Genomic DNA, 110,388 nt, shown 5'->3' with positions numbered 1-110,388 from the left:
ACTATTTCAATGTGAAAAATGACACAGTGTATGAAGAAAGATGTGTATTCAGCTAGGGCAAGGCAAAAATAGGAGTGAAGTAAAAAAGGTCACACAGAAAACCTATAACAAGTTGCACTACAAAGGACATGTAATAGATGTTGGAAGATAAGTGATAATGTTGGAAGATAGTAGCAGAGACAGAATCCCACTCTGGAATGGTGTTGGCTAAACCACCACCAAAACTTCCCTAAATGAACCTACATATTGTGTCTGCACCAATGTACCAAGTACAGGTAGCAACAAAATTTTCCACCATGAGAAAAAATAAAATATCACAGATAAAGAGAAACACAGTTGCCTGAAACATGGTTTGAATAAGAGTCAGACCCTTGTTCCAGAGAAATAGAGATAGGTCATGTGTGGAAGGGCTTGCTCCCATGGGACACAGACTATGTTTTCACAAGTAATCTGCTCCCAACATGATGATAGCATCCTGTGTGGAGCTGTTAAGTGGAACTCAAAAGGGAATCACTTCAGTAAAGAAAAGGAGAGGAAAGAAGTATATTTGGGAGCTGGAGAGATGGCTCAGGGGTTAAGAGCACTTGCCTGTTCTTCCAGAGGTCCTAAGTTCAAGTCCCAGCAACCTCACAACAATGAAATCTGGTGCCCTCTTCTGGCAAGCAGGCATACATACATGCAGGCAGGACACTGTCTATGTGATAAGTAAAAATTAAAAAAAAATGTATCTTTGTAAAAATGTACTAAGAGGCTAAGAAAACAGAAAATTGGCTAAAATTGGCAGGTCTCAAGACCAAATAAAAGGCAAAAAGCCAAGTTCCAGAAGGAAGGGTGAAAATACTTTAATAAAAAATGTTAGCCTCTTAGAACAGAGGTTCTCAACCTGTGGGTCGCAACCCCCCCAGATCAGAAAACACAAATATTTGCAATTAATAACAGTAGTGAAATTATGAAGTATCAGTGTTACATTCAGGGTCACCACAACATAAGGAACTGTATTAAAGGGCTGCAGCATCAGGAAGGTTTAGAACACTGGTTTGAAAGGAGCTGACAGCAGTAGTTGTTGCTACTCTGGCTCTAATTGTGCCCCCAGAGGAAAGTCTTGAAAATAACCAAAAATAAATAAGTAAACAAACCTGACTTTAAATACTTAGATGATATAATTTTTGTAGTTGAAAAATTCTATGGGAATGAAGGTTCAAAGAATGTATGTCATGACTAGTGGGAGCTAATCAAAAGAACTCATATGCAGATTTGTAGGAAAATCAACATAACAGTGAGTGATACCCATACATCATCAGTGCCTTCAAAAGCACCACAAGGACTCTGATTACAAAATTCTAAAATTTCTGAACATATATAAAAGTTAACTGGTGCAGAAGAAATGGCTTAGTGGTTAAGAGTTACTAACCAGAGGAGCTAAGCTCAGCTCCCAAAGCCCACTTTGGTTGGCTCACAACCTCCTGTAATCTAGTTTCTGGTATCTGACGCCCTCTTCTGTACTTGGGGGGCACTGCACACACACACACACACACACACACACACACACACACACACACCACATGCATATAAATGCATCAAATAAATATCTTTTAAAAGTTAACATTGAGCCAGGCATGATGGCTCATGTTTTTAATCCCATCACTTGGAAGGTAGAGGCAGTAGAATCTCCAAGAATTCTAGATTAACCTGTCTCAAAACAAACAAAAAGTTAACCATTTAATATGCTAATATTATATATATATATGATTAGATCTCAGTTTTGATTGTAGCAGTAACAAATATCACATTTTCTGTGGGTTGTTGACTGAATAGAATAGAGAGAATATTTGCTTTGTCTAAAACTAACAAGAATGAAATATCATTCTAGAATATACAGATAACACCTGGAAAGAAACAGGAACAATATTTCCTGCTGGGTGTTGGTGGGCACACCTTTAATCCCAGCACTGGGAAGGCAGAGGCAGCAGATTTCTGTGAGTTCCAGGCCAGCCTGGTCTACAGAGCGAGTTCCAGGGCAATCTCCAAAGGGATACAGAGAAACCCTGTCTAGAAAAACCAAAAAGAAAAAGAAAAAGAAATAGGATCAAGACATCAGACCACTGGTATGAAGGAACAAAGGACATGGATAGGCAATTTACTAAGGAGGAAAGACTAATAAGCATATAGAAATTTAATTAAAGTAGTTAGTAGTATAATGCAAGTTACACCAAGAATGTGGTATCCCTTGATATCTACCAAACCAACAAAAACAGGAGTTGGCAAAATTGCAAGTGTTGCCAGATGCGTGGAACTACAATTTTGTACCCATTTCACTAGTTTTGCAGAGCTACTCAGGATTTCTTACACACATCAAGTAGAGCTGCAACCAGTGACTTTACACAATATAAAATGAATCTCTTTACAGTTCTACAATGGAGTAAACAGGGATGTCTGGAATATGGTTATAAAGTAGTGACTGGAGCCGGAGGTGACACTGGAGTTTGTCACTGCAAGAGTGGGTCAAGAGAGGCATCCCAGGGAAGCAGAGTAAGTGTCAGCATCTGGCCAAGTGTCTGGGGCTGGAAAACCACACCTGGTGAAACAAATAAAACACAGGACAGGATATATACCTTACCAGCTTTGGAGGACTTGAAAAATGTGTGTCTAGGAATGGGGATATGGGTCCATATTAGGCATCTACTGAGTATGGGCAAAGTCCTAGGCTCCATCCCCATTACAGGAAAGAAAATAATTCCATGAAGCAACTAAATGCAAATATGCATAGTAGAACATTATTACCTTCCACGAAAGGAGATACGCAAGAGCAGAGACAAAAAATATGGACAAGAGAGTTTTTTTTTTGTTTGCAGACATGAATAATGGTACATGCCATGGTTAAGTTGGTCCCTTATGGAGCAAACAAAACATAACCAAAATATATCAGAACAATATTGGAAGATGAAGGGCTGGGATGAGAAAAATCTGACAGCAGCATGAACTCATTATTGCAAGTAGTATAAAGAAGTGATGTGTGGTGCTCTTGGAACACAGGATATTGCTAATAGTTGTTATGGGTGCATGGTCATGTTTCTGGAGTTTACTACAAGGATGTAAATCTCACAGAAAAGAAGCAAAAATTCAAGACTGACACACAGTCATTATCTTATGCTCTTTCTCCAGAGACAATGTCTTTTATTTCTGTTTCCCTCTGACTTCTTCGGTTTCTGTGGATACATGGCAGAAATTAAATGCTCCATAGCTTGAGGCTCTTGTCCATTCCTACCTGAAATAGTCTTATCTACTACATAGCAATACACATTCTTGGGGGAAAAAGCTACTTATTGACCTTTCGTGGCAGCTGTGGTGATGACAGGTGGATATGATATCTCATAGAATTTTCTTGGTGGCAATGGTCCACTCCATTCTTGTAAGAATGACTGTGCAGTTTAATAGATACATTCCAAGATGTCTGCGACAGACCACAGGTTCATCAAATGAACTAACGAAAGACACAACACTATGCTCAGGTTTGCCTATCTCCAGAGCACCTGTAGACACTTTCAAGTATTTCTGTTTGAGGTGATTGTTTCTGCTTCCCAGTAAAGGAGGAGGGAGGGTCTTGTTTTAGGGTAGGGTAATTTGGTTGTAATTTAGCAAAGGGCTATTTTAAAAAGGCCCAGGTGGGGGTGTGGGACAATCACAAGCAATCTATAAGCAGAGTGAGTTCTGTTCCCGATCTTGGAGACAGAGCTAGGTGGAGAGTGGGCTCAATAGCAGAAATAGTCGGTGAAGGGGTTACCTAAGGAGAAAGCCAGGAGACTAGATACTCAATCTAGTGATGGCTCGGTCTTTGCCTTTCATGGATGGAAGCCAGTGGAAAGCAGAGATGACAGGAACAGTTTATGTAGGTCAGTCTTTCAGGCCCTGAGGTGTCAAGGATAAGAAATTGAAGAGCCAGACAGAAGACATGTAGGTCTTTAGAGTTAGTGTTACAGATTTTAGGTTTAATGTTAACAAATACATGCGTTTAATTTTCATGACCCTGATTAACCGTACTTCTATGTGCTAAACTATTTCAGAAAAGGTGACTGGGGGTGGGGGGAAGCCTGAGGGGTGGTGCCAGGCCTATAGATACTTTCCTGTCCTGTCGGAAAAGTTTTGCTTCTGTTTGGTTAACGTACCAGGATTCTGCTTGATTTTATGGGGTGTCATCACAGCACCCCCTTACGGTCACTACATCCCCTTACTGTCAAAGCACTTGTGCCAAGACCTGAAAACTGAATCACGTACTAGTTGGATAGAGAGAAAAGTAAATGAATTATGAAACAACGGGGGAGTACAGCGATAGGACACAAACTATGGGAACTCAGCGAGCCCACTGACTATGTCAAGAGGGTTTCCTCGAATGGTTAACTGAAAGGGGGGCATAAGTCGGCTGAGGACACTGCAGTTGTTTACCGGCGGTAAAGTGCAGCCCAGCATTACACAATTCGCTAAAAATGGAGCTATCGCTTGGAAAGATTTAGGCTCCTCATCCTCGGACTGGACTGGCAGCTATCGAGGCCTAATGTGATTGGTCAAGGTCCCCAGCTGTGCTCCGCCCAAATTCCAGCCTCCGCCGAAGGGGAGGGGTACTCCTCGGGTGGTTATCTCAAGTCCCGGGTTCTGCCGACCCCGCTGCAGTCACTTCCTGAAATAGACCTTGTTTCTCTGAGGTTGACAAATCTGGATCCGGCGGAGGAGCGGTCAAGGGGACGGCGCTCATTGGCTGCACAGCGGCGCGCTGAGGGGTTGATTGGTCGCAGGCTCTGTGGTTCTAATCAGGTCACTGTCAGCGTCGTGGAGTGCTGCCGCCAGGTGGAGCTGGGCAGGGAGAGTTGGCCTCCGCTGGGAAGGAACCGAAGGATCAGAGAGAGAACATCTAAGTTCCCTTCCCATCCCTTGGTTCCTAGGGCGGGGCTGAGCTAACTCTAGAGCTTAATTATTGTTCCCTCCATCATTGAGGCCTAGGACAACATGGGGCTGGGTTGGGACCGGGAGAGCACTTCCAGGGCAGCTTCTTCTAGTAGTTGTCTAGCTTTTAGTGGACCCTTGGGCTTTTCCCTTCCAAGGGACAGTCCGAGGCTGCAGGTGGGGAGAGCTGGCACAGGCAGTAGCTTGGCTGGTGAGTCCTCCCTTCCAACGGGAGGCCTTGAAAGGACAATTCGAGGTAGTAACTCTGGGTCTGATTTCTTAGCATTCCTGACCCCAAGTCACCTTCTGAAATGCTTGTTGACCGCACACCTACAAGGAATGGATTCTGTTTTTGTTTTGAATCTTAGTCCTAACAGCGAGCACACCTTTCCATTTTGCACCCTGCAACTCCTCGGTATTCTTAATGATTTAGCTAACATCACCTCCTCGGTATTCTTCTGGACCTCTGAGGTGAGCTGAGAACAGTAACAAAATTCCATTCCAGTGCAGCTGGTGAACCAATGAGTTTACCCGAGGTCAGTGACAACTTAGGGGCCAGTATGCTCCTAAAAAATGTTTCTCTCTTTGCAACCTCTAACTCTGGATATCCCGAGACCTGCCCCCTCTACCCATTAACTACCCAGGTGTCTCTAGGGAGGGGAGGGGCCTTATAAGCCTCACCCCTTCAGTAATGCAGTCAACGGTGCATGCAGGTAACCTCTAGATAATCACAGCTTCTGAGGAAGAGGTCAAGGGACAACAGCAGTGTCACGTCAGAAGAGGAGACATAGGTTCTGGGGCCAGGGCACCTGAGTGAGAATGGCAGCCAAGCCCTTTAAGCAATGTGTGATCCACCTCTAGGAACTTCCGATTTTGATATCAAATAGGATGGTGGTAGCTGATAAAAATCCTATTATTATGGGGATCATCTGTAAAGGTCTTAGAGCCTAATAAACATGTGATGCTGTTATCTGTGCTCCAACAGTGCTTTGCATGGGCTGTTTAGTAATGCTTGCTCTTTTGCTGAACAGCCCAGTTCATAATCTATCTCATCGTCTCTCAGTGCCAGGTAACTCTAAGGCAGTGGTTCTCAACCTGTAGGTTTCAACCCCTGGTGGGAGGATCAAATGACCCCTTCACAGGGGTCCCTAAGACCACTGGAAAACACAGATTCTGACATTATGATTCACAACAGTAGCAAGATTACAGCTATGAAGTAGTAACAAATTAATCTTATGGTTGGGGGTTCCCACAGCATGAGGAACTGTATTAAAGGGTTGCAGTATTAGGAAGGCTGAGAATCCCTGGTTTAAGGCTATGAAGTTATTTCTCAAAGCCTCTCAAAGCACACTTTCTTCTTTCTGCTTCCCCATGACCATTTTTCTTTTCCTCTTCAAAGGCTTTTTGCAGATTGGAATTTCACACGTAGAGAAGCCAGGCCTCCAGGGTAGAAGATGCCTTCTCTTTCTCCATGGTGACCTGGAAGGCCTATACCTCCCCTCAGTCTGATAACTTTAGACAGGGTTCTTCTTGGCTGTAAGCCTCTCATCTTCCTTTTCTTGCAGAATCAGAACACTTGTGATTGCTATTTTTCCTCTGGTCCTTTGAGATATATATATATATATATATATATATATATATATATATATATATATAAATCTTGGAAATTTACTGCCAGTTTCATGACCCAGGGAAGGTCTTTCCAGGTCTATCTTTAAGGAAGATGATACTCTGTCTCTCAGTCTGGGGGTGAGGTAGGAACCTGACCCCAAATGGTTAAACTAATGTAATTCTGCTTCAATTAAAGATATATTTAAAAAAAACTGACTAATATGGCATACTAAAAAAGGTTAAATGGTCATCTATTCCTACACGTATGTGCAAAAATTATCCTGGGGGAGAGTGGAATGCAAAAGAATTATACAAGCAAGATAGAGTTGAATGCATTTATTCACTGAATCCTGAGGAGCACAGAGGAAAAATTCAGGACAGCCTCATGTTTTCTTAAGGAAAGTTCATGGAAAAACAATTCTGGAAATTGAGTCAGAAATGAGCCTTAGACGTCAGGAGTAACTACCACATCTGAGTCTAGTGTCAAGGAAGCTGTAAACAGTCTTATAGTGCCTTTCCAGAACTGGAAAGCAAGGGCTGGGAAAAGTAACCAGTTGTGTGATATTTTGTTTGTGTTCTGACATATAAGCTTGCCAGGAGATCAGAGGGTGGAACTAGCCACTAGTTAACCATAGAGGTCTAGAGTGGAGACAGGAAGTGACAACATGGGTTGAGACAGAAACTGACAAAGAGAGGTATGGACATGATCTTGACCCTTTCGGGTTGAGGATTCAGAGAGGTGAGAAGTGGTTATGGCTGCTCCTTTGCTTCTCTTATCTTTCAGCTTTTACCTCGATATCTGACTCAGGGTTTTTATTGATAAAACTAATTCAGATTGTGGTTCAGTAACCCCCCCCCCCCATTTAAGGAAACTTCTCCAGAGGGCTTCCTTCTGGGCAGGTGTAGCCTAAGCCAGGTTGGCTCTCCCAAGGGCCCTCCCCATAGCCCCCTTCATTTCCTTGTTGCGGAAGCTGTAGATCATGGGGTTGCACATGGGGGTGATGATAGTGTAGAGCAGGGAGAAAGGCTTGTCTTTGTCAGGTCCATGTGTACTGCGGGGATTCATGTAAGAGAACATGGCTGAGGTGTAGAAAAAGACGACCACAGTCAGGTGGGAGGCACAAGTGGAGAATGTCTTCCCTCTACCTGAGGAGGAGGCTCTGCTAAGGATGGAGGCCAGGATGCGGGCATAGGAGGTGACAATGAGCACCATGGGGCTGAGCAGCACCACAATGGCATCAACAAAGATCAACTTCATGCTGAACTGGGGGTCCCCACAGGAGAGGGCAATCACTATGGGGGCCTCACAGAAGAAGTTTTCTATGTGGTTGTCCTTGCAGAAGGGATTCCGGAATGACATATACTCCAGAAAGACACCGTTGACCATCCCAAAGATCCAGGAAGTCAGCACCAACCTGGCACACACCTGATGGCTCATGATCTGGGCATAGTTCAGTGGGTGGCAGATTGCAACATAACGATCATAGGCCATGAAAGCCAAGAGGATGCACTCAGCCACACCCACTAGAAAGACCAAGTACATCTGGGTCATACAGGAGGCAAAGGAGACTGTGTGGTTCTTGGTCACCAGATGGATCAACATCTGTGGGATGGTGGTGGTGATGAAGCAGATGTCCAGGAAAGACAGGTGTCCAAGGAAGAAGTACATGGGGCTGTTGAGTCTGGGGTCAGTCCAGGTGATGAAGAGGATGAGGCCATTCATGGCCATGGCGAGGCTGTAGAGAGCCAAGAAGAGGGTGAAGAGCAATGCCCGTGTGGAAGGGGAGCTCTGCTCAAAGCCCACGAGGACGAACTCTGTCACTGTGCTGCTGTTCCTCAGGTCTGCTGCCTGGGGTCTGTTTGAGGAGGGGGGCAGGAAAAGCATCAAGGACACAGTTGTACGGAAGGTGAGATGTTCCCCTGGACCCAGAAACCCAGCAAGAGGTGGAGTAGAAGTTTTGGATCTTAGTAATCTCTGGTAAATCTGTGGAGGAATGACATAGCGAAAATGCCAGGGTCACCAGGGGCTCTCCATATAAATTCTATTTTAGAAGCTGAGGAAGTGGAGGTTCCCCTTTAGTCTGGGTTGATGACACACCCTGTGAAATGGTGCATGTGTTTCAGGTCCTTCAACATCAAAGGGCTGCTTATGTCTGGATGCATTCAGAGGGGATATAATAAAATAGCTGTGCCTGGGACTCATGCCCAATGAGGAAAGTTAAGAAACTGATGGGTGAAGTGTATGGTGGAAGGATGGTGGTGATTGGCTTAAAGAGGGTCAGGTGATTAGCTTAAAGGAGGTCATTTGTAGGACCCACCTGAGAGATATTTGAAGGTATATTTTATAATCGTTTTCTTTTTTTCATTTCAATTAATTTCCTTACTTCTCCCTGATGCGGAAGTCCTGTGTATATGTCAATAAAGCACTGTTGGCCAATAGGGAACCAAGATAGATGAGACTAGGAGTCCAGGAGGACTCTGGGAAGGAGAAACACAGGAAGTCAAGATGTAACGCCATGGGGTAGGAAGCCCAGAAACCTCTCTGGTAAGAGAAATACTTAGATTAGCAATTATGGGTTAAATACTTAAGTCAGAGCTAGCCAGTAAGAAACAAGCAAGGCCAACAGCTTCATAATTAATAGAGCCTCCTGTGTGTTTATTTGGGACTGATGCGGCTCTGGAACCAGGCTGGTGGGAAGGTTTCTCTTTATATCTCCCTCTCTTTCCCTCCCTCCCCTTCTCTCTTTCTACCTTCCACTCTTTCTTTTTTTTTAGACCAATTATCATGCAGCATCAGCTGGTCTTGAACTCACTATATGGCCAAGGATGACATTGAATTCCTGCTTCTATTTCTCTACTGGAATTATAGGCAGATGCCATTATAACCAACATGAAGGTGGTATTTTCTAGAAGCAGACAATGTTCAATCTTTTCATACCTAATTTGATGTTTTGGGGGATATTAAAGGTTGTCTCTTAAGTGGGAATGAATGACTACCAGGTTTCTAGCTGCAGTCGTGTCTGGTTCTCTACTGTAATGGACCTTTCCCCAGACTCACTCCCTGGTAGTTACTGGCACCACACCAACGGCTGGTTACACAGTCTAAGCTAGAGAAGAGGTTGGGCTATGATTGTTTGCATTTTTATTTTTTACCTCGGGAAACACCTTTCCCTCAGCAGTTGGAATTTACCCACTGTTTGGCAGAAATAATTCAGCCATCTTTGTGAGAAAGAATCTACATACAGGCCACACACATTCCAATCCTTTTGCCTCTGTGAGTAAATGGTGTTCACAGTACATCTCCAGAAAATTAGCTCTTAGTACTGTAGCTTTTGGGAAGTCACTACATTCGCATTAAATCGGCTGCACTTTTCATCTTGTCTGGAGTTAAGATGCGTCGTATGCTTATAAAGGGACAGAGCTTCCCTGCTTAACTCCCTTCTTTGCACCAAGTTTTCTTCTATTTCCTGTTTTGTACATTCTCACTTAGCCGTCTCTGGGAGCCCTTTGTTCCCTTTGTCCCCCCTCGTCCTATTTCTCGATCTGTGAAGCACTAGACTCCCTCTAAGTGAAGTTTCCTGACTGATCAGGGCATCAGTTCAGCCTATTCCTATCTTCTTCACTTTGGAAAGTTCTGGCACCTAGGGCTACTCTGGTGATCTGGAAAGGGAATGGAAGGTAGAGGACATAGTTTAATATGGACCCACAATCCTGCACCCAGCAGACATGTTGAGACTAAAGCTAATGGTTGGACAACACGAGTCGTCAATGAGCTACAACCCATAGCATTCTTGGACTTGGCCAAGAAGAAGTTGGAATTTAACTCAAGGACTCACTAAGTCCCACTGAAGGACAAATGCTTGCCTTTGTTCACTGAGAAGAAATGATATTCTGTGCTGGTCAGTGTCAAGGGCCTAGGTGAATACCACCAGCAAATGGCCAGTCATGCATCTGTGTAAAGACATGGGATTTTAGAAAGCAAACCACACCTACCTCATCCCGTGGCTCTGCTGCTCATGCTTTGTCACTGGATCATTGTCCCTAGTAACAGAGATGGCATTGAGGAAGGGCTGCTCCAGGGAGGATGGTCTGAGCTGGTGGGCCACTCTGGAAGACAGTGGTATGTGGTGACCTTTTCAGTTCTTTGACATCAGATGTCTTCTTAAGCAGTATTAGCACATTGCATGTGCAGCATATTATAGAGCAGGCGAGGGCTCTCTGCTTCATATTACCATTTGGTAATGCACACTCATCTGCTAGCTTTTCCGATGTCATATTTTGACCTTGTTGCCCCTTTAAAGTTTTTGTGTCTATGCTTGCCTTTAAAATCCTATGCTCTTCTGCTGATTTAAAAAATACAAGAAAAAGGAAAGTGTTGACTCTCTGGTTTTAGATAGGCATATAGTATTCTATTGTAAAACAAAACAAACAAAAATATTCTCATACTCAAAAAAAGTTATTCTAACAAAGAATGTCTTAAAATGAACCGTAGAGGAGGCTGGAGAGATGGTTTGGTGGTTAAGAGCAAGGACCCAGATTGGTCCCCAGCACCTACATCTGGTGTCTCACAACTATCTGTGACTCCAGCTCCAGTAGGTCTGATGCCTGTGGCCTCTGTGTCCCTCGTATGCACACACACACATGTAGACACATAACTAAAAATAATAAAATAGGAACTGGAGAGATGGCTCCGAAGTTAAGAGCATTGGCTGCTCTTCCAGAGGACCTGGGTTCAATTCCCAGCTCCCACATGGCAGCTCACAACTGTCTGTAACTCCAGCTCCAGGGGATCTGACACCCTCACACAGACACACAAGCAGGCAAAACACCAATGCACATGAAATGAAAATAAATAAATCATTTAAAAATAAAATAATTCTTAAAATTTAAAAATCAATATATTTTATTATTTTTTATGTATATGGATGTTTGCATACATGTATCTCTGTGTACCCCTCCATGCAAAAGCCAGAAGAGGGTGTAAGATTCCCTGGAACTGAAATAGATGGTTATGAGCCACCATATGGGTGTTGGGAATTGAACCTGGGCCTGCTGGAAGAGCAGTCAGTGCTCTTTCCCACTCAGCCATCTCTCCAGGCCTAAAATACATCTTAAAAAATAAAAACTACCTGGTAGACATTGTTATTACACCCTCTGTAGCTAATCTGAAGCTCTGAAATGATTTACAATGGTTCTAATTAATGGTAATGGTGGTATCTACCCATATGTCTTTCCAAATGATATCTCTGGATGCATTCACACATACACTTGTGGGCTTTTTTTGCTAACCCAGAGGAACATAATAATTGCCCTCTGCAAGCTACATAGGGAAAAAGCACAATTTGCCATTACATTGATTCCCTATTTAAAGACAGGAGGATCTGTGATCTCTTAAATTAGCAGCAATTTTCCAAATACTTCTTATGCACCGTGTTGTCTGAGCCTGTATTTTGTTAATATCCCTTAATGAGGCAATTTAATCTCATTGAAGACTTGCTGATAAGTGATGTTGGACAATGAAACTGCACATGGTTTGGCAGTAGAACAAAACGGAGAAAAACTCTCCATGGGTCTAGTGTTGTCACAGTTGGTGTAACCGACCCATTGTTCTGATTGTTTCAGAACCATTTGCAAATAGAATAGGAACTTCCAAAATGTCCAAGAGCATCTCAGAAGAGCAGTGATTTGTACTGGGGGATCAGTTAAGTGAGGTGGAAGCTGGTCAGCCATAGACAGAACAAGGCAGATGAATAAAATCATAGACGCTGTTAAGCAGGGAAAGAGAAAGGGTGGGGGTGGGGAAACACCTCTTTTACATTTTTTGCTATTTCTTTCCACGTGACAGGGATCGTCTGACTTCCTTTATTCCACCACAGATGACAGGAAGTGGCCACCCAAATATTTGTTTTGTTGTTTTTTTTGTTCTTTTTGAATGAGAAACTTGTTTCTTACGTTCTTCAGGGTGGGTGCTGCTCCTGTTTAGGAGGTTCTGGTACTGCCTGGTGCTGCCAGTGGCTGTGGAATGAGCCCACCAAACTTCAGGCACACAGAAGTCCATGTAGGTTTGTTTATTGTTGTTGCTAAAGTGGAGTCAGAGAGTCAACAGAGAAAGAAGGGTCAACAAACCCCTCTCTCTCTGTTGACTCACTCCACTTTTCTTCTGTTTATTCAATAGAAGATGAAAGAGCAGTAAGTACTATTGGACCCCTCAAAATCCCAAGTGGTTATCAGTAACATTCATGTTATCCCATATCAAAAAATACACCATCAACAATATGAAAAGCAGCTCTAGAGTAGTCACAGTATGTGGTATCTAAAACTCCATGTCAAAGGCACAGAGTGCAGAGAGGTGTTCCTCAGAGGCAGGATAGAGGCGGGGGTTGGTCTAAAGACATACAACTTGTGATAGTCATGAGAAATAAATTCATGAAATCTATTGTACAACAGGGTGACTATGTTTAGTAATTATGTATTATACACCTGAAAATTGCTGAGTAAATGGGTTTTAAACATCCTCATCTCAAATGGATACTTTCATGAGGTGATCAATATGTCAGTTGGCTTTAATTTAATCTTTTTACAATATATATATATATGTGAATATATATGAAAACATCAGTGGGGGGGACTTGCCTTGCCTACTAGGGGCAAATTTCTGGTTTCAATCCCAAGAGCTTCAGAAAACAGACAAACAAGTGAGAAACCATTTGTTTGTTTGAGGCAGGCTCTTACTAAGTAGATCTGGCTGCCCTAGAGCTCACTGTGTAGACCAGGCTAGCCAAGAACATGGAAAGCTCCACCTGCCTTTGCCTCCTAGTATGGGAATAAAGGTGTTTGACACCGCACCTGGCCAAGCAATGTCATATTTCACAACACAAATGTATATGACATTCATTTGTAAATGAAAAAATTATCCTTATTTTGAGTTAGATTTGAAGCACAGAGAGAAGTTACATTGTTACTTCAAGCTAAATAAATGCCTTAGGAGTGATTATTTTCCTTGAATATATAGTTTTTCCACCATATACAATCATTTAGAAATGACCTATAAAGCTCGTGTTTACACTGAAAAATAAAATACATTAATGTTCACATATTAAAAACCAACACGTCCCACTTTTTTAACTCCATCCCCAGTAGAGGCAGAGGGATGTCTGAAATTCAGCTCTAGAGGTGAGTTGACAGGCTGTCTCACGTTTTATTCCTAGGAAATGCAGATTAACTAAAACCGTATAATTAATTTTGATTCAGTTTCCTTTTTGTCTTCTATGGCTTCACTTCATGCTTCAAAGTCCTGCTTCAAAGATTGCCTGGCCTCCTACTCACAAGCCCTAGCTGCTGTAGACATCCAGAAAAGGGAGGCCCTCACCTACCTTTTACACTCTTCCCTAGTATTCCTGCTTCTTAGTCTCAGATAGCTCTGTACTCCTCACTTGTTTGTTTTCTGTTTTAACTAGTCTTTCCTCTTATCTGACTCCGATAGACATTGCAAACACCAGCCCCACCACAGAAAAATCCCCAGTGAAATGGGAAGGCAATCCCTTTATCACAATCTCTGAAAGAGAACCATCCTTGAGACATTTCCTAGCCTCCCTTTCCACAGGGAAAGAGGAAAAAGTATCAATGAAGCAGAAAGTACTAAGATGCACAAACATAGAGGCTTAGGAAAAGCAAAAACAAGAGAACATAGTCAGAGAGAGGGAGGGTTCTCACCAAACAGTATAGAAGGAAGGGTGTGGAAAACCAAGGAGTTCAATTGACCAAAATATAATGAGCTGTGAAAACCATGGACATGAATAGGTAAGTACAGAGAAGCACAGTAGGCGAGATTCCAGGAGCTTCCGCCTACGGACAAGACGAAAATGGAAAGTCAGGGGGACCGGCAGAAGGCTTCCCATGCTTGGGTGCTGATACAGAGCTAGGACTAAGGAAGAAGCCCTCCCTGTGGTCTAAGTGATGCGGGGGAGGGGAGCAGGTGGCAGACTGAGATCCTGATGGATGGATGTAGGGAGGACACAGAGGAGTGTGTAATGCAGTGAAAAATCCAGGGCAGCAGAGACTCTGGTGGACTCTAGAGGTAGACACTGAGCAAGACAAAGGGTTAAGTCTGTGACCTCTCTCATGGCCACCGTGTACAGAGCCCTGTGTGATGTGAATGCTGAGAAACCCAGAGTATGCTTGGTTCTGGTGACAAGGTCAGAGACAAGGTCAGCTTCATAGCAGAAGAGAGTTTATTCACTGACCTTGACCCTGGGGTTTGGGACAGGCTGATGAGGACATTGTCTGTGCTGGCCTTGGATGCAGAAGAGGAATCCGGAGGTTCAGAGTGAGGGTGCAGGGCATTTGCTGCAGACTAGCTGTGCATTTATAGGGCTGGGCTCTTGCCCCCTCCCTCCTTCCTTCCTATCTCTCAGGTGTGCTTGCCTGAGCACATGAGCCCCCTCCCTCCCCCCATCCAGACTGACAAGAGCTTCTAGCTGGTTACTATGGCAGCCATCTGTAAGAAAGCCAACTATTCATTCTTGAGGCCTGACCGTTCCAAGTGTGTCCCTGGGGATAATTTTACTTGGTCCTTTTTTAAGGCTCCCTTGAGAGGACATACTCATTGCCAGTGGCCTGGAAGATCAAACACACTCCTAGGTTTTCTCGAGAAATTTGTGTTCATCTGTAGATAAGAGTCCTGGCAAATATTATCTTTGCATCTCCATCTTCAAGTCAGGGAGTCCTTTTAACTCTTTACAAAATATTTTTGAGATTATAATGTAATTACATAATTTCTCCCTTCCTGTTCCTCCCTTTAAACCTTTCCATATATCCCTCCCTGCTGTCTTCTAAATTCATGCTCCCTTCATCAATCGTTATTGCATGAATATTTATTTATTTATACATTTATTCCCAAATATATTGTTGCATCCATGTAATGTTTCTTGTGTGTATGTTTTCAGGGTCTGACCATAGGGCACAGAACAACCAATTTGTGTGCTCTGCCCTGAGGAGGGCCACCTCTCTGGCTCCCAGCTTTCTTCAGTTGCCTGGAGTTCTTTGTGTAGGGTTGAGGTCTCTGTTCCCCACCCCTTCGGCGTGTTTATTAGCAACAGCGTTGTTTGGGCATGCTCAGTCGGTCATGTTGGTCAGACTTCACTGGTATAATTTCTGATGTTGCTAGAACATCTCACAGAAGAGTTGCTGATCTGTTGTGGAATAGGACATCTCTTTTCCTAGGCAAAGATGTGCTACATTTGTTTATGCTGCCTTTGTTTAACTATGTAAAGATGTTATCTTTGTTTATGCTGCAAAGTGTTGAATTTTTTATTTTTAAGTTTTTATCCATTTTATATACCACAGTTCCTCCTCCCTCTTCTCCTTCAGCACTCCTCTCCACCTTCCCCCAAGTCACTCCCATCCACTCCTCAGAAAGGGTAAGACCTCTTGTGGAGAGTTGACCAAGCCTAGCACATTAAGTTGAGGCAGGACCAAGCCCCACCCCTCTCCTTTCCGCATCAAGGCTGAGCAAGGCATTCCATCACAGAAAATGGGCTCCAAAAGGCCAGCTCATATTCCAGGAATAGATCCTGGTCCCACTGCCAGGGCCTCTTCAAACAGACCAAGCTATACAACAGTTGCCCGCATACAGAGGGCCTAGTTCAGTCCCATGCAGGCCCCTCAGCTGTCAGTTTAGAGTCTGTGAGCTCCCACAAGCTCAAGTCAGCTGTCTCTGGATTTCTCCATCATGATCCTAACCCCGTTGTTCATATAATCCCTCTCTTTGACTGGACTCTGGGAGTTCAGCCTGGTACTTGGTTGTGGATCTCTGCATCTACTCCATCAGTTACTGGGTGGAGGTTTTATGATGACAGCTAAGGTATTCATCAGTCTGATTACAGGGGAAGGCCACTTTCAGGCACTCTCTTCATTGTTGCTAGGAATCTTAGCTGGTTGTAAAGATGTATTGCATTGGTTTTATGTTGCCTGCTTAAGGCACCTGGTTGGTCTAATAAAAAACTGAATAGCCAATATCTAGGCAGTAGAGGGATAGGTGGAACTGTCAGACACAGAGAATAAGTAAGAGGAATCTAGGCCAGCCAGAGAAGGAGAAAGCAGAAAAGTAAGACATACAGAATGAAAGAAAATAAAAAGCTCCAAGGCAAAACATAGATGAAAAGAAACAGGTTAAAATAAGTTCTAGAAGAGCTAACAGGAGAAGCCTAAATTAAAGTCAAGAATTCATAACTAATAATACGTCTCTGTGTCATCATTTGGGGGCTGGCAGTCCAAAAAAGCCGGCTACACTGATCGTTTGGCTCTTGCAATCTTTCTGCTCTCTGCTGCAATGTTCCTTGAGCCTTAGGTGTGGGAGCGTTCTGTAGACATACCCATTGAGACTGTGCACCTCCACTCTGCTGACTGATTGGTTTTGGTTTTATGTGGTGAGACATATCTGTTGCAAAGAGAATTTCTTTGATGAGAGGGGAAGACTACACTTATCTGTGGGCATATGGGAAAATGTATAGATTGTTGTGAGGGATTATGCTAGTTTGGTTCTAGATTCTCCACCAATAGTCACGGATCCATTAGCACTGTGTTGCTAGCTAAGTTTCCAGTACCAGGCATGCTCTCCTCCTTGTTGAGAGGTCTTAAGAACAATTGGAGAGCAATTGGTATGCACCACTCCAGCCAGCACCCTTAGGGTTATGGTGCCATGCTGGGTATTGATGTGGCTCATAGGGGTCGCATCTGGGTAGGATTTTTGGTTGCCTCCCTCCTTTGGAAGCTTGCCTGACTGAGGTAAGATGAAATCTCAAAGTTGTTTTGATTTTCATTTCCCTAATTGCTGGGGATGATGAAAATTTTTTGAGATCTTTCTTAGCTAAAGATTTTCCTTCTTTTAAGAATTCTCGGTTGCAGCTGAGCTCGTGTGCTGTGGCGGCGGCGGTGTTAGCAGCGGCTGCAGCAAAGCGTTCGGCGCGATGTCTCACACCTTTTTGCTGGTACAGCCTACCAAGAGGCCAGAAGGCAGGACTTGCGCTGACTATGAGTCTGTGAATGAATGCATGGAAGGTGTTTGTGAAATGTATGAAGGACACCTGAAGAGAGTGAATCCCAGCAGCCCCTCTATCACACAGGATATCAGTCAATTGTTTGATTTTATTGACGATCTGGCAGATCTCAGCAGTCTTGAAACCGAGCTGATACACAGACTACCAGCCTTATAACAAAGACTGCATCAAAGATCAGATCTACATGCTCCTTCGTCGACAGGCCCAACAGGCTGGGAAGTAACCAAATTGGAAGCATCAGGGGCTGGGGGTCAGCTTGGAACAGGTGCACACAGCGTGCTGCAGTGAACAAAATGTATGATAGTAATCCTGTTTCCATTTTGTTACTAGAGCCAAGACTGAATGTATGACATGAAACGTGAATGATCTTTTTATTCAGAAACCACCATTTGCTCCCCCTTTGCTCCTTTTCTTTCTTTTTTTACTTAAACATTTTTATGATAACTCAGAAAGTGGTTTTTTTTTTTTTTTTTTTTGCCATTTAAGGTTGGTTCCGGTCCTTGAAACTGTTCCTATCTGCTCTATAGCAGTGAGTGCACTAACCCTTTATGGGGGTGGGGGTGGTGACAAGGTTAATTATGTCCCCTGGGAAAGTCTTAGTGAAAAATAAAGAAATGTTCTGAAAAAAAAAAAAAAGAAATCTCTATTCAGGTCTCAGGCCCATTTTTTTGAATGAATCATTGTTTTCTTTTCTCTTTTTGGTACTTTGTTTTTTGAGTTCTTTGTATATTCTAGATATTAATCCTCTGTCAGATGTACAGCTGCAAGATTTTCTCCCTTTCTGGTCAATTATTTCTTTTGCTGTGCAGAAACTGCTTAGTTTTATGGAGTCCCACTTGTCAATTTTTGGCTTTAATTCTTGAGCAACTGGACCCTAGCCAGGAAATCCTTTCTTACACTTACATCATGGAGGGTTCTGCCTATGTTTTCTTGTAGCAGTTTCAGTATCTCAGGGCTCAGTTTTAGGTGTTTGTGCCACGTGGTGTTACTTTTTATGCAAGGTGATAGACAAAGGTCTAATTTCATTCTTCTGCATGTGCTATCCAGTTTTTTCAGCACTATTTATTGAAGATAGTTTTTGCCCCCAGTGTATGTCTTTGGGGTCTTTGCCAAATTATTAAAGGACAGAAATTACATGTGCTCATGTTTGGGGCTTTGATTTTCCTCCATTGGTCTAAGTGTCCATTTTTTTTGCCAATAGCATTTTGTTTTTATTACTATGACTCTGTAGTATATCTTAGGATCTGAAATAGCAATACCTCCAGCATGGTTTTATGTTTGCTGAGGATTGTTTTAGCTAGGTGGGCTCTTTTGTGGGTTCATATGAATTTTAACATAGTTCCCCCCTTTTTATTTCTGCAAAGAATGAGAATGGGAGTTTTATTGGCATTGAATTGAATCTGTAAATAGGTTTTTGTAGAATAACCATATTCACAATATTAATTCTATCAACCCACAAGTATAGGATGTCTTTCCATTTTCTATTGTCTTTATCTTTTTCTTCAGAGGCTTAAAGTTTTTTTTGGCGAGGTCCTTCACTTCCTTGGTTAGGTTTATTATATACCAACAACAAACATACAGAGCTCGGTCATGGATGCTCCCTCAAGTAAAATAAAGTACTCTTGTTCTATTTTGCTTCTTAGTCATAATGTGTTTTGCCTCACCTCATGCTCAGGTAATAGCACACTGCCTTGCCGTAGGCCTGAAAAAAATTAAGACAGTCAATCAAAATTATCAACCCAAATAAATCTTCCTTCCACACATACCTTCCTTATCTTAAATAATTATGATAATGGAAAAAAACCCAAAACAAACAAAAACTAATACAAATGTATTAGAAAAAAGGGAACATCTCAGCTTTTAAAATGAAGTTAACGTAACTTTAATACCAAAATTCTTTTTTTTTTTTTTGGTTTTTCAAGACAGGGTTTCTCTGTACTGTTTTGGAGCCTGGCTGTCCAGGAACTCTTTCTTTAGACAAGGCTGGCCTCGAACTCACAGAGATCTGCCTGCCTCTGCCTCCCAAGTGCTGGGATTAAAGCATGCGCCACCAATGCCCAGTGTGAGAAACCTTTTAAGCTGTTAAGATTACAGACTAGCAATTATAAACCCAGTTCTAGGAAAGGATTACCTGTTTTAGATTTGTTAGCCAGTAAAGTCCCATTGACCCCAAATATCACAGGATTTGACAATAAGACCCTATTGTTGAAGATATTACACACTTGAGTCATAGAGCATAGAAAAGTCAAGCTGGCAATTGGAGCTTTATTCCTCCTGGCTAGCTTCACATTGCCGGAAGGTGCTATGAATGCTACCAGAGAAGAGTAATCACCAACCTTACCCAGCTGTGTACCTTTGGGTTATAATAGCAACCAGCCTGACATGACGTGACCACTGGCTCTATAGTAGCACAAATGTCATGGGCGTAACCAACCACTTTCTGGGTGGACTTAAGCCCCACCCCATAAAAACCTACACCTAGCACAATTATTAGATCCAAGAACCTGTGACTAGATAGCAGGTTCTCACACTATTATTCTACTAAATGGACATAATATTGAATGGACTTCTAATGACTTACTATCATAACCACAGATTAATGCAACCCTTATCAGAGGAACTTCTGTTTGCAGTAGAAGGCAAATAATACAGAGACTTGCAATTGGTCATGGTGCAATCTATTGGAATGACTTACAGACACAATGTCCTTTCACAACAATGGCTAGTTGCGAATCTTGTTAGTTGCTCAGTCCCACAAGGCTGGGTGTCTCAGATGGTCTTCTGTGTATGCTGGAATCCTGAAGAAGATTCCAATGCCAGTGAAGGAATGGATATGCTGACAAGGCCAGGGCAAGCAGGAGAAAAACAATCACTACCTTCTTCCAGCAGGTAGTGGCCCAGATTAAAGGTGTGGCTTCTGGCTTCCCACCTCAAGATCTGGATTAAAGGTATGTGGATTTCCTGTCTCAAGATCCAGAGCACAAGTGTGCCCTCCATTTCTGGATTATAGTTCATTCCAGATATAGTCAACCTGACAACCAAAATAGTCATTGAGTGCCTTGACCCTACCAAGAGTAAAATGACAGACTCTAGATATCCCCTATGTGGAAGGATTTGGCAATAGCGTGGGAGGGAGGGGGGAAGGGGAGTGCGGGAAGAGGGGAGGGAGAGGGAACTGGGATTGACATGTAAAACAAGCTATTTAAAATTAAAATAAAAAATGATAAAAAAGGAATAAATCTCATGGAAAAGCTGAGGAGTTAAAATCTAAAAGATGGGAAATATACAAACTTAATTTACAGAACACATGTGAAGGTAATGTTTTCTTATTCTCGTGGAACCTAGAATTATATCATATTTTAGACTACTCTTGTTGTATTATATCACTAAATATTACATTACATAGATAAACCACAAGATGTGATATTTTAACACCAGATCTATATTGACAAAATAAATATTAGTTTACTTTATTCGATGTCACTGGGAACAGTTGGTGTAAACAGTTGGGTGAGATGTTATCAAGACAACACTTCAGTGGTTGCAGGTGTGAACACAATGAGCTTTTTAGCATATCAATGAACTGACCTTTCAGGGAAAGAATTCACAGAAAGAAGATTCCTTTAAAGAGCTTGAATCCTTGGCTTTCTTTCAGAGCTTTTGAATATTCATGTGAAGGAACACCAGGCATCTCATACTCCAAAGGGCTATACCTGGCTTTTGTACGTTATTACACACAAATGGTTATTCTACCAAAATGTTCCAAGTACATTTGACTTGGTAAGACCCACACTGGGAGAGATGGTAGAAGATTGAGTAAGAATCCCTCCACACTTAGACCAAGTCAGGACATAAACATCATAAATTTCAATTTTATAGCAGGCCAAGGTTTTCAGGAGTAGAGGAGCCACTGAGAATGAAGGGAATTCCTGAGGCTTTGGGCATTGTACAGAACTGACTCAGTAGGCTTCAGGGTTTTGGAAGAATGATGAGTAGATTGGGGTGAAGGGTCACGCTGCATCAAAGAACAGGATGTGATAGGGAAGAGGTGGAGAGGATGATGGTGCACGCTTGCTCCATCAGAGACACCTTCCATCTTTGCTGAATCACCTGATTAGAGTACTGATTATGGTCCTGACACAGTGTTGGTGCTCAGCTGATGCTTACGGTTGGGTTGAGCATAGCGTGGTGATATATGAGAATGTTTGGTGGGGCCATAAGAAATGTGAACCGAGTCAGCTGAAACCCTCATAAGAAAACTGATTCAAAGTTAACAGTTAATCCACTGGGTGGGAGGTCTCAACAAATTAAGAAAATTGAAATACCTTTTTGTATTCTATGTGATCACCATGAACTAAAGGTGGAAATCTACAGCAAAAGAAACTGTGGAGCCTAGGTGTTGTGGTGCACACCTTTAATCCCAGCACTCAGGAGGCAGAGACAGCATCTTTGTGCATTCTGGGTCAGGTTGGTCTACAGAGTTCCATGACAGCCAGCACTACAAAGTGAGATCCTGTCTTAAGACAACACACAGACTCATAGAGATCAAACAACATACTGTTGGATGCTGAATGGGTCATTGGAGAAATTGAGGATGAAATGAAGAACCTGTGGGGCAGTGAAGGGAAGTTTTTAGCCTAGGAGCCTACATTATAAGAACAGAAAGGGGGCTGAAGAGATGGCCCAGTAACTAAGAGTGTGTACTGTTGCTGCAGAGGATGTAGTAATGCACTTACCATCCCCAAACGGACTGTCCCACAACTGCCTGAAACTCCAGCTCCATGAGAATCTGTCCCCATATACACCACATTCACATGTGCATACCTACATACAGGAACATCACATAATTAAAAATAGCAAAAATAAATCTTTTAAAATTAGAGAGAAATAAAATAAGAACTTAATGATGAATTTTAAGTTTTTTTTTTTTTTTTTTGAAAAACAGGAACAAACAAAAACCAAAAGCAGTAGATGAGAAGAAATTAGAACAAGAGTCCTCGGGGACAAAAAGCAAGACTACAAGTGAATGAGAGAAAAAAAGTTGAATGTTTTGGACTTACTCCTACAGGGAGGCATTTTGCAGATTATAGCATCTTTTGTTGAGTTCACAGATCACAGCATGCTTTGAGTTCTCAGGGCAGAAGGGCAGAGGGGACAAGGGTGGGAATGAGCCAGACTGGAATGTGGAGGTGGTGGATTCAAAGGCAGGGCGGCTTCTGGATGGATGAAACATGGTCGGATGTCACAGGGGAAATGCACAGGAGTCAAACAGAACCTGGCTATCAGCAGACAGGGGTATAACTGGACAGGGAAGGTCTTACAAGACTCGGAGGGTAGGGGTAGACAGATGGAGACAAACACAGATATTTCGAAGCAGGTTTTGTCAGAAGCGCATATACAGATCATTGCTATTGATGACCCTGCCCACACACAGCTGGATAAAGCTTTGCAGACAGAATTCTGTACTTTGCGCTCTGTCTCGGTCTCACTCATTTCTTTTCTTCCCACATCACCATCTCTAATTAGCTTCTTTTTACTGCCTTTGTGATCGGCCTTCTTCAACTTCTGTTCACTGTTGAGACCTTAGGACATTAAGTTTTGGTGTGGAAGTTGTCCCTACTATTTTAGAATGCTTAGCACCTGTTCTGGCTTGTGCCATGTAGATGCCAGTAGCAACTCTTTCCAACACTGTCTGATTGTCACTGGTTGAGAGCCACTGATCTAGACCATAGATACAGGGGTAGAGGTTGGGGAAAGCAAGGGAAAGGACGGGGCCGACTCACCAATTGTGAGTGAATTATGAAAAAGGCAGAAGACAAGAAGGAATCTTCAAAGAGTATAAAGTTAAATTATGCAATGTATATCCAGGCTAACGATGACCTTGCCAGGTGGAACCAAGTACAGTGGTATACCCAAGTAAATTGGGAAACTGGGCTAGAAGGATCAAGACTTATAGACCCTGCCTCAAAAGAAAAGATGTCTAAAATATTTGTAGATAAATATGAGTATATGTCAGAATATTCTAATCCTATTTGTGCATACACATCTACACCTGCACACGTAAGTAACATGGAAACACACAAACACACAGAGTAAGAGAGAAAGAGAATTGCTCCCTAAACACAACCTGATTATCTTCTTCAATTGCTTTTCCTTGAAAACCATGCCTATCTCTCCTAAATTTATGAAATAATTTTCTTTGCATTGCATGTCTGCCTCTAAGAATGAGTGTGTTACTAAGGCATAGGGGGCACAGAGGTCTTTGTACTCACAGACACACACCAGGGGATCCTGGAATGTTAAGCACACAGGGTGTTCTTTCAAGGAAAGGAACACTAAACTTGTTTCCTGCCTAGAAGGCTGGAACTAACTTGCTCTCTAGCCCGGTGACCTTTGCACAATACGTGTGGCTGTGGACTTTCAGGCACTGGAACCTCCTCCACACCCTGCTAATAAACTCCCTTTTCTCAGTCAGTCTATAAAACCTATCTTTTTGGAAGGCGTCACACGTATTTTACAAAGTGTTTTGATGTAGTCATGTCAGATCTGCATTTAGCTTACTTGTTCCTCAGAGACCTGGGTATGTTTTGTTGTGTATGCAGGGTTCAATTAGCCACCACTAACTGAATAGTTTTCACCAGATTGTGCTGTGTTTAAATATGCCTACAATAAACAACTTGGGGTCAGACTTTGGAGGTTCAAACCAATATTGACTACTGATACATGTGCTGAACTGCCTTCTTGCCTCCCCCAGCTTGTCTCTCTGATGCCCATTCAGGTCACAGAGATACTCCCTCCCCATTACCAAGGGGAGTCAGAGAAGATCCATCTGTGCTGAAAGTCAACTAGAGATAGGAGATAAGGACACAGAAGAAATTTCATCTTGAGTCTAGTGCTAAGGTCATGGACACTTATTCCTGAAGTCAGGCAGAGATGGTGAGGCGCAGGAAACTTCTCTGAGTCTTCCTCTTAGATAGACTCTGCCTGAGCCAGGTTGGCTCTCCCAAGGGCCCTCCCCATGGCCCCCTTCATTTCCTTGTTGCGGAAGCTGTAGATGATGGGGTTGCACATGGGGGTGATGATAGTGTAGAGCAGGGAGAAAGGCTTGTCTTTGTCAGGCCCATGTGTACTGCGGGGATTCATGTAAGAGAACATGGCTGAGGTGTACAAAAAGATGACCACAGTCAGGTGGGAGGCACAAGTGGAGAATGTCTTCCCTCTACCTGAGGAGGAGGCTCTGCTAAGGATGGAGGCCAGGATGTGGGCATAAGAGGTGACAATGAGCACCATGGGGCTGAGCAGCACCACAATGGCATCAACAAAGATCAACTTCATGCTGAACTGGGGGTCCCCACAGGAGAGGGCAATCACTATGGGGGCCTCACAGAAGAAGTTTTCTATGTGGTTGTCCTTGCAGAAGGGATTCCGGAATGACATATACTCCAGAAAGACACCGTTGACCATCCCAAAGATCCAGGAAGTCAGCACCAACCTGGCACACACCTGATGGCTCATGATCTGGGCATAGTTCAGTGGGTGGCAGATTGCAACATAACGATCATAGGCCATGAAAGCCAAGAGGATGCACTCAGCCACACCCACTAGAAAGACCAAGTACATCTGGGTCATACAGGAGGCAAAGGAGACTGTGTGGTTCTTGGTCACCAGATGGATCAACATCTGTGGGATGGTGGTGGTGATGAAGCAGATGTCCAGGAAAGACAGGTGTCCAAGGAAGAAGTACATGGGGCTGTTGAGTCTGGGGTCAGTCCAGGTGATGAAGAGGATGAGGCCATTCATGGCCATGGCGAGGCTGTAGAGAGCCAAGAAGAGGGTGAAGAGCAATGCCCGTGTGGAAGGGGAGCTCTGCTCAAAGCCCACGAGGACGAACTCTGTCACTGTGCTGCTGTTCCTCAGGTCTGCTGCCTGGGGTCTGTTTGAGGAGGGGGGCAGGAAAAGCATCAAGGACACAGTTGTACGGAAGGTGAGATGTTCCCCTGGACCCAGAAACCCAGCAAGAGGCTTTACCCAGGTGGAGTAGAAGTTTTGGATCTTAGTAATCTCTGGTAAATCTGTGGAGGAATGGCATAGCGAAAATGCCAGGGTCACCAGGGGCTCTCCATATAAATTCTATTTTAGAAGCTGAGGAAGTGGAGGTTCCCCTTTAGTCTGGATTGATGACACACCCTGTGAAATGGTGCATGTGTTTCAGGTCCTTCAACATCAAAGGGCTGCTTATGTCTGGATGCATTCAGAGGGGATATAATAAAATAGCTGTGCCTGGGACTCATGCCCAATGAGGAAAGTTAAGAAACTGAGGGAGGATAGTGCACTAATGGGCTTTGTGAGCCCATCCCCTATGGAGGGATACTCTCTCAGCCTAGATACACAAAGGAGAGCCTAGGTCCTACCCCAAATAATGTGACAGGCTTTGGTGATCCCCCATGAGAAGCTTTACCCTCCCTGAGGAGTGGATGGGGGTGGGATGGGGGGTTGGCAGGGGGAGTGGGAGTGTGGGAGAGAGAGGGAACTGGGATTGGTATGTAAAATAAATTTTAATTTAAATAAAAATTAATTAAAAAGAAACTGAGGGATGGAGTGTGTAATGGTGATGGCAATTAGTTTATTAAAGGTCATTGGTATGAAGCACATGAGAAAGCATTCTCTAGAAGAACACTATATTCTGTCTTTGCATACTTAATTTAAAGGGAAAAAAGGCTTTGAGTTTTAAAGTGTAAGAGTTAAGCCACTCAAATGACAGTGAGTAGCAGTCATTTCTCGATCACTCCAGTGATCTATGCTTTCCGAGATTCACTCTCCTGGAGGGATTGATCCGCATACTGTGCACAAGGAAAAGGGGCCTGACTGTAGAAGGAGTTTCCTTAATATGTGTCACCTTCCCCTTACAGTCAGACATACGTACCATTGGGCAGAAAGAATCCAACCACCTCTCAAAGAATGGGGAATGAATGAGCAGGGTCAATCTTTCTAGAACTGGACCTGTAAAGAACTTTGGTCACCCTTACTCCTGTGACTACATAGTGTTTATCTTACATCTTTAGAGAGCTAGCATTCACAATTTGTATGCTCTTTTTCTCATTACTGTAACATATAGGGAATCATGATGTTCAGATTGAATCTCTTGCACTTTCATCTTGTTAGGAGTTAAGATGTGTCAGAATCTGTTGGGCGATGGTGGACACACCTTTAAACTCAGCACTCTGGAGGCAGAGGCAGGCAGATCTCTGAGTTCGAGGCCAGTCTGGTCTACAGAGTGAGTTCCAGGACAGCCAAGGCTACATAGAGAAACCCTGTGTCAAATAAACAAGCAAACAAACGATGTGTCAGATCCCTTCTACCTGCATGTGTTTAAGAAGTCCATTGCATGCTTGCTGAATCCTGTGTTCCTCAGCTCCTGCCTTCAGTTCTTCCTCTTCCCTTCTCTCTTTAGGAGACCCTCACTTTGTCTTTTATGTGACTCCACCTTTTGCATGTTCCCAACTCCAACTAATTCTTACTCCTTCCTCCCCACCCCCTATCATTACTGGTTGCCTGTCATCCAGCTATATAAGTCGAATTAAGCTCTCTTAACTTTCAAGTTCTCAAGTATTCTTCCTGCCTTGTGGAGGCTCCCTCCCCTCTTGTGGCTACTCCTTGAAGGGCTAGAGTAGCTCCCTTGTTATGGTTACTCTTTGAAGGGCTAGATTCCCTCTAAGTGAAGTGAGGGGTTTTGTTTGTTTGTTTTTGTTTTTTCAAGACAGGGTTTCTCTGTGTAGCTTTGGAGCCTGTCCTGGAATTAGCTCTTGTAAACTAGGCTGGTCTTGAACTCACAAAGACACACCTGCCTCTACCACCCAAGTGTTGGGATTAAAGGCATACACCACCAGCACCTGGCCATAAGTGAGGTTTCTTGGTCGATCAAGGTATCAGCTGGGACTATTTCTATCATCTTCACTTTGGAAAGTTCTGGCACCTAGGGCTACTCTGGTGATCTGGAAAGGGAATGGAAGGTAGAGGACATAGTTTAATATGGACCCACAATCCTGCACCCAGCAGACATGTTGAGACTAAAGCTAATGGTTGGACAACACGAGTCGTCAATGAGCTACAACCCATAGCATTCTTGGACTTGGCCAAGAAGAAGTTGGAATTTAACTCAAGGACTCACTAAGTCCCACTGAAGGACAAATGCTTGCCTTTGTTCACTGAGAAGAAATGATATTCTGTGCTGGTCAGTGTCGAGTGCCTTGGTGGATACCACCAGCATCTGTGTAAAGACATGGGATTTTAGAAAGCAAACCACACCTACCTCATCCTGTGGCTCTGCTGCTCATGCTTTGTCACTGGATCACTGTCCCTAGTAACAGAGATGGCATTGAGGAAGGGCTGCTCCAGGGAGGATGGTCTGAGCTGGCGGGCCACTCTGGAAGACAGTGGTATGTGGTGACCTTTTCAGTTCTTTGACATCAATGCTATTACAGATGTCTTCTTAAGCAGTATTAGCACATTGCATGTGCAGCATATTATAGAGCAGGCGAGGGCTCTCTGCCTCATACTTTTATGTGCTTGCTTTTCAGATTGTATATATTTTTTGTTTTTGTTGTTCAAGACAGGAGTTCTCCATGTAATAGTCCTGACTGTCCTGGAACTTTCTTTGTAGATCCTACCTCTGCCTTCCAAGTGCTGGGATTAAAGGCCTCACCACCACCACGCCACCAGACTGTATATTTTGACCTTCTTGTCTTTTAAAATTTTGTGTCCATGTTTATGATTTCCCTGATAAATAAAGAGCATCTTAATGGTCTTCTGCAGACTGTACAGAGAAAAAGCACCATCCTTAATTCTACCGGTTCTTATTTGAAGACCAAAGAGTCTTTGATCTCAGTAAATTAGCCAACAATTTAAAAAATAGTTTATGAATGTCATGACATTTGAGCCTCTATTTTATTACCTTTATGAGGTAATTTAACATGATTGAAGAGTCATGCATAATTTAGTTTGGACAATGAAGTCATACAGTTTCCAGCAGAAAGGAGCAGAGAAAGAATTATCTGTAAATCTTGTGTTACCATAATTGATTTAACTGACCCACTGTTCTGACCCTTTCAGAACCATCTACAAGCAAAATAGAAATTTCCCAAAGGTCCAAGAACCTCCAAAAAGAGCAGTTGTTTGTACTAGGTGGCCAGTCATGTGAGTGGAGCATAGCCATCTTTATTACTGCCCCTTTGGTTTACCATAGACTTCATGGGTAGGGAAATAAAATCTATACACTGATAGGGGTTGTATTAGTCAGGGTTCTCTAGAGGACAGAACTGATAGAATGATCTACACATATATACAGGGAATTTATTAGAGTGGTTTACAGGCTGTGGTCCAGCTTGTTTACCAATAGCTATTCCCTGACAGAAAGTCCAAGAATTCAGTAGTTGTTCAGTCAATGAGGCTGGATGTCTCAACTGGTCTTCTGCATATGACAGAATCTCAAAGAAGTAGGCTCCAAGGCCAGGGAAGGAATGCCTCAGCAGCAGGATATATGAACTTGACAGTAAGAATGGGAACAAGCAGGCAGAAGTCAAAAGCCACTTTCTTCCACAAGAGGGTATGGACCAGATTAATGTGGCTTGTCTCACCTCAAATGATCTTTACATAAGGTGGGTCTTTATAACTCAGATGACCCAGATTAAGGAAAATCCTTTACAAGTGTGCCCAGTAGCTTGGGTTTTTAGATGTAGTCAAGCTGACAACCAATGACAAACATTGCAGATGTCCTGATACTATTTTCCATATGAAGGTAATTGTCATAATGTAACAGTCCTAACCTGTGTCTGTCCTTCCATTACACCATCACATGGGACTAGATATACCTCCCTAACTGGTTTTTGTAGAAAAAGAAACCCATCACTTGTTCATTTAATTATTCTAGTTCTCCTGGGGAATGACTTTCTCTAGGATAGTGGTTCTCAATCTGTGGGTTTCGATTCCTATGGGGGGGATCAAATGACCCTTTCACGAGGGTTACCTATTACCATCAGAAAACATAGATATTTACATTACAATTCATAACAGTAGCAAAATTATAGTCATGAAATAGCAATGGAGATAATTTTATGGTGTGTGGGGTTACCACAACGTGAGAAACTATATTGAAGGGTCACAGCATTAGGAAGGTTGATAACCACTGCCCTAGGGCATTCTCTGTCCCTATTTGGGAGGCTTTGTTGCCATCCAGAACTACCAATGGATAGAGAACAAAGCTACCTAACTTCAGGTTTCCATGCAGACACACTCAGAGGATCTGTGATCACAGTTAAATTAGCAACAATTTTCTAAGTCATTCGTACACCTCATGGAAGGAAGTACCAGGACCTCCTACAGTGTCCCAAATTTTCTTTTCCTACCCATCAAGCCTATGGTTAACCAAAGGAGCAATAATAAGGATTGCTGCACTCTACTCAAATCACTGCTTTTGTGAGAGGCTTTTGTAGAGAGACTCCTACGGTCATCCATATTCTGGGCTTAAAAATAACAGGGTTCATGAGTTAAGGACGAGGTCTCCATATCTGACCATGAGCTAGAAGAACAAAGTGTGATGTTGCAAACCAGACCTGAGAAAGTGTCTCATCTCAATATGATGTTTGATTCTTGTCATATTTACAAAGACAGGTCTTTCTGTTGTTCTCCCATCATGCTCTGAACACAGGAAACAAGGGAGCTACAACATTCTGTTAATAATTAATTGCTTAATAATAAAATGGTCTGTTTTAGGAATGAGGCTAGTTCATTTGAGCATCATATGGATTCACCAGTCTTTTAAAAGTTACATTTATTATTTAAAAAAAAAACTTCAGTCTGCAAGTCCTAACTATCTTCTGGAAGGTTTTTCTTCAAGTAATAAGTGCCTCTCAGTCATATTTGCTATCATCTAAAACTATTTTCTGCTATACATACGTAAGGCTGTTATTCTTTGACTTAAGCCTTTCACTCCATGGTATAGAAAATATTTTTTTCTGGATACAAATGTCCTGTGGTAGATTTAACTTGAGACTCAAGAACCCCTACAAATCAATAAATGTGTTTCACGCTGTAAGTGAATCTCTGAAACATTGTAGGAAAAGTTGAATATATTAGAGCCTTTTCTTTTGGAAAGCCCATGAATTATCAACTTCATGAAGGCATATGGAATTCAAATGTTTAAAACTTCTTTTCTGTTGTTGTTGTTTTTGAAGTTGTTAAGTTTAATAAACTTATCTTCTTTTGATGGAAAATTACTCTTTAATTGTTGAATTGTTTCCTCAAATTTTCTCTTATGAAGAATGATTGAGATAGGATTATATTGGGGGCAGAGGTCCTTGTGCTCATGAATAAACACTTGGGAAACCACAAATGTTAAACATATAGGGTTGTCTCTTCAAAGAAAGAGATGTAACCTGTTCCCTGCCCAGAAGGCTGGGAATGGATGTGGTTAATAAATAGCCTGGTGACTTCTGCATTATATGTTGGGCCAGGCCACATCTGGCTCCCCGAGACTCTTATGTTTATTTCAGTCATCCTTCCTAGAACCTTCACTTGAGCATGTTTCTCAGTCAATAGAACCCATCTTTATAGAAGAGGTCACATGTACTTTGTAAAGAGTTTTGGTGTAGTCATGTCTTTAGCTTTGTACACACAGTACACAGTATTGAGTTAATTATTATCAGAAAACTTTTTCCAAAATTGTGCTGTGCTTAAATATGCCTAAAATAAACTGCCCAGTGTGAGACTCTAGAAGTCTGAACAAAACACCAGTTACTGAGTCATATTGAACAGAATTTCTTTCTTGTCTCACATGGATTTATAGTCTGCTGGTGGGCAACAGAGATTCCTACAGGAGTGAACATCTAATCCCACCACCAGGTCTTTCTTGAGAAAGACTTCTCAGGAGAAGTCTAGGGAAATCATTTATTTGCCTAACAACTATTATGGGGGAGATGTCCTAGATTTCATGAGTGGGGTGACTGCATGATGAGTTCTTTCTCCTGGGGCTCTTAATGGCTAATGCTAAAAGTAGCTAGAACACGCTAGGCTTCTTCCCCCACAGGCCTGTGATCCAATTTTGCCTTCACGGTTAAAACAAGAAATGACCTAAGGACATCAGGAACCAAGTGGGAATGGAGTGAAGTAATTCAGTAGCAGGCTTATAATAATAAGGAAAGGACATTGGGTCTTATTCACCATAAAGGTGACCTTCCAGGCTTTAAGTGTAACAGAAAAGCTCAAACACTGAGAGTCCTTGACTAAATATAGATGATTTTAAGATGTGCTATGTTATACACTCAAACACTTTAGATGTTCAAAGAAACTCCTTAGCAAGAAAGATAATTATAAATTTGATAATGGGCAAATGACTTGAATAGACATTTCTCAAAATAAGATAGATAGTCAATAGGAATATGAAGAAAACACCCAACAGTAAACAATCAGGGAAATGCAAAGCCACAGGAGATATGAACTCATACTTGTTAGAATAGCTACTATAAAAAAGATGAAAGGTTTAAGTCTTTGCAAGGATGTGGAGAAAAAGGATCATTCTTGCACACTGTTGGTGGGGCTGTGAGTCCTGCTGTCATATTAAATAAACATGGCATTTCCCAAACTAGTTTGAAGTGTGTGTATCATCTGATGCAGCAGTACCCTGCTTGAAGGAGACTAAATTACCATAAATAGGATACTGGAGAGCATCTTCCATGTTTATTGCAGCACTGTTTATGTTTGTGAAATCAAAGGTCTTATTACTGGAAATTTTGGGGGGAGCTGCCGTGGTCACCACATGTTACCCAGGAAATCAGGGAATCCTCTTGGGGTTCTTAGTTTTGTTAATAAAAGAACTTAAGAACAGACTCTGAAGAAAGGTCAAAGACACATTTATTAGTGTTTAAATGAAAAATCCCAGTGCAGGCAAGATGTAAACTTTGGCAGCTGCCCAGAGGAGGGAAATGAAGAGAAAAAGAGGAAATTATAAGCAGACGCATGGTGGGGAGGAGGGTTCAGAGAAAGAAAAAGCCCAAAGTCCCAGGGGAAGCATTTTCCACTCTGGGCAGTGACCAAAAGAAATGTTATGTCCTTCTGAGTCAGGGTTCGGAAGGGTGGGCAGACCTGACGGAGCCTCCTGGTGGCTCCATAGTGACGGCACCAGGCAGTGGGAAAGAAACCTAAATTATCTCATTAAAGGGCTGTGAACGGAAACTCCTGGAGAGAAGCTGTGTTTGCAGAGACTGACTTACTACACAGAGCTGCCGCTCTGTGCAGAGACTGAGATGTTACAGGTCTAGTGGCTAACTCATATTGGTTTAGCTTTAGCCCCTGGAATTATCATTCCTTCCTCCATCAGAACTAACATCCCTCATTTAGATAGAAACCTTTTGGAATCTGTTAAATTAGAAACCACTAGCTTCCACCAACCCAAAACCTAAGAATATCATCAGATAGCATCTTGGCCATTGTGGTGGCATGAAAAGAAAATAGCCCCCAAAGGGAGTGGCACTATTAGAAGGTGTGACCAATTGGAGTGGGTGTGGTCTTGTTGGAGGAAGTGTGTTACTGTGGAGGAAGGCTTTGAGATCTCATACATACTCAAGATACCTCCCAGTGTCTCAGACCACTTGCTGTTGCCCCTGGGATCAAGGTGTAATTCCTTCTCTAATCTCAGCTCCTTCTCCAGCACATGTCTGCCTGCATGCTGCCTTGCTTCCCACCGTGATGATAATGGACTAAACCTCTGAACTGTAACTGAGCCATCCCAATTAAATGTTTTCCTTTGTAAGAGTTGTCATGGTGTCTCTTCACAGCAATAGGAACCCTAACAAAGACAGGTCCATATGAAAATCTTCCCCCATCTTTTTCTAACCATCTTACTGATATATTATCATTTTAAGTCCCAACCCATGCCCTTGACTTGTTTTTGAGAACACCCTGACCCTCCCTAATCAGTGACCACATGATGATGACTTTTTTGGTGATAGTGTTGTTGATGTTTTTTTTTTCTGAGATTTTCCCATGCTTCCTAACTGCTCCATTGCCTTGCTTCTGTAAACTTGTTTTGCTGTTACTCATGATTTTACTTCTTAAAAGGGTTCTGAGAAATGGACTTAGTGCTTCTTTCTCTAACCCAACATAGGAGGCAGTTTCTGGCCAGCTCTCTGGTGCACCTGAATAAAATAAAGCTTGTTTCAAATTTATCCCCAAAATTGTGGTAGTAGTCTTATTCTCACCTGGAAGGATTAACACTCCCTCTTATTTGATGACTACAGCTTGTGTTAAGTTGACATAAAACTAGTCAGCAAACTCTGATTTGTGACCTTCTTCATTCTGTAAACTGTACAACTTCATGAAACTGCTTCCATGTTGGAACATGGAATTTAAGGTAACCTAAATCTGTGCCCCAGACCATGGTCACTCGAAATGGCCCCAGAATAAATTATTTTTAATACCCTTTATTTGTTTGTTTGTTTGCTTGTTTTTTTCCTCGTAGACAGGGATAATTATTCCTCCCATTTCTTTAGTTTGACTTAAGGAGGGGAGATTTCCTGGGGAGTGGTTCAAGCTTGCAGAGAAGTGGTCTCACTTCCTGAGGAAGTCTCCACCAACATCAGACATTCCATTTTCTTGACCAGAGGAAATCGTTTTCTATTAATAGATCTTTATTGTTACTGTAACAATGTCCATCAGCGCACACACAGACTTCAGAAACAGGGTACTTACTTTTGGAAATATCATTCAGCCTTTAAAAAGCAGGAAATCTTACTTTTTGGGATAATGTGGAAGAACTTGGAGGATATCGTGTTTAATAAGTTCAGTGAAATATACTATATGACACCATTTATATGTAGGACCTGTAAAGTCTACATCAAGGACACAGCAGGAAGGTGGCTCCTAGAGACTGGGGATAGAGGTGGGGACAGGAAAGATGATGCTTTGTCTAAGGACACAAGGTTTGAGCTATTATACAATATGGTGACTTACGTGTTATATGCTTGAAAAATGCTGAGTATTGGGTTTTGCACGTTCTGACCACAAAAGGATTAATAGTTATGTGAGGTAATATGTGACAGGGCAAGACAGTACAGTGGTTCCTCCATCTAGTACTCTTACAGAGGCCATTTTAGGTTTGGCTGGAATTTGAGGTCTTTGATGGAGAATCCTGTGGAAATTACCAAGCTCTATTCTAGGAACCTGAAGTTACGCCCCAACTAAATTTATCTTGGCTTCTGTTAAACTGCCTCCTTGTATAAGCCTTCCCCTCCAGCTAACTGCTTACCTTCTGTTATACAGCTTGCTTACACCCCCTCCTTCCCTAACTTCCAGCAAGATAGCAACATGTGGGGTTGGGGTAGAGGGTGTTTGCCTTTAAAAGCCCCTTGCTATAAATGCTTGGGGGTAACCGAACACCCAAGTGTAGTCCCGGCTGACTGGAGTAAAGACTTTTAGTTTCTCATAGACTATCTCTTGAGTGGTCATTTCTGGTGGGCTCCTAATAGCAAAAAGATATGACAACTAAATTGGTTAAGCTGTTTCACAGTGCATGCACATATATGAACGCATCACGTTAGGCTGGGGGTATAACATGGTGGTAGTGTGGTAGTGTGCTTGCCTAGCATGTGTAAGGCACTGGCTTTTATTTCCAGTACTTGAGAAAGCAAACAAGCAATGAAACAGCACGTGCACACACACCCACACCCACACCCACACCCACACCCACACCCACACCCACACACACACACACACACACACACACACACACACACAGACACTTAGAGAGAGAGAGAGAGTTCAGTCTTTGCTTTGAATCAGAGGCAGAACACAAAATGATGAAACTGTAACTGGTCCGGCAGGGATAACACTATTTTGAAAGGTCATTTGTGTAGTTATTTTGACTATTGAACAATGGGCCTTAAGAAACTGGAATTCCCTCCAGGAATCTCATGCTGAGAGAAGAGAAAGCCTAAAGTCTGGGCCAACCAGAAGGGAAACAGACTTGATGGTTGTTAGATCACCTTAAAGAAGAGATAGTGATGGGTGGGACCACACCTTGACCTAGGACTACTTAACATGTTTCTCTGGCCATCTATTAGAATCTTAATTTCACTTCAGGACCCAAAGATGGACTCAGGATGCCTGGGCCTATTTGTTCCTTTCCCTAATGTGGCCACATTGAATACTTTTCTCTGCTTTTCATTATCAATTTGGCTGCTTTTCCTTTCTGAAAAGGCTCTTATTATTGCTATTTCATGTGTATTTGTATGTGTGTGTATCTGTGTGAGTGAGTGATACATGTGTATGGGTGACCATGGAGGCCAGAAGAGAGTGTTGGGTCCCTTGGAGCTGGAGTTATACAAGGTTGTGAGCCATTTGGTAGGGATGTTGGGAATGGAATTTGGGTTCTCTGCAACAGCAGCAAGTGCTCTTAACAACTGAACATTTCCAGCCCCAATCTGGCTGTTGTAATTGGCTTATCAAGGATGGGTGGTCAAACCTGACTTCTTGGGGCACAGACTGGGATCTTAAATTTCATAACAAAAGCCTTTGTGATCCTTAACTAGGTGGCTTGTTATATAGTTATTCCTCTTAAGTACACAACCCATTTTCTTCAGACATAATCATTGGAAAGTAATCTTCAGGACTGACACACAAATTTAAAAATAAAATATGTAAATGCTCACATACCCCCTTTCCAAAATCACACATCTTCTTAGGAAACAGTGAGGTCCAGTATATACAGGCAGAGGGAGTTTGATTTGGGCCAGGCACATCTGAAATTCAACTCTAGAGAAGTATGGGCTACTTGAGTCTCCGGGTTTTCCTCCTACCAAATGAGGATTAACTCAAATAATTAGTGGCCTGCTGGCACAAATTAGACAATATACATTAGTTTTGATTCGGTTTTCCCTTATCTCTCTGTGGTCTCTCTTCCTATGGAAGGAATGCTACAAAGACTTGTCTAGCCTTCCACTTATAGCCCAGTTGATCCTGTATCAGAGGAGAGAGAAGAGGATGCCCTTCTATAATGCTCCCCAATATTTCCTGTCTTTCACTCTCAAGGAGAGTGTACCCCCTACTCTTTGATCATCAGTCCATGGCTTCTTAGAGGGTCACCTAGTGACTTGTCAACCCACACAATTCCTAACTACTCCTGCACCTCACTCCAAATGGGTAGACGTAGGAAGGCTACAGAGGCACTATAAAATTTACTAACATGAACAGGACCATCTACCTCTTCTCTTCTAATATGACTCCATACAAACAGCACAGGGGATCAGGCAGGCAAGTTCTCTTAGCATCTATAGAAGGACCCCTCAGCAAAGTCCAGGAGGTAACCTGATGATTTAGAAGCCTTAAAAAGATCAACTTAACCCAATTAAAAACCTGCCAGATAACCATAAAGCACTCAACTCTAAAGTCTTCCATTGGGCACCAGATAACAGAATGAACAAGTGCTAGGCTCTCCTACAAACTCCAGAACTCACTGTAAAACTTTGTCAAATTTTAAATCCCAACATCCCAAATGCCCTCTTACAAATGGAAGCAGTCTTCTGGTGGCAAGACACAGGTCATACGCTTTGGGCACCTTCTGAGTCATTCTACCTCAGCCCCTCAACCTGAAATGATTGCTCTCACTTAGGGCTCTCCAACTGTGGACAGATAGGAAACTTAATATTTATACAGATTTGGCCTATGCACTCACTCCATAAGAACCACATCCATCCAGCCTTCTAGAAAAGTCTCCTTGATGTTCATAGCCCTCCTATTAAACATGTCCATGAGATTTTGGCTCTTTTAGAAGCCAGGTATCTTGGCTTCTACTCCTAAGTCTACGGCTCACCCACACTCCTGTAAAGTTCTTATGGTGGGGCTTTCCTCCAGACACATCTTACTGGATCCAGAGAATCATTATCTGTCCCAATGTTGTATCCTTAGGACAGACAATCAAGGCTGTTACTGGGTATCAGGTTAAGGACAGCTCAAACCAGATTCTGTGTGTTTTGGGGATCATGTCCTCACATTAAGCCAGAGACTGGGTCTGTCCTGAAGCCTTCCCATTAGATAAAAGATCTCCCATAGCTGTCTGCACTGGATGGGCCCTGTCAAGTCCTGATACATCCCTAACTGTAGTCAGGTTACAAAATCTGTCATGATATAGGTTTGTCTGTCCAGAGTCAAAGTTGCTCTACTCCCAGAGGTGCAAATGGTCTATTCCTGTCAACCTCTTCAATATCCTTACCTCCTTTTCTGGCAAGATTCAGATGAAACCCATCTTCAAATACCTCAGATCCCAGGTCAGTCACAATCCTAGGTCATGACCATTAGCTGTATGCCATCCCCACAGCATCACTGGGCTCCTGTGCTGGGTGCCAAGCTCCTCATCCCCACAGTCACTATTTTCACATTTACTGGTCTTCCCAAAACCTCCCCATGGTGTCACTTCAAACTACAATGATTTTTGTTGCTCTTTTACTCCTGGACATAGACCCTTTGCTTTTGCTTGAATTCTGCTATTTCTTTGGCATTTCATCTCCTAGGACAACTGGTATCACCCAGATCACAGGCCAGTAAGTTCCAGCTGGTATTGTCTTTCAGGGCTGTCAATCATTACCAGCTACATCAAAACTTTGTCTCCAACCACCAAGGACCCGTTGACCTCTAAGCGATGCTAAGGTCAGCCTTCAACCTCTTGCAGGAATGAACTGGCTCCCTGCTCCAAAATCTGACTCAAGCATTTTATGACTCATGGTCATTTCGCCCTGTAACACATCAATGATGCCACTGTCCCTTCTCATCTCCGAAGCAGTGCCAGAAGAAAAGAGAACTGTCCCTTGTCAGTGACTTGATCCTGCTGGTTTACCAAGGGATAAATATAGAAATGAGACAGCCAAAATCAGAGGACTAAAAGAGTAGAGAAAAAATCCCCTCTCGCTAACACTCCATTCCTAGCAACTTGGAGTGTGACCCAGAGAATTGGGATGCCTACAATTAGAACCTGTGACCACTGGTACCTCACCCCTGATGACCAGTCTCAGGAAGGACAAATGATGCTGTAAAATGTACTTTCTAACAAGCTGGTGAGCTGCCCACCTCTTCTCTGTCCAAATATAACTCATCACAAATAGACCAAGAAACCAGGTGACTTTTCTTAAGTGCTATGAAAGGATCTCATTTCTCCTCAGAAGAGTCAGAAGAGTGATTTCCTCTCCATCTCTCCCTTCATCCCCACCTCTATCTACATTCTCCTCTCTCTGCTCTCTTTATCCTCTCTCTGAGAATTTTCTCATTGTTTCTATCTACACTTTCTATTCTTTATCAAAAATTTTCATATAAAAAGTTTGTCTGGCAAAATCTTGGGCCCACCATTCCAGACGAAACACACCTAAATTGTCCATTTCCTGATATATTTAACTATCCTTTCCTTTTACTTGGATCCTAGTAATAATCTCCCCCCACTTCCCCTAGACACACACATGACAACAACGTAGTGTGAGACACATGCTCTTTACCAAAATCTCTAAGAGCAGGTTGTCCATGAGTCACTTCTTAATCTCCATTTCTCAAGGGAAAAACAAAGAAAAATGCCAAATGGAAAAACAGAGACACAAACAGTAAGAGAGAGAAAAGATGGAAACGAACCAGAGAGAGGGAGAGTACTCACTGAACGAGCTGTTCTCAACCTGTGCACTGCAACCACTGAAAACACATAGGGTCAAAGGTCTTAAGAACTGAGATACCACTCAGTAGCAAAGTTAAAATTATAAAGTGGCAACAAAAGTAAATTGTGGTTGGGGGTTGCTTTCCAATGGTTGGGACCCACAGGTTGAGAACCATTGCATTGAACAATATAGAAAGACAAGGGCGAAGAACAAAGAATTAAACTGGTTGATGCATAATGAGGAATGAAAGGAAACATATATTGAACCTGGAAGTGTCATACCATTGAACCTAGAAGTGTCATACTGTTGAACCTGGAAGTGTCATACCTCATCTAGCTTTCCTAGTTCTGGGAGGTGCTATATACGCTACAGGGGAGAAGAGACACCGCTGTAGCCAATTGTGAATCCTGAGAGAAACAACAATGACCAACCTGACAGGACATGCCCACTGGCATAATAGTGGCATTAATTTCATGAGAGCAACCGACCACTTTCTGGTTGGAAAACGCCTGCTTCAAAAATTGAAACCCACACCTGGCACTGTTACTGAGCCCAAGAACTTGTGAATAGACAGGTCACAAGGCCCAAAGAAGCTACGCTTACTACTCTGTTAAATAGGCACAAAGTTAAAGAGACTCCTAATGACTTACTGTTATACCCACAGACATCATACATCTCAACCCTCATCAGAGAAGTTTCTTTTTGCAGGAAATGGCAAATAACACCAAAACTTCCAATTGGTCAAGGTGTAGAGATGAGACACTGAACAATGCTTAATCCCAAATCAATTTTTTTTTTATCAAACCCCTTCCTCCCACAGTTCAGGGATCATTGTGAAGAGGGAGCAAAAAGATTCTAAGAGTTAGGTGGTGGATGACTACAAAGAAGCCATGTTTTCCAGGCATCCCGGGGCAGCTGCCCATATGAACTCACAGCAGTCGTGACAGCATGAGCAAGACCTGCAGAATCTCATGCCAGATGAAATCCAGCATGGAGAGGGGAGGTGGGAATGAAGTCTTTACTCCCAGCTGAGAAAGCATCTGCTAGCTGCCAGGAGAAGGAGAGTCACTTTTCTTTAAGGGTGTGGCCCCTGGTAGGCAGTTCATGTTCTAGTGGAAAGCCACACACTCATGAGTGTAGACAGCACAAGTTATACTTGATGAGTCAGTTAAAAAAAAAAGACTGCATTGAGTTGGATGGATAGAGAAGGGGAAGCGGGTCTGAGGGAACAGAGACCCCCAAAGGAAAAAGAAACAAGATAAGACACCTATCATGGTAGGAGCCAAGGAGGCTGAGCATGCTTGCCTGGCGATGTGGAAACAAAACTAAGGAGTTGGGTCCTCCTCAGGCTCTAGAAAGACAAGATTAAACAGAGATGCCTCTTTTTCCTGACCTTAGGAACTGGACTCTGTATGTCAGTCACATCCAAACTATTGACCTTCTGCCTCAGCTAGGAGGGCAGGTGAGCAGGTGGCAGTCCTGATGGACATATGCAGGGGGACACAGAGGAAGAAGTGACCAGCAGAAGGTCCAGCGCAGCAGAGACTCTAGAGAGGTAGAAATTGAGCAAGACAAAGGTTAACGATTCAAATCTGTGACCTCTCTCATGGCCACCATGTACAGAGACCTGTGTGACGTGAATGCTGAGAAACCCAGAGAAAGCTTGGCTCTGGTGACAAGGTCAGAGACAAGGTCAGCTTCATAGCAGAAGAGAGTTCATTCACTGACCTTGACCTTGGGATTTGAGATACGATGATGAGGACATTGTCTGTGCTGGCCTTGGATGCAGAAGAGGAACCCAGAGGTTCAGAGTGAGGGTGCAGGGCATTTGCTGCAGACTAGCTGTGCATTTATAGGGCTGGGCATTTGGACTCCTCTCCCCGTGTCCTCCTTCCCATCTCTCAGGTGTGCTTGCCTGAGCACATGAAACTCCTCCCTCCCCTTCCTTCAGGCAGACAGGAGTAGGTTACTATGCCAACCAACTATAATAAGGCCAACTATTCATTTTTGAGGCCTGACCATTCCAAGTGTGTCCCTGGGGGTTAGCTTTTCTTGGTCCTTTTTAAAGTACCTTTGTGAGGCTATGCTCATGGCTTTCTTGAGAAATTTGTGTCTCTATAGGTAAGAGACTTAGCAAATATGATCATTGTACTTGCAGTTTTATGTCAGGGTGTGATGATGCATGCTCTTAATCCCAGCACTTGGAAGGCAGAGGCCAGTCTGGTCTACAGATCCAGTCCCAGGAGAGCCAAATTTAGGAGGTGAAGGAAACCATGGAAGCAGAAAGCTGGTGAAGATGTAATTGAACAAGGGAGCCATGTTCCAGCCCCAGCAAGCAGCAGAACTTGGCAGCTTTGACCATATGGTTCTGGCTTTAGAATCAAGAAGAAAGGGATTATGGGCTCTTCCTCTGTGACTAAGGAACAGCTGCCAAAGCTAGGTGTGTGGCAGGGGTGTCCCTGAATGGAGGCCCAGAGAGGCCACTGTGTGAAGCTGTGAAGATGAAGCCTGGATTTCCTTGGAGACCCCAAGACACTGGAGAGGTCACAGCTGTGGGATACCTGTCAAGGAAATCTGCTCTGGAATACCTGTCAAGAAAGTGGAATTAACCCAAGAGAAGGAAGTCAACAAAGCTAAAAGGAGTTGGAGATCTGAAGAGTGCTTTGATATCAGACATGAAAATACAGAGTTTGGAGCTTGCCCAGCTGGTTTTCAGTCTCGCTTTGGTCCAGTATTTCCTTGCTATGCCCCTTTCCTCCCTTTTGGAACAGTGATGTATATCCTGTGCCATTATATGTTGGAAGTATGTGATCTGCTTTTTTATTTTGATTTTACAGGGGATTACAGTTAAGAAAGTATGTTAATTTCAGAAAAGACTTTGAACTTTAGACTTTTAAGGAAGTTTGAGACTGTTAAAGACTATGGGGACTTTTGAGGTTCGACTGAATACATTTATTCCCTTATGATATGGCTATAAGCCTTTGGGGGCCAGGAGGTGAAAAGTGGTGATTTGAAGAAAAATGGCTCTGCACTATTAGGAGGCATGACTTCGTTGGAGGAAGTGTGTCACTGTTGGGGTGGGCTTTGAGGTCTCCTATGCTTAAGCTACATTCAGTGACACAGTTAATTTCCTGTTGACTGCACAAGATGTAGACCTCTCAGCTCCTTCTCCAGCACCATGCCTGTATGCTGCCATGTCCTGCCATGATGATAATGGACTAAATCTCTGAAGCTGTGAGCTACTCTAAATTAAATGTTTTCCTTTGTAAAAGTTGCTGTGGTCATGGTGTCTCTTCACAGCAACTGAAACCCCAACCAAGACAGTCCAGAACACTAGTCTAATAGAGGAAAATGACGCTTCAGCCATACTATAACACATTCCCCCAGAACTTTGCAAACACCTGCATTGAAAGATAGCATAATAAAAACCACCCACAATTGCTATGGAAGAATCCTCTTATATATTGTAAAGATTTGTCACTGAGATGATTTAATAAAACACTGATCTGCGCCTGGCAGTGGTGTTGCACACCTTTAATCCCAGCACTCAGGAGGCAGGGGTAGGCAGATCTCTGTCAGTTCGAGGCCAGTCTAGTCTACAAAGTGAGTTCCAGGACAGGCTCCAAAGCTACACAGAGAAACTCTGTTTCAAAAAACAAAACAAAAAAAACCACTGATTGGCCAGTAGCCAGGTAGTAAGTATAGGTGGGGCAACCAAACTAAGGATAATGGGAGGATAAAGGTAGAGTCTAGAGTCACCAGCCAGATGCAGAAAGATGGGCATACCGTTCTGAGAAAAGGCAGAGTGTAAATAAGGAATGTAGGCTAATTTAAATGTAAGAGTCAGCTAGTAACAAGCCTGAGCTATTGGCCAAGCATTTATAGTTCATATTCAGCCTCTGAGTCAGTTATTTGGGACTGGGCAGTCAGGACAGGAAGTGTCAGTTTACACAGGACCATCAATCTAACACCAGATACAAAGGCTCTAGTGCATAAACAAAATATCCTCAAAACCAGGATAACATATCTCCTTGAAATATCAATCCTGTAAGCATGGCCTCTAATGAGAGGGCCTCAGACAAAAATATGGATAAATGATTATAAATATGTTCAAAGATCTCAGAGAGGAAATAGATATATTCTAAGAGAGATTTCAAATTCTGAAAGCCACAGCTGCACATGTAAGCCGTAATACCCAGAAATATCTGCCACAATTGAAAGTAAAATCAGGGCGAAATCAGGCTAAGCAGACTCATGCCCTCCAAGCCAGCTCTACAAATGATGTAAGGATTACTTCAAACAGCAGAGAAGAGAAAACACACTTAATGACGTGTTTTACCATCTCCAGATGCTACAGGGAAAAGGACTAAACAATGCCAGGACAGTTTAAACAAATAAGAACAAAGAGAACACCATAAAATCAACATGACAGGAATTAACACAGACCTTTTAATAACAACTGAGTATTAATGGACTCGATCTCTAAAAAGAAATGAATTAACTAGCATATTGGATTAGAAATGAAGTTCTCTTCTTTTACTGCCTCCAATAAACACAGCATATTATCAAAGATAGACATCACCTTATGGTAAAAGGATAGCAAAAAATATTCCAAGCTAGTGGAGCTATGAAACAATCAGGAGTCATTGTTCTAATGCCCGAAAAACGAAACGGACTTCAAACAAAAGCTACTCAGGAGAGATAAATAGGACATTTAACACTAAACAATGGAGCAATTCAGCAAGAGGATGTTACAATTCTAAATGCAGAGCTCACCAAACACAAATGCACCCAGTTTCACAAAAACATATACTGCTAGACATGAAATCACAGTTTAATCCCAACACAATTGTGTGACAGATGTTGTGACCGTCTTCCTGAAGGAGTCAAATCAGGCAACGGACAGCATAGTGAGTATAGTTAAGTAGGGTCCTCTAAAGAGTGATTGGTGTGGACTGTCCCACTAAGGGAGCAGCCTAGTAGGTCTGCATTGTGGACTTTAAAGAAGTTTTATGAATATTTATGAGGCATTTATTAGAGCCTCCAGACCCTTTAGTCTCTGTGCTGGCTAGTTTTTGTATCAATTTGATGTAAACTAAAATCATCTAAGAGATGAAAACCTCAGTTAAGAAATGTTTCTTGCCTTTGCGTTCTCTCTCCCTCTCCCAACATGACGGCCTCAGCAAAAAAGAAGAATGAGAAGAGGAAGACCATCTCCCTAACAGACTTTCTAGCTGAGGATGGGGGTACCGGTGGAGGAAGCACCTATATGCCAGGAGCAATCGTTATATAAACTTTAAGACTGACAAGAGCCCATGCGAACAGCACATTCAGCCTTCCCCCACAGGAAGATAGCTTAGAGAAAGAATATCCTGCGTAGCTGAGGGACCTCCTGATAGAAGAACCTGGGCTCACAGGAATAGCTGGTAGCAATCTGCAGTTAGATTACTTAATAACCCTTCTCCCTACAACAACTCACCTGGTCCTCTACCTACTAACACCTCGATTATCTTCATCTACATTCCTGATGCTCAGTTTTGGTGGTGGTCTGCAACACCCCTCAGTACGTGACCACGTGACCAAAAACAGTCCTTGGTATGTGACCAAGAACACTGCTTGCCCGATTACCAGGCAACGATCCCCACCCCTGAATTCCCACCTTAACTGCTATATAACATGCCTAAGGGAAGTAAAATCTCGCAGCTTGGTCGGAAAGTCTGTCTTGCTGTCCGTTTCTTGTATCTCTTGTCCCGGGGGGGGGGCAGGCTCGACCCCCATTGTGCCCTGCTGGCCAGGGCACTATGTCCCCAAACCAGTCAGCTGGGCCGATGAAACAGATGATCTAGAAAGAGATGTGTCAACAACTTGGCATAGTAACGATGATGATGTGTATAGGGCACCTCCAATTGACCATTCCATCCTTCGCACTGCTTCACCGGCTGCTCAGGAACCCAATATTGACCAGAGCCGTTTTCCCAAATCACCACCCTCCACTCCTTTCCTGGGGAACCTGCCCTATGATGTGACAGAAGACTCCATTAAGGAATTCTTTAGAGGATTAAATATCAGCGCTGTATGCCTACCACGTGAACTCAGAAACCCAGACAAGTTGCAAGGCTTTAGCTATGCAGAATTTGAAGACTTGGATTCTCTGCTTAGTGCTCTGAGTCTCAATGAAGAGTCTTTAGGTAGCAGGTGAATTCCGGTGGATGTTGCTGATCAAGCACAGAATAAAGACCCGGATGGTCGTTCTTTTGGTTGAAATAGAAATCAAGATTCTGACAAAACAGACACAGATTGGAGGGCCCGTCCTGCCACAGACAGCTTTGATGACTACCCACCTAGAAAAGGGGATGATAGCTTTGGAAACAAGTATCGAGTTCGTTATGATTCAGACCGGTATCGAGATGGATCTCAGAGCTCAGACGCAGAGCAGCAGTCCCCTACAAGCGGTGGAGGGAAAGTAGCTTCAGTTCAGCTCTCTGAGGACGTACCATCAAGGAAAGATGAAAATAAAATAGATGGGGTAAGTGTCTCAAAAGGCCAAACTGGGGTCTTGAGTTGTGGCCCTGGAGATGGAGGGAACAAAGACCATTGGAAGGAGCTGGATAGGAAAGATGGCAAAAGAGATCAAGACTCCAGATCTGCACTTGAGCCAAAGAAATCTGAGGAGGACCCAGCCTCTAAGTTCAGTTCTGCAAGAAAGTATGCTGCTCTCTCCGTGGATGGTGAAGATGAGGATGAGGGAGATGACCAGGTTGAGTAGACCTCCTCGTACTGTGCTTTCTTCTAGTCTCCACCCCGGAAGATTCGAGAGCAAATCAAACCTCTATCCAGACAAGAAAAAATAAAACTCACCATCTCCTGAAGACCTTTCTTAACTTTTTTTAAATGAAATGAAAATGTTTTGCATGCTGCTGCAGCCTTTTAAAGTACTGAAGTAACTGGAGAATCACCACTGTAGCCAGAGAGATGTGGCTACCGCTTTTGAATGGGGAAGTTGTGATGTGTTCTGATGATACCAAGTGGCTACCTTTGTGACTAGTGCCTGGGGCTCCATTCAGCAGAAATGTAGTGACAGTGAGACTCGGTCGCATCAGTTAGGCAGTAGAGAAAGGTACAGGGAAGAGTGAGAGTTCTACCTTGTAATTCTTATCCTGTGGTGGCACCTATGAATTCCCAAACATCATCTGAACAAATTTCCCATCCTTGGAAAGGTAGATTTAGTCTCTCAAGTTATTTTAGTCTCCAGGAGGCTGCCAGCCATTCTACTTCAATTCAGACTTAACTGGGGCCAGCCTAGGAGGGGCTGTGTTTTGTTTGTTTTTTTAACCCCCAAGGGGGTAGTTGGACTGAGTCTACAGGCCACTAACAAATAGTACCTCTGGGAACCAAAATGAATGGGAAACTCAATCGTGGTTTGAAAAGCTTTGGGGGAGTGATTGGTTATTTCATTCCAGGTAGTAAGGGAAAATGGTGCGACCTCCAATAGACATGTGAATAGAACAATCATTTCCTGGATGAGGAAGCGCTTAGTGGTCATGGGAAATTCCAGTCTTCTAAAATCTGTCCTTTCTAAACATTTGAATATATCCACATTCTTTCCAAACTTTGTCACTCTGGTCATCTCAAGTTCTTGATGACATTGTCAGCCTTCCAAGAGCAGTCTCTGTAAGTCACACACCTGCTCTCACAGCTTTTTTTTTTTTTTTTTAACCTTGGCCTCCAGAAGCTGTGGCCTGGGGAATCACTGCTTTTGTCAAACAGACCAGCTCTATGGTGTCTTTAATTCCTGCTCCTGCTGCTTTCACCCCCTTGGAGGTCAGAGTATTTCCGTTGATGGACTTGGGTGGCGAATGGGGGCACGTAATGGAAAGAGTTGAGTTAAAGGTCTTCAGCCTTGATTGGGGTGTTTAAGATTTCTAGGTTTCCTTCACTGGAACTCTATGCTGGTGCTTGGGCTTATAATGTGACCTAGACTGTGCTTTTCTGCTTGGGGAGGGGTTGGTTTCTTGACTTCTTTCAAGAATAAAGGATGATGTAGAGAACTATTGAGTGAGGTCTGGCTTCTCTTGAGTACAGTAGCTTGACCTGTCTGCTTTGATCTGCTCCTTGACAGCAAGCTTTCCTGTTGAGGGACATCGGGTACCTGCAGGCAAATGAGACCTAGTCTTAACTGTAAACCCTAGACCCGCTCTGCAGGAGCGTTGGTTTCATGTACTGCAGCAGTGGGCATAGCAAGTCACTCATCCAGTGGACTTGATTGGCTAGTAGCTGGGAAGTGGGCTTTTAGAGAGACCCGCCATTGAATGGGTTTTTTTTTAAACCTTTGGTTGTAGACAATGAAAAGGTAGTTTCCCTCTTCATGTCTATTTCCCTTCCAGAGAGTTGCATCCAGAAGAAAGCTGTTCTGTCCCATACTCTCCTACTTTGCTTATCTGTTAAAATAAAAACTGGGGTTGACTTACATAATGTAAAATTTGTACAAAAATATCTTCTATGAAAATGATTTGTAATCTGTAGACATTACTTGGGAGATGTCTTGAGATGTAAAACCCCATCCTCTGGGTTGAGGGGTTTTTGTTTTTCTCCAAATAAACCCAGTCTTTAAAGTTGAAAAAAAAAAGAGAAATGTCTCCCTCTCATACATAAAATATAAATAAAATTTCAAAGGACTGAAGAGATGGCTCAGAGGTTAAGTGAATGGCTGCTCTTTCAGAGGTCCTGAGTTCAATTCCCAGTAACCATATGGTGATTCACAAACATCTATAATGGGATCTGATGCCCTCTTCTGGCCTGCAGGTATAAATGCAGAACATTCATGCATAAAATATAAATAAATAAAATTTAAAAAGAGAAGTGTCTCCTTAAGATCAGGCTGGAGGCAAATCAGATATTTCTTAATTAATGATTGATTGGGGAGGGCTCAGCCTATTGTGGGTGCTGCCACCCCTGGGCTGGTAACCCTGGGTTCTATAAGAAAACAGGTTGAGCAAGTCATGGGAAGCAAAGTCAGTAAGCAGCTCCCCTCCATGACCTCTGCAACAGCTCCTGTCTCCAGATTCCTGCCCTGCTTGAGGTCCTATTCTGATGAACTATGATGTGGAAGTGTAAGCCAAATAAACCCTCTCCTCCCCAAGTTGCTTTGGTTTTCATTACAGCAAGAGTAACCTTAACTAAGACCACCCCTAAGCAGAAAATGTAGGTAAGCCACAGCCTGTCAGTGCCACTACCATCAGGAAAGAGCAAGTTCAACCTTCTGCTGTCCAGAGTCTGAGATAGCTAGAATTATAGTCACATATTAATCAGCCTCTATTTCGTCATTCTATTATCTGATGTACATATCTATATCTATATCCTATTATCTGGTATATCTATCTCTATATATCCTATTATCTGATATATCTATCTATCTATCTATCTCTATATATCCTAGTATCTGGCACTTCTGGCTAGCTCCTACTCAGCCATCCTCAGTGTTTTATCTTTTATCTTGTTTTAATCTTAACATTCCTTTTAATGATAACATGTGTTTTTACCACATCAATAGGTGATTTTCATATCTTACCCTCACTTACAGATAGGCCATCTGGGCAAAAAATAAACAAACAATGGAGGTAAGTAGCATTATAAATTAAATAGACCTAACAAACATAAGTAGAACAGTCTACCCAACGACTACAGAACACACATTCCTCTCAGAAGTCCATGGAACATTCTTTAAAATAGACCACATATGAGAACACAAAACAAATCTCAACAAACAGGAAAATTGAAATAATTTTCTACATCCTATCTGACCATACAACTGAATATCACCAGCAAGAGAATACAGAATATTCACAAAGTAACGGAGATTAAAGAACGCACTATTTGAAGGGGAATGAATCATCAAAGAAATCAAGAAAGAAATTCTAAAAATATCCTAGAAATGAATGAAAGTGAAATTACAGTGTATGAAAACCTATGAGATACAGAGGCATCCTAAGAGGGACATTTATGGCTATATTTACACAGTATAGCCTATATTTTTTTTAAAAAAGCAACAACAGAAAGAGTCAATAATGGGGATGGACCTTAAGACTTTGGAAAAGCAAGAACAGATTGAACTTAAAAGCAGTAGATAGGAAGAAATTAAAATAGCAGAAATTAATGAAATGAGAAAACAACAAGCTACAAGAAATCAGGGCTGGCAAGATGATTTGGTGGGTTATACAAACCTGAAAACCTGAGTTTGATCTCAAACTCACAAAAAACTGTATGTGGTGATCATATCTGTAGTTCCAGTACGTCAATGGCAAGATGGTCTAGACAGAAGCAAGGCAATGATCTGGAAGCTACCTAGTCAAGAATCCAGAGTGGTAGAAGCAAGAGAACAAAAAATACCCTGTCTTAGTGAAGTGGAGGAAGAGAACCAACACCTAAAAGTTGTCTTTTGACTCCCACGTGTATACCGTGGCACACGTGCCCACATTTACACACATAATGTACACTAAAATTAAGTAATGACACAAAGAAAAGATTGATAACACTTGGGCAAATTAACAGAATAAGACACAAATTATACAATTTAATAAGATGAGAGATCAAAGGGGGGATATTGCAACAAATACCAATGAACTTCAGAGAAAACATTTAAAAACATACATTCCACTAAACTGGAAAATCTAAAAGAACTAGATGAATTACTTCGATGCACATAACCTACTAAATCTATACGAAGATGAAGTAAATAATTTAAACAGATTTTTAATTTTTTATTTAAATTAGAAACAAGCTTGCTTCACATGTCAATCCCAGCTACCTCTCCCTCCCCTCCTCCCCCGACCTCCAGGCCCCCTAACCCTTCACCCCTTTCCCCCTCCACTCTTCAGGGAGGGTGAAGCCCTCCATGGGGGATCTCCAAAGTCTGACATATCATCTGGGGCAGGGTCTAAGCCCAACCCCATGTATCCAGGCTGAGAGAGCATCCCTTCATGTAGAATGGGCTCCCCAAGTCCATTCGTATGCCAGGGATAAATACTGATCAACTACCCAAGCCCCCATAAATTACTGAGGCCTCCTCACTGACACCCACATTCAGGGGGTCTGGGTCAGTCCAATGCTGGCCTCACTCACAGTCATCAGTCTGGGGTCATTGAGTTCACCCTTGTTCAGGTCAGCTGTCTCTGTGGATCTCACCAGACTGGTCTTGACCCTTTTGCTCATCATTCCTCCCTATCTGCAACTGGGTTCCAGGAGTGCAGTTCAGTGTTTAGCTGTGGGTGTCTGTCTTTGCTTCCATCAGCCACTGGATGAAGGCTCTAGGATAGCTTATAAGGTAGTCATCAATCTCATTATCGGGGAAGGGGATTTAAGTAGACTCTCCACTATTGCTAAATTGTCAGTTGGTGTCATTCTTGTAGATCTCTGGAAATCTCACTAGTGCAAGATCTCTCATAAAACCTATAATGACTCCCTCTATTATGGTATCTCTCATCCTGCTCTCCTCTATTCTTCCCCCTACTCAACCTTCCTGCTCCCCCATGTCCTCTTCTCTCCCTTTCTTTTTCCCAGCTCTCTCTCCCCTCCCCCCATGCTCCCAATCTGCTCAGGAGATCCTGTCCCATTCTCCTTCTCTGGGGTACCATGCAAACCTCTCTTAAGGTCCTCCCTGTTTCCCAGACTCTCTGGCAGAAGAATTGTAGGCTGGTACTCCCCTGATCCATGTCTAAAATCCATATCTGAGTGAGTAAATACTATGTTTGTCTTTTTGTGACTGGGTTACCTCACTTAGGATGGTTTCTTCAAGTGCCATCCATTTGCCTGCGAATTTTAAGATTCCATTGTTTTTTTGCACTGAGTAGTACTCTATTGTGTAAATGTACCCCATTTTCTCTATCCACTCTTCAGTTGAAGGGCATCTAGGTTGCTTCCAGGTTCTTGTTATTATAAATAATGCTGCTATGAACATAGTTGAACAGATGTCCTTATTGTATGAATGTGCGTCTTTTGGGTATATGCCTAAGAGTGGAATTGCTGGATCTTGTGGTAGACTGATTCCCATTTTCCTGAGGAAACTCCATACTTATTTTCAAAGTGGCTGTACAAGTTGGCACTCCCACCAGCAGTGGAGGAGTGCTCCCCTTTCTCTACATCCTCTCCAGCATAAACTGTCATTGTTGTTTTTGATTTTAGCCATTCTGATAGGAGTGAGATGGTATCTCAAAGTTGTTTTGATTTGCATTTCCCTGATGGCTAAGGATGTTGAGTACTTTCTTAAGTGTATGTCAGCCATTTTAGACTCTTAAACAGATTTATAACAAGCACTGAGATTGAAGTAGTAATTTAAAAAAATCTCTGAACTAAAAGGGTCCATTTCTATATATATTTCTTGCATAATTCACAAGGCCTTCAAAGAAGTAATAACACTATGTCTCAAGTTATTACATAATACAGAAAAGGAAAAAATGCTTCCGAACTTTGTGTGTGTGTGTGTGTGTGTGTTTAGGTATGTACAAGTGAGTTCAGGTGTCTGAAGAGACCCAAAGAGTCAGATCCACCTGGAGCTGGAGTTGCAGGCAGTTGTGAGCCACCTGATGTGGGTGCTGGGAATTCAAGTAGGGCTCTCTGCAACAATAGTACATGCTCAACCTCTGAACCATCTTTCCCATTCCCAACTCTTTATGAAACCAGTATTGTGCTGATATCAAAGTAGATAAACTCACAACAACAACAACAACAACAAAGAAAATTAAGATCAATCTTCCTAATGAATATAGATGCAAAAATTCTCAATGATCCTTAGTGCACAAATGGACTTTGGGAGCCCATTCCCTATGGAGAGATACTATTTCAGCCCAGATGTATGGAGGAGGGCCTAGGCCCTCCCTCAAATGATGTGACAGACTTTGATGATCCCCCATGGAAGGTCTCACTATCCTTGGGGAGTGGGGGGGCTGTTTGGGGGGCAGTGGGGGCCATGGAAGGATGGGAGGGAGAGGGAACTGGGGGATTGATATGTAAAGTAAGATTGTAAAAAAAAGAAAATACTTGCAAGCCATTTTATCAGGGATAAGTCAATACAAACAAATCAACAAATGCCACTCACAGAAATGGACTCAAAGACAGAAATCACAAGATCATTTTTGTAGTAGGCACAGAAAAGGCCTTTGACAAAATCTAATATCCTTTCATAGCAAAAGTCGTGAAAAGGAAAGATGTGGAGGGAGCATATCTCAACACACTAAAGGCTCTAATAAAAACCTACTGTCAATGGCTGTTTTTTGCACTAGAAAAAATAACTTCCTTCTATCAGCACCTACTAACTGTCCCTTGGCTAGTAGACCCTCCTTCGCCCATACTGGAATGTTTACAGGTTCAGTCTTGGGTAGGTAAACAGAGTTGGTGTCAGTTCATGACTTCAACAGTCAAGTCATATCCACATGACAGCATTTCTTAGCCCTCCTCTGTAGCATGAATAATAAAAATCTCAGAGACAGATATTGGGGCTAAAGCTGAAGATCAGATAAGCAAACTGGCCAGCCACTAGAGAGTTTTCAGCTCTACTAATGCTCAGGCTGAAGGAGTGATTCTGTCCTCAGACTGAATCTCCAGACTTCACCGCTCTCCACCAAACCATAGACTGCAATGTACTCCTGTCTCTTCCCACCTTACATTCCTCTCTAGTGCTGGGATTAAAGGGATCCCAAGTGCTGAGTTCACCTTTGTGTGAGCTCTGTTTCTCTTAGACTGGATCAATTTCATGAAGCTCAGGGTGGCCTGAGCTAACAGAGATCTGTCTGCCTGTGTCTTCTGAGTGGTGAGATTAAAGGTGTGTGCCACCACTGCCTGGCCTCTGTGGCTAGCTAGTGTGGCTGGCTTTGCACTCTGATCTTCAGGCCAGCTTTAGTTGTTATATCATAAACAAAATACTACCACACGCCTCATCCTTTGATGATGAAGTTCTTTCCTCGCCCTTCCTGTGATGCTCCTAGAGTTGAGCTTATTTGGTCTTCAAGGTAATGATTTTGATGATTACTATTAGAGATTGTGTTTGCCAGCTGGTTTTCTGTAGATACCTCTTTAATATTCTTTTGGGGGGGGTTGATCTTTCAAAACAGAGTTTCTCTGTGCAACCCTAGCTGTGCTGGAACTTGCTTTGTAGGCCAGGCTGGCCTTGCACTCACAGAGATCTTTCTGCCTCTGCCTACTGATTGCTGGGATTAAAGGTGTGCATCACCATACCTGGTTCAAGAATCTCTTTAATACTTTAATGACATGTTCCTCCATCCCTGGTCTGCTCAAAGTGCCTTCCTTAAAAATTATAAGTATGCATTTTCAGCCAAATAAATGGTTTTCCTGAAGCTACGGCACAGTTGATTGTGTGTTTTTCAATATTTTTTCTGGAAATGTGGTGATTTATAGTAACTATTTTTCTAATGTTCATTGGAATGTTGAAGCTATAGGATAAGCTGCATTTAGGCCATAATGTAAGTCTCATCTTTTGTATCTATTTCTTTTGAACTTCTCTCCTAAAGGCATGGGGAGTGGGGTAGCTTATAAGACTGAAAAGCCTGGGAAACTCACAAGGCTCAGGAAGCTCATGGAATCTAGCAGATTCACATGGCCCCTCCCCAAGGTTGAATAATCATGTGGTAAAGGGTAGAAGACTCTCCACTTGAGAGCTGGGCTAAGAGTTCATGGGAGACAGCAGCTTTTGTGAGTTGTCACCTATTCTGTGGTGAGCTTTTTGATGACATGCTGCCTTTGAGTCACACATGTTCCTGTCAGTAACCCCAATAAATTCATTGGTTCACTACCCTAGATTTGGACAGAATAATTTCTTTGGTCTGTTCTGTCCTCTCTGAGATGAACAGATGTTTGTCCACATTTCCCTAGGAAGTCATAAAACATCTGTTAATACAGTATAGAATAGAATTCATTAAGTTTTTCCCCTAGGAACCTTGCAACTTCACAAAGAGATTATTTTGGTTTTGTCAAGTTTGGTCTCAGTGTTAGGTAAACATCATTTCCAAAGTTGACTTGGTCCCTTTCTACTATACTTGTGTGAGTTTCCCATAACTATAACAAAAATATCCATGATAATTCGTATTTACAGAGAAAAAGTCCGTTTCGGTTAGTTGAAAGTTTTGGCTGTTAATTGATTGGCTTTGTTTATTTAGGCCCGTGGTGAGGCAGCAGACTATTGCCAGAACGTATGGCAGAAAAGTCTTCTCATTTTGTCGCTAGGAAGCAAAAGAGGGCAGGGAAGAGATCGGGGTCTCACGTTCCATTTAAGGGCAAGACCCCAATAACTTAAGGCACTCCCATTGGCCCAATCTCTGACAAAGAGATCTTTCTGTGGCAGCACTGTGGGAACTAAGCCTGCCTTAGTTTCCCTTGAGTCCCTGTGATCAAATGCCTGCCACCAGCATTATTTATTTCACTCATGGTTTCAGAGAGATTCTAGTTCTTCAAGGTGGAAGAGACTATGGTGACAGGAGCGACTCCATCTGTGGTATTGGGAGCGAGGGACAGCAGCTGCTCACCTGGTACAGACCAGGAAGAGGAGCCCAAGATCCAAACCAGGGATGAGTATTGCCTCTACAAGCACATGCTTGGCGCCCTACTTCCCTGCCTCAAAGCGCCAGAGCCATTTAAACAGTGCACAAGCTGGGGACCGAGTGTTCAAAACAGGAGCCTGCGGGGGAACAACCCAGATAGAAAGTACAACGAAGCCTTCAACTTATGGGCCTTTACGGACATCTAAGATCCTAACTATAGCAATGTTCAAAGCCTGACTTTTTTCCTTGGTTGTTTGGTAGCATTACAATTACACATATGTCTCTACATTTATAAGAATATTTAAACTACATATTTAAAGTTGGGCTTATAGATTAGTCATGTTTCCTATTTCCTCTTCAATCATGCACCACCTTAAGAGGAAAGGGAAGGGAGCAGAGATATCTGTGACTCTGGGATCATGGTTGAGAACCTGGGCAATCAAAGGAGCTAGGAAACTAAATGTATCCACAGACTGTCTCTCCATCCTCCTGCACCCTGCCAGTAACTCTGCTTAGGCAAGGAAGAAGTCGTATAAGGAAGCTTATTGAGGTGGTTAATAAAGGTCCAGCTACCAGGACCCAGCTTAGGAAGAAAACAAGGGTATTAAATGGTACAACACGCCAGGCAGTGGTGGCGCACGCCTTTAATCCCAGCATTCGGGAGGCAGAGGCAGGCGGATCTCTGTGAGTTTGAGGCCGGGCTGAACTGACAACCTCCAAAACAATACAGAGAAACCCTGTCTCATAAAACCAAAATAAATAAATAAATAAATAAATAAATAAATAAATAAATGGTACAACACTTGGCCTGGGTGCTGATAGAAGCTTCAAATAGAGCTCACACATGTAATTTCACTATTTAGTAAGCTGGGGCAAGAGCATAACAACAACAAGAAATGTGCAAACGAATTAAAGTAACCCTGCTCTGTTGTTGAATGGTGCTAAGTTTCTCAAAGACTCCCTGACCCTGGGGCCATTTGTGACACAGATGGAACTCCCAGGCTATGGTCACAAGCTGGACAAGCTGGTGCTTTCAGGCTTGACTCTATTCTAGTCTCCCTTTAAAACAATCTAGAATTTCATGCCCCCTCTTGCTGGATTTGGCAAGTAATAAAACTGCACTGATTAATCCCCCCTTTCCTCCATGAACTTAAAGAATGTGTGGGTCACCACACAGGAATAGGACTCTACCTACCTCACACAATATTTCTCCAATCCGCTACCTCCACACTTTGACCTTAAAACTAATTCTCTTCCCTAAGCAAAAGCTCTCCAAATCACTTTGGTTTTTATGCTAATTGCCTTATCTTGAGACGGACGCCTGCCTCCTCTCAGTTAGTGACATAACCCTATGGCATTGTATTTGTCACTCCAAATCTACAAAAGTAGATTATCAAAAGAAATCAAGGAGGCTCAGCCTATGCTGGAAGTCAACTCAAGGCCAGAGCCTTAGACATCAGGAGAAATGACTTCAAAGTCTGAGTCTGGTGCTGAGGAAGACACCAGAGTCCTTGTGGGGAGCCTGTCGGAGCTGGAGAGTAAGACTGGAAAAGGGTGAACTTCTATTTATAGTCAGTTGAACCCATCCAGGGGATTTCAGGCTAGACAGACTCTGCCTGAGCCAGGTTGGTTCTCCCAAGGGCCCTCCCCATGGCCCCCGTCATTTCCTTGTTGCGGAAGCTGTAGATGATGGGGTTGCACATGGGGGTGATGATAGTGTAGAGCAGGGAGAAAGGCTTGTCTTTGTCAGGTCCATGTGTACTGCGGGGATTCATGTAAGAGAACATGGCTGAGGTGTAGAAAAAGACGACCACAGTCAGGTGGGAGGCACAAGTGGAGAATGTCTTCCCTCTACCTGAGGAGGAGGCTCTGCTAAGGATGGAGGCCAGGATGCGGGCATAGGAGGTGACAATGAGCACCATGGGGCTGAGCAGCACCACAATGGCATCAAGAAAGATCACCTTCAGGCTGAACTGGGGGTCCCCGCAGGAGAGGGCAATCACTATGGGGGCCTCACAGAAGAAGTTTTCTATGTGGTTTTCTCTGCAGAAAGGACCTCTAAATGTCATGTAATTGAGAAGGATGCCATTGACCATCCCAAAGATCCAGGAAGTCAGCACCAACCTGGCACACACCTGATGGCTCATGATCTGGGCATAGTTCAGTGGGTGGCAGATTGCAACATAACGATCATAGGCCATGAAAGCCAAGAGGATGCACTCAGCCACACCCACACCAAAAACCAGATACATCTGGGTCATACAGGAGGCAAAGGAGACTGTGTGGTTCTTGGTCACCAGATGGATCAACATCTGTGGGATGGTGGTGGTGATGAAGCAGATGTCCAGGAAAGACAGGTGTCCAAGGAAGAAGTACATGGGGCTGTTGAGTCTGGGGTCAGTCCAGGTGATGAAGAGGATGAGGCCATTCATGGCCATGGTGAGGCTGTAGAGTGCCAAGAAGAGGGTGAAGAGCAATGCCCGTGTGGAAGGGGAGCTCTGCTCAAAGCCCACGAGGACGAACTCTGTCACTGTGCTGCTGTTCTGTTGGTTCACACTTTGGAGTCTGCTTCAAGATGGAAGGAAGGAAAGAAGGATGTGAGTGAACGGTGTATGGGAGTGACCCACTTTGAGTTTCTGTTGCTGAGAAAAAACATCGACTAGAAGCAACCTGGTGCTGTGGAATACTGTACACTGTGAACATGTATTACTTTCATTGCTAATAAAAAGCTGACTGGCCTGGACAACCAAACTAAGAATGCGGGAAGAGGAAGGGTGGAGACCAAGGAGTCACCAACCAGATGTGGAACACACAAAATGGGATAGAGGTAAAAGCCACGAACCTCTAGGCAGCACATAGATTAATAGAAATGTGTTAAGCTGTAAGAGCTAATTAGTAATGAGCCTGAACTATTAGCCGAGCATTTTCAATTAATACTAAGTTTTGCATTGGTTATTTGGGAAGTGGCTGCCAGGAGGGGAAACTTCTACCTACAGACTGGGGAGGCAAAGGTTTATTTTGGCTCTAGGTTATATTCCATCATTAAGGGAAACCAAGACAGAAACCCATAGGCAAGAACTGCAGCAGAGACCCTGGAAGATGCTGCCAACTTACTGCCTTTCTCTCCTTGGCTTTGTTCAGCTGCCTTTTTTTTTACACAGTCCAAGCACACACCCCCAAACATGGCACTGTCCACAGTCTTAGCACTCCTTCATCAAGCAATAGTTAGTGTTGGGTTCCAGCCTCGACCAGGTCTGTGTGAGTTGCTTGTCAGCCAATAACCACAGGTGCATCCTGTTTTCTAGTCCCAGCTTACAGCCCCAGCCTTGCTCCACTGGCATCAACCTTTAATTATGAAAACACAAACTCTTACACCTGGGTTTTTTCCACTGTGCTGTAAGTCTGTATATAAGACTGCTCCCTCACAATAAACACAGACACACACCCATTCTCTTAGCACAAACAGCCGGATGTCTTGTCTTTCATTTATATCTCCAGGCGTTCGCCTGATACATTAGACTTGCTAGAATGCCCCACAGGTGTGCCCACAGGGAAATCTGATGGAAGCAATTCCTCAACTGATATTCCTTTTTCACTGGTATGTTTAGGTTTGTGTCAGGTTGACAAAGACTGCCCAGCATAAGAAGTTACTTGGATAACATACTTCTATAAGTATAGTTTAGGGGTAAATGAACAAAAAGAGAGCAAGTTGTAATTACATGAAATTCTATTAAAGGCACAGAAAATGTCAGGACTGTGGTAGGCTGCAGTAGTGTGAGAATCAACCAAGGATTGCTTGCAGGATTTTTGTGTCTACTAGTTTGGTCCTGAAATTCAACCATCAGTCTTTCCTACTCCTCTTCAGATATATATATATATATATATATATATATATATATAGAGAGAGAGAGAGAGAGAGAGAGAAATGTAAGATTCACAGCAGAATTGAAGAGGGATTAGTGATTACCTCTAGCCTCCATATCAATATATGCACATGCCCCAACTATCAACATCTCACAGCACAGTGGGTTATCTGATGATTGTTGAGCCAATATTGACACACCATGGGCACCAACGTTAATAGCTCACATTCCTGTTCACTCTGGTTCAGTTTTGGTTCTATATATTCTAGGCATTGGAGAAATAGTGACAAGTTGGCCACTAGAGTATCGAATCTAGTTTTATTCATCCACTAATTCCCCCTGCTCAACTAACTCCTTGACTGATAATTTCATAGTGTTTCTGGACTGTTGAAGTGGTCTTAAATTGGTGGGATTATGTTTAGAGACAAACAGAATAGCACAGGATCTAGAATTGCATAACAAACCATTGAAAGGAACTTTGAAATGAAGACATAGGCAGAATCTGAGAACTCTCTTTAAGTGTGAATAGGTTTCCCATCAAGAAGAGAGAATTTACTTTTCCTATGAAACCTCAGTAAGTATACCAGACTCCAACACAGCAAAACAATCATGCAACAGTGTTTTTGCAAAATTCTGGGATCAATTTAAAAGCAGAGAGGAAATAGGCATTTTTTACATTAATATAAATCACTAAAATTCATTGAAAGAAAGATGGAGTTAGACTAATATCCTGAGTGAAATTCCCCATTGCTGAATGTTGTAAGTAGTTCTGAATGCTGGCTACATGTTATGAACACCTGAAGAATTTAAAAACACTTTTATGCCCAGGATGTTTACTAGACCATTAAAAATTAGGTATTGGGAGTTATTAAGGCATCAGCACGTTAAAATTTGAATACACAATAATAATAATAATCATAGATAGGTAGATGGATAGATGGAGAGAGCTATAGCTAATAATAGACAGATGGATAGCTAGCTAGCTAGATATGTGTGTGTAGTACAACATGATGTTTTGACATATGTTTGTATTATGGGATAAATCAAAATAACATATCCATCACCCCCTCATGAATAATTTTAGAAGTTCTTTAAAGTAATGTGCAGTCAAGCCTGAGAATCATGAAAATAGGTAAAGGTGACAAAAACTAAGGTCCTAAAAGCCCTAGCTTCTGGTTCCACAGGCTAAGTCCTTTTGATATTGTATCAAGTTTCTTGTTTTCCAAAGCTAGTGCAATTTGTGAAAATATCCTTAACATCTTCATAAAGCAATCAAGCCACTAAGAACAAAACCTTCAAGACTACATGAAAGATAATTATAACCAAGAGAATGTACCACTGATGGTGAAATGGACAAACTAATTGTTACTGAATAGAATTCAGTACTGCATTTAAGGGGATCACACCATAGCTCAGTGGCTCATTGCTGGGATCTGAGTGTCTTCTAGAAGGAATGCCACTACATGGCTCACTGTATTAATATGTGAAAAATTAAATCCTCTAATTACATAGGTGTTTGGGGTCATTTGATAAAATTAGACATTCATACCCACTTTAAACCTTTCATAGTAAAATAAGACTAGAAAGATGTTTCCACCATATTATCTGATTCTACATTAAATTGTAAAACAATAGAATAGGGGGAAGAGGGAATCATAGGATCGAAGACAGATCAGGCACCAGAGTGACCTTGAGTGATCTAAAGGTATAATATCAATTGGCAAGCTAAGCAATAGTGGAGGGACCACCTCGAATGCCCATTCCTGATAATGAACTTGATGTCTATAACCATCCGGGAGCCTTCATCCTGTGACTGATGGAAGCAGAGGCAAACACACAACTAATCACTGAACTGAACCCAAGGAACCCAGTGACAGAGAGAGAGGAGTGATGAGCAAATTGGCAAAGAATGGGCTGGCAAAACCAGCAGAGACAGCTGATCTGAACAGGGGAGTGCTCTTGGACCCCAGACCGACAGTGGGGAGGCCAGCATGGGACTGATCTGGACCCCCCAAATGTGAGTGTCAGTGAGAAGGCCTGGGCAACCTATGGGGCCCTGAGCTGTGGATCAGTGTCTATCCCTGGTATACAAACTGTCTTCATGTGCCTATAGCACAAAGAGAGATGCTCTCTCAGCCTGGACTCTTAGGGGAGCGCCTTGACCCTACCAAGAGTAAAATGACAGACTCTAGATATCCCCTATGTGGAAGGATTTGGCAATAGGGTGGGAGGGAGGGGGGAAGGGGAGTGTGGGAAGAGGGGAGGGAGAGGGAACTGGGATTGACATGTAAAACAAGTTATTTAAAATTAAAATAAAAATGATAATAATAATAAAAATTGTAAAACAAATGGTGCAGCATATTCCATGCAATCATAATTCCTTTAAGCTTTGCAATTATCCTATGCTCCTGGTAGTCTTTTTTTCACCCTTGCTTTATAGGAAGGATCAATGCCTTTCCCAAGGTCAGACAGTAAGTGGTGAAGCTCAAATTCAAACCTGGAAACCCAAACTCTGGATGTTTCCTTGCCAATGATATCCTCCTGACTAATGGGTTTCAAATAACCTATCATTATTAGCAAAAAAGAAAAAAATCAAGACAAATGAATTAAAGCAGTGTTGTGGTGGCATAGTCTTAACAAAGGGCTTTATGTAAGGGCACCTTCTTTATATTATGAATTTTTATGGTACAAACACTCCCAGCATAATGTACTTCAGGCTACTAGTGTAACACTGCTATGTGTAAAGAGGTACACATCAGGTCACCACCAAGTGTTTTTACCACCACATAAAGATACAAACAGAGAGCACAGGGCTCAGGAGACAGCTCAGTGGGTAGAGTGCTTGCTGCACAAATGTGAGGAAGGATCTGGATTTCGTCTCTAGAAACCACATGAAGCTGGGTGTGCCTATAATCCAGAGCTCTTACAGTACCTTGTGAGATAGAGACAGGTGAATTCTTGGTATGCTACACATCTGCAGACAGCCCAAAGAGACCCTGCTTCAAACAAGATGGAAGATGAGGGTCAACTCCTGAGGTTGTCCTCTTACTTCTGCAAATGTGCCATGGCATGCACAGGTCTCTCTGCATATAGCCATTTAAACACATATCATACATACACACGTTGTGCATACAAACCAAAAGCATAGATAACAGTAAAATGTAGTAACCAAATTAGGAAGTGATGCTTTTTTGACTATTTACTATGTTTGTTTATTAAGTATAATTTATTTGATTGCAAGTCAAATTAACTGTTACTAATGACTATGTTTGATGGCCCAGTGTCAGAATTCTTGAAAGTCTAACACATAGCTCTTTAGAGCTGGCACATTTGTCTCTGGGACATCACCACAGTGAAAATGAGTGAGAGCCATTCTGCAAGTGCTTTCCTCTGAGGGGAATGCATTTCTCCCCTGGTTTTGTGGGCCTGCCTCAGACTATACTAGAGAGGCCAGAACTTCTATCTACAACTCACCCAGAATAGGCAACAATTCTGATCCACTGTTCAGGGACACTGGTTCCTATGCTCTGGCACATTCAAATTTGGGACTCTCAGAATGACTCATGCCTTACTTCATTTTGTTGCTGTGACTAAAATGGTTGGTCACAGAATCACTGCAGCAGGTAAGAGAGAGGACTCCATGATGTCTGAAGCTGAGCTACCCCAGGCAGAACATCTGGTGTTGGATCTACTCTGGAAGAAATGACTTGTTAAAACAGTTCAAGCTGGTAGGACATTTCCTTAATTGAGGCTTCTTCCAGAATGGCTCTAGTTTGTGTCAAGTTGACATAAAACTAGCCAGCACAACCTACCATTATTTTGCTGAATGGACATAGTATGAAACTGTCTTCTAAATTCATCTCTTTCCTCATAGATTAGTGTAGCTCTCAGACCTCATCAGAGAAATTTCTTTGAGCAGAAGGTGGTTAACATAGAAACTTCATAACTGGTCAAAATGCAGAGAATAAACATCCACGGGGGCTCAGACCAAATGAGCATGCATATCTCATTTATCCTCAAGGCTTAGGAATCATCTTGGAAGAGGGAGCTTAAGGATTGTAAGAGCCAGGGGTATGGAAGGACTGCAGACAAATGGTGTCATCTGGACACAAAGAGATGCTGCATTCATGCCCTCACACAGCAGCTGTGGCTGTCTGCACTTAACCTGGGCGATAATAGGTCTATCAACATTCAGCCTGGAGTAGTAGGAGGGTTCCTAACTGAGGTTTATTGGCATTTGATGAAGAGGGTAGAAAGAGGAAGAGAGAGGAAGAGAGGAAAAGGCAGAAGGGAGAGAGAGGGAGAGACAGAGACAGAGACAGAGACAGAGAGAGTCAGTTTCCCTTAAGGGTGTGGTTCCTGGAGGGCAACCCCACTCCGGAGTCTGACCTCACACTAGCAAGCAAATGCACATCAGGAATTTGAGCTAATGGATTTTTTACATTTTAAAAAAAGGACAGAAAGCACAGGAAGTCAGGGAGTTGGGAAGTGGAGCAGCTCTTGGAGGATAAAAGGGGGAGCTGGAGGAAAACATGATCAAAATACATAGTATGAGATTCTCAAAGAATTAATCAAAATATATTCATCCCTGTGATGTAGAGGCCACTTTCCATTTGGGAGATTCAAGGATTTAGAATTAAACCCTGGCTCCCCCACTTTACCAACTGTGTAAGGTAAATAATTTAAGCTACAATGTTTTAGTTTCCTCATCTCCAAAATGAAAATAACAATGGCTCCAATACTTTTGTGTTAACCTGAAGATGAAATGAACAATTCCTATGAAATTTTTGAGACAGTGCTTACCACATAATGACACTGCAGAAACTTACTAAATAAGTAGATGGATCCATTTAAAATTTTTACTCTAATAAATTAAATATTGGCTCTAAATGGGACATCTATATTATATTCCTGTGTCCCAAGACTCAGGAATCATAGTGACAGGTGGCAGAAACTGTTAAAGTCAAATGTAGTGGACATTTGCAACAAAACATTATTTGCAGCACACAACAGCAGTGTCAGATATGTGACCTGACAGGGGGCTATGATTGCACGCATAAGACCAACCCAGTCAGAATTATATATAAATAAAAACATCAAACAAACACAATCATAATGTCCTTCTGAGAATTATCCCTGCAAAGCTTTTTAAATAATGTGAAAGAACAGACAACACAAAGAAAACCCCTCTTTACTAAGGCATACTCAAACTCTCAAAAACCTAAGAGGTCCAGAGAAACATAAGGAAAACCTGTCCAGTTAATATGCACGTAGAATTTAGCCTTTAGATATAAAGGGTTTGGTTACTTGTACAGAATAGGCTTGGAAGAAATCATAAAAGGCTTTTGATACTGATAATAGCAAACATTAGTCATTATTCTCTGTGATCTCAGTATGACCATGGTTCATGTGAGCTGTAGTACCATTTGTGCCAACCTGAAAATGTATACTGATTGTAGTGATAACCAATGCAAGGTGACAGTTCAAGTCATCATATATGAAAGCCTTTGAAAGAACTAAGCAATTATCTGCTCCGTGATGTGGACAGAATTAGGAGTGAAAGACACATTTGTTTGAGACTCAGTATCTTTATGTGAAAACAATAGATGGTTATTGAAGATATGTGCTCAGGGTTTGAACTTAGGTAAACCAAGTCAAGTATCTCTTATGTGAAATGTTTGACACCAGAAATGTTTTTGGAATTTCACATTTTTCATATCTGTATACAATGAAATAGCTTGAGGATGATTCCCCCAAGTCCCAAAACAAAATTCACTTATATTTAATATATGCCTTATGCACATAGACTGAAATTGATTTAATATATTGTTTTAAATGATTCTGTGCACTTTGAGCCACCACAAAGCAAAGGACTAACTATCTAAGTCACTCATGGCCATGTCTCTGAGAAGGTGTAGCCAGGTTGAAGGGGCTGGAAGGGTCTTCTCTCTTTTTGGGGATACTGAATAGATTGTGATCTGTCCCTGAGTTTTGAGGCAACTGGTTACACGAAGACAAGTGATTGATATCGACCCTCAATAACTTTGGACTTTTAGCATTTTGTATCTTGTGTGTTTAGACTGTGGAAGCTCAAACCACGCTTACATCTCAGTTTTGCCTCTTGCCAAGAGCACCCTGCTAAGACCACTTCCTGTGTGGAGTGGTGTAAGATGAACTGATGCCAAATCCGTGTGAGTAATGAACAGTGGTTACCCTTCTCCGTCACCATTTCCTTTCCTTCTTTGAACCATATGTGTTAGAAGACAGCGTTTAAGATTTTGATCTCAATAGTTTGTTTGAAGAGTGGTTATCTAGGTCAGAAAGTTCCTGGATAGCTGTCATGTTGCCTGTAGGTCTTTGTACAGAGAGAGCATCAGTTTGAGAGTGAGTTAAGTGGGGGAAGGCACACAGTGGGTATTGGATGAAGGAAGGGGAGGGGAGAGTGATATAATTATAATGAAAGAAAATTTAATAAAAAGAAAAGCTTTGCCATGTCCCTAACTCCCATTCTATTTCTTTTTAACTCCATTTATTCTATAAATCTTAGAGAAGTTAGAAAGTCTGGATCTTTATATTATGTAACTCACTGTAGTATATTGATAAGCCTCTGTGAGACACTCTTAATTTTTCTCAAATGAGCAAGAAAGGAAAATGCATAGACAACCAGAAAATCTCTTCACTCAGGGACACGGACTGAGAGGAAAGCACTGAAGGAAGAGAGGGAGAGGAGTAAGTTATGAGGCAGACAAAAGGGGGGGAAGGCAGGTGAGTGAAAACAAATAATGAAGTCAAATACAGAAATGAGTGAGAATGTTAGGAAAAGGGGAAACAAGAATAGATTGGAAAACCATAACCACTGCAATGATGGTTTCTGCAAGATTCCACAGTTTGCATTCATTTCTGCACATGTTCCTCGCAAACAAGGCATGGGGGTGGCTTTAAAAGTTCTTGCATGTGACTTATGGATGGGGAAAAGAGTAAATGCGCTGACTTGCCAAGTGGGTCAGGGCAGGAGAGGCAAAACTAACTTTTGAGTGTCACCAAACATCTCTCCCTCTGAGTTACTTAATAATAAATTACTTAAAATGATAGAGGTAGGACAATATTCTCTCTGCTACTGCTGCAGAAAGCTGATGGGACATGGTACTAACCGGGCCCGACCCTGCTTAGCTCCCGAGATCGGGCGCGTTCAGGGTGATATAGATCCCCTGAATGTGAGAGTCAGTGAGGAGGCCTGGGCTACCTATGGGGTCCTGAGCAGTGGATCAGTGTTTATCCCTCGAATACTAACAGACATCGTGTGTCCATAACGCAAAGAGGGTTGCTCTCTCTGCCTGGACTCTTAGGGAAGTGCCTGGACCCTACCCTGAGTGAAATGATAGACTCTAGATATCCCCTATGCGGAAGGAATTGGCAATAGGGTGGGAGGATGAGGGGGATGGTGGGGGGGTGTGGGAGGAGGGGAGGGAAAGGGAACTGGGATTGACATGTAAAACAAGCTACTTAAAATTAAAATAAAAAAAATGATGAGGGACATAGGAGGCAGAAAGAGCCAAAATAATTCAAATAAAGAATCTAGAAAAAACGAGTAGTCAAATAGGGGGCAGGCTGAGATGTCTGCATGAGTACAATGGGACATTTTGATGGTTTCATGCAGAATCAGCTTCCTGAACCAGATGTCTGGAATGACCCACCTCAGTCCTCTGACTCTGAGAATACAGGTCTTTCATGTTCTTTCCACACAGACAGGTCAATTCAGAAGGAGACTCATCCTGACAGTGACACACAGTCCATCATTCTCTCTCACCAGAGCCAGGGCAGATGTGAAGACAGAGTTCCAGATTGCAACACAAAGGGGAGAGCCAGAGCAGGAAGCTTGTAAGCAGACAGGGTTGGGATAGCAGAGACAGAAGTGGACGTCTCCAGGAGAAACAGCAAGTGCAGGGATTCTGGATTAAGCTGTGTCACCCCTCCCCTGTGACCACCATGTGCAGATCGCAGGTGTGATCTGAGTAAGAGGTTTGGAAGCACTCATCTCTAGGATACCCAGAGATGCATGGTCAGCTTTCACACAGAATGGGACATCCACTAACCTTTTCCATGAGCCGAGACACATACTGGAGAAGTCATTGGTTGCTCTGATCCTACATGCAGAGCAAAGGTGCACCGAGTTCTATTGTAAACCCACTGGATATTTATAGGATCCTGAGCTGTAGTAATCTCATGCACACTTGCGCACAGGTGGGTAGTAGGGCAGCCAATGGGCTTTCAGCATCAAGGAGCTGTTTTTCACTGCTCACCAGTGGGAACTGACTGTAACTGACAATCTGCTCTTGCAGTGTCTTAATTGGCTGGCATTCAGGAGCCCAGCTACTTTACTGTACTCCTAGAATCCCCAAGGGGAGTTGCTCACTGACAAAATGCCCTGGAATTTCTGTTTGAGAGTTTTTAGTTCCTTGTTTCATTTTTTTCATTCTTTGAGGATTACATACATGTATACAATGAAATATCACCATATCATCCCCCATTTCCTCATCTCCCTTCTACCATGTCCTCTCTCAACTTCATGCCTTTTGTTTTGATAACCCACTAAGTTCAACTAGTGCTGTCCATATGTGCATTCGTGGGGTCATCCCCTACCAGTGGCCACGCCCTCACAGAAAAAGAATTCTCCCTGCCCCTGCAACAATCACTGACAGTAGCCGCTTGGTATGGAGAGGACTGGAGAGAACTTTCTTAGCTCTGATGTTGCACAGAGGACCAGGTCTGCTGTGCATTACAGTAGCTGCTTTGAGTGTAAGAGCCATGCTATGTCTGGAAGACAGCATTCCCCTCCATCCTTCAGCTCTTAAATTCCTTCTACTTCCTCAGGGTTCCTTGAGTCCTGGATGGCTGATAAAGATGGTCCATTTAGGGGTGAGCATTCACAATCTCTCATCTTAGCCTTGACCTGTTATTTATATCTGTGATGGCTGCTGCCCACTGCAATAAACAAGCTTCTCTGGTGAAGCCCAGGTCTTTGGATATAAATGGCAAATGCACAGAAGACAATTTGAGAACATGACCATTTGGCAAAGTAACTGTAGCATTTTCTACCCTATGGCCTATGAGCTCCCACGCCATGAACTTTTGACCAAGATTACAGCATTAGACACGAAGTCCTCTCTTTTGGAGTGGTCCTCAAATGCGTGTTGAAATCAGTTAGTTAACACGTTAACAATCATGCCACTATTGTATCAGTGGGCACGTCTTGCTTGGCAGGTCAGTATTGTTGCATTCATGGTGAACCTGTGTGTAGGACCACTCATGTCTTGTGTCTTCCAGCTGCCAGCCTAGCTCTTTCTGGCAGTATGGCATGTAGACAGGTAGAAGTTTCTTGGTAGGTTTGTGACTGATTTTTTTCTATGTCATACACCCAAAGTATGTGGTTTCTTCAGCAATAGGATCTAACTACATAGTTTATGGTGGGGAACTAAGAGCAATGGCAATAGACTATGACAGTGTAGATGATTCCTGACCACGGGAAGAGTTGGTGACTTAGACTTCCCTCTTATCACTGCCTGCAGTATATCCCATGGATTTGGTAGGTTGTGCTTCATCCTCATTCAGTTCTGCAGTGATTCCAAAACTCTAGTAACTTTTACATTTTCCTTCTTAATTTCTTCAGCAACCCACTCATTGCCCAACCGTTATTTAATTTCCATGAATTTTCTGTTTAACTTTTCTGTTGAATATCTGGCATCATTCAATTGTGGTCAGATAGAATACAAAAAATTCTTTAAATTTTCCAGCTGCTTTGTGTCCTAATATGTGATGTATTTTGGAAAAAAATCCCATGGGCCACTGAGAAGGATGTGTATCTTGTGGTGTTTGTGGCCAGGTATTCTATAGATATCTATCAAGTCCATTTGATTTCTGGTGTTATTAAAAGAACATTTTTATTACTTTTACTTACTTTAAGTGTACATGTGTATGTATAGGTGTGTACATTCCACTACACATGGAAGGAGGTCAGAAGACAACTTATAGGAATTGTTACTGTCCTGGGATTGAATTTAGGTGGGCCAAACTTCCCAGCAAACGCCTTTACCCACTTAGCTATCTTGTCAACTGAGTTAGGGTGGCATAGAACTCCTATGTTTCTCTGTTTATTTACTTATATCTGGATTACCCATCTGTTGGTGAGAGCGGGGTACTTAAGTACCCACTATTGCTGTATTGGGATTAATCTATGGCTTGACATTAAGAAGTATTTGTTTTACGAAATAGGGTGCAGCAGTGTTTGTTGTGTGCTCATAGTCATAATGCTCTCCTGATGTATTGCTCCCTTAATGATTGTGATGTGGTCTTGGCTATCTCTTCTAAGTAGTTTTGATCTGGTTTATTTTGTCAGATATTTTTTCCTACTTCTATTTGCTTGGATTACCTTTTCTTACCCTTTGCCCTAAGTTGGTACCTATTTTGGATGGTAAAGTATCTTTCACGGAGGCAGCAACAATCTGGATTCTGTTTTCTAACAGATTCTGATAGTACATGTCTTTTTACTAGGGAGCCACCACACGGAGTGGCCAGGGCATGTGGGTCCAGGGGCAGGAGGAATGAGGCAAGCCTGATGTTGGGGCAGGTAGTATTGCCAGATCCGGTATGAAGCTACAGAAATTATACGAACATTTGGCATGTAGGGGTCTAAGGACTGAGGGAACAAGCAACTACCATGGGGGTAGGGGTCTCCTCCCCCTCTTCCCAGATCCACACCTGCAGCAATGGCATGGAGCAGCTGGAACACAAGGTTTAATGGTGGGGGGTTAGAGGGAAGCAGGAGGGACAGGATTTCTTACCAGGTCTTGGGCACGGTCACATATTCTATGTCTTCATAAGAAAGCTGATAAGTAAGCTAAATACGTTTTGCCCAAACTTACTGAGTTGTTTAAAATATGGGGGGGGGGCAGGAGGAGCAGACGCAAGGAAATAATCAAATTGAGGGCTGAAATCAATCAAGTAGAAACCAGAAAAACACTGAGAAGAATCAATGAAACAAAGAGTTGGTTCTTTGAGAAAATCAACAAAATAGATAAACCTCTGTCCAAACTAACCAAAAGACAGAGGGAGAGCATGCTAATTAACAAAATCAGGGATGAAAAGGGGGACGTAACAACAGACTCTGAGGAAATCCAGAGAATCATCAGGGCATACTTTGAAAATCTGTACTCCACAAAATTTGAAAATTTAAAGGAAATGGACAATTTCCTGGATAGATATCACTTGCCAAAACTAAATCAAGAACAGATAAACAATCTAAACAGACCTATAACCCCTAATGAAATAGAAGCAGTCATCAAAAGTCTCCCAAATAAAAAAAAGCCCAGGCCCAGATGGCTTCAGTGCAGAATTCTACCAGAAATTCAAAGAAGAGCTAATTCCAATACTCCTCAAAGTATTCCACACAATAGAAGCAGGAGGCTCACTGTCAAACTCTTTCTACGAGGCTACAATTACCTTGATACCCAAGCCACACAAAGATACAACTAAGAAAGAGAACTATAGACCAATTTCCCTCATGAACATTGATGCAAAAATACTCAATAAAATACTCGCAAACCGGATTCAAGAACACATCAGAAAAATCATCCACCATGATCAAGTAGGCTTCATCCCAGGAATGCAGGGATGGTTCAACATTAGAAAATCTATCAATGTAATCCACCATATTAACAATCTGCGAAAGAAAAACCACATGCTCATCTTACTAGATGCTGAAAAAGCCTTTGACAAAATCCAGCACCCCTTCATGATAAAGGTCCTAGAGAGATCAGGGATAACAGGAATGTACCTGAATATAATAAAAGCAATATACAGTAAACCAACAGCTAACATCAAACTAAATGGAGAGAAACTCAAAGCAATTCCTCTAAAATCAGGAACAAGACAAGGCTGTCCACTCTCTCCATATCTCTTCAATATTGTACTTGAAGTTCTAGCTACAGCAATAAGACAACGAAAGGAGATAAAGGGGATACAAATAGGAAAAGAAGAAGTCAAACTTTCACTATTTGCAGATGATATGATAGTCTACATAAGTGACCCAAAAAACTCCGCAAGGTTACTCCTAGAGCTGATAAACACCTTCAGCAATGTGGAAGGATACAAGGTAAACTCAAAAAAATCAGTGGCCCTATTATATACAGATGATGAAGTGACTGAGAAAGACATCAGAGAAACATCACCCTTTACAATAGCCAAAAACAGCATCAAATATCTGGGGATAATGTTAACCAAGGAAATTAAAGACCTGTATATCAAGAACTTTGTGTCTTTAAAGAAAGAAATCAAAGAAGATACCAGAAAATGGAAAGATCTCCCATGCTCTTGGATTGGTATGATCAACATAATAAAAATGGCAATCTTGCCAAAAGCAGTCTACAGATTCAATGCAATCCCTATCAAAATTCCATCACAATTCTTCAAGGACCTGGAAAGAACATTAATCAACTTTATATGGAAAAACAAAAGGCCCAGGATAGCTAAAACATCCCTATACAATAAAGGAACTTCATGAGGCATCACCATACCTGACTTCAAGCCCTATTATAGAGCTATAGTCCTGAAAACAGCTTGGTATTGGCACAAAAATAGGCAGGTAGACCAATGGAACTGAATTGAAAGCTCTAATTTTAACCCACATACCTATGAACACTTGATTTTTGACAAAGAAGCTAAAACTGTACAATGGAAAAAAGAAAGCATCTTCAACAAATGGTGCTGGCATAACTGGATACTCGTATATAGAAGACTGCGGATAGATCCATGTTTATCGCCTTGTACAAAACTTAAGTCCAAATGGATCAAAGATCTCAGAATAAATCCAGCCACACTGAAACTTTTAGAAGAGAAAGTGGGAGATACTCTTCAACGAGTTGGTACAGGAGACCACTTCCTAAACATAACACCAGTGGCACGGGCACTGAGATCGACAATTAACAAATGGGACCTTCTGAAACTAAAAAGCTTCTGTAAGGCAAAGGACACAGTCAAAAAGACAAAAAGGCAGGCCACAGAATGGGAAAAGATATTCACTAACCCTACATCTGACAGAGGGCTAATCTCCAAAATTTACAAAGAACTCAAGAAACAAGTCTCCAAAACACCAAAGGATCCAATTAAAAGGTGGGGTACAGAGCTAAATAGAGAATTCTCAGTAGAGGAGGCTAAAATGGCCAAGAGACACTTAAGAAAGTGCTCAACATCCTTAGCCATCAGGGAAATGCAAATCAAAACAACTCTGAGATACCATCTTACTCCTGTCAGAATGGCTAAAATCAAAAACACCGAAGACAATTTATGCTGGAGAGGATGTGGAGAGAGAGGAACACTCCTCCACTGCTGGTGGGAGTGCCGACTCATACAGCCTCTTTGGAAATCAGTATGGAGATTCCTCAGGAAAATGGGAATTAATATACCACTAGACCCAGCAATTCCACTCTTAGGCATATATCCAAATGAGGCAAGTTAATACAACAAGGGCATCTGCTCCACTATGTTCATAGCAGCATTATTTGTAATAGCCAGAACCTGGAAGCAACCTAGATGCCCCTCAACTGAAGAGTGGATAGAGAAAATGTGGTACATTTACACAATGGAGTATTACTCAGCAGAAAAAAACAATGGAATCTTGAAATTCGCAGGGAAATGGATAGCACTGGAAGAAACCATCCTGAGTGAGGTAACCCAGTCGCAAAAAGACAAACATGGTATGTACTCACTCATATATGGATTTTAGACATGGATCAGGATAGTGCCAGTCTGCACTTCCACTGATAGAGAGTCTGGGAAACAGGAAAGAACCTAAAAGATAGGCATATGTGCTTAGTACCCAAGAGAAGAGGATGGAGACAAGATCCCCTGAATGGATGGGGAACACGGCGAGGGGTGGGGGGGAGTGGAACCTGGGAAGAAGGGAGGGGATGAAGAGGAAGAGAGTTGGTCATGGGGGAACAGGAAGTTGAGGGGGTGGGGGTAGAATAGGGAGAAGAGGGAATCATAGGATCAAATACAGATCAGGCACCAAAGCGACCTCGAGTGATCTAAAGGGATAGCACCAACTGGCAAGCTAAGCAATAGTGGAGAGACCACCTCGAATGCCCATTCCTGATAATGAACTTGATGTCTATAACCATCCGGGAGCCTTCATCCCGTGACTGATGGAAGCAGAGGCAAACACACAATCACTGAACTGAACCCAAGGAACCCAGTGACAGAGAGAGAGGAGTGATGAGCAAATTGGCAAAGAATGAGCTGGTATAACCAGCAGAGACAGCTGATCTGAACAGGGGAGAGCTCTTGGACCCCAGACTGACAGTGGGGAGGCCAGCATGGGACTGATCTGGACCCCCAAATGTGAGTGTCAGCGAGAAGGCCTGGGAAACCTATAGGGCCCTGAGCTGTGGATCAGTGTCTATCCCTGGTATACAGTCTTCGTGTTCCTATAGCACAAAGAGGGATGCTCTCTCAGCCTGGACTCTTAGGGGAGTGCCTGGACCCTACCCAGAGTAAAATGTCAGACTCTAGATATCCCCTATGTGGAAGGATTTGGCAATAGGGTGGGAGGGTGGGGGGGGAAGGGGAGTGCGGGAGGCGGGGAGGGAGAGGGAACTGGGATTGACATGTAAAACAAGCTATTTAAAATTAAAATAAAAAATGATAAAAAAATGGGGGGGAGAGCCTGGTGGTGGTGGCGCATGCCTTTAATCCCAGCACTCGGGAGGCAGAGGCAGGCGGATCTCTGTGAGCTTGAGGCCAGCCTGGTCTACAGAGCAAGTTCCAGGACAGCCTCCAAAACAATACAGAGAAACCCTGTCTCAAAAAAGAAAAAAACTTTTTAAAGAGAGCCAGGGCAGAGCTGTAAACATGCATCTTTACAATAATTTTCTTGGGTTCAGAGATAAGAGTAGGTTATTTAGAGGAACGTAAGGCAGCAGTAAGATGGTGAGAGAGATGACAACACATGATAGCATAAGCCAGCCTGCTGAGAGATTAGTAAAACACATCTTGCTAAGATGATACTGATGATCAATGAGCAGCTACTCAGGGCTTTCATTCAGTGCTTTTCTTGGTAACCCATAGGCCCAGCTATGGATGCCCGCTCCCCTACCCCACAAGAAGTTATCTAATCCGTGAGCTCAAGCATAAAGAAGTAGTGCGTTTTCTTCTACCTGTCAAGTCACCTCTTTCCGTCGCCTGTATCTGGATCATGGCGTACACCTCCATGAAGGTGATCTCTGTGTGACCAGAGAAAAGAAGGAGCTAGAGAAGGAAGGACCAGAAGTATTGAATATTCTACCCGAATATGGCAACAGACCCTCCCTTTTCATTCTTATTTTAGAAAATCAGCATTGAGCTTATTTTATTTAATTCAGATAGATTTAATCCTTGCAGTGGTTTATGTATAATCTTAGAGTGTACCACTATCCCAAAATTTCTTATGAGTCAGGGAGAAGACAGGAAAAGAATGACTATATGATGAATAGCCATGGAGACATAACTCACGGGAAAAGCTTAAGGTGAACTGTGAGGAGGGCACATCGGACTTAGATGTTGGCTGCCTGGCTGAGTTTTCCTTAATTAAAAACATATGGAGATGTGTTTCTGTGAAAGGCCCCAGCAGCAACTCCAGAGAGGCAAACATTTCTATCAGACACCAGATCTACCCTAGCCCTTTCCCCAGACACGCCCTCTAGCTCCAGTGATGTGCAGTCTTCCAGATGTTTGCATGTGCTTGAGCCCATGTGCGGGATGGAAAGGAAGCTATCACGTCAGACATTCTTTTATGTCATTAATGCGATTCAGTCTATTATTCTGCCACACACACACTCTTCACCTCACAGTCTGTCTCAGAGACTCTTCGCCATTGCTCTTTTGTTTTTATGCAATTCACTGAACAATCTTCCCCCTGAATGGGTAATTCATTCAACTATTAGCAGCATGTCAGTGGTTTTCAGCATTTTGCCATCATAATCAGTGTTGAGTGAAATCCTTCAAATATTCATGCTTGATAATAAGTATCCCATTTAGAATTCCACATTGAAGGGCATGCTCATTAAAAAAAATAGTAGATAACTGTCAAATTGTCAACATGTGAGACTACTTCCTATAGTCATTGTTAGTTTTCATTATATTTTTCCGAAACAGATTCTAATTGTGTTAATTGGGCTATCTTTAATTACTTGTGGCTAAGAATCTTTTACATGTTTGGCTGTTTCCTATACATTTTCATTCAATTTTCTATTTTGTTTCTGCTGCCTTTTTTTACTGGGTAATGCTTTCCTTCTTACTAATAAGCAGTGTTTCAATCATAAGCAAGTTATTGCAAATATTCTCTCAAATAAATAATTTGCCTTTTTTGATCATGTGTCTTTTGTCATATGTAATCAATGAATTGTCTTAAACTATGGATTTTGCATTTTGTGTCTTTTGAATGAGTGCTTTCCAAGGTCATGGTTAGATTTTTTTTTCTGATACTTCAAGTGAGTCTATTCTATATTAGGTGTTTCCTCTCACTTTCTTTTGTTTTCAGTATCTGTGCTGTGGGAGGGATTAAATGGGGGTCCTTGTACATGCTAAGCCTATATATTCCATCACTAATTCATCCACAGCTTCCATATGTGGTTCTTTAATAAGCTTAAATTTTGACTTTAAAAATGGTAGACATTTTACTTTCTTAATGGGATAGCTAAATGCCTTGATGCCATTTACAAATTAGCCTTACTCAGCCTGCTTTCATATAAAACCCAGGACCAACAGGAATGGCCCCACCCACAATGGCCAGGACCCTCCCCCATCAATCACCAGTTGAGAAAATGCCTTACAGCCCAGTCTTATAGAGGCATTTTCTTAATTGAGGCTCTCTCCTCTCAGATACACAGCTAGTGTCAGGCTGACATGTAACTATCCAACACAACCTCCTATAGAGATTAGCCATTCCCTTCCCCTGTGATGTACACAATAAACACACTGAGATTCTGTGTTATTGGGCAGTTGATACAGCTCCATCAAAGAGTGTGTGGCCCACATGAGCACGTGGGAGGAGGAGGCTGTGGTTGCTAGGTTTGGCATACACTGGTTAATGTTCATAAGCTTGTCCTTGCGCACACTGTTAACTCATTTTGCTTTTTCTGAGCCTGACCCATATGGGGAAGGCTTTGCCAACTTACCATGGGTCTGAGACCTTGGTCTTTGACATTGACACATTCCTTCAGGACTTCACTTACTCCCTACACTGATGAGGGAAAAATTAGTTTCAAATACTTTACTTTTTATTTTAAGTCACTTTCTTGTGATATGATTGAGACATAAAAATTTGCAAGTGTTTAATGTACAAACCTTGAAAAGTTTGGAGATTAATGTGTTTCTATGAGACCATCAACACAATTGATGCCAAAAACACATCTCTCTGTTGTTTCTTACTAACTTGTATTTTTGTGTTCTGTTTGTGTTTCATTGTGGTCAGTATATGGTATTTGATTGGTTTCTGCTTGAGGAAATGGCTGCCATTTTCTGTCTGGCGCATGTTCTGAGACTATTGTGGTTCATGGTTCTAGAAGGTTAGTGTCTGTGATCATCACAGGGTGGGAGTATAGCAGTAGGCATGCAGGCATAGCACTAGAGTAGTAGCTCATTCTGATCCACAGGTGTAACGCAGAGAGAGCTAACTGGGAGAATAGCATGGGTTTTTGAAACCCCAACGCCTACCTCCAGTGACTCACCTACTCCAACAAGGTCATACCTCCTAATCCTATCCAAACAGTTCCACCAACTGGGGACCAAGTATACTGGGTAGTTTCATGTCAACTTGACACAAGCTAAAGTCATCTAAGAGGAGGGAACCCCAATTAGGAAAATGCCTCCGTAAGATTGGGCTGTAGGCATACCTGTAGGTAATTTTTATTAACTAGCTATTGGTGGTGAGAACCCATCCCATTGTGGGTGGTTCCATTTCTGGATTGGTGGTCCTGGGTTCTATATGAAAGCAGGCTAAGAAAGCCATGTTGAGCAAGCCAGTAAGCAGCTCTCCTCCAAGACCTCTGCCCTGTTTGAATTCCTTCTCTGACTTCTCCTCAGTGATGGACTGTCACCTGGAAGTGTGAGCTGAAATAAACCCCTTATTCACCAAGTTGCTTTGGTCATGGTGTTTCATTGCAGCAACAGAAACACTAAGACACCCAAGCATTACAATATATGAGACCACATTCCATTCACTTGTCCCAAAGGCTCATGGTCATATCATAAAGCAAAATGCATTTGGTCCAACTCCAAAAGTTCTCTTAATTTTTCCCAGTCTAAACACAGCTTAAAAGTCCAAAGTCTCAGCAGGATGGTGGTGGCGCATGCCTTTAATCCCAGCACTTGGGAGGCAGAGATAGGTAGATCTTTGGGAGTTCGAAGCCAGCCTGGTCTACAAAGCTACACAGAGAAAACCTGTCCTGAAAAAAAATTCAAAGTCTCTTCTGAGACTCAAGGCAATTTCTTAACTGTAACTCCCTGTAAAATTAAAAGCATATTAGCTAGGTCCAACATATAATATAGAATATATATTACCATCCCAAAAGGAATTGGGGCATAGTAACGAAACATTGTACCAAAGCCAAGACCAAAGCCCAGTGGGACAAACTCCAAATCCTGTGTCTAAGGGCTTAGGTGGCTGCATGCAGAAAAATAAAAACAGATGCACTGTGCACAAAACTCAACTCCAAATGTATCAAAGACCTCAACATAAAGCAAGATACACTGAACATGACAGATGAGAAAGTTGGGAATAGCCTTGAATAGAAAACCAATAGTGCAGGCACTATAATCAACAATTAACAAATGGGGCCTCACGAAACTGAAAAACTTCTGCAAGGCAAAGGACACCATCATTCAGACAAAGTGACAGCCTATAATTGGGGAAAAATTTTACCAATCACATATCTGATAAAGGGTTATTATCCAAAATATATAAAGAACTCAAGAAAATAAATAACCCAATTAAAAATGGGGAGCAGGGGCTGGAGAGATGGCTCAGAGGTTAAGAACACTGGCTGCTCTTCCAGAGGTCCTGAGTTAAATTCCTAGCAGCCACATGGTGGCTGACAACTATCTATAATGAGATCTGGTGCCCTCTTCTGGTGTGCCGGCATACATGCAGGCATATAATTATGTATACATAATAAACAAATAAATCTTTTAAAAAAAGAAACTAGAAAAAATGGGGAACAGATCTAAACAGAGGATTCTCCACACAAGGAACTCAAATGGCTGAGAAACACTTAGAGAAATGTTCAACATCCTTCGCAACTAGCAAAACTACTTTGAGACTTCATCTTACACCCATCAGAATGGCTAAGATTAATAACACAAGTGACAGCTCATGCTGATGAAGACATGGAGTAGGGTAATACTTATCCATTGCTGGTTGGAGTGCAAACTTGTACAGCCACTATGAAAATCAGTGTAGCAATTCCTCAGGAAGATGGGAATCAATCTACCTCAAGATTCAACTATACCACTCTTGGGGATGTACCCAAAGGATGCTTCATCCTACCACAAGGACACTTGCCCACCAATGTTCACGGCTCTTCATCACTCCCTCATGCCTTCAAAATTAGTACCACCTGGGTGACTCTTACGAATTACCAAGTCCTGCTTCCAGCACAGGAAACAGCCTTGCCCACATCTGGGACACAGCTGACTCTCAGGAAACACTTCCCAGAAGATTTCACCTTAGTGATCTGGTTTCTTCTTAATCACTGCTAATATCGTAACTCCAGCTGGCCAGCATCAACTGCCCCAGTAATGTAAAGCTTTCACTGTCGAGTTCTGGTGTCTTGTTAATCACGGCTGATCCTTCAGTCTCAGCTAGTCAGAACCACGGGATCTTAATTCAAAATAACAAATGGCCATGATAGAGCCTTTAATCTTCCCTCTGAAACTTCACAAGCCAGACCTCCATCTTCTGCACTGCTCTCGATATTCTTATCTTCCAAGATCCTGCAGAGCATCTTGCCAAGCATTGAACAATGGCTTTTGTTGCCCGAAGTTCCAGAGCCCTTCCACAATCCTCCCCAAAACAACATAGTCAGGGCTCTCACAGAAACATCTTATTCTTGATACTAACTTGTCTTAGTTAGGGTTTTTATCGCTGCAATGAGACATCATGACCAAAAAGCAAGTTGGGGAGGAAAGGGTTTATTTGGCTTACACTTCCAGATCACTGTTCATCATCAAAGTCAGGTCATGTACTCAACCAGCACAGGAGCCTGGAGGCAGGAGTTGATGCAGAGGCCATGGAAGAATGCTGGTTACTGACTTGCTTCTCATAGCTTTTTCTGAACCTGCTTTTTTTTTTTTATAGAACCCAGGACCACCAGTCCAGGAATGGCACCACCCACAGTGGGTTAGACACTCCCCCATTGATCACTAATTAAGAAAACGCCCTACAGGTTTGTTTGTAGCCTGATCTTATGGAGGCAATTTTTTATTACTTTAATTTTAAAAAGCTTGCTTCACATGTCAATCCCAGTTCCCTCCCCTTTCCCTCCTCCGGCAACCCTCCATCATCCTCCCCAGCCTCCCACCCTATCCCCACTTCCTTCCACATAGGGGATATCTAGAGTCTGTCGTTTCACTCAGGGCAGGGTCCAGGCACTCCCCTAAGAGTCCAGGCTGAGAGAGCAACCCTCTTTGTGTCCATACACGAAGTTCGTTTGTATGCCAGGGAAAAATACTGATCCACTGCCCAGGGCCCCACAAGTTGCCCAGGCCATGGAGGCATTTTTTTATTAATATTTTTTTTATTTTCCATTTTAAATTTAGATAAGAAACAAGGTTGCTTCACAAGTCAGTACGAGGTCCCTCTCCCTTTCCCTCCCCTCCTCCCGTGCCCTCCCCTCCATCCCCCCCCCCCGTTATCCCCTCATTCCCCCAGGGAGGGTGAGGCCCTCCATGGGGGTGTCCATAGTCTGTCATTTCATATAGGGCAGGGCCTAGACCCTTCCCCAAGAGTTCAGGGTGAGAGTGCACCTCACATTGTTCTATGGGAGTCCAGAGACCGTGTGTATACTTGGGATGGGTACTGATCTGCTGTCCAAGGCTCAATAGATTACCTAGGCCTCCTCACTGACACCCAGATTCAGGGGGTCTTGATCAGTCCCATGCTGGATTCCCAGGCTGATGCCTGGGATTCAAGAGTTAACCTTTGTCTGGTCAGCTGTTTCTGGGGGTTCAACCAGCCCAGTCTTAATCCCTTTGATCATCAGTCCTCCCTCTCTGATACTGGCTTTCTTGAGTTCAGCTCAGTACTTAACCAGCCAGTAAATGAAGTTTCTGTTTCCCAGACTCTCTGGCAATAGGATTGAGGCATTTTTTTAATGAGTAAGGTCATACATGTTTTCCTTTTTTTGTTTTAGTTTTTTTCTCAATATATGTTTTTATTTAAATTAGAAACGTGAATGTTTCACATGTCAGTCCCAGCTCCCTTGTCCCTCCACCAGTCCCCTAGCCCCCTACCCAGTCCCTACATCATTCCCCAGGGAGAATGAGACCCTCCTTGGGGGGATCTCTAAAGTCTGTCATTTCATTCAGGGAAGGACTTAGGCCCTTCCCTATGTGTCCAGGCTGAGAGAATGTCCCTCTATTTGGAATGGGCTCCCAAAGCTCATTCATTAACCATGGTGAACACTGATCTACTACCCAAGGCCCCAGTGATTTCTGTGGCCTCTTTCCTGGTACTACATTCATGGAGTCTGGATCAGTCTATGGAGGCCTTTTTTAATTGATATTTTTTTCCTCTTAGATAACTTTAGCTTGTGTCAACTTGACATAAAAATATCTGGCACACCATCTAAGTTTCAGGGAACATTATCAAAGAGCATGTGGGGAAATTAAGCATAGGGAGACTAGCAGTAAAATTCATCTACATGGCTGTATTTATTATTGATGATTGTATTCTCTTGCTGCTAGCTGTATGGGCTGTCTCCACTGTTGGCCATATGAACAAAACTGCCACATGCTTTTGAGAGTAAGTCTCTCCATTTTTCTTGGATACTAAAAGAGAAATCAATTTTTGGAGTAAAAGTGGGTGTATGTCTCATTTTCATAGGAAAGTGTCAAGAGTTTCTAAATGTATCAAAACAGATTCGAAGAAGTGGTACCTCATCATGTTTTTTTTGTTTTGTTTTGTTTTTGTTTTTTCGAGACAGGGTTTCTCTGTGGCTTCGGAGGCTGTCCTGGAACTCGCTTGGTAGTCCAGGCTGGTCTCGAACTTACAGAGATCCTCCTGCCTCTGCCTCCCGAGTGCTGGGATTAAAGGCGTGCGCCACCAACGCCCGGCTCCTCATCATGTTTTAATTGGCATTATTCTAAGGACTGATATTTAACATTGCTATACTTCATAAAGTGTCTCTTCAAGACTCTGCTCATGTTTTAAAGTTGTGTTGGCATTTTAAGAACTTTTGTGGCTATTCTGATTACAATTCATCTATTTAAGCAGAGTTGCAAATATATTCAACAGGCCCCCAATTTTCTTTTTTAAAATGTATCTTTAAAGAATAGGTTTTAGTTCTGAAGACATCTGATTTATATTGAATTCCTAATTGTAACTTTTGTGTTGTAAGAAATATTTGCTTCCCTCAAAGCTTCAGACATTCTCATATTTCTGCTTAATTTAAAAACTATTTTAGGCTTGGTGGTGGCACACACCTTTAATCCTAGTACTTGGGAGGCTGAGGCAGGTGAATCTCCCCGAGTTCAAGGCCAGCCTGGCCTACAAAGCAAGTTCCAGGACAACCAGGGTACACAGAGAAACCCTGTCTCAAAAACCCAAACCAAGCAAAAAACTATTAGATTTATTAATAATTCTACAAATAACATTGAATTAAAATTTAATTTTATTTATTTATTTTGTTTTCTTTTTCTTTATTTTTTTTTTCTTTTTGAGACAGGTGTCTATGTAGTCATGGCTGTCCTGGAGATTGCTATGTAGACCAAGACAGACTTGAACTCTAAAATGATTGGCCTGCCTCTGCCTCCTAGTGATGGAATTTAAGGTGTGTCTCACATACCTGGCCTTAATTTTTATTTTTGATATGATTGTTTTTCCATAATATATCAAGGGCTACTATCATAAGTTTATTTTAAATAGAAAATTTTTCCTTTCCCCAATGAAATGGCTTGATCTTTTGTTAAAGTAAGTTAACCAGTTACAGTAGATGTCTTCCTGAATTCTTTGTTCTGTTCCTTTGACACTAGAACCCAGCTTCTTCCAGATTCTTTGGCATTTCAGCATGGATTGAAGACCAGCAGCTCTCCAGGAGTCCTCCAGATCTTCAGGGCCAGACTGGAACTGCTGAGACTTCCAGCCTGGTGTTCAAACAGTAAACTGAGTCTCTGCAGTGTGCTAACCCAGCCCTGCGATGTGAGCCAACCCAATAAACCCACTCTTCAATACACATTCATTCTGAGGCTTCTGTTTCTATGGCGAACCCTGACAGACGGTCAAGGTTTTTAAATGCCTCCTTTCCTTACTGTGGGGAGCAGAGGAAGCCATGAGTGAGTATGTAAAGGACTATGCAAGGTCTTGAGTCAATATGCACTGCTTGTCACAGGAACAATCGTGTCAAGGATCCCAATCCCTCAAGGCCACGGGAGCGGCTATGTCTCCTCCCAGCTCCTCCCCGGCTCCCTGGAGTCAGGCTCAGAGTGACAGCAAAGCCTTCTTCTGGTCCAAGTGGGAATGATGGCAGTGTGTGCCAAAACAAACAGAAGTGCCAAGGTTCCTGGTACTTCACTTTGTTGGTTCTGCTCCATCAGAGCAAGCACAGCCCACCAACCTCATGTCAGCTTTCTGTACCTGTGTTTGTGTGTCTGTTCCTTCTTCATTCCCCAGTCAGGGCTTCAGGACTGAGCTGGGAAGTGCATTAATTCATTAATTTTTTACCTTTAACTTTATTTCTTAAGCTCATTTCCTTTTATTTATTGTTCTAGCCTCTTGAATTCAGTTGATGTATTTGTTTATTCTTTCACGTTGTTAAGCATTTAAGGCATAAAATTTTCTCTAATTACTACTTTAGATGCATTTCACAAATTCTCTAATTATTTTTTAAAGACTTACTTTTTTATTATGTATACAGAATTCTGCCTACATATATGCCTGCACACCAGAAGAGGGCACCAGATCTCATTATCGATGGTTGTGAACCACCATGTGGCTGCTGGGAATTGAACTCAGGACCTCTGAGAGAACAGTCAGTGCTCTTAACTGCTGAGCCATCTCTCCAGTTCTTCTAATTATTTTTTAATTATTTATTTTGGTTGTATAACTCTTGTCATCTTGGAGTTACTTTAAAAGAGCAAAAGTATTTCCTAGAGGGGAGAGTTGTTTAAAAATTTCTAATAAGTGTGTTGGTGTGTGTGTGTGTGTGTGTGAAAACTAGAAATCAGTAAGTGATATTTGTCTGAGTCCAATTTTTCTACAAACCAGAGGATTTTGTTCTGTCAATCCCACCAAATGAGAATAAAGACCATTGTCCAAATTTTTGGTCAAGTTAAGCAAGTTTTATTTTCTTTCAGACAGGGTTATCTCCCTAAAACAGGCTTTGAAAGAATTGAACATAGGAGAAAGTGGGGTTTATATAAATCCAAAAACTGTTTGGCTAAGGTATTTACAAGGGTTTTTGATTACATAAGAACTTGATAGAACATCTCAAAATTATTTGGCAGAACACCTTATCAGGGTGGAGGATAGATTATAGGGTGTGGATAACAGAAAATAGTAATGAACTTATTTTGACCTTGTAATAAGATGGCTTTTAATATTAAGATGGAGTTACCTTGTTCCATCGGTTCTTCTTTGTTACTTTTTTGTTTTTTTAAAATATTTTTTATCATTTATTTTTAAGTTTAAATTTAGATTAGAAACAAGGTTGCTTCACAAGTCAGTTCCAGGTCCCTCTCCCTTTCCTTCCTCTCCTCCCGTGCCCTCCACCCAGTCCCCCCAATATCCCCTCATTTCCCCAGGGAGGGTGAGGCCCTCCATGGGGGTGTCCACAGTCTGTCATTTCATCCAGGGCAGGGCCCAGACCCTCCCCCCAAGAGTTCAGGGTGAGAGTGCATCTCACATTGTTGGATGGGAGTCCAAAGTCAATGTGTATACTCGGGATGAATACTGATCTACTGCCCAAGGCTCAATAGATTACCTAGGCCTCCTCACTGACACCACCATTCAGGGGGGTCTTGATCAGTCCCATGCTGGATTACCAGGCATCAGCCTGGGATTCAAGAGTTAACCCTTGTCAGGTCAGCTGTTTCTGGGGATTGAACCAGCCCAGTCTTAATCCCTTTGGTCATCAGTCCTCCCTCTCTGTTACTGGCTTTCTTGAGTTCAGCTCTGCGCTTAGCCGTGGGAGTCGGCGTCTTCTTCCATCAGCTGCTGAATGAAGGTTCTGTTTCCCAGATTCTCTGGCCATGGGATTGTAGGCTGGCACTCCCCAGATCTATGTCTAAAATCCATATATGAGAGAGTACATGCCATGTTTCTCTTTTTGTGACTGGGTTACCTCACTCAGGATGGTTTCTCCTAGTGTCATCCATTTGCCTGCAAATCCATTGTTTTTTTCTGCTGAATAGTACTCCATTGTGTAAATGTACCACATTTTCTCTATCCACTTTTTGGTTGAGGGGCATCTAGGTTGCTTCCAAGTTCTGGCTATTACAAATAATGCTGCTATGAACATAGTGGAACAGACATCCTTGTTGTATGAATGGGCATCTTTTGGATATATGCCTAAGAGTGGAGTTGCTGGGTCTTCTGGTAGGTTTATTCCCATTTTACTGAGGAATCTCCATACTGATTTCCAAAGTGGCTGAACAAGTTGGCACTCCCACCAGCAATGGAGGAGTGTTCCCCTTTCACCACATCCTCTCCAGCATAAACTGTCCTTGGTGTTTTTGATTTTAGCGATTCTGACAGGAGTGAGATGGTATCTCAGAGTTGTTTTGGTTTGCATTTCCCGGATGGCTAAGGATGTTGAGCACTTTCTCAAGTGCCTCTCAGCCATTTTAGACTCCTCTATTCAAAATGCTCTATTTAGTTCTGCAGCCCACTTTTTAATTAGATCCTTTGGTGTTTTGGAGACTTGCTTCTTGAGTTCTTTGTAAATTTTGGAGATCAACGCTCTGTCAGATGTGGAGTTAGTGAATATTTTTTCCCATTCTGTTGGCTGCCTTTTTGTCTTGCTGACTGTGTCCTTTGCCTTACAGAAGCTTCTCAGTTTCAGGAGGTCCCATTTATTAATTGTTGATCTCACTGTCTGTGCTACTAGTGTTATGTTCAGGAAGCTGTCTCCTGTACCAATTCGTTCAAGGGTACCACCCACTTTATCTTCTAAGAGATTCAGTGTGGCTGGATTTATGTTGAGGTCTTTGATCCATTTGGACTTAAGTTTTGTGCACGGTGATAAACATGGATCTATCCGCATTCTTCTACATGCCAGCACCATTTGTTGAAGATGCTTTCTTTATTCCATTGTATATTTTTAGCTTCTTTGTCCAAGATCAGATATTCATATGTGTGTGGGTTAATATCAGGGTTTACAATTGGATTCCATTGGTCTACCTGTCTATTTTTGTGCCAATACCAAGCTGTTTTCAGGACTATAGCTCTATAATAGAGCTTGAAGTCAGGGATGGTGATGCCTCCGGACGTTGCCTTGTTGAACAGGGTTGTTTTGGCTATCCTGGGTCTTTTGTTTTTCCATACAAAATTGATTGTTGTTTTCTCAAGGTCTGTGAAGAATTGTGCTGGGATTTTAATGGGTATTGCATTGAATCTGTAGATTGCTTTTGGCAGGATTGCCATTTTTACTACATTGATCCTACCTATTCAAGAGTATGGGAGATCTTTCCATTTTCTGAGGGCTTCTTTAATTTCTTTCTTTAAAGATTCAAAGTTCTTGCGATACAGGTCTTTCACTTGTTTGGTTACCATTACCCCAAGATATTTTATGTTGTTTGTGGCAATTGTAAAGGGTGATGTTTCTCTGATTTCTTTCTCAGCCCTTTTATCATCTGTATATAATAGGGCTACTGATTTTCTTGACTTGATTTTGTAGCCTGCCACTTTGCTGAAGGTGTTAATCAGCTGTAAGAGTTCCCTGGTAGAGTTCTTTGGGTCATTTATGTAAACTATCATATCATCTGCAAACAGTGAAAGTTTGACCTCTTCCTTCCCAATTTGTATCCCCTTGATCCCCTTTTGTTGTCGTATGGAAATGGCTAGAACTTCAAGTACAATGTTGAAAAGGTATGGAGAGAGTGGACATCCTTGTCTTGTTCCTGATTTTAGAGGAATTGCGTTGAGTTTCTGTCCATTTAGTTTGATGTTGGCTGTTGCTTTACTGTATATAGCTTTTATTATGTTTAAGTATGTTCCTGTTATCTCAGATCTCTCCAAGACCTTTATCATGAAGGGGTGTTGGATTTTGTCAAAGGCTTTTTCAGCATCTAGTGAGATGATCATGTGATTTTTGTTTTTCAGCTTGTTTATATGGTGGATTACGTTGATGGATTTTCATATGTTGAACCATCCCTGCATCCCTGGGATGAAACCTACTTGATCGTGGTGGATGATTGTTTTGATGTGTTCCTGGATCCGATTTGCCAGTATTTTATTGAGTATTTTTGCATCAGTCTTCATGAGGGATATTGGTCTGAAGTTCTCTTTCTTAGTTGTGTCTTTGTGTGGCTTGGGGATCAAGGTTATTGAAGCCTAGTAGAAAGAGTTTGGCAAAGACCCTTCTGCTTCTATTGCATGGAATACTTTGAGAAGAATTGGTATAAGCTGTTCTTTGAATTTCTGGTAGAATTCTGCACTGAGGCCATCTGGACCTGGGCTTTTTTTGGTTGGGAGACTTTTGATGACTGCTTCTATTTCCATAGGGGTTATAGGTCTATTTAAATTGCTTATCTGTTCTTGATTTAATTTTGGCAAGTGATAGCTATCCAGGAAGTCGTCCATTCCCTTTACATTTTCGAATTTTGTGGAGTACAGGTTTTCAAAGTATGACCTGATGATTCTCTGAATTTCCTCAGAGTCCGTTGTTATGTCCCCCTTTTTCATTTCTGATTTTGTTAATTTTCATGTTCACTCTCTGCTGTTTGGTAAGTTTGGACAAAGGTTTGTCTATCTTGTTGATTTTCTCAAAGAACCAACTCTTGTTGCATTGATTATTTGTATTGCTTTCCTAGTTTCTACTTTATTGATTTCAGCCCTCAATTTGATTATTTCCTAGCGTCTACTCCTCCTGGGGGAGTTTGCTTCTTTGTGTTCTAGAGCTTTCAGCTGTGCTGTTAATTCTCTAGTATAACTGTTCTCCAGTTTCTTCATGTGGGCACTTAGTGCTATGAACTTCCCCCATAGCACTACTTTCAAAGTGTCCCATAGGTTTGGGTATGTTGTGTCTTCATTCTCATTGAATTCAAGGAAGTCTTTAATTTCTTTTTTTATTTCTTCTTTGACCCAGGAATGGGGCAGTTGTGCATTATTCAATTTCCACGAGTTTGTAGGTTTTCTGCAATTTGTGTTGTTGTTGAATTCTAATTTTAAAGCATGGTGGTCTGATAAGATGCATGGAGTTATTCCAATTTTTTTGAAGCTGCTGAGGTTGGATATGTTGCCAAGTATGTGGTTGATTTTTGAGAAGGTTCCATGTGGTGGTGAAAAGAAGGTATATTATTTTTTACATGGATGAAATGTTCTATAGATGTCTGTTAATCCTAGTTGGGCTATTACTTCTATTATACCCTTTGCTTCTTTGTTGAGTTTCTGTCTGGTATTCCTGTCTAGTGGTGAGAGTGGTGTGTTGAAATCTCCCACTATAAGTGTGTGGGGCTTTATATGTGATTCAAGTTTTAGTAATGTTTCTTTTACAAATGTGGATGCCTTTGTATTTGGGGCATAGATGTTCAGGATAGACACTTCATCTTGGTGGATTTTGCCTGTGATGAGTATGTAATGACCTCTTTCATCTCTTTTGATTGATTTTATTTTAAAGTCTAATTTATTAGATATTAGGATTGCTACCCCTGCTTTTAGGTCCATTTGATTGGAAAAATTTTCCCAACCTTTAACTCTCAGGTAATGTCTGTCTTTGAGGGTGAGGTGTGTTTCTGCAACAGAAGGATGGGTTCTATCTTTGAATCCATTCTGCTAGCCTGTGTTTTTTTATGGGTGAGTTAAGGCCATTAATGTTGAGGGATATTAATGACCATTGATTGCTCATTCTTCTTTGATTTGGAATGGTTGTTGTTGGTGGAATTATGTGTGGAATTTCACCCCTTTGTTCTTTTGGCTGTTGGTAGAGAGGGATTCTCTAATGCCTATGTTTTTCTGGTTGTAGTTAATTTCCTTGGGTTGGATTTTTCCTTCCAAAACTTTCTGTAGGGCTGTGTTAGTGGATACGTATTGCTTGAATCTAGTTTTGTCATGGAATATCTTGTTTTCTCCATCTATAGTGATTGAGAGCTTTGCCGGGTATAGTAGTCTGGGCTGGCATCCATGGTCTCTTAGTGTTGGTAGAATATCTATCCAGGACCTTCTGGCTTTCAGAGTTTCCATGGAGAAGTCACGTGTAATTCTGATAGGTCTGCCTTTATATGTTACTTGGCCTTTTTCCTTAGCTACTCTTAAAATTCTTTCTTTATTCTGTATATTTGGGGTCTTGATTATTATGTGGCGAGGGGACTTTTTTGTGATCCACTCTATTTGGTATTCTGTAAGCTTCTTGTACCTTCATTGGCATGTCTTTCTTAAGGTTGGGAAAGTTTTCTTCTATGATTTTAATATATTTTCTGCCCCTTTGAGGTGGTTTTCTTCTCCTTCTTCTATACCTATTATTCTTATGTTTGGTCTTTTCAGGGTGTCCCATATTTCCTGGATGTTTTGTGTTAAGGATTTGTTGGACTTAAGATTTTCTTTGGTTGATGAATCCATTTCTCCTAGTGTATCTTCAACACCTGAGATTCTCTCTTCCATCTCTTGTATTCTGTTGGTAATGCTTGTATCCGTAGTACCTGACCGTTTGCCTAGCTTTTCTATTTTCTGCCTTTCTTCAGACTGTGTTTTCCTTATTGTCTCTATTTCAGTTTTCAAGCCTTGCACTGTTTGCATTGTTTCTTGCAATTTTCTTTTTATCTTTTTGTCCATTGTTGCTTTTTATGAATTTTTTGGTTTGTTATTTCTTCTATTTCCTTCATTTTTTGGTTTGCTTTTTCTTCCATTTCTTGCAGTTTTTGGTTTGCTTTTTCTTCCAGTTCTTGTCTTCTTTGGTTTGTTTTTTCTTCCATTTCCTGCCTTTTTTGGTTTGTTTCTTCTTCCATTTCTTTCATTTTTTGCTTTGTTTTTTCTTCCATTTCCTGCTTTTTTTGCTTTGTTTCTTCCATTTCTTACATTTTTCTGTTTGTTTTTTCTTCCATTTCTTGCATTTTTTGGTTTGTTTTTTCTTCCATTTCTTTGAGGGATTTTCCTATATCCTCTTTCAGGGCCTCTATCATTTTCATGAAAGTGGTTTTAAGGTCATTCCCTTCTGCTTCATTTGCATTGGAATGTTGGAGTCTTGCTGGTGTGGAGTCTCTAGAATCTGGCAATGTTATATTTGTTTTTCTGTTGCTGAGTGTGTTTTTGTATTGTCTCTTTCCCATCTCTTCTTCTAGTGGGTGCAGAAAGAGCCCCTTACTGGTCTGGTGGTTAGGGGACCAGAGTTCCCTTTTGGTGGGTGCTAGCAAGTCCAATAATCTGGTAGTTCTTCTAGTTCTTGTCCTCCTTCTGGTCCCCTGGGTGGAGAAGAAGACCAGGAATCTGGGGTGCTTAGCCTCCTACCTGGTCCCCTGGACCTTTTGCTGGATCCGCTGGTTTCCTCGTTTCGTTGGTGGGAGAGAAGACCTGGAGTCTGGGGTGTTTGGATCCTGCCAGGATTCGAAGCTCTGTGCAGTTCCCAGGCGATCCCCATGCACTGGAACACAGGCCCAGATGCAGGGTCTGTTTTACCTGGTCCTGCCAGAACTGCTGGTCCCCTGGTCTCCCTGGATCTGCTAGTTTTCTGGTCTCGTTGGTGGGAAAGAAGTCCTGGAGTCTGGGGTGTTTGGATCCTGCCAGGATTGGAAGCTCTGTGCAGTTCTCAGGCAATCCCCAGGCACTGGAACACAGGCCCCTATGCCGGGCCTGTTGTACCTGGTCCGGCTGGAACAGCTGGTCCCCTGGTCTCCCTGGATCCTCTGGTTTCCTGGTCTCAAAACAGCTGGTCCCCTGGTCTCCCTGGATCCACTAGTTTCCTCCTTTGTGACTTTTAAAATCTCTATTGTGTGCATATATTACATTTTTTTATTTGTCAATGGGCATTTGGACTGATTCCACACTTGGATAATTTGAGTACACGTCTAAGCATCTCTATGGTATGTTGCTTTAGTCCTTCAGGTACACACACTCAGGAGTGGTACAAATGGATCTTATGGGAGTTCTACTTTTTGCATGTTGAGGAACCTTCACACTGCACTCCCAGTCAGTGGCAGGACTGATCATTATTGTAGATGGAAGTTTCTGTGTATTTAGAGCATTTTTAAAGCTTTTGTCAGGTTTTACATGGAAATTCTTGCCCCATGTTGGGTGTCAAAATATAAATGGAGTCCTTAATTGGTCTAAGTAATAAAAATCCAGAGTCAGATATAGAGGAAAAAGTTGAGAGATCAGAGAGAAGGAGCAAGCTATGGCCACACCTTACCTCCTTAGTGTTTCAGCAGACAAGAAAATGAGTTTCTGTTTCTCCCTACTTATATCCTGTTACCACCCAGCTACCTCACTTCCTGTCTGTCTGTACAGACCTCCAGACTTCTATGGTTAGTTAGTGGCAAGCTCCATTCTCTGACCTTCAGACAGGCTTTATTTGTACAATCAAGATGTCACCACACATTTTCATTCCCAGCATATGAGTGTTCTCTTTCCCCACGTCCTCCTGGCATTTGACTATTATTTTTTTCTTATTTGCAGCCATTCTTACTGGGTTGATTTAGGACCTCAGTGTTGTTTAATTTCTATTTCCCTGATGGCTATAGATGTTGACCGTTTTTCATGTTTATTGGCCATTTGTACATTATCTTCTGAGACTCTTAACTACCTGTGTGTTGAGTTCTTCCATCTTCCCCCCCAGTTAATTAACCCCTTATGTTTACAGTGGTTTTTTGCTTTATTTCTGTTTTGTTGGCTGCTTTCTTATTCCCATTGCATTTTTTAGCTCCATTAAACCCGAGGCAACTTGTAATTTTATCTTTATATTTAAGATCACATTTGTCTTTTTTGTTATATTCCTTTGTTTGGGTTAATTGACTTCATTTTCCTCTATTTTTCTAAAGTTTTAGAAGTTCTGATTCAAGCTGGGTTTCTTTCTGTCTGTGTGTATGTGTGTATACAGGTATGCATGCACATGTCTGCATGCATGTGTGGAGAGTACAGTGGCCAGTGCCAGGTGTATTTCTTAATTGCTATCCACCCTAAAATTTTTCTTTTATTTTTACTCTTATTCATTCTTTGAAAATTCCATCATATTTACCCCTTACTTCCCACCCCTACTCTTTCCAGGACTCCCCATCATATCTTCTTCCTAACTTCATACCCTTCTTTTATAGTTTTAATTATGTTAGACAATATATTTTGAACATTTTCCTCCTCCCCCAGCTCTTCTCCACCTCTCTACCAACCTAATTTTCTGTTCGTTCTATATAAGATAAAAAAGACCAAAACAAAACTAAACTAAACAAAAAGGCCCACTCCCCCCCAAAAGAAAAAAAAACAGGGAGTTAATTTTGTGTTCTCCAACTATTCCTAGATATGGGGCCTGTCCTGGAGTGTGATTGGCATACCCAGTGACACTCCACTGGAGAAAACAAATTTCCCCTTTGCCGATGGCTGTCAACTGCAGATAACTTCTTGGCTAGGGGTGGGCCCCTGTGTCTACTTCCTTCTCTCAGTGCTGGGACTCAGTCTGGCTTGAGCCTGTGAGATCCTATGTGTGCTGCCATTGTCTCTGTGAGTTCATGTGTGCGTCAGTCTTGCTGTGCCTGGAAGACACTGTTTTCTAGAAGTCATTTCATCATCTTTCTACCTCCTCTTCTACATAGGCTCCCGAGTCTTGAGAGGAAAGGTTCAATGAAGACATCTCAGGTAGAACTGAACGTTCCAAAGTTTTAAGAACTTTATTTTTATTTGTGTATGTGTTTAAAAATATCTCAAAGTCTTGATTACTGTGGTCTTACATTTAAGTATTGAATACAAGCAGCAAGCACTGTTAACTGCTGAGTCATCTCTCCTGCCTTGGTGGTAAATACTGAACCTGGGGTCTACGCACATGCTTTTCCAATGAGCTGCAATTCCCAGCCCATTATAAAACAGGCCTTCTCTAATTCTTATTTGCAATCTGGTTCACTGCCATCCTCTACTTAACTCACTTTAGTCTATCATCACTCTGAATTATATGTTTACTTATTCCCTTACTAGAGTATAAGCTACATAAAGGCAAGGGCCCTTTCTGGGTTGGTCGCTCTCAAACATCCTCACTTGGCCTTAGCCCTGGCAATTTGTAGGTTTGGGGGTGGGGGCATATTGATTGAATGGTTAAATAAGGTAACAATTCTGATCCAGGACAGTGGACCTGGGCAGGAGAGAAATTGGAAATTGAGCATAGTCCCCAACTGCTGATCATCTTCCCATTTCTGCTTGTCTGTGTTCCCTTCTTGGGCTTAACATACCTTTCGTCTTCTTATGATGTCTTCAATGAATATTTGACCCTGTTAGAGCTTTATCTATCTGAAGGCAAAGGCCATCGTTATTCATCTCTTTCCCACAATAGACACCAGCACGATGCTCTTGGTACACAACAGAACAGAGATGTTTTGAATGAGGGGATGATGTGAAGACTTTGCAGGTGAAGGGTACAGGTGAGGGATCTTCATGAATTGGATCCCTGGATACTTTCTCTGCTAGTCAGCCTTTTGGAGAGAGTCCCAACCTGCTTTGCAGTTTTCCAGTCTCACTGCAAAGATTCTTTGCCCAGATGAACAATATGCCTTACTTTCTAAGGTAGACAGATGACTCAATCTTTTCCCATATTTAACCATCTCAAATAAGAGCTTTAATCACACAGGTACCTGCTAGTTAGGTCCACAGAAATGACTTTGTATTTCCGAACTTTTCTCCCGGGGGAAGCCAGGTAGCAGTGCTTGAGGTAGTCGTCTGAGGAGGCCCTTGAGTCCCAGCTACTCTCTGCCCAGTCAGGGCTCCTTTTCCTCCCCACTTCTCTGAGGATAACATAGGTCTACTGGGGAGGGAAAGAAAGCGGTTTAAGGAGAGGCTCTCAGGGCCTCATTAGCAGTTGCTACCCAGACATTCCCAGAAGTTGCAAATGTGGAAATCTCCATGGGCAGATTTCCTTAGGCTCAATTAAGAGCAGCCTGAGTTTTGCTTTGATGCTAAATGAGTCTCAGTAGATTCATTATGGAGATGCCTACAGCAACTCTCTAAAGTGACAGACCCAAAGGGTTAGAAGCTGTTGGGTCTTGTTAAACAAGTGAGTGAAGGGCCAATGCCAGTAGGTAATGTTCCAAAACTAGACAAGCCAGCCACTCCAGCCCCAGTTACACAGCTGTGTAACTATATAACTCCAGAGCTATCTATTGCCTTGCCAATGACCACAGGATTGGTTCTCCAGCAGCAGCGGATGCTAGGATGGTTCTCAAGAAAATTGTTCTAAAGAGTGATGGTTATTGCCATGTGTGCTCTGTGTACACAATGTGAGTCATGCTGCAGAGGTGAGTAAGGGGGTCATGACAAGCCCTAAATAGCAGTTGTGGGCTGCCAAGATCACTCAGCTAGTAAAGGAGCCTGCTGTCGAACTTGACCATCTGAGTTTGATCCCCAAGACCCACATGGAAGAAGAGTTATCCTTTGACCTCCACACCCATACAACACTGCACACACCAACACCACACACAAAACACACAAATAAGTAAGTGTAAAATAATTTAAGTAGTAATTATACACAATTCCTGATGTAGTTTAGATTTGCAACACCAACTCTTTTCCTTTAATACCCATTATCTGTCTGCAAAATTAAAATTCAGATGGGCTACAGAGATGAACTTTAAAACATTAAAACGTGGAATGATTTACAAATGCCCTAAGGTAGAGAAACAAATTGTAAAGCTAAGTAGCCACCATAAGAGAAGATTTTTTAAAAAACAACAATGTATAATAAGAAACATACCAATGACAGAAAATACCATAAACAGGATCCGGTGATCACAAGAACAAGGAGAAAACATCCCTCTCATGCCTGACAGTAAAGGACTAATGTGTAGATGCCTCCAATACCAGAGCAAAGGTATACCTACTTCTTATTGCAGAGGGAGGGAGGGATGGAGGGAGGGATGGAGGGAGGGAGGGACGGAGGGAGGGATGGAGGGAGAAGACTGTGGGGAATCTCTGAAGGTGTCTCAGTGAGAAGATGGGAAAAGAGTGTTTTGGACATAGGGCTCGTGCTAAGTGGGAATGCAATAAGCAGGACAGTCTATGATTAGATATCTGAACTGTCATCTATGAGATTGGGAATACCACGGAGCAAAAAACTAATAGGCAAAACAGCAACAAACCCTCACATTAGCCTGGAGAGAGGGGCATTTGGTCATTTTTGTGAAATTTCCAGTGTTCCTGCCTGCCTATGCTTAGACATGCTCACAGAGTTTCTGTAATATAGTTTTGAAATGATCCAAACATTTAGTCTGTTAACATGATGGTTTGTGTGTGTGTGGGGGTGTTCTCTTTCCCTTCAAAAACATGATATCAGATCCCACATTCTAGAACTAAGAATGATTTTTCCCATCCTCTAAGTGATAGGACATCAAATGTTATCAGAACACCCATACATGAGTTACTGTCCTCAACTACTAAACTTCAGAACTCAGATTTGACCATCGCTTGAGAAGTGAGTGCTGTGGGATAGGTGATCACACTGTGTGAAGGTACATCTCTGTCCTTCCTTGCCTGCCTAAGGCACCTTCTGATTGATCTAATAAAGAGATGAACAGCCAATAGCTAGGCAGAAGAGGATAGGTGGAATTTCTGGGCAGAGATAGGAACTATAGGAAGGAATCTCAGGTGAAAGTCAGACTTACAGTGTTGAGGTAATGAGCCAAGTGACAGAACATAGATTAATAGAAACGAGCTAATTTAAGTTTTAAGAGCTAGTTGGGAACAAGCCTAAACTAAGGCCAAGATTTCGGAAGTAATGAAAAGTCTCCATGTCATTATTCAGGAGCTGGCAGTACAAAGAAAGACCTGATACACGTGAGGGTGTGGCCAGCTGCCATCCACCAGCACCTTCTTCAGAAACTGAGAACACAGGGTGCAACAGTGTCACACTCTGCCAGTGCCTGAGAGATTTAGCATTTTGCTGATAGCACCAGTACCATTCTCTTGTATCAAAGGACCTCACATGCTGCCATGAATATCAGTCTGGTAGCTTCTACACAATAGCATCTCCAAAAGTCACATACATAAAGTCTACCTCAATATTTTCACAGGAGCTTGATTATACCTAATTGAGTGATAGGGCTAATAATTTTGCAACTCCCCTGCTGGGCATTTAATGGATCTTGTCTATAGAGTATATTCCCTGTAAAATCTGTTCACATTATTCTCCGTCTCTTTAAGCTCTGTTACCTTACAGGGGATGAGGGAATCTTTTTATGGAAACTCATGAAATGATACACTGATGTCTCCTAATTTCTACTGTGCATACAGTGCTCATGTTTTTGTATTGTTCCATTACAACAACACATCAATCTTGCCTAAAGTTAGTGTTTTCCAAAACTGGCTATATAAGCCATGGAGCAATTGTATATCTAAGCACTAGTCACAAGCACACGCCAACAAATAACCATTTTTCTTTCCCATCAAATGTGAGGAGTTCCTATGAAAAAATGGCTTGGTAAAGAATCAGAGAAGGGTGTGAATAACAATTGTATGGTCCGATTTATGTCACTATAACAGAACGAATATTCAATAAAGCCTGGTGACTCTAAAGAAGAGGTTCGTTCAGCTGATAGTCCTGAGGTTAAGGGGTGGCAGCAATGCCTGCTTGGCTCAACCCTGGTATTGAGGACACTAAAGCAGTAAAACTCTGCCTGATGAAGTTTCAATTATCTTGGCCTTTTGGAGGCAACTTGACTTTTCTAGACTCTTCAGCCACAGATTTCTAAACTTGTTCCAAGAGATCTACATGTGTAGGCAAAGAGCGATGAAGGATAATCACTGCAGTATGCTTTCAGTAGTAAAAACCAAAAGCCCAAAAACTATCAAAGACAATAGCTAAATCCTAGAATATGGGGCAGTGACTTAAGTCTAAGCTTACTTAACTTTGTTATTACTAGTAAAACTGTTTAACAGTAATTATGTGTCTATGTAAGAGTACATTAGAAACCACTTATGCTATAAGGAAAATGGCATTTACAATTGTTATTCCAAGCATTTTGCTTGTTTTATTGAGTGTTTTTTGCTCCGTTTAGAACACTTGAAGGAAAAGTATTTATAAAACACTCCTAAATCTGAATGGTGTGTTATATAATGCAAGTTCAGGGAACTCTTCCTTGACATTTCAGTATTTCCATTCTCTTCTTAGTAAATATGGAATTCTTTCAAAACCAAGTAAGAACATTTTTATTACATTTTATTTTGTTTTGTTGTTTTGAGGTAGGGTCGCACTGTGTAACCCTGACTGTCCTGGAACTTGTTATGTAAACCAAACTGTCCTCAAACACACAGAAATCCACCTGCCTTCACACACACACACACACACACACACACACACACACACACACACACACACACAGAGCAAAGTTGGCTCCCTCATAAATGGTTGAACATCATGTGGGATACCAGCTCCTGGTATCTCAGAAAGAGACTGGATTTGGTGATTTTGTTTTCAACTATAAGATGCTGTGCTTGGGAGATAGCAAGAGAGTATATTTGTTATTTTTCTACTTGGTATGATTTAGATCTTTCCCCGCTCATCCAATGTGTAAGTTTTTAGCTGGACTTGGTCTTTCTCTTGGGAGAATGTTCCTGTGTGTTGGTGTTCACTACATGTGTGTGGGGAAGGACATCAGAAGCCATCTACTCTTCCAACTTGCTAATGTCAATCTTGGTCTTGGGATTTTTAGACAGTTACTCTATATTTCAGATCCTCAGTTCTCCTTATCTAGAAGAGAGTTTTAATAATACCTAGGAAACATTGTTGGTGTGATGATTATGATAAATGCTGAAACCCACTTGGAGATTTGTCAGTTCAGAGCAGGAAACATGTCTGACTTGTCAAATGCCTTATTCTCAGTCAGAACAGTGCCTATCACCACATATGGAGCTGAATAGATCAGCAAATAGATAAACACAGAGCCCTTAGAGATGAAAACATTACCTCTCAAAAGCCAGGCTACCACACTAGCCATGAAAGAAATGTAAATTAAAACTACATGGGGATTCTGCTTCACTCCAGTCAGAATAGCAGTCATTAAAGAAACACATAATTAGAAATGCTGGCAAAGATATGGACAAAATGACAAACCCAAAAACCTACATATGCTGCTGACAGATGCTGTGGAAATTAGTTCTGAGATCTGTCAAAAATTAAAATAAACTGCTACATGAATCAACTATACAAAGATATACATTGGTGAAAATTCACAATAGCTAAGATCTGGAACCAAACTAAATGTCCATCAAAATGGTTAAGAAAAATGTGGTATTTATACACAATGAAATGTTTTCAACCACAGAGAAGACAAGCCTATTTTATTTGCAGGAAACTGTATGTAACTGGAAAAGATCATAATGAGAAAATTGTATCTGTCTCAAAAAGACAAATATCAAGTGTTATGAGATATTTTTACATGTGTGAAGATATGTCACTGTGATTGATTGGTTTAATATTAAAAGCAAAAGTCAATAGCTAGACAGGGAGAATAGGTGGGACTTCTGGACAAAGAGAGGAACTGGAGATAAACCTAGACATGCAGAGGAGACACTAGGAGACACAGAATAAGTTGGAGGTACAGAATGAAAGCAAGGTAAAAAGCCATATTATAGAACATAGATTTTAAAAATAAGGGCTAAATTAAGATATAATAACTAGTTAGGAACAAGCCTGGGCTATAGGTCAAGCCATGTCATTATTTTGTGGTGACATTTTGTTTGTTCTTTAACAAGTAAAGCTTGTCTGGAGATGAGAGTGCAGAGCTAACCACTGGTTACCCATAGAGGCCAGGCAGTGGTGGCATACATCTTTAATCCCAACACTCAGGAGGCAGAGGAAGGTGGGTCTCTGTGAGTTCAAGGTCACTCTGGGCTACACGAGATTGATCCAGTCTAAAAGAGAAACAGAGCTAGGTGGTTGGTGGTTCACACCTTTAGTCCCAGTACTTGGGAATCACACACCTTTAATCCCAGCACTAGGGAGGTAGAGACAGGAGTGATATGGCTGGATGGAGAGAGGAATACAAGGTGGGAGGAGACAAGAGCTCATTGTATTCAGTCTGAGGATTCATAGGGACAGGATTGCTCCTTTGGTCTGAGGATTCAGTGGGGATAAGAACTAGCAACTGGCTGCTCTGCTTATCTGATCTTCAGGCAAGCTTTATTTGTTAAAGCACAAATAAAACATCACCACATTATTTGGGAGCTGGCTGGTGGGATGCCCCGATCCGCAGGACATTCACCGTGGGGGCTGGAGGGTAGCTAGGGGAATAATGAGGACAGAAGACACGAAGAATGGACGCCAAGACAGGAGTCTGATCAAGGCGACAACTTTATTTCATCCCAAAGGGATTTATATAGGGGAAGGGAGGAGGGGAAGGAATGGGGGCATGCTGCAGCTGCAATGAGCCTGGTGGAGCAGAGGTCAATGGGATGGGAAACCCTCTGTGCTGCCTGGAAACCTAATTTGCAGGGGAAAAGGTTGGGGGTAGAACTTCCTGTGTTGCTAGGTAACTTGACCATAGGTCCTTACTTTATCTGTCTCAGTCTTCCCTATGTCCTTGCCTAACTCCTGGTGGAATTGGGGGCTTTCTGTTGAGCTAATCTTTAACTGCTAATTAAGCTGCAGACCTGTTTCTGTAATTTAGCAGAGGTAGCAGGGTGGTCCAGAGTCACGTACTCTCTATGAGGGTTGAGTCACGTCTTTAATTATGAGTGCGTGAGGCAGCCATATCTGGTTGATGGCCGGAGGCCCCTGACATATCCCCCTTTTCTGGCTAAACAGAAATTAGGTGCAGCCGGAGTATAAGTTACCCCCAAACCGCAAGGATGACAGAGCCTGTCTTAGGATCCATCTGAGAGGCTTTTACCTTACCCGATTTTGGATTGCTTTGCCTGACTTAGGTGGTGAAAGCATCAGAAGGGAGCCCGTCATTGGTCAGCCATCATTGGGGGTGGTTATTTTTGTGGGTGAAGGAGCCTTCCAAGGTCCCTGGCTGGGGCTACATGGGGCCCATGAGCAGATTATGTGCCCCGGGGGAGTTTGTCTCCTTTTTGCTATGTGGAGACTGGGAACATCAGGCTAAGTTCGCCTTCCTCCTTGACATCACTTTCATCAGCTTTCTGTTAAAGACCACTCTCCTTCATGGCCAGCCTCTGATAATGGATCTGGATAGGCCTTGCAGGAAGATTATCTACTTGCTGTTTAATAAGGTCCAAGTCAGGCACCTAAGGGCCCATGAGCCAAAAGAAATAAGCAATATAACGCCTAAGAGAGGGCCCAAGATGTTGGGCAATAAGGATAGGCAGGGAGAAGTGGAAAACCAATTGTTATACCAACTCCCCTGTTGCTTCCTCTCTCTTTTTTCTTTTTTCTAGGTCCTCTCTGACTTTTTTCATACTGTCCTTAACTCTTCCTTTCTTACTGACATAAAAGCAACACTCTTCCCTAAGGGCAGCACAGAGGCCTCCTTGTTGCAGGAACAGGAGGTCTAACCCTCTCCAGTTTTGTGGGACAACCTCAGCCCAAGAGTCGATGGAATCTGCAAGGTCATCTGTTCCTTTTTGGAGCTGCAAGATGTCTGCGTCGATGGTCGAGCGCAGTTCAGAGTACCTATTGTTTGAGAGGACAAGGGAGGTAATGCCTGTCCTGGCTCCGGCAGCACCGAGGCTGAGAAGGAGAGAGATGGTGAGGGCAGTAATTGACTCCATACAGAATCTGTGAAGTGAGGAGCCATCTCTCTCTTCCCATAAAGGAAGGAATTCATTGGGAGGGTAATAGAGCAAGCAGGGTAAAAGTGTGATCAGAATGCAAAATTCACTATTATTATTTGCAAATGCGGCTGTAGCCAGGCAGGGGGTGAGACCATGAGTACACGCCCACCAAGAGTCATTGGAGGGAATGATGTAGGCATGAGTTGGATCAGGCTTAACAGTCGTATTGCAAAGATGTCTATGTTGAGGAGGGGGTGCAGAGGTAGAGATGCACAGCCCAAGACTGGATACCTGGGTGACAGAGACTCCATGAGTGGAGTCTGTGCCATCTGCAATGCCAACCCCCAAAATGGCTATCCTCTCATAGAAGGGGGACTGGGGGTGATAGCATAGCCAGCAATCCTCTATAAGTTCAGGGGAGGTTTCTTTAAGTGTAAGGAAGATTTGATCTATGAGATTAAGCACAATGTTTCGAGTCTGGGGTTAGGTCCAACGGGTTGGGAGTGCTGCTAATTAACCGGCTCCCTGATATGCTTGATAGTGAAAAGGACACCTGGGTCATGTCCGCCTTTGTACAGCCTGAGACCCCAGGTAAATCCGGCCTCCCAGTTTAAGATCTTTTTTCCAGGTTCCGTGAAGGAGATCCGTGGCAGGTGGCACCATCCAAAGCAATCAGAAGGGGCAGTATAATTAGCATTGACCACAATAAAATCCCAGGAGGAGGATGGTTCCAATGTCCAGTGCCAGTGGTCTCACATCCCCATGTCTGACAAAAGAAGTTGTCCCTGTCCCCACAGCCTCCTCTATGGGTGTTGTGGAACCCTGGGCATATGTAAAATGTGAGCTGCTTAAGCCTTTGGTGGAATATGGTATTACAGCACCTGCCCTGACCCAAGGGGTCCTTATTAATCTTGGTGTGTGTGGGGGTGGGAGGACAGTTCTGGGGCCGTGTTAAGATTTCTCCAGGCCTCGATATCCCATCTACCCAGGGCAAGCTTGCAGAGGTCGGGATACAGGTCGGGCCATCAGGAGTTGTCTGCTGAAGGAGGTGTGGGACCAGCTCCAGACTACATCACCACGTGCATTGAGGACCATCCATGTCTGGTTAGAGGGTTGGTGTGGGTTGTTACGGTGAGGACCCAGACCGCTGGCGATTGGTGTCAGAAGAGCAAGGTTCTCAGAATTTTTAGCAGCATCTGCAAGACAAGAAGGGGGGAGGTGGTGTCTCAGCGGGAGGTTGGTGTTCCCCTCTGGACAAGGGTGGGTTAACAATTTTTAAAAGTTGTTCAGGAAGCCATCTGGGTTCAGAGGTTTCTGAGTCATAGATGCAGGCGGAGCCTCTGCCCTAAATGAGAACAGGGTCTGGACCCTTCCAATTATTGGTTAGGGGGTCTTTCCTACAGACTTGAACATAAGAGTCCTGTGATGGGGGCGGGGGGAAGGGGAGGGTGAGTGTGCCAATGGTGATCCACTGCTGTCCTTCCCCTTGATCGAGGGTAAGGAAGTTGAGCACAAACAGGGCATGATTAAGCCTGTTTCGGGGAGTGGGGGCCATGTGGGCCTCCGTGGATGTCTGGAGCCTTTGGAGTAGGGACTTGAGCGTTTGACGAGCCCATTCCACGATTCCTTGCCCTTGAGGGTTGTAAGGAATGCCAGTAACATGTTTTACTTGAAGAAGGCTACAAAACCTTTGTATATCCTGGTCCATCGTCTGTTTTTATAGTCTTGGGGATGCCCATGACAGAGATGCAATGCAGAACGTGAGTAATCACATCCCGAGAAGCCTCTCCTGTAAGGGGTGAGGTACAAAGGAACCCACTAAAGGTATCCACAGTGACATGGATGTACTTGAGCTTACCAAAGGCAGGGAAATGGGTGATATCCATCTGCCACCGGCCATGGGGGACCAGTCCTCGTGGATTGACCCCCAGATGTGGGACTGATGCCATCTTGGCGCAAGCATCACATACTTTAACTATTTCTCTAGCTTGATCCCTGGTTATCTTAAACATCTGACACAGGGTAGAAGCATTCAAATGATGGAGCACATGAGCCTGCTGGGCTTGTGTACGCTGAGAGGGCAGGAGGGTGCGGTGAGCTTAGTGGCTGCATCAAAGCCACTAAGTGGGTTACTTCCTGGGAGTGACCCAGGAAGTCCTGTGTGGGCTCCTAGGTGCCCAACATAGAATGGGGAGTTCCTCTGTCTAATGAGAGTCTGTATCTGGGAAAGTAGCTGAAAGGCTATGGAGCTGGGTCTAATATAGGGAACTGTTCCTAGGAGGGGAATGGAATGAGCCACATATGCGCTATCTGCATATAAGTTGAATGGGGTGGATGGTAAAAGATTAAACACTTGAAGGACTGAGTTCAATTCCACCAACTGAGCAGAGGTGTAGGAGGTGGCTGCGGAGGTACCTTTGTCGTTAATAACATACCCAGCAGTACCATTTTGAGAGCCATCAGTGAATACGGCGAGTCCTTTAAGTGGTCTGGTGGCTGTTGCCCTGGGGAAGATAAAGGCGTGTAGCCGGGCAAATTGAATGAGGGGGTCATCTGGATAGTGATTAGCAATTTTTCCCCGAGAAGGCAGCACATGTAATGGACCAATCATCATCTGTTTGGGACAGCCAAGTGACCTGATCAGCTGTATAGGGGACAATGAGAGTATGGGGTCCTTACCAAAATACTGCCGGACCAGCCTTCGGCCCTTTATAGTCAGGCTTGCTATTAGGGAATAATAGGTAGCAAGAACTTTGGAGGGCTTGGAGCGAAGGGGGACCCAAAGGAGTGGGTGGCCAGAATGAGGCTGCTGTTCCTGTTGCCTCTGCCAGAAGACTCCTAAGGGGGTGGGGGAGGTTTTGCCAACAATGAAATGGAGAGGAAGCCGAGGGTCATGCTGAAAGGAAGGCTGAGAAGAAATAGCCCGCTGGATTGCAGCCAGGGCCTGTCTGGTGGGTTCCGTTAGAATGTGGGGCAAAAGAGGGCGTGAGTCACTATTTAACAGGTCATGTAGGGGCTCTAAGAGAGGTGAAACTCAATTTTTGGTGTAAAAACCTGCCCACCCCAGAGTTCAAACCCGAGATAGGAGTAGGGAGGGTGGGTCTGCACCTTTTCAGGGGCAATCTTGAGTCCCGCCTGAGTTAAGGCTTGTTGGAGATGGGACAAGCAGTCAAAAGCCTCCGCTTCCATGGGGGCAGCCAGTTATCTATCATCCACGTAATGGAGTATATAAGCCTGGGGCCAGGCTTGGCGGGTAGGGGCCCAAATGTGCCAGTTGGTATGGCTTTGACACCCTCCTCTGGTGTTAATACTGTGTAGGCAGAGGAGCAGAGGCCCACTCCTGGGCTGCCAGTAGTGGCCCACCAGAGTTGGGAAACAGAGGGACATACTGGGAGGTGTGGCTTTGTTGGAGTAGGTAGGGCTTTGAGGTCTCATATGCTCAAGTCCTGCCCAGTGTCTCAGTTTACTTCCTGTTGCCTGCAGGATCAAATGTAGCTCCTTCTTCACTCTCAGCCCCTCTCCAGCACCGTGTCTTCCTGCACACCACCATGCCCCACCATGATGATAAGGGACTGAACCTCTGAAACCATAAGCCACCCAATTAAATGTTTTCCTTTATAAGAGTTGCCATGGTCATGATCAGTTCACAGCACTATAAACCCTAAGATAATCACTAATTGAGAAAATGCCTTACAGCTGGGTCTCATGGGAGGCATTTCCTCAGCTGGGGCTCCTTCCTTTCTGATGAATCCAGTTTGTGTCAAGTTGACATAAAACCAGCCAGTAGAGTAGCACACATAAACAGAAAATCTTAGGGGGCATTTCATCATAGTGAAGCTTCCAGTTTGGTTTTCAGGCTCTGGTTTACCTTAAGGTGTTGGACCACATCACCTATGTTAGAGTAGCGGTCTGGGTTTAATATGTACCTATGTCTCCTGACAAAAATCCAAGGTTTTTCTTTCCTAAAACTTATTACCTGCAAAATTAAGCACAAAAAGGCATTGCAGAAATAATTGCAGTTGTGGTTATGAAGAAATGAAAGATCAAAGAACTTCATTTTTGGGGGGAAAAAAGGAATTTTAGCAAGAACTTGAAAAGCAAAGTTTGTCTAGGCAGGGAAAGAAGCAGAGAGTGTGTAGGCAATCCAAGTAAGTATTTTCTGGGGATTTGAAACCTGGCTAGTTCTGGCCCATGCTCTACTGGAAGGAGGCCTCTGACCTTCCCAGCGTGAGAATCAGAGTAGCAGAGAGACCACAGTAGCACCTGATTTTCCTGCTCTGGCGCACCTTCCACTGCCCTCGGAACCATCAGACCTAAGTGCAGACGTGGATGTGTGGGGGGGGAGGTTCTGGGTCCATGTTTCTTGGAGCCCCTCCCTTACTTTTTACAGGCATCATTTTGTTGCTTGGTGTGGTTTGGGGGCAGCCCTTCCTTTCTTACGTGGGTGCCAGCCCCAGAAAGGTAATGGGACTCTAGCAGGAACGGGCTCAGAACAAACCCCCAGAGGTGAGAGAAGCACAGATGTTGAAGAATCGGGGTGGCACAGAGGTCAAAGGAGATGACTCTGTGAGGGTGGGCTGCGTCTGCCCTCCCACCAGGCCCGAGCGTGGGGGGCGGGGCGGGGCGGGGCGGGGCCCCCCCCTTTGTGACGTGAGCACCCCAGAGCCTCACACTTGGTGAGGCCTGAGGCCAGACCAGAGCAGGTGGCCCCAGGACGGGGAAGCGGGCCCATGTCTGAGGTGGCCCAGCCCAGTGGGGAATCCCAAGGCACAGAAGTTACGATCCAGATCCAGCAGCCAACAGAGAGAGCTCTGAGGTCACAGGCCAGGCGGGGCCCGCGCTCGGTGCTCAGAGTGTCCCAGCTGCTGCTCAGGGCCATCGCGGGCCACCGGGGCCTGACTCTAGCAGTACTCAAGAAGGAGCTGGGAAACGCTGGCTACGAAGTGCGCCGAAAGATCAACCGTCAAGCTGGGGAATCCACCAGGTCCGAGAAAGGCACACTCTTGCGGGTCAGTGGCAGCGATGCCGCGGGTTACTTCAGGGTCTGTAAGGTTCCAAAGTCAAGGAGAAAGGTGGGACGGTCCCGGCAGGCGCTGAGCCGCCATTCTTCAAAGAAGACCCTGCTCCGATCCCCCAGACCCAGCAGGCCCCGTTCACGTCGCAAGGCAGCCAAGAAGGCCAGAGAAGTCTGGAGACGCAAGGCTAGGGCTTTGAAGGCAAAGTCCAGGAGGACCAGATCAAGGGCAGAGTCAAAAGCCAGGTCAAGCACCAGACCAAGGACCAGGTCTAGAGCCACAGACGAGGTGTGCACCAGGGCCAAGGAACAGGCTTGTGCCAGGGCCAGGGAACAGGATCGTGTCAGAACGAGGGCACAGGCATGTGTCAAAGGCAAGGAGCAGGAGTGTGCCAAGGCCAGGGAACAGGCACGTACGGGAGCCAGGGAACAGGCACGTACGGGAGCCAGGGTTAGGGCAATGGATAACAGCAAAGTACGGCCGTCAAGGGAAGACACCACGCCTCGATCTAAAGATGAGAGGAGGCCAAGTTCGAAATCTAGTGACGAGAAGAGGCAGGAACCCGAGAGGCTGGTCAAACGAACCACCCAGAAGCCAGCTGTGACCAAAGCTGACAGCGCTTCCAGCGGACAGGGAAAGGCACGCACCAAGTCTAACAAATGTGAAGGTCCTGGGTGCACAGGGAATCCCTAACGCTAGAGCCCTTTGTCTGGGCACTGTTTCCTTTCCAGACAGGCTCCAAGGAGAGCAGTTCTCTTTCATTGAAGCTATTTACAAGACCTCCCTGTGTCTGTGTTTCCTCTTGCTCGCCACTGGAAGGGCAAAGTGTGGGTGTTGAGGTGAGACAGATAGTGGGGGCTTGGAAGGGAGCAGAATTGAGACTTTGCTATTCCCACGGGACCTTTCGTAAAGAAAGCAAACAGAAAGAGGGAAACCACCAAGGTTACACAAGAACGCCCACCAGGGATGCTATCAAATCCTCAGTGCGTCGAGAGGAGGGCAAGAGAAGAACAACCTTTGATTGTCCTACTAATTCAGACATGACCTTAAAATTAATTTGGGGGTAAAATTTCATTACAGTGAATTTGTAGCTTTTATCCTGAATTACAGTATTTTGGTTGAAAAACATAAAATCTTGGATGGGAATAGTAAGTTAGATGAGGTTGTGGGTGAAAGCATCTTCACGGGAGTGGCACAGCGTGGGTGTTCAGGGACAAGTGTTCAGTGTCTATAAGTAGTTCCTGATGGGCCACTGATGGACTGGATGGGGACTTAGGGAAACCAGGGTTCCAGTCAGTTCTGCTCTTGTGACCTTAAGCCATTCCGTTTGCCTAAGCATCTGTGGTCTTGACTGTTTCTCTGTAAAATAGTGGGATTGTCACCCAATGTCAGTAAAAGCAGAACTAAACATCATAGTGTGGACTTAGCTTTAAGAAAATTCAGCAAAAGGGATTGACAGCTGGGAAAGCATTAACTCTCAGAGGGGAAACTACTAATATTGGTGTGCTTATGAGAAATGTAGGCAAGAAGGCAGCCGGGAAAGGACATTTCACTTGTGCATTTTCCAAGAACAAGTCTACACTGGGTACAATGTATCACATAGTGAGCAATTGTTTAGTTCTGGATGCAAGGGTGAGGGTAGCAGGAGTTGTTCTTATGCCACAGGCTGTGACTCTTAACTTCCTAGATAAGTTATTAGGGTGGACACAGACTGTCTGCTTCCAAGAAAAGCCAAATAAGTGGGAGAATGGATGATTCTGGGGATTTTTTTTTATTCTTGAGAAGAGGTCATAGCAAGGGAGCTGGAGAGATGGCCCAGAGGTTAAGAGCACTGGCTGCACTTCCAGAGGTCCTGAATTCAATTCCCAGCAACCACATGGTGGCTCAAAAACATCCATAATTAGATCTGGTGCCCTCTTCTGGTGTGCAGGCATCCATGCAGGCAGAACACTGTACACATAATAAATCTTAAAAAAAAAATAAGAGGCCATAGTGGACTTGGGAGCTTTTCCAAGATGTATACCTGACCATGTTTTCCCCAAGAGAAACATTATCTTCCACAAGAGATGCATTTCAAACAATGTGTATTTGTGATGTGTAGTAAAGCTTGCTACTGTTCACTTTCTTTCATGCACAGGAATAACCATTTAAACCCCTCTGAAGCCAATCAGAAAAAGCACTGGCAGTATGTCTTGTGCGGATGTGACCTGATGTGAAATCCCCCACACTCTGCAGTTCTGTGCAGTAGCAAATAGGAAATCCAAACCCTGAAACTGTCTTGACAAAAAATGATCAGTCTTTATTTTCATTGATAAACTCTGGAGTAACAGTGTTTTAGGGAAATGCAGGAAATGATGAATTCAATTCAAGCTACCCAGTTCATTGGATTGTCCAAGTGCTCTGCCAAAGGAATTCCTCCAAATAGCTAATTATATCCCTCACATCTAATCATTAATGCCAGACTCTGGAACCTATCATGAGGACACTAAAATGGATAAATCACAATCCTATACATTCCATAGGAAACTTTGGTTATTTTAACCAGAGAAAATGAAGTGTTCCTAACCTCCATTCTTAGTTTTCCTCTTACCTCCCTAGCTTACTACAAGGCTAGTCAGATTATTGGTGGGAGTAAAGTTTTAGTGAACATTTATGTGAAACTATCCTGGGGAGACATGAACAAATATCTATTTACCCCAGATAAGGAGCACAGATCAAAGGGTGGCTACAACAACGGTCCAACTTGGTGAATCATCGGATTTTATTGGGCTTACACTAATATGGGTGAGAGGTTACTGATTGGAGCAGAAATGATTAAGATAGCTGTGTCATCCCCAGCCCTGTGTAGGATCACTCACAGCACTGTATGAGATCACTTCTTGGCTTCACTCTTTGGGGCCTTTGCTAACTCTTGTGACAGGCCCAAGTTTCCTTCTTCCTATAGACCCTTCCAGACCCCCAGTCTCCTAGTACAAGCCCATTCCTTTATGCCAGCTCCCAATATCTAGAAACACAATTCTACCTGGATTCCCCAGGGACCACGCCTGGCAGGGACTCAGAATACTCCCTACCAGGAAACCCCTAGTCACCACAATTTCCTCAGATCCAGAGAGGGTGACAGAAACCAAGGAACAGAGCTCTCAACCCAACAAAGACCAGGTATCAACACCTGCAGTCACAAATGGGAGACTCCATTTGCACTGATTAAAATAACCAAAGGTTCCCATAGAATGTATAGGGTTGTGATTTATCCATTTTAGTGTTCTCAGGATAGGTCCCAGAGTCTGGCATTAATGATTAGATGTGAGGGATATAAACCCAAATGCCACTGCTTATTGACAACTCTCAATTCAGATCGTCTGAATTCCAAAAAGAAAGACACATATTAATGGATTATGCAAAGCTATTATTGAGAATGGTGTGTGTTGGTCACTACCATTCTTTTCCTGTTTGTGTTCATAGTCTGATTTTGTGTTTGAGTAATTACAGCTTTGTTTGCTTTCTTTCTGTGGCGGCTTTGCTGTGCTCATTCTTCAGTCTGCAGTATTACTTCCAGCATTCTTTTCAGGACTGGAAGAACTGTGTGTGTGTCTTCTAAAACGTTTTCTTTATGCTTCAACTATGGCAAATAGCTTTGCTAGGTAAAGTCGTCTGGGTTGGCATTTTTGTTTATTTATTTTTTTGGCACTTAGTGTACATTGCTTCAGTCTGTTCTGACTTTCAAAGTTTCTATTGAGACTCGGCTGCCAACAGAAGGTGTGGCCCAGATTAAAGGCAGATCTTCCTACTCAAAAGATCTGGGCTAGAAGAGGATCTTCTTACTTCAGATGATTTCATTAAAAAATGTTACCGATGTACTCGGCCACTTGGGCTTTATAGTTATTTCCAGATGCAGTCAAGTTGCCAACCAAGAAGAGCTATCCTAATGTGACTTTTAAGGTTTTCAATATCCTCTCCCGGTTGTGTACATTTAGTGTCTTAACTGTACTTTCTTTTCTAGTTTGGTCTATTTGGTGTCTCTGGGTGCTTCTTGCGTCAATACCAGACTGTGTTTTTCTACAGTCTGCTTATTTATATTATAGTTTCTGTGTGGGTGAAGGTCACATGTTCAGAACCCACTTCCACACAGTATTTAAATGTTCGCGGTCTCAAATCAGCAGATTTCTCCTGCTCTCACCCTCTGGGGAACTCCAACATGGCAAGCCACCTTGGTTGAGCTGATTCATTAAAGCTAACAGCTAAGCACCTAGAAATACGGAAACCGGCGGTCAGAGGACTTAATACAGGGGCAGCATACCAAGATCCAAAGAAGAAAACTAAAACCTGAGAACCTGAGGTGGTGTGAACTCGCATGGATGCAGTAGACATCGTGTCAGAATTTTGATAATTGGTTGAAGCTGGCTGCAGACACAGGCTCCCCCACCCCCACCCCCCGCCCCCAATTTGGCTGTTTTTTTCCCCTTGTGGAAAAGACCGGATTTGTTAAAAGTGTTTCTCAAGTGGTTGAGGGGAAGTGAGAATGAGACACCTAGAGGCAACCAACGAGGGAGATCCTCAGAGGAGGCCGGGGCACAGCCCTCAAGCAGGGGTCCCAAGGAGGCTTCTCTCTACAGCATGGAGTCCCTAAAATCCTGGGCTACACTCATGAGGTAAATTACGCCTTCTGTCTGCAGGCCTAGGGGCTTAGTCTCAACTGATGAGTAGGTCAGGTCAGCCATCAGCCTCTGCATCGTCCCCTGCCCCCCCCGCTCAAAGAAACCCCAGAGCCCCCAGTCCTAACCCCACCTGTGCCGGCTTCACGCTTCATTTAGCTTCCCCAGAAATGTCTAGTTTCTGTGAACTTGCCTAGAGGTCAAGTAGAGGAGGTCATCACCATATGCAGGTCTCCCAAAGGTAGGGTGGGCACTTGCAGAGTGGCCCTGAGACGGGGTGCAGGGGTGGGGATGGGGTCCAAGGTCCTCGGGACCAACCCACTCTGTCCAGCGCTGCAGCGCCCTCTGGAGCTGGTCACTGGTTCAGCATCACTGGGAGCTGGACAAGTGGGGGGGGCTTGTTTCTGAGGTTTGATTGGAGAGGCCACTGGGGGGCTGGTTGGGACTGAGACACAGCCTCCCCTTCAACCTTCACTTCACCCCCTCAGCAATACTCTGTCACGGCTTTAAAAAAAAAAAAAGAAGAAAAATCTGGAGAGATGAATGGCGAATAGAAATTTAGAGCAGCCTCCCTGCCCCGCCTACCCCGAATTGAGACAGTTTGAGGCTCAGGAAGCACAGGGCCAATTACGCTCCCCCCACCCCACCCCCACCCCCCCCCACCCCCGCCTCGGGCCAAAAAAACAGTGGAAAGTGCATTTATAAGGGAAAAAAACATCTGG

At 42.9% G+C, this 110,388-nt stretch overlaps 5 protein-coding genes and 1 pseudogene across 5 annotated transcripts; 3 read left to right on the top strand and 3 right to left on the bottom strand.

Annotated features, from left to right (window-relative positions):
• Positions 1-7,453: 7,453 nt before the first annotated feature.
• Positions 7,454-8,431, bottom strand: LOC121142970 (olfactory receptor 10AD1-like). The gene has a single exon (XM_040754235.1). It carries the CDS (start codon positions 8,429-8,431, stop codon positions 7,454-7,456), a length of 978 nt encoding a protein of 325 aa, XP_040610169.1.
• An 8,949-nt stretch (positions 8,432-17,380) lies between these two features.
• On the top strand, positions 17,381-18,055 carry LOC101832868 (enhancer of rudimentary homolog). Its single transcript, XM_040753886.1, is given in 3 exon segments — positions 17,381-17,721; positions 17,724-17,741; positions 17,744-18,055. Coding segments are annotated over 3 exon segments (309 nt in total). The 5' UTR covers positions 17,381-17,513; the 3' UTR covers positions 17,827-18,055.
• Positions 18,056-24,572: 6,517 nt separating this feature from the next.
• LOC121142969 (olfactory receptor 10AD1-like) lies at positions 24,573-27,096 on the bottom strand. The gene is made up of 2 exons (XM_040754234.1): positions 27,066-27,096; positions 24,573-25,675 (listed from the first exon to the last, which is right to left on the bottom strand). The coding sequence occupies exons 1-2, from the start codon at positions 27,094-27,096 to the stop codon at positions 24,573-24,575; spliced, it is 1,134 nt and encodes a 377-aa protein (XP_040610168.1).
• A 17,354-nt stretch (positions 27,097-44,450) lies between these two features.
• Positions 44,451-46,046, top strand: LOC121142968 (annotated as a pseudogene).
• Positions 46,047-56,426: 10,380 nt separating this feature from the next.
• On the bottom strand, positions 56,427-101,948 carry LOC106020872 (olfactory receptor 10AD1). The gene is made up of 4 exons (XM_013111107.2): positions 101,858-101,948; positions 101,014-101,195; positions 92,910-93,076; positions 56,427-57,393 (listed from the first exon to the last, which is right to left on the bottom strand). The coding sequence occupies exons 1-4, from the start codon at positions 101,946-101,948 to the stop codon at positions 56,427-56,429; spliced, it is 1,407 nt and encodes a 468-aa protein (XP_012966561.2).
• Positions 101,949-104,665: 2,717 nt separating this feature from the next.
• LOC101831913 (testis-specific H1 histone) lies at positions 104,666-105,793 on the top strand. The gene has a single exon (XM_040752796.1). It carries the CDS (start codon positions 104,730-104,732, stop codon positions 105,705-105,707), a length of 978 nt encoding a protein of 325 aa, XP_040608730.1. The 5' UTR covers positions 104,666-104,729; the 3' UTR covers positions 105,708-105,793.
• Positions 105,794-110,388: the final 4,595 nt, after the last annotated feature.

The sequence above is a fragment of the Mesocricetus auratus genome, unplaced genomic scaffold, assembly GCF_017639785.1.
Source record: "Mesocricetus auratus isolate SY011 unplaced genomic scaffold, BCM_Maur_2.0 Super-Scaffold_100010, whole genome shotgun sequence".
NCBI classification, from domain to species: domain Eukaryota; kingdom Metazoa; phylum Chordata; class Mammalia; order Rodentia; family Cricetidae; genus Mesocricetus; species Mesocricetus auratus.
Note: the sequence above shows the minus strand (reverse complement) of the source record. Positions and strands in the feature narration are given on the sequence as shown.

Coding starts and splice junctions, on each gene's coding strand:
- LOC121142970 (XM_040754235.1), bottom strand. CDS start 8,431: ATGCTTTTCCTGCCCCCCTCCTCAAACAGACCCCAGGCAGCAGACCTG.
- LOC121142969 (XM_040754234.1), bottom strand. CDS start 27,096: ATGCAAAAGGTGGAGTCACATAAAAGACAAA. Junction 25,676..27,065: donor GGAGTCACATAAAAGACAAA/GTGAGGGTCTCC, acceptor ATTCCTCCACAG/ATTTACCAGAGATTACTAAG.
- LOC106020872 (XM_013111107.2), bottom strand. CDS start 101,948: ATGGCATCAGTCCCACATCTGGGGGTCAATCCACGAGGACTGGTCCCC. Junction 93,077..101,013: donor AACTCCTGATGGCCCGACCT/GTATCCCGACCT, acceptor CCTCCCCAGTAG/ACCTATGTTATCCTCAGAGA. Junction 57,394..92,909: donor TCTGTGGACCTAACTAGCAG/GTACCTGTGTGA, acceptor TCCATCTTGAAG/CAGACTCCAAAGTGTGAACC.
- LOC101831913 (XM_040752796.1), top strand. CDS start 104,730: ATGTCTGAGGTGGCCCAGCCCAGTGGGGAATCCCAAGGCACAGAAGTT.